The sequence below is a fragment of the Rhinoderma darwinii genome, chromosome 2 (genome assembly GCF_050947455.1).
Source record: "Rhinoderma darwinii isolate aRhiDar2 chromosome 2, aRhiDar2.hap1, whole genome shotgun sequence".
Taxonomy (NCBI): Eukaryota; Metazoa; Chordata; class Amphibia; order Anura; family Rhinodermatidae; genus Rhinoderma; species Rhinoderma darwinii.
In genome coordinates, this window is record NC_134688.1 from 288456495 (window position 1) to 288600673 (window position 144179).

The window sequence follows — 144179 nt, forward strand, 5'->3', positions numbered from 1 at the left end:
TTTCAAACGGCTTATCCTGATTCCTGGGGACTGGAGACAGTGTCATTAATGTCACAGAGAGGGGACTGGGGGGCCCTGCACTCATTTCTATGGGATTTAACGCAACAGGTTAAATATGCAAAGGCCATGAATATATTTAATATGGCTATCCGTGTGTACATACTCAATATATATTATATTATAACTAGGTGTATGTATATATATATATATATATATATATATATATATATATATATATATATATATATATATATATATATATATATAATAGACATCATTAGAAATATGAGACATTTAAACTATGACATTAATAAGAGCACAATAATAGAAAGTAGTGTGAGGACTCCACGCCGCCCGCTGTTTATGGCAGCATTGTATGTGGATCTGACCATGTGTGATTCTATTTCTACAATCGCCTTGTACTTTAATCCGTCTCTTTAGTGTAAACTGCATTTTCCTTGCCCCCCCCCCCCCTCCTCCTCCCCCCTCCCCCCTCCCTTTCTGACCTCCAGACTTTCTGGCGTCAGGAATATTATCCTGTGACCAGGGAGGGAAGAGGCTGGGAACTGAATGAGCAAAACAGGCAGGGGGGTAACGTGACTGTGCTGCTATTTATTTCTGTGTTATGGAATGTGAGGCTATAATGGACTCGTTACATTAGAATTGCTCGGACTTCTGTTGCTTGTTTTCTATTGTATTGTATACAGTCAATAATATGGAGCTAGGATGATACATGTGACCCACGAGTGCAGTGAAGATGGATCAAATGGTGCTAGAAAGGTGCCTATATGTGTATATAGAAATATATATTGTATGTGTGTGTATATATATATATATATATATATATATATATATATATATATATATATATATATATATCATCGCTTTCTAGAGTAAATGCCTATACACTCTATGGGTTCTCTCTACAGCTAATTATAACAGTTGTATCCTGCCGATAATCCTGACTATTTCTATAGACATATATGTTCTGCTGAGTGACAGCCACACACACAATGTATCCGCAGAGCAGCCTCTGTGACTGTGTACACAGGTTTGTATGTGAACATTGCACTCCACACCCCCCTTCTTCCCCCTTGCAGACAGCCTGGCGCCAGGCCGTGACGTCACGCCCCCAGTCCCCCTCCCGCTGGGGACGCGTCTCCATTGACAACCACAGACCGTCTAGCTTGAGGCGAGAAGTGGGCGGGGCTCCTGTCAAACAGCTGCAGCTTAAAGGCGACATATCACCTAGAGCCGTTCCCAGGCATGGCTCAGCCACAAGTGTACACACCTCTGTATGCATAGCTGCATATACACAGGGCGGTTATAGGGAGCGAGCAAGGTGTCAGAAAGTCAATACAGCTGTGTTACCTCTCTCTACATGGTAATCATTTCTAATGCTCTTATAAACAACCTGACATACCACCTTTTCATGGTCATCTAAGGAATATTGTTTATTGCGCAGATAGTGGCCATTTTATATTAACTCTGATTTTTATTTCTTGTTTTTCCCTTTCTTCAAATACCTATGTAATGAGATCACTAAACCTGTCCTTACACATAAGATAGCTGTTGACTGAACAATCCCAACTTCTCCATAAGCATGCGTTTTCAGGATTGTGAAGAGTATGTTACTACATGGGGGGGGGGGAGATAAGCAGCTGCCAGACAATTCTGGTGTTGCTTGTCTCCAGGGAAACAATCTGAGCAAGACAAAATCCAACATGTGGGATGGGAGAGGTTGTTGTCAACACATCCCATTGAATTCTGCAAAATCCACAATCAATAAAGTGTTTAAATAAGCAATTTTTTCCCGCTACGCTGTTTGAATACGTGATAATGTACAATATAGTGAGGTGTGTTGGCTTATTTTACTGGTAGCCGCTCCATTCCTGGCCGGCGTTGGGTCACATGATCTCCATTCTGACCACCCACATTAAGAATTGGAGGTCATTCTCTCAATGCAAGTCTATGAGACTCACATCGAGGATTTCATAGACTTGCATTGTGAGACTGACTTCTGGTCCCTACGGTAGACGCTGTAGGATTCAGGGAGTCAGAGTGGGGATCACGTGACCCAACAGTGGCCCGGAACAGAGCGGCTACTGGTAAAATACAGTATCCGGTAAGCCAATACACTTCAATATAAAGTGTACTTCATCACATTATCAAATGCAGAGGGGAAGGAAAAAAAAAATCGCCGGTGAATTTGCCGATTGCACGCTCAAAGATCGCTGTGCATTCGCATTGTTATGTTGGCTGCATTATAGTGCGACACTGCGATAACACAATGATTTTTCAATTTTTGTCCGAAGTCGCCATGTAGCCCTAGCCTAAATCTCTAGGGCCAGCTATATAGATTAGATCACTGCTAGCAGAGGATCAGATTTGCATGATCATGTCTATTGGTTGACTATGGATTTTAAAATATTTATATGATTATTAGTTTTTTATTTAGTGTCATTTTGAACATGTTTTTTTTGGTTTTTTTTCAAGTCCTATAGAAAAGCCTATAATAAAGACGTCATAAAAACGCCATACCCGGAACATGCTGCATTTAGAAGAAAATGCCACTAAACTCAAAAACACCACAAACCAAAACGCTTTGTATGTAGCTTTTTCAATAACTCACTATAGAATTTAAAGCAACATCTGTCCACAGCATTTTAAACTTAAAAAAACGTGAAAAACACCAACGAAAATGGCACCAATAATGCTGTGTGTTAAACCAGCCTCAAAGCCGTGGAGCTGTGGTTTAGCTATGGTGCAGGGGTGGGAATTGCTATTGGGCCCCTTCTAAAGATCCCCCAATGCTACGTAAGAGAACAACAGCACTGTATGAGTGAGATGTGAAGACATCAACAATGGTGTTGCCCATAGCATCAAAGCTAATAATTGCTCCTATTGTCTGGGCTATCTAGAATCTAACTGCTTGCTATTGGTAATACCATTGTTTTCCATTTACACTGTGCTGAAAAAGTGACAAATGACCACTGCAATCTGTTGTAAGCAAGATTTTTAGTAGTGTGATCTACGGGTGGCATATTCCACAATGGGAAATGCCTTTATAATAGGGCTGTTTTCCCATGGCGGAGAATCCATTCAATCGCCTAGCAGTAGATGTGAAAAGCGGTTATTCCAAATTGAATGCTTATTTAAACAGATGAAAAAGAAATAAATAATATATTAAGGGCCTGTTCACATCACCATTGCCCTTCCGTTGAGGGGTTCTGTCGGAGGTTTCCGTCGGGTTAACCCCTCAAAGGAAGGGCAAACGGAAACCTCAGCTTCCGTTTCCCTCACCATTGAACTCAATGGTGACGGAAACCTAGCTAATGGTTTCCGTCTGTCACCGTTGTGACAGGGTTCCGTCGTTTTGACTAAATCAATAGCGCAGTCGACTGCGCTATTCATTCTGTCCGGAACAACGGAACCCTGTCACAACGGTGACAGACGGAAACCATTAGCTAGGTTTCCGTCACCATTGAGTTCAATGGTGAGGGAAACGGAAGCTGAGGTTTCCGTTTGCCTTTCCCCTGAGCGGTTAACCCGACGGAAACCACAGACGGAACCCCTCAGCGGAAACGAACGCTGATGTGGACACACCCTTATATTATATAATAAAATACAGAATTAAATCAGGAATAAATAAATGAATGAAAATGTGTTGGTCACCTATACAAATTTGACCTAGAAGGACTGCTCAACATATGGGCATGATAGAGCCTGATGATCATCCCTATAACTATATGTTGCTACTTTAATTCACCATATTAAAATGTACAGGCTCCAGCCAGGACATGCAGCTGTAGTACTTGAAAATGTTATTATACTGGAGGGCTGAAATGGTAACCGCAATGCTCCGCTGCACATTACTCTGCTCTACATTAACCAACCTGCACAATTATAGTCCCCGGTGGAAGATAACACCCTTTATCTATGAGGTCGCCAGGAAAAGGACCACCACTAATAAAGTGTATGGCATGGATAGTTAAGTTTGTTAATGTAAAATTCTCTTTTACAGGATACAGGCATGAGTGTAATACCCAGCTGTGCTGAAGAGGAGGCTTCTTCACCACTCATTGTTTATACATGAACAGCTCCTTCATACCATCATATGGTATGGTCATATGGCCTGTGATAGCCTGCAGTGAAGACTGTGGGGGCCTTTTGCTATGTTGGATGCCAAAAAAGCCTTTGCTCATTGGATGTATTTGGCCCAAAGGTCAAAAAGCTTGAAGGCATTGCCCTGTATAATTATATATTGTTCTTAGTACCCAAGCCTGCTTTACTGTTCTACGTTACTAAACATGAAAGTTGAAGAACATTTTGTTCTCGGACAACCTCACAAATGTAAAATTTTCCCTTGAAGAAGTATTAATCTATCTGACTCATACACTCTGAAACACTGTCGTCATTTGTCATGTTCTCCCACTATATAATAATGAATGAATAATTCATTCTTACACAGCTTCATTTAGGACAACAGTGGGGGTCTTAAGAAAGGGGAAGCCCATCAGAATGATGTCATTCCCTGACACAAGTATTTTACTGGGAAGTGGAATACCCCTTAAAGAACAATCTCTAGTAAGTTAGTTGTTCTTGTCTGTTAATCTACTAAAAATTCTGTATTTGGGAAAGCTGGGTGACAAGTTATATCCATCAAAACTTCCACCTATCTTTCCTAGATTTCTGAATCCATTTTCCCATAAGACTAATACCTTTCCCATAAGGCCTAGGCAGAATTGGCATTCTGGTCCCTAGAGAAGCTGGGTGACACCTACTGATTGTAGCCCTCATTTCCAGAATACTATATAATTAAAGTGTAGCTAAATGTTTAACAAACTTCTGACATGCCATAGTGACAGGTCAGAAGTTTGGTTTGGTGGGGGTCCGAGCACTGAGACCCCCACCAATCGCTAAAACGAAGCAGCTGAAGCACTCATGTGAGCGTTGAAGTTTAGTTTCTGTTCGGCTTTTTCCGGAAATCCGATGTATCGGAGTACTGGCTCATATTGAGTCCGTCCTCCGATACTCTCCATACTCTCTCACTACAGTGTACAGTGCTGTGAAAAATGATTTGCCCTTCACTCGATTTGTATTTTTTCCTATTTGTCACATTTAAATGTTTCAGATCATCCAACTAATTTTAATATAAGATGAAGATAACACGAGTAAATACACAATGCAGCTTTTAGATGATATTTCTATTTATTGAGGATAAGAATTAAAGGCCCTTTAAAACGGGGCAATGATCGGGCTACTAAGCGTTCATATAAATGCTCATTCCCAATCATTGCCCTGTGTAAACAGGGCAACAATAAGCCGATGAACGAGCAAACGCTCGTTCATCGGTTGATCGCATCTTTTACGCAGCATTATATATTATCGTTGTCGGCAGCACATCTCCCTGTGTAAACAGGGACATGTGCTACCGACATGATGGTAATATACAGGGACGATCGATTGTAGTAATGATCGCTCGTCTCCATGCATAACCAATCATTGCTCCTTGTGAAAGGAGCAAACGAGCGCCGATTAACGAGTTGTCTCTGATTGGTGCTCATTTTCCCCGCCCATATGGGCCAATGTAAAAGGATCCTTATTCAAAACCTATATCACCCTAATAACTAGTTGTGCCACTCCATACCCTTCATTTTGTTTCTTTTGAGCCATTTAGAGATGGACTTGCTTGTGTGCTTTGGATCAGTTTCCTGTTGACTAACCCAACTGCGCTTGAGCTTTAGGTAATGAACTGATAGGCGGACAGACATTCTCCTTCAGGGTTTTCTGATAGAGAGCAGAATTCATGGCTCCATCAATTATGACAAGTAGTCCAGTAAATGCAGAAGCAAAGCCGCCGCAGACCATAACACTACCATCACACAACCACCACCATGTTTGACTGTTGGTATGATGTTCTTATGGTGGAATGTGGTATTAGATTTACACCAGATGTAACCAGTCCCATGTCTTCAAGAAAGATCCACCTCTAACTCATCAGTCCACAGGATATTATCCCAAAAGTCTTGGGGGTCATCTAGATGTTTTTTGGGAAATGCGAGACAAGCATGTGTTCCTTTTGATCAGCAGTACTTTGTGCCTTGCAACCCTCCCATGGATGCCATTTTTGCCCAGTGTCTTTCTTATTGTGGAATCATGTACATTGACCTTAACTGAGATAAGTGAGGCTACAATTCTTTAGATGTTCGTTTGGATTCTTTTGTGAGCTCCTGGATGAGTCATCGATGCCCTTTTGAAAAAAAATTTGTAGGCCGGCCACTCCCGGGAGGGTTCACCACTGTTCCAAATTTTCTCCATTTGTGGATAATGGCCCTTAGGCTGGGTTCACACGAGCATGTTACCTTCGTAATGGACGGAACGTATTTCGGCCACAAGTCCCGGACCGAACACACTGCAGGGAGCCGGGCTCCTAGCATCATAGTTATGTACGATGCTAGGAGTCCCTGCCTCTCCGTGGAACTACTGTCCCGTACTGTAATCATGTTTTCAGTACGGGACAGTTGTCCTGCAGCGAGGCAGGGACTCCTAACATCGTACATAACTATGATGCTAGGAGCCCGGCTCCCTGCAATGTGTTCGGTCCGGGACTTGCGGCCGAAATACCTTCCGTCCATTACGGACGTAACATGCTCGTGTGAACCCAGCCTTACTGTGGATCGCTGGAGTCCCAGAGCCTTACCAATGGCTTTGTAACCCGTTCCAGACCGGTATATTTCTATGACTTTGTTTGCCATCTGTATTTGAATCTCTTTAGAACGTGCCGTCATGTGCTGATTTTTTGAGACCTTCTACCCTGCTTCACATTACCAGACAGGTTCTATTTAAAGAGGCTCTGTCACCAGATTTTGCAACCCCTATCTGCTATTGCAGCAGATAGGCGCTGCAATGTAGATTACAGTAACGTTTTTATTTTTAAAAAACGAGCATTTTTGGCCAAGTTATGACCATTTTTGTATTTATGCAAATGAGGCTTGCAAAAGTACAACTGGGCGTGTTTACAGTAAAAGTCCAAGTGGGCGTGTATTATGTGCGTACATCGGGGCGTTTTTACTTCTTTTACTAGCTGGGCGTTCTGATGAGAAGTATCATCCACTTCTCTTCAGAACGCCCAGCTTCTGGCAGATCACGCTGTGACGTCACTCACAGGTCCTGCATCGTGTCGGACGAGCGAGGACACATCGGCACCAGAGGCTACAGATGATTCTGCAGCAGCATCAGCGTTTGCAGGTAAGTAGCTACATCGACTTACCTGCAAACGCCGATGCTGCTGCAGAATCAACTGTAGCCTCTGGTGCCGATGTGTCCTCGCTCGTCCGACACGATGCAGGACCTGTGAGTGACGTCATAGCGTGATCTGGCAGAAGCTGGGCGTTCTGAAGAGAAGTGGATGATACTTCTCGTCAGAACGCCCAGCTAGTAAAAGAAGTAAAAACGCCCCGATCTGTACAGCCTCTTTAAGTGATGTTTAGATTCAACAAGTTTTGGCAGTAATCTTGCCTGGGTGTGGCTAGTGAAATTGAAGCAATTGTGAATTGAATTTGGTTAACTGGTTTATTTAGTAGCTAATTGGGCAACTACTTTTTCACATAGAGCCTAGGGCTGTACAGTATTTTTCCCTCAATGAATAAAATCATAATTAATCTAGTTGCCGACCTATGACAAGTATGCTCGTCATGAGCGGCTGGACGTTGCCGCATCAGGACGAGCATACTTGTCCTGCTGATCGAGCGGGCACTTCAAGTGTGCCCATGTGCTGAGGAGTGAGGCAATGGCTGGATTACACAGCCGCTCTAACAGCGAAGTTAGAGAACCCTCTGATGGCCACAGTTAACCGCTTAAATGGCGCGAGCAACGCTTATCGCGGCATTCAAAGGGAAAGAGTGAAGGGGGACCCCCGTTTCATCGCATCACAGGGAATCCTTGTGACGCGATCGAGGAATATACATTGTATGGACAGACAGCCCATAGTCCATTGAAGGACCCCAGGGCTGTCTGAATATTTCCTGTTGTTAGGGCACACTTAGGTACTTTCCATACACAGGCTAATGTATTGGTATATATATATATATATATATATATATATATATATATATATATATATATATATATATGCCAGTACATTTAGGCTACATTCACACGAGCGTGACAGATTTTACACTCGTAAAAAACGTGCGTAAATCTGTCCTTGTGCGTCGCGTTATGCATCAGTGTGCTTTGTGAGTGGCATGCCTTTTTCACGCACTCACAAGCACTTTTTTTTTTTTCTTCAATGTAATTGATGCGTAAAACACGGACAGCACACAGATGTGCATTCCTGTGCTGTCAGTGGTTTTCACGCACCCAATGACTTTCACAACGCACTAGGTGCGTGAAATACACCAATATAAGACATGCAGTGACTTTCCCGCAACGAACACTCACTGCGTGAAAACTCACGCATGTGTGAATAGCCCCATTGAAATCAACGGGGCCATGTGCTTTGCGTTGTTTCAATGCACAGCACACGGACGAGAATCAGGCTCGTGTGAATGAGCCCAAAGGCTGGTAAATCTAAATCAAAAATCCCCCTATAGGATTAGAAAAAAAAGTATAATTAAAGAGGCTCTGTCACCAAATTATAAGTGCCCTATGTCCTACATAATGTGATCGGCGCTTTAATGTAGATAACAGTGGTTTTTATTTTGAAAAATTATCAATTTTGAGCAAGTTATGAACAATTTTAGATTTATACGAATTAGTTTCTTAATAGACAACTGGGCGTGTTTTTACTTTTTTACCAACTGGGCGTTGTAAAGAAGTGTATGATGCTGACCAATGAGCGTCATACACTTCTCTCCATTCATTTTTAGCAATACTCGCAACACAGCGTGATCTCGCGAGATCACGCTGTGCTGTCATTCACAGAAACTTTACCGAAGTGTCGGGTGTGTGAATAGACATCGCGTCCTGGCTGGAGGTGATGTCTATTCACTCTCAAGACACTTCGGTAAAGTTAATGTGGGAGTATGTGACATCACAGCGTGATCTCGCGAGAGATCACGCTGTGTTGCGAGTACTGCTAAAAATGAATGGAGAGAAGTGTATGACGCTGATTGGTCACTGATTGGACAGCGTCATACACTTCTCTTTATAACGCCCAGTTGGTAAAAAGTAAAAACACGCCCAGTTGTCTATTAAGAATCTAATTAGCATAAATCTAAAATTGCTCATAACTTGCTCAAAATTGATAGTTTTTCAAAATAAAAACCACTGTTCTCTACATTACAGCGCCAATCACATTATGTAGGACATAGGGCATTTATAATCTGGTGACAGAGCCTCTTTAATTCAATCCAATTGCTGAAAATGTGTGGGATTAGTAATTTCTGCATCTATGACAATAAAATCAATCTCAAACGATAGTCATTTATTTCATTAGTTGGAAATGGAAACATACGTTTAAATATTATACTCACTATTAAATATTATTTATTTAATTATTATTTAATAACAACGGCATTTATAATCTGGTGACAGAGCCTCTTTAAAGAGGCTCTGTCACCAGATTCTCAAATCCCTATCGCCTATTGCATGTGATCGGCGCTGCAATGTAGAGAACAGTAACGTTTTGTTTTTTTTAAAACGTTCATTTTTGGCCAAGTTATGAGCTATTTTATATATATATATGCAAATGAGCTTTGAAATGGACAATTGGGCGTTTTTTTTTTCGTTATGTCCATCTGGGCGTGTAATGTGTTTTTAACTGGGCGCGTTTACGTGTATGACGCTGACCAATCAGTGACCAGTCAGCATCATACACTCCTCTCCATTGATTTACACAGCAGCGATGTGCAGCCGCATACAGAGAGATTAACGTTAATCAAGTGTCCTGATAATGAATACACATGAAATCCAGCCTGGACGTCATGTGTATTCAGAATCCTGACACTTCTGACTCTTTTCTGTGAGATTTCTAGCAAGTAAAACGAAATCTCGTTTACCTCCGTAATCTTGCGAGATTACGCGTGGCTTGCAGGAATCTCACAGAAAAGATTCAGAAGTGTCAGGATTCTGAATACACATGACGTCCAGGCTGGATTTCATGTGTATTCATTATCAGGACACTGCAGTAACGTTAATCTCTGTGTATGCGGCTGCACATCGCTGCTGTGTAAATGAATGGAGAGGAGTGTATGATGCTGACTGGTCACTGATTGGTCAGCGTCATACACGTAAACACGCCCAGTTAAAAACACAATACACGCCCAGTTAAAAACACAATACACGCCCAGTTGGACATAACGAAAAAAAAACGCCCAGTTGTCCATTTCAAAGCTCATTTGCATATATATATAAAATTGCTCATAACTTGGCCAAAAATGAACGTTTTAAAAAAAACAAACGTTACTGTTCTCTACATTGCAGCGCCGATCACATGCAATAGGAGATAAGGGTTTGAGAATCTGGTGACAGAGCCTCTTTAAGTAAAAAAAAAAATACACACAAATGGAATTTTTTTACAATAAACTTTATTAATTATGAAACCCAAAACACAATATTTGTTATCGTCACATCCTGCTTTCTTTTTGGCAGAATAAAAATGTATATAAATGAAACGATAATGTAAGGGTATGTTCACACTGAGTTTTTTGCAGGCAGAAATTTTGAGGCAGATTTTGATCTGTCTGCATGCTGTTTTTCGCTCACGCCCATTGAGCGCCATGGGCAAAAACGCTGCGAAATACGCTTTCTCTGCCTCCCATTGATGTCAATGGGAGGTCAGAGACGTAAACACCTGATGATTGGGCATGCCGCTTCTTTTTCCCACGAGCGTTTTTTTCCACTCGCTGGAAGAAAAAAAAGCCTCCGCCTCCCATTGAAATCAATAGGAGGCATTTTTGGACATTTTTAGGCGCGTTTTCCGACGTGGTTTCCGTATCAAAAATACTCTGTGTGAACTGGGCCTAAATGTACCAAAAAAATGTCACCTACATAAAGTACCACTTATCCCGCAAAAAAAAGTCTCCTACAGCTACGTCAAACAAAAATAAAAAGTTATGAGCGTCGGGATGCAAAAAGTGAAAACCAAGAAATTGTTCTGGTCCTCATAGCTAAAATTGACCCAGTCCTTAAGGGGTTAAAACCGGCATTTAATTTATTTTTTTCAATATTTACTCTGGTTATCTCTGTGTAATATTAATAGTAGCCTGATGATCTGAAACATTCAAGTGTGACTATAAAGCAAAAAGAGAAGATATTCACAGCAGCACTGTATGTATGTTTCTCCTATGAGGGTCTCTAGCGCCCCCACCCCAGTCGTTCCTATGCACCCCAGTAAGGGTATGTTCACACGGCGGGGGTCCGTAACGGCTGAAATTACGGGGATGTTTCAGCCTGAAAACATCCCCGTAATTTCAGCCGTACCGGCATGTGCAGGCGCTTGAACGCCGCGTCAATTACGGCCGTAATTAGCGCTGCTGTTCATTGGAGTCAATGAATAGCGGCTCCAATTACGGCCAAAGAAGTGACAGGTCAGGGTATGTTCACACGGCCTATTTACGGACGTAATTCGGGCGTTTTGGCCCCGAATTACGTCTGAAAATAGCGCCTCAATAGCGCTGACAAACATCTGCCCATTGAAAGCAATGGGCAGACGTTTGTCTGTTCACACGAGGCGTATATTTACGCGCCGCTGTCAAATGACGGCGCGTAACTAGACGCCCGCGTCAAAGAAGTGACCTGTCACTTCTTTGGCCGTAATTGGAGCCGCTATTCATTGACTCCAATGAATAGCAGCGCTAATTACGGCCGTAATTGACGCGGCGTTCAAGCGCCTGCACATGCCGGTACGGCTGAAATTACGGGGATGTTTTCAGGCTGAAACATCCCCGTAATTTCAGCCGTTACGGACCCCCGCCGTGTGAACATACCCTCACTTCTTCTACGCGGGCGTCTATTTACGCGCCGTCATTTGACAGCGGCGCGTAAATATACGCCTCGTGTGAACAGACAAACGTCTGCCCATTGCTTTCAATGGGCAGATGTTTGTCAGCGCTATTGAGGCGCTATTTTCAGACGTAATTCGGGGCAAAAACGCCCGAATTACGTCCGTAAATAGGCCGTGTGAACATACCCTAAGGGTATGTGCACACACACTAATTACGTCCGTAATTGACGGACGTATTTCGGCCGCAAGTCCCGGACCGAACACAGTGCAGGGAGCCGGGCTCCTAGCATCATAGTTATATACGATGCTAGGAGTCCCTGCCTCTCTGCAGGACAACTGTCCCGTACTGTAATCATGTTTTCAGTACGGGACAGTAGTTCCACGGAGAGGCAGGGACTCCTAGCATCGTACATAAGTATGATGCTAGGAGCCGGCTCCCTGCACTGTGTTCGGTCCACTACTTGCGGCCGAAATACGTCCGTCAATTACGGACGTAATTAGTGTGTGTGCACATACCCTAAGGGTATGTTCACACGGCGGGGGTCCGTAACGGCTGAAATTACGGGGATGTTTCAGCCTGAAAACATCCCCGTAATTTCAGCCGTACCGGCATGTGCAGGCGCTTGAACGCCGCGTCAATTACGGCCGTAATTAGCGCTGCTATTCATTGGAGTCAATGAATAGCGGCTCCAATTACGGCCAAAGAAGTGACAGGTCACTTCTTCTACGCGGGCGTCTATTTACGCGCCGTCATTTGACAGCGGCGCGTAAATATACGCCTCGTGTGAACAGACAAACGTCTGCCCATTGCTTTCAATGGGCAGATGTTTGTCAGCGCTATTGAGGCGCTATTTTCGGGCGTAATTCGGGGCAAAAACGCCCGAATTACGTCCGTAAATAGGCCGTGTGAACATACCCTAATAGAGCTGTATGAGGTCCCGGCTATGACAACAGCTGTAGTAAGATTTTCAGCATTCACTTTAAAGCCTAATGATCCACAATTAGTGTTTGTGTAATGGCATTCCTGCATGCAAGCAGCACAAATGGTTAAAGTTGGCAGGGTTTCTCCCTTGCAGGCTCTCCCCTCCCTGCTGAGCCCAGGTGCTGGGAGGGACAGTGAACAATGCTGAGGCCGGCGTCAGTCTGTCTACTGGCCCGCTCCCCCCCTCCCTGCCCGGCTGCAGCTGCACTCAGGCCCCGCCCCCTGCCTGCTCCGGACCCCACAAAGAGATCTTTATACGGGGCAGTGAAGGGTTATAGAGTAGGAGTGAGTATGTGAGAAAGTGGAGAATGCTTCACTGTACGTATATCTCAGGGCATATGGTAGCAAATACACAGCCTTCTACTACTATTAAGTATATATCTGCTCACTGTGTCGTCTTCATATGTATGAGGTAAAGTTTACAACTTGTCAGACCCCCCTTCCCCAATAATAAAATGTGACCTCATTTCATGTCCTGGCTGAATTGTTGTGCCCCTGCCCTATACACTGGTCTGTGGTAACATAATGCAGGCACCCAAGTAAGGATTTCCAGTCAGACATTCTCATACTTATTCAATACCGGAACATCTATATAGGAAAATAGGTGTTTTTACATTAAACAATTTTCGCATTGCTCCTGAGGAGATTCTCCTTGGATTAGGGTTAGAGACATCCATAGACATGAGTTTATACTAAAGTCACTCCAGCGGTGGAGAGTGGCAGACATCTTGGGTGCGGGAGTAGAAGTGCTGGCGGCGGGCATCAATACTCAACACCGGCACTTCATGCGAAAGTGGTTGGCACATCCAGATGTCTTCAAGAGCATGGCTGCATGTGTCACCCGGGCACCAGCACTGCTGAACACATTCAGGCTGCAGGCTGAGCAAACAGCAAGGCCAAATAATTATTCATTAGGTTTCCGAATGACTCCATAATGAATAATTATAATGGGAGCTTCTGGATTTCACTGAAGTTTTCCTTTAATGAACACGTATAATGTAATGAACACGTATATACTCTGCCTGAGAACAGCGGCCATCACTACAAGCTGTAAATGGATAAAGTTTTGATGGTGCTATGTAATGGTTGCGCTTACAGTATATACATGAGTGTAACATACTATGACACACGTACCTCGTTCACATCAGCGTCAGGTTCCGTTCATGAGTTCCGTTCGACCTTTCGACAAACGGAAACCATTTGCAACAGAATCATTGCCATTGAAATCAATAGTAATGCAAACGGAAGCTATGGTTTCCGTTTGTCTTTTCGTTCATGGGTTCCTCTGACGGAAAGGTCTAACGGAACCCGACGCTGAGGTGAACGGGGCCTATATTATAGATCTCGGGGGCCACAGCTGTACAGAGGTGCTGTCTATGTATCACCTCATCTACAGACTGGCTGTATGGACTTTTCAGTGTAAATGTACACAGCACCACCGCACAGTCATGTTTCAGCAATATATTGAGGTCTTGTTACTAGACAAGTTTACTACGAAGGCCATAGACGGGCAGATAAACATCATCGTTGTTGGTGAGACATTTGCTTATCCTTGAGCCTTATCAAGGTAGCCACAGACATAAAGATTTGGCCAAAAAGACTGTTCCAATATTTGAGTGACGAACCACACACATGCACAGGTTTTTATCCTCGGGAATTTTTTTTAGTAAATATTAATTGATACAACCTTTGCATTGCCCCTAATGAGGATTTTTGGGCAGTTGTTATTAAATAATAATTAAATAAATAATATTTAATAGTGAGAATAATATTAAAACTTATTTTTCCATTTCCAACTAATGAAATAAATGACTATCGTTTGAGATTGATTTTATTGTCATAGATGCAGAAATTACTAATCCCACACATTTTCAGCAATTGGTTTGAATTAAAGAGGCTCTGTCACCAGATTATAAGTGCCCTATCTCCTACATAATCTGATCGGCGCTGGAATGTAGGTACCAGCAGTGGTTTTTATTAAGGAAAACAATCAATTTTGACCAAGTTATGACCTATATTAGATTTATGCTAATGACTTTCTTAATGCCCAACTGGGCGTTTTTTAGCTTTTGACCAACTGGGCGTTTTAAAGAGGAGTGTATGACGCTGACCAATCAGTGACCAATCAGCGTCATACACTTCTCTCCATTCATGTACTCAGCACATAGTGATCTTGCGAGATTACTATGTGCTGAGTAAATAAATGGAGAGAAGTGTATGACGCTGATTGGTCAGCGTCATACACTCCTCTTTACATCGCCCAGTTGGTCAAAAGCTAAAAAACGCCCAGTTGAGTGTTGTCATTTACTCACACATTAACTTTACTGAAGTGTCTTGACAGTGAATAGACATCACCTCCAGCCAGGACGCGATGTCTATTCACAATCCCGACACTTCGGTAACGTTTGTGTGTCACTCACACAGCAAATCGAGATCACGCTGTGCTGTTATTTACAGCGAGATCTCGCAACATCACGCTTGCTGTCATTAAGTCCCATACAAACGTTACCGAAGTGTCGGGATTGTGAATAGACTTCGCGTCCTGGCTGGAGGTGATGTCTATTCTCTGTCAAGACACTTCAGTAAAGTTAATGTGTGAGTAAGTGACAGCACATCGTGATCTCCCAAGATCACTATGTGCTGAGTACATGAATGGAGAGAAGTGTATGACGCTGATTGGTCACTTCTGATTGGTCAGCGTCATACACTTCTCTCCACAACGCCCACTTGGTCAAAAGCTAAAAAACGTCCAGTTGAGCATTAAGAAAGTCATTAGCATAAATCTAAAATAGGTCAGAACTTGGTCAAAATTGATAGTTTTTTCTAAATAAAAACCACTGCTGTTATCTACATTACAGCGCCGATCAGATTATGTAGGAGATAGGCCACTTATAATGTGGTGACAGAGCCTCTTTAACTATTGGCTTTTCTGATACACTATGTTATGGCTAGGGCAGGGCCTGAGTGGGTGGTGCATGATACAGGGAATATCACCAAAGAGCTAATTCTTGTGTCATGCACCGCCTCTTCTAGGCATAACCCAGTGGGGCAAATTTACTAATGCAGTCTAACATTTAGACAGTGTAAACTTAAGGTACTTTTACACCGGCCAATTTTGGTCGTAATAATGACCGTCGATCAACGAGACATCTCGATGATCGGCGCTCATTTGCTCCTTTCACAAGGAGCTATGATCAGTAATGTATGGGGACGAGAATCCGTTACTCTGATCCCTCGTCCCCATGCATTACTATCATGTCTGCAGCACTTCTCCCTGTTTACACTGAGAGATGTGCTGCCGATGACGATAATAATTTTTGCTGAATAAACAATACGATCAGCTGACGAACGAGCATTTGCTCGTTCATCGGCTGATCGTTGCCCTGTTTACATGAACGCTCATTTGCCCAAACATTGGCCCCTTTAAAAGGGTCTTTAGTCCAGGCATTCAAAAGATGTGCTAAATTCATCACAGTGGTGCACGCTGTATGATAAATGTAGCACATCTAGCTAGATATGCCAGACACTTTTCTCTTCCTTATACCACCTGTTGGTTGGCTTTGTTTATGCCAGTTTTTTTGTGCCCAAATGTTGTCAGATTTTTATTGTGATACTTAAATAACGCCCTTTTCCATTCGACCACGTGCCTTATTGACTAGGCCACACACCCTTGTCGGACAAGGCACAAAAATTATCTAAAACATTTATTAACTGTGGTATTTGGTGAATAGCATGTGTGCCAGAATTCGGACGCATTTGCCCAGTGTGTTCCTTTGGTTGGAGCCTTCTAAACAGCTTTTCCAACTAAAGACATTTACGCTGGCTATGCTCTAACAGTCAAATCAATTGGGATCTGTCCATTGGGGTTCCCATTGAGAACTGGGGTTCCCAATGCCAATTCTTGGCAGGCAGGTAGCGAGCTATACATGTCTGGTCACTTTTCAGTCTATGGAAGATACAGAAACAGCTGAACATTTTCATTCCTCTCATAGATTCCCCATATCTTCCATAGACTTTGATGTATAGTAACTATGCAGGTGCAGCTACCTCTCTGCCAGGAACAGGGACCTGCACCCTCTTATATGCCATAAAAAGTGGATATGCCATAAAAATGAGTTGGAAAATACCTTTAAGCAGTGAAGTGGTAAATATGTGAATAGAGAGACACCGTAAGTCACCCCGAACAATCTGTATAGAATAATTCATCATCTGTACAGTGATGCTGTACAGTACAGATAGCGGCACACGGGTCAGATTCCCAGGCTGCTGTTGGTGACAGCTGTTTCCTGCAGCCTGATGTCACCTTGAGGGACACAGAGCACAGTTCTTCCTGCAGAAACTTTGTGGGTTAAGTGATCTTTCTCACGCCCCAAGACTGGCAGCTGGACACCATCTGGGGACAGTTGTGGGGCAAAAGAGGTAATACATATTAGTCATTATATATCATATAAATATTTTTATTATTATCACCACAAACTTACCTGCCATGCCATTTATTGAGCTGACATAGTCTCTAGTGGAAAACAATGGGAATACTACTGATCATATTTTGGAGTGCTGTACCCTAAATGTAATAGTCACACTGGGCCCTCTCTCCAATGGGGTTCACACTATAATTTTCCTATCTAGCGTACACATTAGTGTCACATGATCATTATGTATTTAGAATGACAGAGGAATCCAAAACATCTGGAAGAATCTCACACATGTACGGCATTTACAATTCATGCAAATATTGGCCCTGGTTGGATCTAGAGCCAAGATCCCAGTGCTGCCCATTGAGTCACGTTGCGTTTTAATCTCTGTCTAGGACTCGTCAGTGTGACATCATTAGACTTCCTTGCGAATTTACTATGATACGAAAAACTCTAAAAGACCTTTTAACTCTAACTCAGCTTTTATGTTGAATAATTCTATATACAAACTGTAATAAGGTTTTCAAAACGAATATTCACTTTGAACATTTGTGACAGAAATTCATATGCCATCAGTCTAATATATTTCCATGCACAGATCGCAGATGCAGATAGAGCCTATACCTGTGCCAAATCTTAACATGGCAATGCCCATTGGTACCATAAGAAAAAGAAAGCAGCAGGATAGTTATGGCTTATGTACATGGCTGTGTTGTATGTATACGTATTAGAAATCTAAGCCCATACTCTACCTGTGTGCCTCTGATGTAATACAAGCTCATGCTTCAATTATAAGATATCCATGGGACCCCAAAAAATGGTGGCATGTTTCATCGCATGTCGCATTCTAGGATATATTCCCCTAGAAGCACGACTTTGCTATATGCACGAGGCCTGATGAATGGCAAGTGAAGATTTTCACAAAATGGTAATGTAAACCAGGCCTTGTACCAGCAAGAAAACTGATACTTATCAAAAGACTAAAGCTGGCCATACACCTAAGATTGGTGTCGGCAAAAAGCTAGTTTGGGCGAAAGCTATTCCTCACGACACCCCTATAGATATGCACTCAATGGGGAGAAGGGAATAAACTACTGGCAGCAGCTTATCTCCTGCGATAACAAAGGATCGGGTATGTTGAAGATCCAAGATGCTGTTCCCCAAGATCTGCCTTTGGCCGATCCCGTTACGTTTTGGCTGACATCATTTTATATGCATGGGCACCTTAAAGCAAAATCCAGGACCAACTTATCTAAATGTATCTTGTTTTGTTGCACCGCCGCTCTCATGAAACCATGAAGCAAACTAGGCCTCTTGGTTCACAGAGGGGCACAGGGTTAACTATTGTGATCTTTGCCCTTGGTCCACTAATATCTTTGAATGCCTTGGACTATGTTCTTTTTCTATCTCATCTTGGGAGGGACAGATTTAATTGTGCATACTACTGATACTTATCACATCTGTGTCAACATCATGCGGAGGATTGTACCCAGGGTCCCTTCTGTCACCCGCCTGGAGATGGACAGCCTATTTTGATGGTTCCCTTTTATATAAGTCAACCTACAAGTGGCAGCATTCATTTCCCATAGCTCCTATTCTGTGTGGGTTGCTCTGGCAGCAGCAGAACTCATGAAGCATAGCTCATTCTGCTTGTGTCAGTGTGTCAGGCTGCTTTGCGGGAAGGGGCAGTGACTGGATTGTCTGTAAAGGAGGTGATAATAGAACAATCTGCATAACAATGCCACCAGTTCACACTCCATTTGTACAAGGGCTCAGGGGGTCCACAGCTGCTGCTGTAGAGTGGCACTACATCACTCTCTTGTTATAACAACCTTTTCATATGGGGCCCTTATGGATGCTAAGCATTTCAGGTCAGTTTCTGACAACCCCTGTTCCCAGATCCAGCTCTAAAGCCACCAGGCCAGCTGTGCTCCTTTACAATATTTCAATGAATCCAGAGTAAATGCAACAGATACGGACAATTCTCTCACACTCAAAAATCCTTAAAAAGGATCAGCTACCAGGATAAATTCCTGTTGAGTTCAATGAATTAAAAAAAAATTGTAAAAGAAAATGATTACACAGCTCATCTAAGTATCTAAGGCGTCTTCTTACAGAGAGGGGAATTTATTAAGACTGGCGTTTCATATGCCAGACTTAAACTCAAGTACATCAGAGTGAAATGTGCCCAATTTATTGAGCTTCACGCTTTGTACTTGAATTTGCGCCATTTTATGTATTTTAACCCCTTAATGGCCAGCCTATTTTAGACCTTAATGACCAAGCTATTTTTTACGTTTTTCCATCGTCACATTCCAAGAGCTATAACTTTTTTATTTTTGCATCGACATAGCTGTATAAGGTCTTGTTTTTTGCGGGATAAGTTGTGTTTTTTAATAGCACCATTTTCCGGGTACATATAATTTATTGATTAACGTTTATTAACTTTTTAGGGGGGTAATGGAAAAAAAAAACATAATAACTTTATTCAGTGGCAATACCAAATGTATATAGATTTTGTATGTTTTACTACTTTTACACAGTAAAAACACTTTTTTTTCAAAATTATTTGTTCTTGTGTCGTCATGTTTAAGAGCCATAATTTTTTTATTTTTCCGCCGATGCAGCTGTGTGGGGGCTTGTGTTTTGCGGGACGACTTCTAGTATTTATTGGTACCATTTTGGAGTACATGCGACTTTTTGATCACTTTTTATCACATTTTTTTGAAGACAGGGTGAACAGAAAACAGCAATTCTGGCTTTGTTTTTTATTTTATTTTTTACGGCGTTCACCGTGTGGGTTAAATAACGTAATAGCTTTATAGGTGTGGTCATTACGGACGCGGCGATACCAAATATGTGTAATGTTTTAATTTTTTGTTTTTTTTTCATATCAAAGTATTTTATAAGGGAAAAAGTGGGTTTTTAATTAATTTTATTTGGGATTTTTATTTATTTATTATTAACTAGGGGACTTCACTATGCGATCTTCTGATCGCTTTTATAATACACTGCAATACTTCTGTATTGCAGTGTATTTTTGCCTGTCACTGTAAAACTGACAGGCACCTGCTAGGTCATGCCTCAGGCATGGCCTAGCAGGCATCCACTACAGGCAGACCTGGGGGCCCTTGTTAGGCTCCAGGCTGCCATAGAAGCCATCGGCACCCTGCGATTGCCATTGCAGGGTGTCGATAGGGTGAGAGAGGGAGCACCCTCCCTCCAAATCCACTTGGATGCGGCACTCGCTATTGAGCGCCGCATCTAAGGGGTTAAACGGGTAAGATCAATGTTGAAATGGATCCCCTCTGTTAAAGCAGGTGCCCGGCTGTCTTTAGACTGCCCGACACCCGCTTTAGCCAGCACAGGACACTCGTGCCGGACCTATGACACAGCGCCGTAAAAAGGCGGCGCTCTGGCATTAGTACCCTTAACGGCCGCCGTGAAAAGGCGTATTAAGGGGTTAAAATCATAATTCTGTCAGAAACCTGCTGGCCCTATTCCCTCCCTGTTAACCCGGCCCACTGGCCAAAGTGGTGAGAAGAGATAAAAGTTGAAAATGTTAGCATAAATATGGCCGGTGGCAAAATTTGCAACATTTTTATGCAACACAATTGGCATAAACCTGTTAATAAATTTCCCCCATAGTGATTGTTCCTAAGGCTTACCTTTCAACCATCTCGGATTCAGCGGGACAGTCACAAAACCAGGCAGTGTCCCGCTGTCCCAGGCGGCCGGTGGTATGTTCCATTGTCAACTGTATCTGCGTCCTCAGCAGCTGAAGCAAGGAACCGTCAGCTCCTTGCTTCAGCATTCAACTATGGAGTTCCCGGCCAGAGCAACGCAAGCTCTCTAGCCGGGGGAGGGGACTCCTGTCTTGGGATAGCCCTTGACGTCTCTGTATATATATGGACAGTGACGTCAGTGGCTCCTCCAGGAGCGGAATCCATGGCCAGAGCGTTGCCGAAGCTCTGGCTGGAGATTCCGGAATCTTAAAGCCCCTAATATCACTATCCATATATGGAGAGTTACATCAGGCGCTCCTCCTGTAGCGGAATCCCCGGCCAGAATGTTGTCAACGCTCTATCCAAGAATTCTGCTCCTAGAGGAAGCCCCTGACATACTGTAACTGGCCATATTTGGATCGTGATATCAGGGGCTTCTCCAGGAGTGGACTCCCCAGCCAGAGCATTGCCGACTCTCTGGCTGGGGATTCTGCTCCTAGAAGGAGGAGCTACAGTGGCATTATACTGTGTGGGGTTCTATGGGGGCTTTATACTGTGGGGGTTGAACTGGGCGGGGAGTCGGCAGGGTTGGAGTTGTGGCTTAAAAGGAAAAAAAATGTGCAGCACTCCACTACGGGTTGTCCCTCTTTGCAATCCTTGATAGTTGGGAGGTATGCCTAAACTCTGACTGAAAATGTCAGATTGCAACTCATGTGTATGGGTATATTCACACACAGCAGATTTCTTGAAAAATAGTCTGCAACTGTCACATTCATCTCAATGTCACTTTCAAAAATGTATGCACATGCTACAGAAATAACCCCATTAAGATGTATAGGATGGATTTCAGTCGCAGACATTTCTACAAAGGTATAAATCATATAAACGGATATAGTGGTCAGACCAGACACTCATGTGACCTGTGCAACATTTCTACTGATCTCATCACTGGTCGACATACGTGGTCCTCTGAGCCAACATTGCAATATTTTTCACTATTGGGACACATATTGGTTGATACAGGGGCATAAATGACTCTGCAATAATCAAAATGATTTTCCCTAATATGGTTTGTGTTTATTGCTATATTTCCATCTTCTCTGTTACCATTATAATGGTGTGATGTGTGTGGTGTGTCCTGTAATGTGTAAGATTTGGGCCCAGGCCCCTGCACCTCCTATAGGTACAGTGTATGAAGGTGCACGTCACGGTATGTACACTAATTGCAGCGTCACCGCTGACCTGCTCACAGTCCCAGTTTTACCTCTGGGAGTACTTCGCATACAACAGCCATTAGGGTTCCTCCTCCCTCTTCTCATTAAAGGAGTCAAATACTGATGACAACTAAAAGGATGATTTGTGTAAAATCCATTACCTGCTTAAGACCTTTCCACTGTGTTTGTGTACAAGCTTTACACATCATGCCACATAGATACAAGCCCATTGCTACATATGGTTGATATATGCATGAGACTAAGTCAATATTGGAAAAACGATTCTCTCAGCATACAAATTAGAATGAAGGAACGCAAACATTGACACAAGACGGCAGTAATAATTACTCATAGATAAAGACGAATGAATGCTATGCACTATTGTAAACTCGTTACCCTAAATTACCATTACCTGCAGCCTAGCATGTTTTCAGGTTATTGAGCAACCCCAGTCTCATATGGCCAAAATTTTCAGTAATCTTAAATTACACGCCAGTGTCTTCTCCAGGGATTTTCACACACTTTTGTAGTTTGTTCTTCAGTAAAGAAGTTGCAGTTGTTGTGACTTTGATGCTTCACCCACTTTTGTTTGTGTCAGATAAAGTGGCAAAGGGGCTTCATAAATGTAACGTTTGAATCGAACGCTAAATTTTTCAATGTCTTAATGTCAGAAAACTGTACTAAATACATTAATCAGAAGGCTGATATCACGAAATTGGGTTTCGCCCAGATGCTTCTTGCCCTAGATACCAGGCCCAATTGACTGATCTGCTACATATGTTATGGACCTGCTTGGACTAAGAGCGATTCTGTAGATATGTGATCGAGACGGTGAACAGGGTCTATGAGGTCGATATTGTTTTTTTCCCCTTTTGTATGTTTAATGGGTTATGTTGAAGACTTGCCTACTAGTGAAGCCGGTAAAATTGCAGTGGCCAGGATGCTTTATATGGCTCGAAAGCTTGTGGCCCAGCATTGTTTAGATAGCACTGGACTCACGGCGAGAGAATATTTGAACAATATTAATTGGTTCCTGGGTTTGGAAAAAGGGGTGTATAGAAAGAAAGCGGCTAGCCGCAAATTTGTCAGGATATGGGCGTCATGGATAGATACTTCGGGATTGGCATCCAAAGAACTGACTAGATATGGGTTGGGTCTTATTTGAGTGATAATAAGTTCTGTACTATTATGGACTATTTGTATCAGGGGAGTGTATGAGATATCCGTTGTAATGGATCTGCCAGACACCGCTTCTGTGTCGACGCCCATGGTTAATCAGTCTGCATCTGCTCCTAAGTCTGATAGAGTGACTCGATCTGCTACCACTCAGGCTGGTAGGCTCAGGAGTGGGAGAACCTATCACAGCCTGGCCAGACGGTTCTAACTCCCGCCCTCGGTCTATTTATACCTTCATTTCCTGCTTGTCTTTGCCTGTGATTCTGTCCTGTTTACTGGCTCTGCTGCTCCTGCTATTTTTATTGACCTTGCTTCATTTTGACCCTGGCTTTACCGACTACGCTCCTGCTCTGCATTTGGTACCTCGTACACTCCTGGTTTGACTCGGCTCGTTCACTACGCCTGTTGCTCATGGTGTTGCCGTGGGCAACTGCCCCATTTCCCTTAGCTTCTGTGTACCCTTGTCTGTTTGTCTGTCGTGCACATATTGAGCGTAGGGACGGTCGCCCAGTTGTACGCCGTCGCCTAGGACGGGCCTTGCAAGTAGGCAGGGACTGAGTGGCGGGTAGATTAGGGCTCACCTGTCTGTCTCCCTACCCCGTCATTACATCCGTCCTTTAAGCCTTTTTTACAAGGGTGTAACTCAGGCCTCATGCACACTTCCATTGGCCATCGTACGGCTGCTAACGACGGATCCATGAAACACGGACCGCACACAGATGGCTTTCGTGTGCAGTCCGTTGTTTCAATGGACCAAATTAATGAAATGGCCAAGACTGTTCCATCAAAAACGGACAGGAGTAGGACCGTTCCTATTTATTTTTGGAACAGCCCCGTTAAAATGACGGAAGTGTGCATAGCCCCATAGAAATGAATGTGTGATTGTGCTATGCGGTAAAAAAAAAATGGATATAACAATGAAGAAAATAACTGAAGTGGGCATAAGGCCTTATGTACATGTGTATGCTACTGTGTGTTGTATGACCATCTGCTGTATTGTATATTGAACGCCATTATGTATTACTGGTGTTATGCCTATATTTGATACTTGTGCTGCAATAATTCATATTGTGGTGCACAATGTTATGTGGAGGGGAGGAGGGTGGGTATGCCTTGGGAGGGCTATTGGGAATTTTGTTTGTTAAAAAGCTTTTGCATCTGCAAAAATTTTCAATATAAACATATTTACAAAGTATGGGAGCACGGCATGTAAAATGCAAAAGAACGGACATGTTCTATAGTTTTTGGAACATTTCTGTAGCACGGACACCTATCCGTAGAGATACGGAAAGGTGTCCGCGGCCAATAAAACTGAATGGGTCCGTAATTGCGAATCGTGTTACGGTCCACAATTATGGAGAGTTTTTACGGTTGTGTGCATAGGGCCTAAAACGAGGAAGTGAGAAGCAAAGACAAAAAAAAGAAATGCCACACAGAAAACATACAACACGGACAGTCATATGGATGAAAAACTGGCCTTTTTTGCGGACGCAAATCGGACACGCTCATGTGAATGAGGCCTAAAGGTCCTCTTACACAGCCCTTCCTGGTCCATGTAAACGAGCGCAGATCAACGAGACAGCTCGTTGATCTGTGCTTGTTTGTTCCTTTCACAAGGAGCCAGTATGGGGACGAGTGCTCGTTACTCCAATTGCTCGTCCCATAAATTTGTATCATGTCGGTAGCACGTCTCCCTGTTTACAGGGAGACGTGCTGCTGACAACGATAATATTTTTCACTTTTAAAACAATACGATCAGCAGATGAACAAGTGTTTGTTCGTTCATCTGCTGATCGCTGCCCTGTTTACACAGGGCAATTATCGGGAACGAGCGTTCTATGAGCGAGAGTTTGCCCGATAATAGGCCATTGTAAAAGGCCCTTTAGTCAGAAGAAGCCGTAGCCATAAGATCCGAGTAATTGATTAAGAGGCGCATGCATCTTAAGAAATGAGTTACATCTTGTGATATCTGTGCGCCTGACTTTGAAATCGATGGCAACTCCCATGCCGCCTTACTTTTCTGCTAGAATTTATGCCACTTTCCGGCGTAAAAAGTAATAAATATGTCGACCCATGGTGGCCTTGACTTCTTTTAAAGCGATGCCCCTTCCATAAAGCTGCTGGGCGCGACGGAAAAAGTTAAACATTTTTGTGCAAAAAAGCTGATCACCTAAATTTGGTACTTTTTTTGCGCCACTAGAGTCAACATCTTAATAGTGGAGGGAGTAAGATTTTCCAAAATGTTTGAGAATTTTCTAGTAGTTATTTAAATATAAAAAAATATCATGCAGTAGAATGCAGAAAAGATTTATGTTTCTTTTCAAATTGTTAGAGATGAGCAAATACAGTGAAATTCCTTCAATACAGTATCCGATAATTTGTAATGCTGTGGAGAAGCGTAACAAATTTGGACATTGCCCTAATCAGAAAATAGTTCTAGCAGCAGATTTCGCACTTTCTCCCACAAGATTCTCTACAGGCTTAGTTCACACGTAGCATATATACTGCCGGATTTCCGTACGGAATGTCTGTGCAGAAATTCTGCAGCGTATTACAGTAGCAGCAAAGTGGATGTTATTTGAGCAATCTGCAGCATGTCAATTTCTTTTGTGAAAATGCTGCAAGATTTCTGCAGGGAACTTCCAGTCGAAAATTCTGCAGTATTTACGCTAAGTGTGAACTTAGACAAAGGGTAGATTCACACGTGGCCGATTTTTGTTGCAGAAATATCTGCAACTGAAAATCAGTTCCATTTATCTAAGGCCTTATTTACACGAACGTGTATTACGTCCGTGATACGCGCGTGAATATCACGTGCGTCGCACGGACCTATGTTAGTGAATGAGGCCGTTCAGACAGTCCGTGATTTTCACGCAGCGTATGTCCGCTGCGTAAAACTCACGACATGTCCTATACTTGACAGTTTTTCGCGCATCACGCACCTATTGAAGTCAATGGGTGCGTGAAAATCGTGCACGGCACACGGAAGCACTTCTGTGTGACGCGCGTGATTCGCGCAACAGTAGATAAAGAAATTAAGGAAAAAATAAAAGTACTGCCTTAATTTCTTTTTCTAAACTTCAAAACCGCGTGCCATAAGCATGCCATATGCGTGAAAATCACGCAGCCATGCAGCACATACTGATGACACACGCAACTGCAACGTGCAAAAAACGCAGCGTTTTTTGTGCGCGCAAAACGCACACGTTCGTGTGAATAAGGCCTTAGGGTAAGGCCACACGGTGCGTTGTTGACGCTGTTCATTGTAATATAATACACATTGTAATATAATAGCAGCAGTCTGTCCATAACACAAATTTCACTATTGACTTCTATTGAAAAATGACGCTGCAGTTTAAAAACGCAAAATAAACGCACCGTGACTGCACCGTGTGGCCTTACCTTAAGGCCTCATGCACACAAACGTATTTTTTTCCTCCCGTAAATACTGGCGTAAATACGGGTCCTTGGTCACACGTATTCGACCCATATTGCACCAGTATTTACGGACCCGTGCCCGTAAATACAGGTCCGGTGTCACCAGTATTCCACCCGTATTTACGGGCAAGTTTTCGCTGCAAAATTGCACTGCACTAATCGGCAGCCCCTTCTCTCTATCAATGCAGGATAGAGAGAAGGGGCAGCCCTTTTCGTAGTAAAAGTAAAAGAAATTCATACTTACCCGGCCGTTGTCTTGGTGACACGTCCCTCTTTCGACATCCAGCCCGACCTCCCTGGATGACGCGGCAGTCCATGTGACATGGGCTGAAACGTCATCCCAGCAGGCCGGACTGGAAGAAGAAACAGGGAGTTCTGGGTAAGTATGAACTTCTATTTTTTTTACACGTTGTTCTACATTGTGATTGGTAGTCACTGTCCCAGGTGCTGAAAGAGTTACTGCCGATCGCTTAACTCTTTCAGCACCCTGGACAGTGACTATCCCCTGACGTCGCCTAGAAACGCTCCCGTAATTACGGGTGCACACACGTAGTCACCCGTAATTACGGGAGCCCCATAGACTTCTATGGGCCTGCCCATGCCGTTATTACGGCCTGAAATAGGACATGTTCTATATTTTTCAACGGAACGGGCACCTTCCCGTGAGCATACGGGGAGGTACCCGTGGCCAATAGAAGTCTCTGGGCCCATAATTACGGCCCGTAATTACCGGCGTTTTTACGTTCGTGTGCATGAGGCCTAAATGGGGTTGTTTCTGCAGCAGGTGTATGGATTTCTGCAAGTTCCATTCAGATAGGGGATTTTCAGATGCCAAAATTTCTGCAACTGAGGCCTGTTAAAAAAACAAAAACGGACAGCACATGGACCTATGCAATTCAATGGGGCTATTCACACATCCGTGAATTTTCACACAGCATGTGACCATTGCATGAAACTCACTGCATGTCCTATTTTGGTCCGTTTTTTGCAGACCACATCGCTCATTGAAGTTAATTGGTGCGTCAAAAACACAGACAGCACACGGACGACATCGCGTTTTTCACACACTAGCTGCTAAATAAAAGATGAGATAAAAAAAAAAAAACAGGAACACTCTTATCACACGGAAAGCACACTGATACCACATGGAACGGAAAATGCATGAAATACGGTCCATTTTTTTGCGGATGCAGAACGGACACGCTCGTTTGAATAAGGCCTTAATCTGCACTGTCTGATTGCTCCCTTAAGGTACTTTTTACACGGCCCGACGTGGGCCGTGTAAACGAGCGCCGATGAACAAGACAGCTCGTTCATCGGCACCCGTTTGTTCTTTCACAAGGCGCTAATATTGGGACGAGTGCTCGTTACTACGATCGCTCATCCCCATACAATACTGTCGTGTCGGCAGCATGTCTCCCTGTTTACACAGGGACTGCTTAGTAAAGACAAAAAATAGGACAAATACAGCGCTCCCCTAGGGTATTAACGTTTTAAACGTGGGTGCATTTGTTAAATGGTGAAACATTAAGGCTCACCTGGTGAGGTTGTGCTAGGTGGTCGGCACAACTCAACTTTTTCACATATCGGGTTGTAGCGGACCTCTATACACTGTGGTTTGCTGACATCCGGAGCTAACTTTGGGTGTTTGTTCCCTGGAAATTGGGATCCTCCCAGTGTCCAACGAATGCAGAGTAGACTGAAGAAAAAAAGCTCCTATATGGGGTGCTCCCGTTGGTGATATATGCACAATCACGATAATAGAGAATGGGTTTCTTTTTCTTGTTTATTCTGAACGAACTTGAGATATAACGACCACTAATAAAAAGAATTGCTACGCGTTTCGACCTAGGTCTTCATCAGGCTTGTCGTAGGCACAGGGAGATGTGCCTATGATAACGATAATAGTTTATGCATTTAAAACGATGCAATCAGCCGATGAACGTTTTCTTGTATTGGGAACGAGCATTCTCTGAACGTTTGTTAGCCCGATAATTGGCCAGTGTAAAAGGGCCTTTAGCCCTTGTTCATACAGTGCAGATTTGTGGCAGATTTTGCATGCATTTTGAAGCCAAAACCAGAATTGGATCCTTGATAGCAGACCTTAAGGAGGCTCTGTCACCACATTATAAGTGCCCTATCTTCTACATAAGGAGATGGGCACTATAATGTAGGTGACATTAATGCTTTTTATTTTAAAAAAACGATCTATTTTCACAACGTTATTAGGGATTTTAGATTTATGCTGATGAGTTGCTTAATGCCCAAGTGGGCGTTTTTACTTTAGACCAAGTGGGTGTTGTACAGAGGAGTGTATGACACTGACCAATCGGCGTCATGCACTCCTCTCCATTCATTTACTCAGCGCATAGTGATCCTGCTAGATCCTTATGTGCTGTCTTATACTAACACATTAACGATACTGAAGTGTTTAGACAGTGAATAGACATTCCACGGGATGTCTATTCACAATCTCTGCACTTCGTTACTGTTTCTGTGCTAGTTACAGCAGAGGAAGCGTAATCTCCCTGTAACCTGTCATCTACAGCGTAAGCTCGCGAGATTACGCTTCCTCTTGTTCAATGGGTGCGTGAAAAAAGCGGACAGCACACGGACGTCATCCGTGTGCTGTCCGTGTTTTTCACGTACCAGTTGCTAAAGAAGTTAGGAGAAAATAAAACAACTCCTTCTGGTTTTTTTCTGACGTAAAAAATGTGTGACATACGGAAGACATACGCATTATATTGTAACCCGAAAATGGAAAAAGCATATTTTTATTTTTTTTCAATGTTAAAACTATAAGTCTAAAAATGTCAAAAAAGCTAAAAGTATGTGTATGAAAATGATAAGAAAAGAAACCTGCATTGATCACGATAAAAATATCATAAAAAACGCATCACTAGTCCAACAAATAAAGAAGTTCTAGCCAAACGGTGCCTGGTCCTGAACCGGCTGGGTATGGCAATTCAAATGCTGCTGATTTTAAAGTCGCACTGCAGCTGAATTGGTGCGAATATTAAACACATCATGCGGATAAGATTTCTTAACATTTTATTTACTTTGCTGCATCTGTAAACACTGCAGATATTCTGCATGTTAACCCGTTGCAGAAAATCTGCAGTGTACCTGCCTGCGGGAACATTCCCTAAGGATTCATTTAAGAAATTCTCTCCTCAATGATATTCCAGGAAAGGAATCATTAGGGTATGTTCACACGCTTTACAAAAAACGACTTTTCAAGGAAAAACAGCTCCTGATTTTCAGCCGTTTTTTTAAATCAAGCTAGCGTTTTTCGTGTCTTTTTTTTTATGGCCGTTTTTGGAGCTGTTTTTCTATTGAGTCAATGAAAAACGGCTCCAAAAACGCTCAAGAAGTGACATGCACTTCTTTTTACTGGGCAGCTTTTTACGCTCCGTTTTTTGAAAATGAGGCGTAAAAAAACGCCACGTCGGATCAGAACGCGGTGTTTCCCATTGAAACCAATGGCCAGATGTTTGTAGGCGTTCTTCTCCTGATTTTTCAGCCGTTTTTCGGGACGTTTACGGCCAGAAAAAACGGCTGAAAATGGCCCGTGTGAACATACCCTTAAGATTTGCTGAAAATGTCAAACATGACAAACCAATTCTACCAGCTCTATTGTCCTTTAATAAAAACGTGATCTTCCTTGCACCAACTTTCAAAACCTGGACAATTGGAACTACAGTATATCCTTTGGGAAATGTCAGAGCATCTTTATTGTGTCTGATAACTGAGAACTGTTAACCCCTTGTCTGGAACTTCCTCTCCTACAGAAGTGACACCAGAAACGGATATTTTTAGCTTCCTAAGCACTTTTTATCTGTCTTTGCACATTTTTAGCTTGTAGGTTTGGGGGCGGATGCACAGTTATCTCTCTTGTCTTAAGCTCTGATTCTTCCATCTGCGGATAACGCCACATCCTGAGGTGGTGTGCAGTGAGTGATCTACCAGCTGTTTTCCCCTCTCCTGCGTCCATCTACAGTTGTAACAGAGCTCAATTTGCCATTGATCAGTTTGTTTTTTTCTGCACAGTGATATCTCACTGAGTTAAGATAATGCGGTAGGTCTTCCTACAGACCAATGGAAAACTGCGGTAAACACATTGTGCCAAAGGATAAGCTCAGCGCTACCACATCTGTAGGAGTATAATATATTGTTTAAATATAAGTATATATATTATATATATATATATATATATATATATATATATATATATATATATTTTAGAGCAGCAACAGAATGGCTGTTGTTCGAGATCTTGCTCTACGTGTAAACTGTTGTAGTAGATATTGTGGGTTTCCCTCCCCCTCCTCTCAGCTGCATGGCTGAATGCTTCTGAATTCTGGGAAATCCTTAATAAGGTTTTTAGTGGGAAGAAGGCAGGGAGACGCCATGGTGTCTGAGCCGGACATAAGAGACGCCAGGGAGAGTGGTCTGTGTCCTGATCCCACCCAGTGTTTCCTGGAAGGAGGGAGGGTGTGATGGAGAGAGAAGGCGGGAATAATCAGAGATGCAATGAGATTCTGCTAGTAAAGCGGAAAAAAAAACCGAAAACTTTCCGCTTTGCTTTTTGGGTCGGTGACCCGACATGACAGTCTATACATCTTTATCATGTTGTGTCTATAGGAAATGTATCCATATCATGCACACACACATATGTGATCCTATGTATACCCCTGTCTCCAGTCAGTCTCTGGGAAACACATTTCCCAAAGACTGGTCTATACAATGCATGCCAATTCTTAGCAGAGCCCACATAAACAAACTAAAACATTGGCACCGTTATTTGGGTAAGAAATCTGCTAGAGGATGACATTGGTAGTGCAGTCACAGGTGTAGGCTATTCATATCGGTGCTACTGTCACATGACAGTCACATAGAAAGGCCCGCAACAACCCTGTTGTCATTGACTTGCCTGGGCCTAACATTACTCTGCATCTTTTTATACTGCTATGGAAAATATTCACAAATATAATAGAATAGTTTAAAAAGAACCTGCCAGTAGGTTTGGAGTCACTAAACCACCAGTATGTTGTTATGTTGCTGGGGTTTAGTATGCCAAACCTGCCACATCAAAGCTGGACGTTCAGAGAACAGTTAGTAAAGTAACTTACAACTTTTCGAGATGAGACCGGGTGCAGCATTGGGCACTTGCGCATTGCGCACATGTTGCTGAGGAGGGGATACTGCGCTCCGCACCCCAGCTTCATAATGGTATGCTTGTGGTTTAGTGGCTCCAAATCTACTGACAGGTTCTCTTTAAAAAGATAACAAACATTTCAATGGTCACTTGTATCCATGGTTTATGGTTGCCAAAACGTGTGCAAATATTCCAGAAATATGTGTTCAAAACGTGCATCATGTCTAGTATCATGTCATTTTTCTTCAAATACTGACAACAGTTTTCTTTTCTTAAATGGACGCATGATTAGGCAGGTATTATAGATAGATGCTAAATCGTGGTCAGAGCAAATATTTTCATGCTTTTAAGGCCCTGTTCACATCTCATTAGTACATCTACATAGGGCTCTATTAGCCCGACATAGGCCAAAAGAGTGTCCTTTTGGCCTTTGTCGGGTTGGTATACGTCAGTATAATTTTTTTTTTAGTTAGTTTAGTAAACTTTGCTATTCCCTTTAACAGAATCCCGTACAATAGATTATAATAGTACCCGTTTTTAAGCATGAACTGGTGATACCACTAGAAAATTATAATAAATTTGTTGCGCACCCCTTTTAAGAAGCCACACCCCCTTTTCACAAAAGTGACGAGGTCGGCTTAAAGAGGGCAAAAGTCAGATTTTTCACATATTGTGACTTTTGGGCCCTTTTATGACTTTTCTGCGTCAGAAAACTGGTGTAGAAAGGTTGATAAATTGTTGCAGACCAAGTGCACCCCTTGATGGCAACGGTATTCCTTAAAGGGGTTGTCCACTTCCCGAAAACTGATGACCTATCCACCGGATAGGTCATCAGTATATGATCGGTGCGTGTCCGACATCCGGAACCCGCACCCATCCGCAACTTCGGCTGCCTCCAAGCACCAGATGTTTGGAACGGGATGCAGTAGTTGGAGCCAGAAGCAGATGGTTCCGATCACTGCATAGCGGCCGTTCAGCAGAACTGCACCTCTGCTCCTATTCTCTTGAATAGGAGCACAACTGCAATACTGCAGCTCGGCCACTATGCAGTGATCGGAGCCATCTGCTTCTGGCTCCAACTACTGCATCCCGTTCCAAACATCTGGTGCTTGGAGGCAGCCGAAGTTGCGGATCGGTGCGGGGTCCAGGTTTCGGACACGCACCGATCATATACTGATGACCTAACCAGCGGATAGGTCATAAGTTGTCAGAAAGTGGAAAACCTCTTTAATGTTAGTGGCCTGTTGCAGCAGGGTAATACACCCTGTCACACTGCATGAATTGTTCAGGAATGGTTTGACGAACATTGCAAAGAGATCAAGGTGTTAACTTGGCCTTTAAATTCCCAAAAACTCAATATGATTGAGCATCTGTGGGTTGTGCTGGGAAAACAAGTTCGATCCATAGCGGCCCCACCTTGCAACTTAAAGGACTTAAAGGATCTGCTGCTAAAGTCTTAGTGCAAGATACCAGAGGACGCCTTCAGAGGTCTTGTGAGGTACACGCCTCGATGACAGCACGATGGGGACCTATACAATATTAGGCAGGTGGTTTTTGGCTATCTTCACACAGAGCAGATATGCTGCGTAAAAGTACACAGCGTATCCGCCTGTGTGCCGCAGGGAATTCCGGCTGAAAAACTGCACCAAATCGTGGTGCAGTTTTCCGCCGGAATGTCCGAAACGTCAAACTGCACAAAAAAAAGGATTCTTGCCAAGGCGACGCGTCCCTCTGACGTCATGATTCTTTGCAGCCCTGGGACGATGTTTCATCCCATGTAACATGGAAATGTCATCCCAGGAGGCCGACCTAGAGGAAGAAACACTAAGTATAAGATTATTTATTTTCTGAGTTGCGGTTTTTAATTGTGGAATCAATGCGTATTCACTGCAAAAAAATGCAACTTCTGCTATTTGTTGCGGGATTTACCTCCCATTGAATTCAATGAAGAAATCCTGCAACACATGAGCCGCGTTTACGCAAATACAATTGACATGCTGCGGAATAATACACCGCACCGCATATCAATTTCTGAGCGTTTTTTCTGCTTATCATTTGCACAGCGTGTGGATGAGATTTGTTCTATCTCATCCACTTCGCTGGTACTGTTTTAGGGCATGACCACACGTGGCGGATTTCCTCCGCAACTGTCCGCATCAATGCCGCACCTAATCCGGGTTGCGGATTACGGCTGCGGATCTGCACAAAATGTGCAGAAAATTGATGCGGACTAGCTGCTGCGGACTGCGGGAAAAGTGCTTCCCTTCTCCCTATCAGTGCAGGATAGAGAGAAGGGACAGCACTTTCCCTAGTGAAAGTAAACGAATTTCATACTTACCGGCCGTTGTCTTGGTGACGCGTCCCTCTTTCGGCATCCAGCCCGACCTCCCTGGATGACGCGCCAGTCCATGTGACCGCTGCAGCCTGTGCTTGGCCTGTGATTGGCTGCAGCCGTCACTTAGACTCAAACGTCATCCTGGGAGGCCGGACTGGAGACAGAAGCAGGGAGTTCTCGGTAAGTACGAACTTCATTTTTTTTTACAGATACATGTATATTGGGATCGGTAGTCACTGTCCCGGGTGCAGAAACAGTTACTGCCGATCGCTTAACTCTTTCAGCACCCTGGACAGTGACTATTTACTGACGTCTCCTAGCAACGCTCCCGTCATTACGGGAGCCCCATTGACTTCCTCAGTCTGGCTGTAGACCTAGAAATACATAGGTCCAGCCAGAATGAAGAAATGTCAAGTTAAAAAAGCAAGACGCATCCGCAGCACACATGACATGTGCATGACAGCTGCGGACTTCATTGCGGAACTTTGAATCTCCATTGAAGTCAATGGAGAAATTCCGCCATGAGTCCGCCACTGCTCCGCAACAGACAGAGCATGCTGCGGACACCAAATTCCGCTCCGCAGCCTATGCTCCGCAGCGGAATTTTACGCCTCATCTAAACGAACACTGCTAAATTAAAGTGTAAGTCAATGGACAAACGGCTCCGCTGCGGATTAACGCTGCGGAGTGTCCGCAGCGGAATTTAAGTGAAATTCCGCCACGTGTGAACCCAGCCTTATGCTGCGGATTTTCCGCAATGAAATCCATTGCAGAAAATCTGCAGTATTTACGCTACGTGTGAACGGACTCTTAGGGCTTATCTACACGTAGCAGAATTGCTGCAGGATTGTGGACATTAAATACGCAGCAGAATACAGCAGCAGCGTAGTGGATGAGATTTAACAAATCTCATCCACACACTGCGTAAAAATTCCAAGCAGAAATTGACCTGTGGTACGTATTTTTCGGACCGCGGCATGTCAATTCCTGCCGCAGCGGAAGTTCTGCGACTTTCAATGGAATTGCTGCAGAAATTCCGTTACGTGTGGGCAAGCCCTTAATATTATGATGGAACGGTGAATCCTATATAGTGCTATAGAGAATACACTCACATCAGTCACTGGCCTCAGTTGGGCTCACAATTTATTTTCCCTATTATGACAAAATATTAGAAAATAGTAAGATGTTTATTAGGAAGAAAGTAAATCAATATTATAAATGATAGGTTATACTATTATACAAAACATATTATATATGAATTATAGTATAAGAAAACAAATGAAAGTACAGTGAAAAGAAGATAAATGCTCATAAATAGAAACCCATAGGACCTAACCATATAAATCTGTCAGTTATGTCCCACTGATAGAAGTTATTTTCTGACATGACTCTCCAATATGAACTGTCTACTCTGATCCTATAAGATTATATTTTAATCATTCATATGGATTGTTAGGAATGACCTCACATACTCCAGCAGATGTGAACTATACTTTAATAGCTTAGTCTCTTTTTCTTATTTTAGAAAATAATAGTTGAACAGTGTGAACCAAAGCCGAACCGACACCTATATATTAGAGAATTGCTTAAACAGCAATTCCAAAGAAACGTGTATTATCAAACCACTGCTAAATTCCAAGAGCAATGCTAGATTACAAAATTTCTATTTATTTATATTTTGGTGTCAGTGCACCAGAGTGTATTTTTATATATCCTCTTACATGTCATTGAGGCACCTTTAGAAGATCCCCATCAATAGCTAGATTAAAGGGACTAACATTGTGCCCCTGTGCTTTTAACACAGAGGTTTCTATATATCAAAGCTATGCATTTCCATACACAGTGGGCCCCTTTATTCTCTCTCTCACTGACCCTTACCAGTCCTGTCTTTACATTTCTCCCATGCATCCCCCATACTATGGAACTGGCTATCAGACCCTCTCCCATACCTTCAGAAAAACTTACAACCTGTAATAACCCTGCTACCAACACACTACCAGATGAACAGCTACTACCCTGACCTTCTATCTCCATCCCTTGTAGATTGTAGGTCATCTTTGGCACGGTCCTTTCCTCCTGTACCAGTTTGTCATTTATTAAGCTCATGTTTATTGTACTTGTTTTTACAATCTCATGTACTTAAACCCTTTTTCATATGTACTGCGTCCTGGAATTAAAATATATAATAATGTCAGAAGATACATAAATGTGGGTACACTTATAATCAACTTATTTTCATCTAGCCATAGCTTGTACTCCACACTCTGGAAATGTCCTTAAAGAGGCTCTGTCACCACATTATAAGTGGCCTATCTTGTACATGATGTGATCGGCGCTGTAATGCAGGTAACAGCAGTGTTTTTTATTTAGAAAAACGATAAATTTTGACCAAGTTATGACCTATTTTAGATTTATTCTAATGACTTTCTTAATGCCCAACTGGGCGTTTTTTAGCTTTTGACCAAGTGGGTGTTGTAAAGAGAAGTGTATGACGCTGACCGATCAGCGTCATTCACTTCTCTCCATGTACTCAGCACATAGTGATCTTGCGAGATCACGCTTGCTGTCACTTACTCACACATTAACGTTACTGAAGTGCCTTGAGAGTGAATAGACATCGCTTCCAGCCAGACACTTCGGTAACGTTTGTGTGTGACTTACTCACACAGCACATCGAGATCATGCTGTTCTGTCATTTACAGCGTGATCTTGCGAGATGACGCTTGCTGTCATTAAGTCCCACACAAACGTTACCGAAGTGTCGGGATTGTGAATAGACATTGCGTCCTGGCTGGAAGCGATGTTTATTCACTCTCAAGACACTTCAGTAACGTTAATGTGTGAGTCAGTGACAGCAAGCGTCATCTCGCAAGATCACTATGTGTTGTGTAAATGAATGGAGAGAAGTGTATGACGCTGATTGGTCAGTGTCATACACTTCTCTTTACAACGCCCACTTTGTCAAAAGCTAAAAAAACGCCCAGTTGGGCATTAAGAAAGTCATTAGCATAAATCTAAAATAGGTCATAACTTGGTCAAAATTGATTGTTTTTCTAAATAAAAAACAACGGCCGTCACACCGACCTATGTAATTCAATGGGGCCATTGTTTTAATGTAGCATGTAAATGGTCAGTGAAAAAATAGTCCTATTTTTTGACACTTCACGCATCACGCGCGCAGTTTTTCACGTCCAAGGTGTGCAAAGTTCGTGCGACTCTAGCCTAAATCCCCAGGAAAAGTTAGGGTATGTGCACACACAAAATCAAAATTGTCTGAAAATGTGGAGCTGTTTTCAAGGGAAAAATGCTGATTTTCAGCCGTTTTTAGCAACTCATGTTTTTCGCGAAAATAGCCCGTGTGAACATACCCTTATTATTACAGTATTTATATTATTCAAGACATTGGTGTATGTCTTTTGTACATACGCTTTATGTTCTCTGCCATGTGAACTCTTGGTTTGTGTTGTATACTAAATGGAGATAAGATTGACTGCTGGAGAGACTCCCACACACTGCAGCCTGGAGACACCTGCAGAGCAGTATACAGGTGTGTAACAGGAAATGTGTGGGTGTCACCGCTCCATCCTCACTCAGCATCTGTGCTTCCTGGAAGCAGTACTCCAAACATGTTACTGACAATCTGCTGTAGTGATCTGTACCTGGCTTCTATCATCTGACGTCACAATCTCTCTGTCCCCCGTACCGTGGCTGAATCACTTAGCATCAAAAAGATCTTTTCTTTTTTACTATGAGCAGTGTACCCTTCTCGATTTTATTTTACCTAATATTTCTCCATATTTCTTTCCACAAATCGGTACTAATATATATTTTTAAAGAATACTTTAAATGGATTTTTACATAATCTAGTACATACTTATAGATTAAACGGCTCCATTATGCCTACAAACATCTGCCCATTGCTTTCAATGGGTTTTATGGTGTTTTGTTCCCACGAGGTGTAATTTTACGCGTCACTGTCAACATACGGCGCGTAAAAAGGCGCTTGCAAAAAGAAGTGCATGTCACTTCTTCGGACGTTTTTGGAGCCGTTTTTCATTGACTCCATTGAAAAACAGCTCCAATAACGGCCGTAAAATACGCAGCGAAAATCGTGTGTAGTTACAAAAACATCTGAAAGTCAGTAGCTGTTTTCAGGCGAAAACAGCTCCATAATTTCAGACGTATTTTGCTACTGCGTGTGAACATACCTTAATACATTGTAGCAAAATATCAACACAACTGAGGATAAGTTCACATCTGTGTCGGAGACTTCGTTAGGTGTAAGGGTATGTGCACACACAAAATCAAAAACGTCTGAAAATACGGAGCTGTTTTCAAGGGAAAACAGCTCCTGATTTTCAGAAGTTTTTTAAGCCAATCGCGTTTTTCGCTGCGTTTTTATGGCCGTTTTTGGAGCTGTTTCTCTATAGAGTCAATGAAAAACGGCTCCAAAAATGGCGTAAGAAGTGACATGCACTTCTTTTTTGTGGGCGTCTTTTTACGTACCATCTTTTGAACAGCATGCCGTGTTTCCCATTGAAATCAATGGGCAGATGTTTGTAGGCGTTCTGCTTCTGTATTTACAGGCGTTTTTTGAGGCGTAAACGCCCCAAAATACGCCTGAAAATACTGTCTGCACATACCCTAAGGGTATGTTCACACGGCCTATTTTCGGCTGTTTTTCGGGCCGTAAACGGCCGAAAAATCGGTAGCAGAACATCTGTCCATTGATTGCAATGGGAAAAACGGCGTTCTGTTCAGACGGGACGTTTTTTAACGCGGCCATTTTGAAAAACGGCTGCGTAAAAATACGGCCGCAAAAAAGATGTGCAGGTCACTTCTTGGGATGTTTTTGGAGCTGTTTTTCATAGACTCTATTGAAAACAGCTCCAAAAGCGGCCATAAAAAACGCAGCGAAAATCGCGAGTGGCTTAAAATACGTCTGAAAATCAGGAGCTGTTTTCCCTTGAAAACAGCTCCGTATTTTCAGACGTTTTTGAGTTTACGTGTGAACATACCCTTATACTTTTTTTTCAGCCTCTGGCCTAATTCACATGGAGTATTTTGCAGGCAGAGAAAATCTGAAGGAATTTTGAGGCAGATTTTGACCTGCCTGCACTTTCTTGTCGCAGTTTTCGCTGCAGTTGAGGACCGCGGGCAAAAAAACGCAGCGAAACATATTTTTCTGCCTCCCATTGATTTCAATGAGAGGCCAGAGGCGGAGCCGCAGCAAGAAAGGACACCCCACTTTTTGTTCCCGCGAGTGGCTTAAAGCCGCCCAGGAGAATAAACTCCTCTGCCTTCCATTGAAATCAATGGGTGGCGGTTTCGGACGTTTTTTGGCGCTCATTCCGATGCAGTTTCCGCGTCAAAATCAGCGCCAAAAAAACTGTGTGAACTGGATCTTTGGATGAATAATGTTCAGGGAGAAGAGCCCACTCATGAAACCTTTGCACTGGGCCCACCAATGAGGTTAAAATAGCCCTCCATTACAGCTACCCTAGGAGTCCAAAGGAATCTCGACTTATGATCTACTCATCACTTTGACAGGTGGACTACATGGATCAAAATGTGCCAAGGAAGCATCTGGCTTTTCAAGTCATCACATTAAATTGTTTTTTTTGTGGTGTTCATTAAGTGATTGGTGGGTTTCCCAATCCTTGGGACCTCCACTATTAGCAGAGTGAAGGGGACCACCCTTTCATTGTTCTTCCAGACTCTGCAGCATATCTTTTACAGCCCCTTTATGTTGGTAATTGTGGGAATCCCGTAGGATGAAGCAACACAGGAGGTTTTATGGCTGTGGTACATTCTAAAGCTGCATCTTCTTTTCTTTTTTTCTATTTTTTTAATTTTATTTTGGTCACATGTTAAAACAAAGTTGCAACTTCTAAATTACTATAGCAATGGAAATTCAAGACTAGAAATACTAGTAAATGCTGAATGATATTGACACTAACTCTAGGGACAGAGATTAAAAACCTGGAAATGACTGACAATTGGGAAACACAGATGTTGCATTGTGTTGAATAGGTTTGAAACAAATCCCATTCAGACAATGCAGCAGAAAGCTGTGAGGTTTTTAGCACATGCGGTCCTTTGGGGTTTTGTTGGCGTTTTAGGCTGTAATCACACGTGCAGTTTTTGTGGCAGTTATTGATCCAACGAAGAAGGAAAAGTATAATGGAAAGACTGATATGTCTCCTCTCTTTTGTATCCATTTCTGTGCTTGGCTCAAAAAACTTCATCAAAATGTAAAAAAAACTGCATGTGTGATTTTAGCCTTAAAGAGGCTCTGTCACCAGATTTTGCAACCCCTATCTCTTATTGCAGCAGATCGGCGCTGCAATGTAGATTACAGTAACGTTTTTTGTTTTTTAAAACGAGCATTTTTGGCCAAGTTATGACCATTTTTATATTTATGCAAATGAGGCTTTCTAAAGTACAACTGGGCGTGTTTAAAGTTAAAGTACAACTGGGCGTGTATTGTGTGTGTACATCTGGGCGTTTTTACTTTTACTAGCTGGGCGTTGTGAATGGGAGTGTATGATGCTGACGAATCAGCATCATCCACTTCTCTTCGTTACCACCCAGCTTCTGTCAGTGCACAGACACACAGCGTGTTCTCGAGAGATCACGCTGTGACGTCACTTCCTGCCCCAGGTCCTGCATCGTGTCGGACGAGCGAGGACACATCGGCACCAGAGGCTACAGTTGATTCTGCAGCAGCATCAGCGTTTGCAGGTAAGTAGCTACATCGACTTACCTGCAAACGCCGATGCTGCTGCAGAATCAACTGTAGCCTCTGGTGCCGATGTGTCCTCGCTCGTCCGACACGATGCAGGACCTGGGGCAGGAAGTGAGTGACGTCACAGCGTGATCTCTCGAGAACACGCTGTGTGTCTGTGCACTGCCAGAAGCTGGGCGTTCTGAAGAGAAGTGGATGATGCTGATTCGTCATGAAACAAAGCTGTGTAAAAGAAGTAAAAACGCCCAGATGTACATACACAATACACGCCCAGTTGTACTTTAACTTTAAACACGCCCAGTTGTACTTTAGAACGCCTCATTTGCATAAATATAAAAATGGTCATAACTTGGCCAAAAATGCTCGTTTTAAAAAACAAAAAACGTTACTGTAATCTACATTGCAGCGCCTATCTGCTGCAATAGGAGATAGGGGTTGCAAAATCTGGTGACAGAGCCTCTTTAAGCCCTATTCACTTCATGCTATGGCCCTTGGTTTGACCTATACACTGGGAAACGCTCCCGATGTATAACGGAAAGCTGCAACATATGGCACTGTATAGGAATATAGTGGGATATGTCGTCCATAAACTCTGATTGTAGAAAAAAACAAACACCTTTATCCAGTGTATACTATTGTATGGCATAGTGTAGTCTACTACGCTATCCCATACTTTTTTCTTTGCTGTATACCAGGCCAAAAGGACACTGTTTTGGCCTCTGTAGGAGTTGATACGCTTAGCGAAACGTCTGGAGCTTTTTCCAAGCGTACATCACTAACGCGATGTGAACAGGTTGTTACCATTTGAACCCCTTTGACGTGACACTTGCAGCGGTGACGTCATTTGCCAAGCTTATTGCTTCATTAACCCCAAATTTTTGATGTGTCTGTTGAAGGCCTGCATTGAACCCGCATTTTCGACTTTTATATGATAATGTAATTGCTGATACAGCAAGTAGAACGATGTGGATAACTGTAAGATAAACAGTTAGGGTATATTCACACGCAGTGACCAAAAACGTCTGAAAAAACTGAGCTGTTTTCAGGTGAAAACAGCTCCTGATTTCCAGAAGTTTTTGTAGCAACTCACGTTTTTCGCGGCGTATTTTACAGCCGTTATTGGAGCTGTTTTTCAATGGAGTCAATGAAAAAAGGCTCCAAAAACGTCTTAAAAAGTGACATGCACTTCTTTTTCACGGGCGTCTTTTTACGCGCCATATTTTGACAGCGAGGCGTAAAATTACACCTCGGGAGAACAGAACACCGTAAAACCCATTGCAAGCAATGGGCAGATGTTTGTAGGCGTATTAGGGGCGTTTTTTCAGGCGTAATTCGAGGCATAAGGGTATGTTCACACGCAGTGACCAAAAACGTCTGAAAATACGGAGCTGTTTTCAGGCGAAAACAGCTCCTGATTTTCAGACGTTGTTGTTACAACTCACGTTTTTCGCGGCGTATTTTACGGCCGTTATTGGAGCTGTTTTTCAATGGAGTCAATGAAAAACGGCTCCAAAAACGTCCCAAGAAGTGACATGCACTTCTTTTTCGCGGGCGTCTTTTTAAAATTACACCTCGTGGGAACAGAACACAATAAAACCCATTGCAAGCAATAGGCAGATGTTTATAGGTGTATTAGGGGCGTTTTTTCAGGCGTAATTAGAGCGTAAAATGCCCGAATTATGTCTGAAAACACTGCGTGTGAACATACCATTTAACGCCCGAATTACGTCTGAAAACACTGCGTACCCTAAATCTAACACCTTTCATCTCTCTATGATGCCCTTATGGTTGTGCATCACAAATTTTCTCAAGGATCTGACTGAAAGTGATCAATTGTAGTGATAATTACATTGATTTTTAAAGAATCCATAATGCTTAAAAAAGTTACTGCTATTGATAGACAAAGTCTAAACCAAAAACCCCATTTTTTTTGGTCACATTTTTCCCATACAGCAAAATATCACTGTATGTAAATGACCAGCTCATTCTTCATAATGAATTTTTGGGATGCCGGACTGAATGGGGCCCTCAAACTATGTATAAACCTATTGGCCCAGTAAGATATACACTATGGTTATTCTGTGTACTATATTAAACCATCTTGGAATAGTCAGCGATTTTAGATCCATACATGTAAGAGTCTTTTTATGCGGCCCAACATGGTCCGTGTAGACAAGGGCCGATCAGCAAGACAGCTCGTTGATCGGCGCTCGCTGCTTATTTAAAAAGAGCTAGTATGGGGACGAGCGCTCATTACTGCAATCGCTTGTCCCCATGTATTACAATCATGTTGGCAGCACATCTCCGTTTACACAGGGAGACGTGTGGTCAACAACGAAAATATTTCATGCTGCATAAACGATGCGATCAGCCGATGAACGAGATTGTCGGGAACAAGCGTTCATATGAACGCTCATTTGCCCGATAATTGGCCCGTGTAAAATTGCCTTAACAGTTTGAGGTGAATTAAACTGGCCAATTTCTTATCGACTTTTCATTCATGGTTGGTCTGAGACAATTGTCATCTTGGATAAGTTCAAATAAAAAAATCGACAATCGATCTCCGCCGCGATTTCTGGCCCGATCTTTTAATGGGATGCAGTTCTGTCGTCCGACATGAATGACTTTTCAACTACAGCATTGACAATGACTGAAAAAAATCCAACACGACAGATCTACTTTTCTACATTATCTGCCTTCGGTCAGCATCCGTCACGCTCATCCAGGTCATGAAAAGGCGCAGATTGTTAGCAGAAAACGGTGTAAATCTGCCTTTTTAGCGGTCCAAAATCTTTAACTTTAAATGACAATATACAACTGACCAGAATACGCTATCTGCCAACGTGTACATGAGCTTTATTAACATGACAACATGGTGCAAGGAAGATAAATGAATAGCATCCCGACTTTTACGGCACACAGGACACTCCAGTTCCTTTCAGACCACAATAGCCATCTGGGATTTTGTGCAGATATTGCTGGTGGTAATCCTCGGCATAATAAAACTCTGGAACAGGATGGATCTCAGTGGTGATGGCTCCCAGGTTAAACTGTTTAAGCTCCTGTGGTTAGAAGACAGAAATAATTGTATCTATTTTTCGGCATTTTGCTTTCTGTGTAGAGCCGTCAGTTACACTAATGTCTTTCTATTCCTCGCAATTGTAACTCTACCAGGGTTTTGTACCACATTGTATATAATAAAGTCGTCATCATCATCAGCCTATAACCAAGTATGCCTGTTTACTAAAATATTTCACTATGTATTAAATTTTATAGACCAATGTAAAATATTGGAATGCTGATCGGATCGGGCGCAAATTGTCCCAAATACAGTTTTCCTCAAAGACGTATTTCTGAAGACTAATGGAAGAAGAAAGTTGGAATCTAGTAGGGCCCTAGGGTTGTACAAACTGGGCCTTCCCCTGTATACATGGTATGCTTACATTTCTCAACAAGATTTTCAGGGTTGTGTTCAGGTTTCCCTGGACTCTGGGAGCATTTCACATAGTTCATGGTGGAAATATGCTAGAACATGGTGTGACTCGTGTAGTTTGGCGTACTATTGTACAGTGGCTTATGGTATTAAGTGAACCATATATACAGATGTAAATTTTTATTGCACCAACATACTAGACCTAGTAGAGCTTACAATCTAATTTTCTATGTAAAGCACCCGAAGGCCAAGTTTGATAATAAGCCAATGAACTAAACCATGTTCTTCTGATGTGTGGTTAATCACATTAGGGTGTATTTACATGTTAAGTTTTCCCACAATTTTCATACTGGCGGCAAAACCAGATCAGTTTTTACAAAAATGTTGTGGTTTTGACACAATTCTGAAAATTGTGGCAAAAAGTCAAGATAAAAAAAGTGTCTCATGTTAATATGCCCCTGAGTGGATGTGTGACAGCTGACCTACCAATCGATACAATGTTCAAATAGGTCTTGTTTGAGATATTATATCTATCTATATATATGTATCTATATATATATATATATGTGTGTGAGTGTGCGCGCGCGCGTGTGTGTGTGTGTATATATATATATATATACACACACACATATATATATATATATACATACACACACACACACACATATATATATACATACACCACACACACACATATATATATATATATATATATATTTACACATACACACACACACACACACACACACACACACACACATATATATATATATATACATACATACACACACACACTATATATATATATATATATATATATATATATATATATACACATACACACACACACACGATGGACAAAAATATTTAGACACCCACACATTACACCTACAGGAGCTTGTATGTCCCCTTTGGAGCTAAAACAGCTACCACTCTTCTGGGAAGGTTTTCTACAAGATTTTGGAGTGTGTCTGTGGGAATTTTTGCCCATTCATCCAAAAGAACATTTGTGAGGTCAGACACTGATGTTGGATGAGAGGGCCTGGCTCATGATATCCATTCTAGTTCATCCCAAAGGTGTTCGATAGGGTTGAGTACTCTGTGCAGGCCAGTCAAGTTCTTCCACACTAAACTCACCCGATCATGTCCTTATGGACCCTGCTTTGTGCACTGGGGTGCAGTCATGGGGCGCAGTGGAACAGAAAAGCGCGATCCCCAAACTGTTCACACAAAGTTACGAGCATGCAAATGTCCAAAATGTCTTGGTATAATGAAGCATTAAGATTTCCCTTCACGAGCATCCATGTGTCTGGATTTCTTATAGGGTCAAGGCAGGCATCTCTGAGCCATGGACCTTGGCAAGTTTGTAAAGTTTACAGACAAATAGATAGCTATGATACTGCTAGAATGCAAACTAGTGGCTTATTACTTGGGATAACCCTAGTCAAGAGCCCCCTCTGCTGGTGTCAGTATGACATTGAAGAAATCCATTTGCATTCTTATTTATGGTATGTTAGCTGTGTAGTGGAATTTAAATATGTAGAATGTTTACATTTTGGTAGCTGTCTTTTGACTGAAGAGCTGCTTCTCTCTGTTGATCTCCGTAGGTGAATATCACTGAGCGGTACTGAGTACCGTTATCCTGTCCTTTGTTCATTCCTGCATTGACAAATAGAGTGATAACTTTATGGGTAAGGATTAAATTGTCATGGTTATCCTTACTTCTTATCACAGACTTTAGCAACAAGTATCTAGCCTGCGCTCAAACTAGGATCACAGCATACTCTGCCCGATAGTATTATCAAAATAAATTGCGGCATTCTATATTTAGTAAAAGGAGGGTCTTATTTAAGGGAGTTTTACACTGGGCGTTATCGTTCAAATGAGCGTGCATATAACGCTCGTTGCCAATAATTGCCCTGTGTAAAAAGGGCAGCGATCAACAGATGAAGGAGCAAACGCTCGATCATCTGCTGGTCATATAGTTTAAAAAAAGTAAAGGATTATCGTTGTCGGCAGCGCATCACTCAGTGTTACATGATAATAATGTATGGGGACGAGCGATCGGAGTAACGACCGCTCGTCCCCATCCATAGCTCCGCGTGACAGGAGCAAATGAGCGGCGATCAACGATGTTTCGTTGATCGGCGCTCGCTGCACCGGCCGAGTGTCAGCCTGTATAAAAGGGCATTTTTAGGCTTCGTTCACATCTACGTTGGGCTTCCGTTTATGGGTTCCATTAGACCTTTCCGTCAGGGGAACCCATGAACGGAAACCATAGCTTTCTTTTTTCATTAGCATTGACTTCAATGGTAATGCTTCCGCTGCAAATGGTTTCCGTTCATCTCCATTCCGTAAGGTTTCCAGTTTTTTTAGCAGAAAGAATAGCGCAGTCGACTAAGCTATTGATTCCGCCCCAAAAAACGGAAACCTTATGGAACGGAGACAAACGGAAACCGTTTGTAACGGAAGCATTACCATTGAAGTCAATGGTAATGCAAACGAAAAGCTATGGTTTACGTTCATGGCGGAAAGGTCTGACGGAACCCCGACACTGATATGAACCAAAGGATGTATTTCTCCCCTTTATATTCGACCCATATGTCAGTAAACAGTGATTATCTATAAGTGGAAATGAGATTTCATGTACTTGGGATGAGTGGGACGAGAACCTTAAATCTATCAGTTCTACGGCCACTACATTAAGTGGTATGTTCACCATTAAGCACTATTTTTTTTCTCTTATATCTAGACATAATTGACATAAAAAGTTGTAAATATGTTGCAGTACTTATCCTGTAGTTATATACTGTACTGTATTCCAGAGCTGCATTTACAATTTGTCATTGCAAACAGTCAAATAGCTTCCACGCAATTCCCTGACAGCTTAGCTCAAATAGTACAGTGGGACAGATAGATTCTCCTAAAAATTGTGAATGCAGCACTGGATTATAACACTGACTGTAATTCAGGATCACAACGCGGTATGTAATACAATTTATTTACTAAATTTTTATGCTGATTAATTATGTGTGTAAATTGTAAAATGATGTTTAAAATGGAACATAGACTTTAATGTAATGATATTTGAAATAACAGCTTCCACCTATCCCAAGCACATGAAATATGTATTTTTATATATTTTAGCAAGCTTCTTAGATTCTAAGTATCATACCCTCTGTTGGGTTGTGATTCTCCCAGAACAATTTCAGTAAAGATTTAAAACTGACCACTTTAGGGTCAAATACAACTCGGACGACTTCAATGTGTGCAGTAAGACCTAGAACAAAAAAATCCACAATAAATAAAAAAATACAACCAACAGTGAAATGTTCTTTTTGTAGAAGATATTTGTATTTTTAGTGTCTTTTGTTGTTGTTTCTTGTGATTTTTGTGATATAAGATAGGTATGACGGCCATACAGAGAAAACTAAGAAGCAAGAAAGTGCAGGGACTGCATGACACAGATGCTCTCCCTTCAGGCCCTACAATAGGCATATAACACTGTGTATACATTTTTCCATGGGTGTTACTTTAAAGGGGACCTGCCACATCAAACATGCAGTCTGATCTGTGGGCAGCATGTTATAAAGCAAATTGATATAAAGTTGTGTGAATTTTTTTTAGGATAACCTGTGAGTTATTGATTTATATCCCTGCTAATTCTGGGCTTAAAGGGAAACAGTCACCTGTGTTTCACCTATTTAACCTGCAATACTTGGTTGAAGTGGGTGAAAAATAATTTTTATGTAAACTATAATTATCTTCTATGTAGACTCTGAAACTTTACTATTCAGTTTTTTAGTGTTCCCGCACCATAATGAGCATAAGAGTCATATCTTCATTCGAAAAGAGTCATATCTTCATTCCTCGAGCCTTTCCGAGTTAACTCCTTACTTTTGATTGACAGTTCCCCCACCCAGCACACACGAAATCCAGCGCTTGCGCATCGATGTCCTGTTCTGGTGCGTGCACACAACGGGACACCATAGCGGCACATGCGCAGTAACAAGATTTGAGGCCCAGACAAAGCAGGGAAGCGTGTCGAACCATACATGACGGGCGCATGTGTGCTATCTCGGACGAGATTCAGCACTCAGGGCAGGCCAGTTTTCGGTGGTGGGCGGACATAAGAAGAGGAACGAACAAAACTGCTGGATTATTACCATAAAAGGCGCAAATTGTTTGCAGACCGTTATTTTACGGCCGGAGGAAAAGTTTAGGAGAGGGGATAACGGCAATTAACTTTTGACAACAGCGGCCAGTGAGGGGTAAGTAGAGTTCAATAGGTGAAATGCTGGTGACGGTTCCCTTTAACAGTCCAGTGGGCGGTCCTACTCAGTGATTGACAGCTATTTCTGTATTCACAGATGTCTTTCCAGCCAGGGTCCTAATGAAAACCTACAGGTCTGCTATTTTAGTACACCAGAGGCAATGCAGGGCAGTGACAGACGAAATACATAAGTACTGTTCTGCTGTATATTATAAGATCGATCAGGCTCATACATTGTCAAGTCCCCTAGCGGGACAAAAACTAAACTAAAATGTTTGCGAATATTAATAAAAAGAAAAAAAAGGGAAAGATTAAACACAATTTTTTTTCCCCAATACCCTACTGAACTTCAAAATGATTATGATATTTAACCTGCACGGTGAACGGCGTAAAAAAAATAAAAATAAAAAACTGCCAGAATTGCAGCTTTTTGTATATCCCATCTTAAAAAAGAACAGAATATGAAGGAATCAAACAAGTTGTATCTTCCTCAAAATCATATCAATGAAAATATCAACTCAAGAGCCCTCACACAGCTCCGTAGATGGAACAATGTAAAAATTATGTCTCCCAGAGTATGGCGACACAAAAAGAAATGATTTAAAAAAAATTTAAATGTGTTTTTATTATTAAAAAAAAATCAAAACATTAAAAAAAAAACAATATAAATTTGGTATTGCTGTAATCATACTAACATGCATAATAAAGTTAACATATCATTTATACCGTGCCGTGAATGCGTTAAGAAGAAAAAAAAAATATGGAGGAATTGCTGTTTTTTTCCACCCCATCAAAAAAATTATGATAAAAGTTCTACAATAAATTATATGTACCCCAAAATGAGGCCATTAAAAAATACAACTTGTCCTGCAAAAAACAGTCCCTCTTGCAACTATGTTGACGGAAAAATAAAAAGTTCTGTCTGTCTGTTCTGTAAGCCTACTGTCAGAGTACACTATGTGTTGCATTAACAGCAGCCTGGGTAAGTACAAAATAAAAGATGTTAAAAAGTTATCCCTTCATGGAATAACAAAATGTATTTAAAAAATAAAGACACACTACCGTTCAAAAGTTTGGGGTCACCCAGACAATTTTGTGTTTTCCATGAAAACTCACACTTATATTTATCAAATGAGTTCCAAAATGACTAGAAAATATAGTCACGACATTGACAAGGTTAGAAATAATGATTTTTATTTAAAATAATAATTTTCTCCTTCAAACTTTGCTTTTGTCAAAGAATGCTCCATTTGCAGCAATTACAGCATTGCAGACCTTTGGCATTCTAGCTGTTAATTTGCTGAGGTAATCGGGAGAAATTTCACCCCATGCTTTCAAAAGCCCCTCCCACAAGTTGGATTAGCTTGATGGGCACTTCTTGCGTACCATACGGTCAAGCTGCTCCCACAACAGCTCTATGGGGTTGAGATCTGGTGACTGGGCTGGCCACTCCATTACAGATAGAATACCAGCTGCCTGCTTCTTCCCTAAATAGTTCTTGCATAATTTGGAGGTGTGCTTTGGGTCATTGTCCTGTTGTAGGATGAAATTGGTTCCAATCAAGCGCTGTCCACAGGGTATGGCGTTGCAAAATGGAGTGATAGCCTTCCTTATTCAAAATCCGCTATTGATTCCGTCGGAAAACCGGAAACCTGCCGGAATGGTGACGAACGGAAACCATTAGTGATGTTTCCGTCACCATTGAGATCAATGGTGACTGAAACGGAAGCTGTGCTTTCACTTTCACTTGCGGGGTTCACCCGACGGAAACCTCCGACGCAACCCCGAAACGGAAATGAACGGTGATGTGAACAGGCCCTTACTCAGTGCTCGTGCAGTGCCCATAGCAAAAATTGTGCCTCCCTGGAAAACCCCTTTAAGGTGTCTAGTTTTAGGAATGGGTAATTTCTTGGGGGTTTCTTTCATTCTGTCAGTTCAATGCCTCTACAAGCATAGAATAGGGCCTGGAATCCCTTCAATTGTGCCCTAAAACCAGAGTGCTCCCTCCATTTTAGGCCCAGCCGTGTGTTCAGTAGGCAGGTTGAGGCCACAATAAGGCCTGATTCACACGAACGTGTTAAACGTCCGTGGGACGGTTGTTGAAACAACAGCCGTCCCACGGACCTATGTAATTCAATGTGGCCGTTCACACAGCCTTTGTTTCAACGGCTCGTGTGAGGAGTCCGTGCGAAAATAGGGCATGTCCTATCTTTTCACGCATCACTCCATAGACTCTGAACTATGCTGGATGCGTGACATCGCGTCCTGCAGCGCTGAGCACGGTTGCACCTCGGACGTGGTCCGAGATGCGCACCGCTCGTGTGAATCAGGCTTAAGGATATTCCTGAACACAGGAGAAACAGGGTGATAGATTTTGGGGTGTGTTTCTTGATTCTCATGTTCACTTTACAAAGACATTTTTCTTATAAATTAAACTTTTTTCACCAATGTGTAATTTTAATTTTTTTAGACCTGATTTGCATTAAATTTAGCAAAAAACTGTGGGGTCAAAATACTTACTACACCCTAGATAAATACCTTAACCCCTTAATGACCGGGCCTGAAAAGACCTTAATGACCAAGCCAGATTTGTTAAATCTGGTATGTCTGACTTTATCAGAGAATAACTCTGCGAAAGTTTTGAATATCCAAGTAATTCTGACATTGTTTTTTCGTCACATGTTGTACTTTATTTTAGTGGTAAAGGTAGACTGATACGATTTGCGGAAATTAATGAAAAAATAGAAAAATTTAAGAAATGTAAAAATTATCATTTTTTCCTATTTTTAACTGCAATATGTCACATATGTACATACATACTGTACAATTTTTTTTATTCAATATATATTTCCATCGCTTTACTCTATTTTGGCAGCACTTTTGAAAAAAAAAATATTTTTTTGAGCAATTTAGAAGACTTACAAGTTTAGTAATGATTTTATAAATTTTGAAGTACATTTTGTTTTCCTGCACCAAGCCAGGTTTTCAGAGGCTCATAGGTGTCAGAATGGTGGAAACCCCCACAAGTGACACCATTTTGAAAACTACACCCCTTAAGGTATTTATTAAGGGGTGTTGTAAGTATTTTGACCCCACAGTTTTTTTGTAAGAATTCATGCAAAGCAGGCGTAAAAAAATATAATTTCACTTTTTTCATAAAAGTATCACTTTGAAGACCGATTTCTTTGTAAAGCGACCATCAGAATGAAGAAACACACCCCAAAATCTATCACCCTGTTTCTCCTGTTTTCAAAAATGCCCACATTGTGACCCTAATGCGTTGCCTGGTCACACGGCAGGGCCCGAAAGGAAGGGAGCAACCGGAGGCATTCAGGTCTCATATTTTGCTTGAAAATGTTTTAGGCCCCACTGTACATTTGGAGAGGTTTTTAACTACCAGAACAATAGAAACTCCCCATAAACGATGCCATTTAGAAAACTAGACCCCTTAAGGTATTTATCTAGGGCTGTAGTGAGTATTTTGACCCCACAGTTTTTTGCTAAATTGAATGCATAGCAGATGAAATAAAAAAAAAAACAAAACACTTTTTATATAAAAGTATCACTTTCAAGACCGATTTCTTTGTAAAGCGACCATCAGAATGAAGAAACACACCCCAAAATCTATCACCCTGTTTCTCCTGTTTTCAAAAATGCCCCCATTGTGACCCTAATGCGTTGCCTGGACACACAGCAGGGCCCGAAAGGGAGGTAGCACCCGAAGACTTTCAGGACACACATTTTGCTTGAAAATGTTTCAGGTCCCATTACACATTTATAGAGGCACTGAGCTGCCAAAAAGATAGAAACTCCCCATAAATGACACCATTTTGAAAACTAGACCCCTTAAGGTATTCATCTAGGTGTGTACTAAGTATTTTGACCCCACAGTTTTCGCAGGAATTAATGCAAAGCAGGTGGAAAGAAAATTTTCTTTCACTTTTTTTCACAAATGTGTCATTTTAAGGTCAGATTTCTTGTACAGAGGACATGAGAATAAGGAAATGCACCAGAAAATGTATCACCCTGTTTCTCCTGTGTTCAAAAATATCCCCATTGTGGCCCTAATGTGTTTCCTGGACACACGGCAGGACCCAAAAGGAAGGGAGCACCCGGAGGCTTTCAGGACACACATTTTGCTTTGAAAATGGGAGGATTCTACTTTTCTAGATTGAGAAATAGATGTCCCTAACAGTTTCTACACCCTATGACTGTCGTGCTAAGAAAGCAGCTGTCCTGAAATCATGTCAGTCCATAGACATTATGTATATCAACCCGCTCTGATATATAGTAAGTTAGAGTGGGAAAAGGTATTAAACTGTTGGCGGAATGGAGGAATTGCTGTCCGCTGACAGGGGCAAGTCTGTGCTCTTCGTCCAAACTTGGGCAGTGTGGTCTGGATTCCGGGGTGGTACTGATCTACCTCTCTGGCTGGATGGAAGGTTCTGAGCAGCATCTATGATCTTATTCCATGCGCTATGTCTGTTTGTATTCCCCTTTGTTGTCTGGTGTCTTGTGTTGGTGTTATATTATATGTGTGGCACTTATACGTACCAAATCTTACTTCATTGGGGCTTGGTCCCCATGTTTATTGCACTATCTTTATGTGAACATGGTACAGTTAGTACCACTGTATTTCGATTCATAATTGCTTTAGAGGGCTGGGAGGTTATCTCCCATTGATGTTCATGCATCTCATATACTGTTCGTACTGTGAAAAATTAATATTTTGTACTGCGTGAAAATTTCTTGACAAAATTGTACAATGTTTTATATGATGTTAAAATGCTTTTTTCAAAATAAAAATCTGGATAAAGAAAAAAAAAATAAACTGTTGGCGGAAAAAGGCAATATATCCAAAAAAAAGGAGGAAGAATGTATCCAGCTATGTGGAAAACTAGAGCATGTTCACAGGATGAAAGAAAATTTGTAGGGCTGTAATGACTTTATTATTCAAAGTGACTGGTCATACAACGTCTCTTTAGCTCCATCAATCCCTATATAAGGGACGAATGTGCCAAGTGACGCGGTACACCATAACAAGCCCCTGCCCGGCAAGGTAGGAACCGCCATGTGCACAAAACAACCAATCACCTGTAGAATATATAAAGGGGCAGTGTCCCACACCGTATGTATAGATACAGTAAAGGACCACTACTCCCCAAATTAATGTCGCTATTTCTAGAAGTATTGTCGGGTGTAAGAGGTCCACCAAAAACCTGAACAAAACTGTAATAAAGCCCATAGTGTATTGATAAGGACAAAACAGGGACTTATGCATAGACCAGGGTTGGAAGGACAAGCGGAACAATAATATCGTGACTCACTTCGCTGTCCTCGTTTGCTGCAGACCCGACACCGTTTTTTGGGGTATTTTTGGTTAGATGTTGAAGGGATGGGGTGTAAAAAATGTTTTTCAACAAGTCGGTGTACATCCTCTGACTCATGGACTACTCTCTGGTCTTCAGATTGAAATAGGAGATCTTCAATCACTTTCTCCTGAAATTCAAAGAATGTCGCCCTGCCCGCTGATTTTTTGTACAGGACAAATGCGTTCTGCATCACAACCTGAATTTGTTATAGCCGATGACACACACAGGCTTTTGTCTATCTGCAGAGGCCCCACGTTCTCTAATAGTTGCTGTTGCACTTGAATGGACAGTGCTGATCATGTAGACGTCCTTGCGGTCACGAAATTTTAAAGCCAGCATCTTCTCAATTTGAAAAGTGCATGACTCCCCCTTTGGTCGTTTTTTATCCACAAGTTGACGTGGGAAACCTTTGCGATTCCTGCGTATTGTGCCACAGGCTCCGGTGTTGGCACAATGAAGGGTGCTAAACAATGGCACACTGGTATAAAAACTGTCCGTGTATACATGATACCCCTTGTGTAGGAAAGGGCCAATTAAATCCCACACAATCTTACCAGTGGTACCAATATTTGGAGGGCACCCTGGTGGATTAAATTCACTGTCTTTACCCTCATAGATCTTAAATGCACATGTGTAGCCAGTAGTGCTTTCACATAACTTGTAGATCTTTACCCCGTATTTTGCACTTTTTGAGGGTATGAATTGAAGGAATGAGACGCCCTTTGAAATTTGTGGGATTCCACAACCTGGCATTAGGTGACGAAGGCTTATTGGCAATGTACTGCCTGGCATACAAATTTGTTTCCTGCACAAAATGTTCCAAAACTTGGTCAGTCATAAAAATATTAAAATAATTTAGTGGTGAAAAATTACTGACATTGGGACTTATGCCAGGAGTAGCAATAAAGTCATTTATGGTGGGAGAAAATAAACTCGTGGGTTCCCACACTAAATCGGTTTGGTGGGGTTGTGCAATTTCAGGGGCTGCACTTTGAACGAACGTTGTGGCAACTGCGCCGTCTCCCATATCACTGGTGCTGGGTCTCATATCCATAGAATCCCTTGAAGTGACACTTTCGCTGTCGCTTTCAAGTAAGGCTGGGTTCACACGACCTATTTTCAGACGTAAACGAGGCGTATTATGCCTCGTTTTACGTCTGAAAATAGGGCTACAATACGTCGGCAAACATCTGTCCATTCATTTGAATGGGTTTGCCGACGTACTGTGCAGACAACCTGTAATTTACACGTCGTCGTTTGACAGCTGTCAAACGACGACGCGTAAAAATACAGCCTCGTCAAAAGAAGTGCAGGACACTTCTTTGGACGTTTTTGGAGCCGTTTTCTCATAGACTCCAATGAAAACAGCTCCAAAAACGGACGTAAAAAACGCAGCGAAAACCGTGAGTTGCTCAAAAAACGTCTGAAAATCAGGGTCTGTTTTCCCTTGAAAACAGCTCCGTATTTTCAGACGTTTTTGGTCACTACGTGTGCACATACCCTAAAAGCTCAACTTCAGATGCAGAATCCGTATCTGAGCATAGCATAGCATAGCATAGCATAGCTTCCTCAACGCTGTATCTTCTGGCAGCCATAATGATAATACAGTCTAAACCGCAAATAATAAATGGAACTAGCGGTTTAAATTTTTTTTTTATCAACTAAGGCCTCATGCACACGATTGTAAAAACACCCGTTATTGCGGGTCGTAATTACGACCCGCAATAACGGGTTCATAGACTTCTGTTACCCACGGGTACCTTCCCGTTTTCTCACGGGAAGGTGCCCGTGCCGTTAAAAAAATAGAACATGTTCTATTTTTCTATTTTACGGGCCGTGCTGCTATACTTTATAATGACAGCACGGCTCGCAAAAGCGGCCGGCTGCCCGCGGCCGGCCGTGCCCAGCCGTGCTCGTAATTACGAGTCGTAATTACGAGTCGTAATTACGAGTCGTAATTACGAGCACAGTCGTGTGCATGAAGCCTAATCAACTAAGAACACTTAAAGAATTAAACTTTTTTTTTTTTTTTGTATTGTTTTTTTTAAGTTTTTTTTTCAAACCTAAACCTAAACCCTACGCCTAACACAAACCGTAAACCCAAGCCCAGAACAGCACCCTACACCGTCTAAGGCCCCATGCACACGAACGTGTTTTTGCGGCCGCAATTACCCCGAAAATCCACGGGAGAATTGCGGCCCCATTCTTTTCTATGGGGCCATGCACACGACCGTAGTTTTTGCGGTCCTTGCACGGCCCGGGAGCCCGGACCGCAGAAAGAACGGGCATGTCTTATTACGGCCCTGTTCTGCGGTCCGGGCTCATTGAAAACAATGGTGGCGGCCATGTGCATGTCCCGCGATTTGCGGGCGGCCTGCGGCTGACAGTCCGCAGCCGGCCGACCCGAAAATCACGGCCGTGCACACGGCTACGGTCGTTTGCATGAGGCCTAACAGCGTACACGCCGTCTAACAGCGTACCCTAAAAAGAAAGTAGTTTATAGTACGATTCTTAGTATATACAGTAAATATATTTATATATATATGTATATACTATATACTATAAAATACTGAAAAAAATGTTTTTGTTTTTTTAATAAACTGTGTGTGAGGAACAAGTAATTTTGTGTGGGGACACTGACACACTTGTATCTGTTTCTCTCCACAGCTAGAACAGTGAAGAGAAACAGATACATGTTTTTACTTTATTTTACAATAGTGATCACTATGATTGGATCTCATAGTGATCACAAAAGATCAGGAAAACAATACTATTGGCTCCTGATCACTGCTCTAAGAACAGAGTTGCTAGCAACAGCTCGTTCTTAGAGCAGGAGCTGTCATTTAGACACTCCTGGCGGCTCTGTACGCAGTAACAGCATGTGACCGCTGTGATTGGCTGTCACAGCGGTCACATGCTGTTACGACGAAATCGGCAGGTCCTGATGGCTGCACTAAGAACCGGACCTGTTACTTACAGACGGTTTTTAGTGCAGATGTCACCAGGGTGCCATTAAACCCCCCAAAAGGCGTCGCTGTAGACTGAGTACCTGCACCGCCTGACGTCAAAAGACGGTGGGCGATCGTTGAGGGGTTAAGGGGTGTAGTGTTCTAAATGGGGTCATCTATGGGGAGTTTCTATCGTTCTGGCAGCTCAATGCCTCTTCAAATGTGCAGTGAGGCCTAGAACATTTTCATGCAAAATATTTGTCCTAAAAGCCATGTGGTGCTTCCTTCCTTTTGGGCCCTGCCGTGTGTTCAGGCAGCGTATAATATATATTATATATATTTTGGGGGGTGCTTCTTCATTCTCACATTCGCTTTACAAAGAAATCTGTCTTTAAAATGACACATTCGTGAAAAAATATTGAAATTATATTTTTTTACGCCGGCTTTGCATGAATTCTTACTAAAAAAAACTCTAGGCTCAAAATACAACACACCTTAATAAATACCTTAAGGGAGTAGTTTTCAAACTGGGGTCATTTATGGGGGTTTCCATCATTCTCACACCTATGAGCCTCTGAAAACTTGGCTTGGTGCAGGAAAACAAAATGTACTTATAAATATTGTAAATCTTCTATATTGCTCAAAAATGTTTTTTTGTTTTTTTTCAAAAGTGCTGCCAAAATAAAGTAAAGAGATGTAAAGAGTAAAGAGATGGAAATATATAGTTAATAAAAAACGTAGTAATGTATGTATGTACATATGTGGCATATTGCAGTTCAAAATAGGGAAAAATTTTATTTTTTACAAAATGTCATAAATTTTTGAATTTTTTCATTAATTTACACAAATAATATCAGTCTACTTTTACCACTAAAATAAAGTACAACATGTGACAATAAAGCAATGTCAGAATTACTTGAATATGTAAAGCTATTGCAGTTATTCTCTGATAAAAAGTCAGACATACCAGATTTGAAAAATCTGGTTTGGTCATTAACCCCTTCCCAACATCCGCCGTATATATACGGCGCACGTCGGGTGGGGGAGTATGGAGCGGGATTACGGGCTGAGCCCGCTTCATAGAACGAGCATGTGGGCGGTGTGTTACAACCGACACTTCAGGGTAACAAGCGCGATTCCGCTCGTTTAACCCATTAAATACCACGTCAATAACGACTGCGGCATTTAAATGACTAAAAACAGGTGGGCAACCCCATGTAACATAGCGCAATCTGGGGGTGCCGTTGGTTGGCATGGCAGCCTGGGGGCTTGATGAAGTCCCCCAGGTCCGCCATCTTGATACTACTTTGAAGCCCTGCCGGAGGCTGCGCTATTGATTCCGTCAAAAAAACCTGAACCCTATCACAATGGTGACAAACGGAAACCATTAGCAAGGTATCCATCACCATTGAGATCAATGGTGATGCAAACGGAAGCTAAGGTTTCCGTTTGCCTTTCCATTGAGGGGTTCCCCCGACGGAAAGCTCAGACGGAACCCCTCAATGGAAAGCAACGCTATTGTGAACACAGCCTTTTATTGGTGAACATTTGGTAAATCTTCACTTTAAGTAGACCTAGGGTCCTTGGTTGCACTCTACTGGTAGTTATCCAATTATTATTAATAACATTATTTTGTTATTTCTCCTTTTTTTTAAATGTATTATGATACTTTACTTAAAGAGGCTCTGTCACCAGATTATAAAATCCCTATCTCCTATTGAATGTGATCGGCGCTGAAATGTAGATAACAGTAAAGTTATTTTTTTTTTTAAAACTATCATTTTTGCCCAAGTTATGAGCAATTTTTGATTTATGCAAATTAGTTTTTCAATGGACAACTGGGCGTGTTTTCTCGTTTTCCCAACTGGGCGTGTTTACTCGTTTTACCAACTGGGCGTTGTCAATAGAAGTGTATGACGCTGACCAATCAGCGTCATACACTTCTCATCATTCCCACCCAGCTTCTTTCACTGCACGGACACACAGCGTGTTCTCGCGAAATCACGCTGTGACGTCACTTCCTCCCACAGGTCCTTCACCATCGCGTCGGACGAGAGAAGACACATCGGCTCCAGGCGTCCGAGAGGGTACAGTTGAATCTGCAGCAGCAGAGCAAATGGAAGGATGTCAGATTCCTTCAGACTGGAGAGGGGGACGAGACAGGGATGCCCACTTTCACCACTACTATTTGCGTTGGCAATTGAACCCCTAGCCAATATGGTAAGACAGCATCCAGGGATAGAAGGGTTTCGTTGTGGGGAGCTGGAGGAGCGCATAGCATTATATGCGGACGATATCTTGATGTTCTTGGGGGAAATAAATTACTCACTGCCAGTGATAATGAATGTATTGGAGCGCTTTGGTAGATTCTCAGGACTAAAAATTAATTGGAATAAGTCGGTGTTGTTGCCACTCCAGCCAGTAGATACACCGTTGGTGATTGGAGGAATTGAGGTACCGTGCGTACAGAAATTTAAGTACCTGGGAATCATGATATCGGCGAGGTTGCAGGACTTTATTGAACTAAATGTGATACCATTGTTGAGCAAACTCACGGATAAGACCAAAATATGGCTTGGGCTACCACTGTCAGCATTGGGTCGAGCAAATCTCATTAAAATGATTCTGATGCCCCAGATTCTTTATGTGGTGCACAATGCCCCAGTGTGGTTACCTAAATACTGGTTCAGGAGAATCCATAACTTGTTTAGGGACTTGGTGTGGAAAAGAGGGATCCCCAGGATAAAACTGGACAAGCTACAACTACCAGTAGAACAGGGAGGGTTAGCTATTCCGAATGCATGGATATATTATCTAGCGGCCCAATTACAACACCTTAAGGGCTGGAAGAATAGGGAGGAGTGGGATTCTAGTGGGAAACTGGTGTATTATTTGGGTCAGAGAACGGATGTATTAGAGGCCATGGAATCCCATAAATTAAAGAGGGAGGCAAGAGGGAAACCGACTTTACTATTAATACATAGAGTTTGGTGGGAAAGTAAGAAATTATTGGGGGTTACAGGATGCTCCAATTATATGCCTTTATGGGACAATCCATACCTATGGGAATTTAATATGCTGGAAGGATTTCAAGACTGGGAACAAGCAGGGATTAGATATGTATACCAGCTGTATGAAGGAGGTGTTTTTAAGCCCTTTGCTCGAATACAGGAGGAGTTTGGACTCCCACATCGGATGTTCTACCAATATCTTCAATTAAGGCATGCAGCGCAGGCTCAAGAGAGACTGGTGGATTTGAGCTGTTCCACCATGGGAGGGATGGAGCAGGTACTAGGGGCAAAAGACACTAAAGGGATTTTCTCGGTGCTATATAATACGCTACTCTCTAGTTTTCTGGGAGACCCGTTGGTGGAGATCAGACGTAAATGGGAAGAGGATGTAGGGCCTATAGGGGATGAAGACTGGGAGGAGGTACTGGGATCAAAAAACTCTCTATTAGTGTAACGCACAGGAGGTCACAACTTTTTCTATTACACAGGGTGTATAGGACGCCTAAGGTGCTATGGCAAATGCGCATTAGATCAACTAAGGAATGTCCCAGGTGCATGTTTGATGGGGCGGACATAAAGCATATGTTTTTGAGCTGCCCGCTGCTAGAAGGATATTGGAAGGAAGTTAAAAGTATGGTGTCTAATGTATATGGGAGAGATTTCCCAATAGAACCTAAAATATTCTTACTGGGCTGCATTGGGGAGGAAGGAGGGGATGGAGTGGAGCTACTGTCTATCAAAAAGATTTTGTATCATGCTAGGAAACTAATCGCAAAATATTGGCTGCAGGCGGATCCCCCGGAGGTAGCTGAACTGGTTGGATATGTTAACCACACGGTATCACTGGAACATCGGATATATCTGAAAAGAGGGACAATTCAGAAATACGAGAAACAATGGGGTAAATGGGTGCTCGCCTATGGCAATGCGGATCACTAGATGAGATTTGGAGGGGGGCTGACAGACATACATGTTTAAGATCTGGTGGAATATCGGTTTATTATGGAGGAGACATGGAGGAGGAGTGGTGGAAAAATCAGGAAAGAGAGGGGGTACTGCAAGGGAGGGGGGTAGTTCAGTTGGGGGGGGAAATAGGTTACGGTGTAACAAAAGATGTTGTATATATGCCATAAAAGCATTTGAAGGAATTTTGCACTACTTAAGTGAGGTTATGTTATTTTTATTTGTTTTCTGTAAAATACTGTAAAAAATGTACAGGCTGTATAACAGATGTTGTATTATCAATAAAAACTTGTTTGATTTAAAAAAAAAATATATATGGTGATTAATATTATATACATAATACATAAAATAGCTCAATAGAACCTATTGGTAAGCATTGTGACAGTATTTTCCATCCTGACTGAAAAAGATCTTCTGTGTCTCACGTAATATCAATATTGGCTGCATGAAGTGTCAAATTTAAGTCTAAGGCCTTATGCACATGACCATATTTTTGTGGCCGCAATTTATCCACTTTTTTGCGGATAAATCGTGGACCTATTCTTTTCTATGGCCCCATGCACACAACCGTGATTTACATGGAACGGTGTGGGGGCTGCAATTGCGGACCGCAAAAACTCAGGACAAGTCATTTTACGGTCTGTAATTACGGATTCAACAATACTCGTGAATTGTTGAGGATCTGTGAGTCCAGATGACACACAGCAAAGGTTTTTCACAGTCGCTCTTGTTCGCCTCTTATATGAAGGTCCCTGTGCTATGGTGAGAACGAATCTGGATATATCTGAATACTTTTCATTGAAACGTGGTACTCATCAGGATGCCCACTATCCCCGTTATTATTTGCCCTTGCAATAGAACCCCTGGCTGTGGCTACATGCCAATCTACTGACATACATGGTATCACTAGAGGCCGCATAACGGAAAAAGTCTCTCTTTATGCCGATGACACACTGGTATATTTGGCGGATGATGATCCCGCCCTGGCTTCTTTGTTTGAACTGATGGATGCATTTGGTAGCTTCTCTGGCTTATCAGTGAATTGGGCTAAATCTGTTTTATTTTCCCTTACTCCTGGCTATTGTTCCCGACAGAGCCTCACTGTACCGTTGCTAATAGTCTCCCAATTTACATACCTGTGGGTTGGGGTCTCCCTTAATGTATCAAGGTATCGTGAACTTAATCTTGATTCATTGGTTAGGACCACTGAAAGTCAGCTGAACATATGGAAAAACCTCCCGCTGTCACTATATGGCAGGATTAACTTATTTAAAATGATCTATTTACCTAAATTTTTATACCGCTTTCGTGCCTGTCCTGTTGTGCTTCCTGTAAAGTCTATGGCCACGGACCATCGTCCTGACTTACCCTCTGACGGCCGCGGCAATGGACTGACTCCTGAATCTACCGCTACTGTCTACATTGCCTCAGGTACCCTTTCTGGACTACAGACATTGCATTGTACCTGTTTGGCCAGATGCTATCCTGCTACGCGGTACAGCCCAGTGGGTCCACACCCCGCGCCGTGACACTTCCCAACTGGTGATTGCACGCTGGTGGATAGATATAGATATGAGCAATGCAGTCACTGCACTGGCAGGTGCAATTATGACTTCTTACGAAAGTCTTACAAATTTGCTATATAGATTCAAATCCCCAGGTTGCATTCCACTGCCTCTTCGGACAGCAACTGTGGCTTGGAGGGCGGCTCACGCTCTGTTGGGGGTCCCTACGGTCCTTGTATACTTACCTAGTACTCCATTATGGAATAATCCTTGGTTGTCCCATCTTGAGTCACTACCGGGAGCGGTGATGTGGTCGGGGGTGGGGGTCAAATTCATGGGTATTTAATGTTGACTCTGGCTTTGTATCCTTTTCAGATCTTCAGGAGAGGTTTAATATGTCAGGGATAGTTTATTTTTTCATTACCTCCAGCTACGACATACTTGGTGTGCCCAATTTGAATCTATGTCACCTCAGGTGGGTTTCTCTAAGTTGGAGGACCTTCTTGGTGCTCCAGATCTTTCGAAGGTCCTCACCCAGGTGTACTTCTTAATGACATCCCTAGGACATAGTCCGTTTGATAAGGCATTTATACGATGGAGAGGGGATGTCCCTGACTTGGCAGAGGAGGACTGGAGGGAGTTGGAACTTTCCTTTTTTGATTCAGTGGTCAGTGCTAGGGATTTTCTGTTAGAGTCTCGATTTTTACATAGGATTTATTACACACCAGTTAGACTTCAGAGGATGGGAGCATTAACTTCAGATAGTTGTTTTCACTGCCAGTCGGAGGTTGGTACTTATATGCATTGTATGTAGGTGTGTCCCAGAGTTGCCCCCTTTTGGTCGGAGGTAGTGGAGTTCCTTCATACACACTTTGAATTTCCACAACTTATTACCCCTCAGTTGTGCGTCTTGGGCATTTTGAATTAAGTTATACAGAGCCATTATGACAAGATATTTTTTCGTTTTGTTCTTTTCTGTGCCAGAAATATTGTGATTATGGCCTGGAAGGATACGGAGGGTCCGAGCTTGGCACATTGGAAGCAATCGGTGAACAAATATATACCCATGTATCAAAAACTATATCTCAGCAGAAGATGCCCAGATAAATTTGGTAACATTTGGTCGAGGTGGTTGTAGACTTTGGAAACTGCGGTCTAATTGTAACTTATTGAATGACAGTGGTTTGGGGGTGGGAGGGTCAGAGCACTAGGATGAATGTGAGTGAATGTTAGTTTGTCTCAACTTGGCATTAACTGATGATATTTCTCTATGTCCTGTATATGCAATTTATCTGCTATGGATTGATTTTTATTTACTGTACCAATGCCTTTCTGAATGTCTTTGTTTGGTATTTACTGTATATTTGTACGTGTTTTGTACAACAAAAGTTTTTAAAATACAGACTTTTAAAAAAAAAAAAAAGGATGGACCGCTACAGAACCGTGGATTTGCAAACCGCAAAGCCAATGCGGTCGTGTTTATAAGGCCTAAGGCCTCATTCACACGACAGGCTCCGAGTGTCGGCCGGGAAAATCGGCCGTTTTTGGCCGATTTTCCCGGCCGGTTTGCATCCGATTTGCATCCGTTCCGATTCCGTTCCGGGCCGAGTTGCCGTTTTTACCGGCCGATTTGGACCCGATTTGCATCCGTGTTTTTCCCTGTCCGTTTTAAAATCGGATGAATTTCATTTAAATTTGTTGCCACACACAGCCCTTTGTAGATAATGCCACAGCCCCCCTGGTAGGTAATGCCACCCAGCCCCCTGTTGGTGATGCCACACAGCCCCCTCTAGGTAATGCCACCCAGCCCCCTGCAGGTAATGCCACCCAGCCCCCTGTAGGTGATGCCACCCAGCCCCCTGTTGGTGATGCCACCCTGCCCCCTGTAGGCGATGCCACCCAGCCCCCTGTAGGAATACCACCCTGTCCCCTGTAGGTAATGCCACCCAGCTCCCTGTAGGTAATGCCACCCAGCCCCCTGTAGGTAATGCCACCCAGCCCCCTGTAGGTAATGCCACCCAGCCCCCTGTAGGTAATGCCACCAAGCCCCCTGTAGGTGATGCCACCAAGCCCCCTGTAGGCGATGCCACACAGCCCCCTGTAGGCGATGCCACACAGCCCCCTGTAGGCGATGCCACACAGCCCCCTGTAGGTGATGCCACCCTGCCCCTGTAGGTGATGCCACCCTGCCCCCCGTAGGTGATGCCACCCTGCCCCTGTAGGTGATGCCACCCACCAGCCCCCTGTAGGTGATGCCACCAAGCCCCCTGTAGGTGATGCCACCCAGCCCCCTGTAGGTGATGCCACCAAGTCCCCTGTAGGTGATCCCACACAGCCCCCTGTAGGTTGCACCCATCCCCCCCCCTTCCAGGAGAAGTCACTGACTTCAATGTCCATATATGGACAGTGTAGTCACTGACTTCTCCTGAAGAGGAATTCCCTGCCACAGGTCGGGAATTCCGCTTCAGAAGTGAGTGACGTCACTGTGTCCATATATGGACAGTGTAGTCACTCACTTCTCCTGTAGCGGAATCCCCGGCCATAGAGTCGGGGATTCCGCTGCAGAAGTACTGTGACTTTGCTGTGTCCATATATGGACAGTGTAGTCACTCACTTCTCCTGTAGCGGCATCCCCGGCCATAGAGTCGGGGATTCCGCTGCAGAAGTGCGTGACTTCGCTGTGTCCATATATGGACAGTGCAGTCACTCACTTCTCCTGTAGCGGCATCCCCGGCCATAGAGTCGGGGATTCCGCTGCAGAAGTACTGTGACTTTGCTGTGTCCATATATGGACAGTGTAGTCACTCACTTCTCCTGTAGCGGCATCCCCGGCCATAAAGTCGGGGATTCCGCTGCAGAAGTGCGTGACTTCGCTGTGTCCATATATGGACAGTGTAGTCACTCACTTCTTCTGTAGCGGCATCCCCGGCCATAGAGTCGGGGATTCCGCTGCAGAAGTGCGTGACTTCGCTGTGTCCATATATGGACAGTGTAGTCATGCACTTCTCCTGTAGCGGCATCCCCGGCCATAGAGTTGGGGATTCCGCTGCAGAAGTGCGTGACTTCGCTGTGTCCATATATGGACAGTGTAGTCACGCACTTCTCCTGTAGCGGCATCCCCGGCCATAGAGTCGGGGATTCCGCTGCAGAAGTGCATGACTTCGCTGTGTCCATATATGGACAGTGTAGTCACGCACTTCTCCTGTAGCGGCATCCCCGGCCATAGAGTCGGGGATTCCGCTGCAGAAGTGAGTGACTTCGCTGTGTCCATATCTGGACAGTGTAGTCACGCACTTCTCCTGTAGCGGAATCCCCAATCCCCGGCCGGGGATTGGGGATTCCGACTCCTACAGCGAGCAATAAAAGACCCTCCTCCTCCTCCTCACATGCACTCTGCACTGTGAGGAGGAGGAGAGAGAGTGCGCGAGCGACGGTAGACCCGGCCATCACTCGGGACACATTCCGGTGATGGCCGGGTATTACCCGGCCCCATAGACTTCTATGGGAGCCGGGCGGCCGGGCACCCGGCCGAAAATAGAGCATGTCCTATTTTTTGACGGCCGGTTTTCCCGGCTGTCAAAAAATCGGTCGTGTGAATAGCCCCATTAGGGGTCTATTATTCCTAATGCAGCCGGGTGCCGGCCGATTTATGAACGGCCGGCACCCGGCCGGGAAACCCTGTCGTGTGAATCCCGCCTTAGAATAAAAATTTGGTTACATTCACATGACAGTGAGAAACAAATGGCCATTAAAAAAAACTGATCAACTGACAATTTTTTGTGGTCGTTTTGCATCAGTGTGTCTCCAAATTTGTATCCATTTCCAGTCTGTCTGTCTGTTTTTAATGGCCGTTTGTCATCCATTTGCCATTTGTTTTTCATGGCCATTAAAAAATGGTTGGATTTAATTTGTCAGGGTTTTTTTTTGTACAAACCCTCTGAAAACACCACAGTGCCCACATAGATAGTGCCACTGTGCCCACATATAAAGTGCCAGTGCCCACATAGATAATGCCACAGTGCCCATTTAGATAGTGCCATTCCCCTTTTGAAGATCGTGCCACACCCCTATTAGATAGCGCCACACACACCCCATGTAGATAGCGCCACACACATCCCCTGTAGATAGCACCGCACACATTCCCTGTAGATAGCGCCACACACAAACCCTCTAGATAGCACCACACAGGGGCGTAGCTAAAGGCTCATGGGCCCGGGTGCAAGAATTCAGCTTGGGCCCCCCTACCCCTCCCCAGCACCACCATCATCATCAGACCCCTGCGCGCTCCTATGCCCAGACGCCTTGCCCAACAGCCCCCATAGTATAATGCCCCCACAAAGTTAATGCTCCCATAGCTGCCCCACACAGTATAATGCCCCATAACGTATACTGCCCCCCCATAATAGCCCCATACCGTATAATGCTCCCCATATCAGCCCCCCATACAGTATAATGCCCCCCCCCGCAATATCAGCCCCCCCATACAGTATAATGCCCCCATATGTGCATAATTACTTACCTATCCCCGTTCCCACGTCGAGTGGAGGATCCTTCGCCTCCTCCGGTGTGTACTATGAGTGACTCGGCGCAGGAAGGCGCGATGATGTCGCTACATCCCGCCTGCCTGCGTCGAGCCGCTCACGGCACAGGGAATGCTGGATCAAGGAGATATCAGCTCCTTGCTCCAGCATTGATTGGAACCGGGACCTCGGTGAGTGACTCACGAACCCCCAGGGGGACGCGACCCACAGTGTAGGGATGTCACGATACCAAAATTTGGACTTCGATACCGATACTTCGTTTACTTTGCCAACAGTAATAAAAATTTTAAAAAAAGTTCTTCCATTTTATGATGTGAGGCACGAGGTGTGATGATGAATTTTGAATGTGCCTCACATTAATAGTAATTAACCTCATCATGTTTCTCAGTCATAATGGGTTAATGTGTAAGGTACATGATGGGGTTAATTACTATTAATGTGAGGCACATGGAGGTTAAATTCATCATCGCACCTTGTGCCTCACAATTAGGCCCCATGCACACGACCGTAAATAACCTCCATTCACTTTCATTGAGCGCGGACACATTTCCGTAGCGCTACGGATGGGTGTCCGTGCCGTAGAAATGTTCTGAAAATTATGGAACATGTCCGTCCTTTTGCATTTTGCGGGCCGTTCTCCCATACTTTGTATGGGAGCACAGCCCGAAAATGCGGGTGGCAGTCGGCGGCCAGCCGTGCCCGCAATCGCGGGCCGTGATTGCGGGCACGGTCGTGTGAATGGGGCCTAAGTGATAGAAAGCAATTTTTATTTTTTTACAGAGTACACATCATAAATGATGCAAAAAAATTGTTGTGCAGGTTATTACGGCCGCGCCAATACCGATTATGTGTATGTTTTATGTATTGAGACTTATTTTAATGTTTATTATAAAAAAGGTGAATGTGTAATTTTTTTTATTTAACATTACTTTGTTTTTATTTTATTTTTAAACTTCAATGTACTGGCCTATAGCTATATGCCAGTACATTAGCCTGTGTACGGATAGTACACAGGCAGTTGTTAAGACATACCTCAGTATGCCCTAACAGGAAATATGGTAGGACAGCCCTGGGGTCCTTCAACAGACCCTGGGCTGTCTGCCCATATGGTATGTCCCTTAATCGCGTCACAGGAATTCCCCTTGACGCGATCCAGGGGCATCCCCCCTTCTAATTTTCCCCTGAATGCTGCAGTCAGCTTTGATCACAGCATTCAGGAGAATAGCGGCGGAGATGAGAGGTTTCTCTGATCTCCGCCGTTATAGAGCGGGGCTGCGGCTGTGTAATACAGCCATTGCCCCGCTCCTGATATAAGTGCGCGCGCGGTCAGCATGAGGTGATGCGGCCGGCGCTGCACTAATGAGCGGCGGTTCAGGCCCTGGGGACAGAACATGGGGGTGTTTTGTAGCGCGCCCACCATGTTCTGTCTTCAGTGCCGACGCTCATTAGTGCAGCGCCGGCCGCATCACATCATCCTGACGGCGCGCACATGTCAGGACTCAGGAGCGGGGCAGTGACTGTATTACACAGCCGCAGCCCCGCTCTCATACACTCGTGTACTATACTGTATTGTGCAGTTTGCGGTGGAGGAGGGGGGGGGGCTGTGATTTAACGCTCCCCCCCTCTCCACCGCATACAACACAATACATTACAAGGCATCACACACATTACATTACAATACATAACGTTACAACGCAATACATTACATTACACCGCAGCTTACCTGGAGTCCTCCGCACCGACTCTTCTGCTCTGTCTGGAAGCCGTGTAACGTGACAACACGGTCACATGGTACACTAAGTGTACCATGTGACCGTAACCCGGAAGTGCCGGCTTCACGGCACAGAAGATTTAGTTAGAAAACATGCTGTATGGCAACGGGGGCCCGTGGGCCCCCCAGGCTTATGGGCCTGGTCGCAACTGCGACCGCTGCGACCCCTATAGCTACGCCACTGGCACCACACCGCCTTGTAGATAGAACCACACACTTCTCCTGTAGACACCGCCACACACAAGCCACCCAGTAGATAGCGCCATTGTGGCTACCTCTAGAAGGGGATTCCATGGCCAGAGCATCAGCAAAGCTCTGGCCGGGGATTCCGCTCCAGGATTAGCCACTGACCTAACTGCCATACATGGACAGTGATGTTAGGGGCTTGGGATGTCGGAATCCACAGCTTGAGCATCGGCAAAGCTGTGGCGGGGGAATCATACATTTCAATGCTCTTAACATCACTGTCCATATATAGACAGTGATGTCAAGGGCTTTCCAAAGACAGGAGTCCCCGGCTAGAGAGCTTGCGTTGCTTTGACCAGGGACTCCATAGTTGAAAGCCCTGACACCACTGTCCACATATGGACAGTGACGTCAAGGTTTTTCTCCGGGCTCAGCGCTTAAATTAGCGATGTGCCTGGGGAGTCCTCTTGTGAGGGCCAGGATTAGATTCATTGAATTGTTTGGGGGCCGTCGAGCCGTGAAAACTGCCAAAAATAGGACATGTCCTATTTTTTGATGGCCAGTGTTCACGGGCCATTAACCCCTTAAGGACGCAGCCTTGTTTTGGCCTTAAGGCTGAGAGCCCATTTTTGAAATCTGACATATTTCACTTTATGTGGTAATAACGTCGGAATGCTTAAACCTATCCAAGCGATTCTGAGACTGTTTTCTCGTGACAAATTGGGCTTTATGTTAGTGGTAAAATTTGGACGATATATTCAGGGTTTATTGGTGAAAAATTGCAAAATTTAGAGAAAATTTATAAAAAATATAATTTTTCAGAATTTAAATGCATCTGCTTGTAAAACAGACGGTTATACCACCCAAAATAGTCACTAGCTCACATTTCCCATATGTCTACTTTAGATTGGCATCGTTTCTTGAACATTCTTGTATTTTTCTTGGACGTTACAAGGCTTAGAACATAAACAGCAATTTCTCGTATTTTTAAGAAAATTTCAAAAGCCTTTTTTTAAGGTACCTGTTCAGTTCCGAAGTGGCTTTGAGGGGCCTATGTATTAGAAACCCCCATAAAACACCACATTTTGAAAACTAGACCCCTCAAAGTATTCAAAACAACATTTAGAAAGTTTATTTAACCTTTCAGGCATTTCACAGAAATTAAAGAAAAGTAGAGGTGAAATTTGCAAATTTAACTTTTCTTGCTGAATTTCAATTGTATTAAATTTTTTTCTGTAACACAGAAGGTTTTACCAGAGAAACACTACTAAATATGTATTGTCCAGATTCTGCAGTCTTTAGAAATGTCCCACATGTGACCCTACTGCGCCCGTTGACTGAAACACAAGCCCCAGAAGCAAAGAAGCACCTAGTGCATTTTGAGGCCTCTTTTTTATTAGAATATATTTTAGGCAGCATGCCAGGTTTGAAGAGGTGTTGAGGTGACAAAACAGTAGGAATCCCCCAAAAGTGACCCCATTTCGGAATCTACACCCCTCACAGAATTAATTTATGGTTGTTGTTACCATTTTGACCCCACAGTTTTTACACAGCATGTATTTGAATTGGGCTGTGAAATTAAAAAAATGAATTTTTTTCCAATAAGATGTCATTTTTGATCAAAATTTCTTATTTTCACAGGGAACAAAATACCCCATTTTGTTGCCCAATTTGTCCTGAGTGCAGCAATACCCCATTTGTGGTGATAAACTGCCGTTTGGGCCCATGGGAGGCCTCAGAAGGGAAGGAGCGCTGTGTGTTCTTTGGAGTGCAGATTTTGCTGGATTGGTTTTCGGGTGCCATGTCGCATTTGCAGAGCCCCAGAGGTATCAAAGCAATGGAAACCCACCAGAAGTGACCCAATTTTGGAAACTACACCCCTCATGGAATTCATTTATTGGTGTTGTGACCATTTTGACCCCATAGTTTTTTCACATAACTTATTTGAATTGGGCTGGGAATTCAAACAAAATTAATTTTTTCCAATAATATGTCGTTTTGGCTGAAAATTTCTTATTTTCACAAGAAATAAAATACCCCATTTTGTTGCCCATTTTGTCCTGAGTGCGGCAATGCCTAATTTGTGGTGATAAACTGACGTTTGGGCCCATGGGAGGGCTCAGAAGGAAAGGACCACCATTTGGCCTACTGGGGATTTTCTGGTGCGAAGTCATGCATGCAGAAGCCTCTGAGCAGGGGCGTAACTAGGAAAGACTGGGCCCCATAGCAAACTTTTGACTGGGGCCCCCCCCTCCCCTGGGTGTCACACAACCTCCCCCCTTGTAGATAGTGCCTTTTTTACAGCCCCCCCTTTAGATAACGCCATACAGTCCCCCCTGTAGATAACGCCATACAGTCCGCCCTGTAGATAACGCCATACAGCGCCCCCCCTGTAGATAACGCCATACAGCCCCCCCTGTAGATAACGGCATACAGCCCTCCCTGTAGACTGTATGGCGTTATCTACAGGGGGGACTGTGTGGCGTTATCTACAGAGGGGACTGTGTGGCGTTATCTACAGGGGGACTGTGTGGCGTTATCTACAGGGGGGACTGCGTGGCGTTATCTACAGGGGGACTGTGTGGCGTTATCTATAGGGGGGACTGTATGGCGTTATCTACAGAGGGGGACTGTATGGCGTTATCTACAGAGGGGGACTGTATGGCGTTATCTACAGGGGGTACTGTGTGGCGTTATCTACAGGGGGGACTGTGTGGCGTTATCTACAGGGGGACTGCGTGGCGTTATCTACAGGGGGGACTGTGTGGCGTTATCTACAGGGGGACTGCGTGGCGTTATCTACAGGGGGGACTGTGTGGCGTTATCTACAGGGGGGACTGTATGGCGTTATCTACACGGGGGACTGTATGGCGTTATCTACAGAGGGGGACTGTGTGGCGTTATCTACAGGGGGGACTGTGTGGCGTTATCTACAGGGGGGACTGTGTGGCGTTATCTACAGAGGGGGACTGTGTGGCGTTATCTACAGAGGGGGACTGTGTGGCGTTATCTACAGGGGGACTGTGTGGCGTTATCTACAGGGGGACTGTGTGGCGTTATCTACAGGGGGACTGGGTGGCGTTATCTACAGGGGGACTGTGTGGCGTTATCCACAGAGGGGGCTGTATGGCGCTAACGCCATACAGCCCCCACTGTAGAGAACGCCATACAGCCCCCACTGTAGAGAATGCCATACAGCCCCCCCTGTAGGGAACGCCATACAGCCCCCACTGTAGAGAATGCCATACAGCCCCCCCTGCAGGGAACGCCATACAGCGCCCCCCCCTGCAGGGAACGCCTTACACAGGGCCCCCCGTGCAGGGAACGCCATACAGCGTCCTTCCTTATCCCCCTCTTATAGCAGACTTTGTACCTCTTTTGACTTTTTCCTTTCTTGCCAGTTTGGGGAACTTCTCCTGGAAAGTGTTGCCCTGGTACGATGCGTGTGGCCCCGCTTCCAGAAGTACTGGGTGCCCCCCCTTCTTGGTCCCTAAAAATGAGTTTCTTGATAGCCACCTCTTGAAATTTCAGGAAAGTTCCCCTCTGGCCTGTACATCGACGTAGCATGTACACATTGTACAATGCCATCGGTATGATGTGCACGGCCAGCTTCTTATACCACACAGCATGGCGCTGTAGGGCTTCAGGGCTTGATCTGACAAGTTCACCCCTCCCATGTACCTATTGTAGTCCAGGATGCAGTCTGGATTGGGGGTCTCTGTACTGGTACCTCGTACAGGTATATGGGTACTGGTGTGGCATCTCTCTTGTCTTGTACTTGACACACAATATGTTGCTGCTGGATTGTGCCCTGCTCTCACCCCGTCTGAGTGTTTGCCCAAGCAGAGTCTTAGGGAGGCCTCTCAGATTTCTTCTAGCGGTGCCGCATGCCGCAGTACTTCTGGAATCGTGGCAGTTGAAGAGTGGGACGCTGGTATAAAAATTATCCAGGTAGAGGTGGTAACCCTGGTCCAGCAGTGGGTGCACCAAATCCCACACAATTTTTGCATTAACTCCCAGTAAGGGGGGGGACAGGACATTATGGGGGTTGAATACTGGGGTCCTTCCCTTTATATATCCGAAATTTGTAGGTATACCCTGATGCACTCTCGCACAGCTTATACATCTTCACTCCATACCTTGCCCTCTTACCCGGCAGGTACTCGCGGAATTGAAGCCTCTCTTTAAAATGTACCAAGGACTCATCAATAGAAATACACGTCTCGGTGGTGTATGATTGGGAAAAGCGGGCACTGAAACCGTCTAATAGGGGTCTCCGTTTATACAAACGGTCAAAACTGCGGTCATCTTGGAGTAGGCAATGCTCATTAGGAGAAGCGAAGTATTGCCTCATTTTTATTTTTTTTTAGGTTCCAGTTCAGTTCTGAAGTTGCTTTGAGGGGCCCATATATTAGACACCCCTATGAAACACCCCATTTTAAAAACTAGACCCCTCAACGTATTCACAACAGCATTTAGAAAGTTTAAGTTTAGGTGTTTCACAGGAATTTAGAGCAAAGTAGAGGTGAAATTTACATATTTATTTTTGTCAGAAAATCCTTTTTATACCATTTTCTTTCTATAACACAAAAGGTTTTACCAGAGAAACGCAACTTAATACGTATTGCCCAGATTCTGCAGTTTTGAGAAATATCCCACATGTGTCCCTAGTGCGGTAATGGACTGAAGCACCGGCCTCAGAAGCAAAGGAGCACCTAGTGCATTTTGAGCCTTCTTTTTTATTAGGCACCATGTCTGGTTTGAAGAGGTCTTGTGGTGCCAAAACAGTGGAAACCTCCCAAAAGTGACCCCATTTTGGAAACTAGACCCCTTGAGGAATTCATTGCAGTTTTCATGGGGTGCATGCGACTTTTTGATCAGTTTCTATTCTATTTTTAGGTGGCGTGGTGACTAAAAAACAGCAATTCTACTATTGTTTTTTTATTCTATTTTTTTTACAGCGTTCACCGTGCGCAATAAATGACATATTCACTTTATTCTGCGGGGCGATACGATTATGGCGATACCAGATGTTTAGAGTTTTTTTTGTGTCTTATGGCGTTTGCACAATAAAATACGTTTTGTAAAAAATCATTCACTTTTTGTGTTACCTTATTCTAAGAGCCAGAACTTTTTTATTTTTCCATCAATAAAGCCGTGCGAGGACTTAATTTTTGCGTAACGAACTGTAGTTTCGATCTGTACCATTTGTAGGTACATGCGACTTTTTGATCTCTTTTTATTCCATTTTTTGTGATGTGAAGTAACCAAACAATTGTGATTGTGGAACGGTTTATTATTATTTTCTGTTACGGCGTTCACCGCGCGGGATAAATAGTTACATAGTTACATAGTTAGTACGGCTGAAAAAAGACACATGTCCATCAAGTTCAACCAAGGGAAGGGAAAAGGGAAGGAAAAATTTCTACACATAGGAGCTAATATTTTTTTGTTCTAGGAAATTATCTAACCCTTTTTTAAAGCCATCTACTGTCCCTGCTGTGACCAGCTCCTGCGGTAGGCTATTCCATAAATTCACCGTTCTTACTGTAAAGAAGCCTTGTCGCCTCTGCAGCTTGAACCTTTTTTTCTCCAGACGGAGGGAGTGCCCCCTTGTTTTTTGAGGGGGTTTTACAAGGAACAGGATTTCACCATATTTTTTGTATGTGCCATTAATATATTTATATAAGTTAATCGTGTCCCCCCTTAGTCTTCTTTTTTCAAGGCTAAATAGGTTTAATTCTTTCAATCTTTCCTCATAACTTAGATTCTCCATGCCCCTTATTAGCTTCGTTGCTCTTCTTTGTATTTTTTCCAACTCCAGGGCATCCTTTCTATGAACTGGAGCCCAGAACTGAACTGCATATTCTAGATGAGGCCTCACTAATGCTTTGTAAAGTGGTAATATTACATCCCTGTCCCGCGAGTCCATGCCTCTTTTAATACACGACAATATCCTGCTGGCCTTTGAAGCAGCTGATTGACACTGCATGCTGTTATTGAGTTTATGATTTACAAGTACACCCAGATCCTTCTCAACAAGTGAATCCGCCAGTGTAGCGCCCCCTAGGACATATGATGCATGCAGGTTGTTGGTACCAAGATGCATAACTTTACATTTATCTACATTAAACTTCATTTGCCAAGTGGACGCCCAAACACTTAGTTTGTTTAAATCTGCCTGTAATTCATGAACATCTTCCATAGTCTGAACTATATTACATAGCTTGGTGTCATCTGCAAAAATAGAAATAGTGCTATTAATCCCTTCCTCTATATCATTAATAAATAAGTTGAATAATAGTGGTCCCAGCACTGAACCCTGGGGTACACCACTTATAACCGGGGACCATTCAGAGAAGGAATCATTGACCACAACCCTCTGGATACGGTCCTTGAGCCAATTCTCAATCCAATTACAAACTATATTTTCTAAACCTATAGTCCTTAATTTACCCATTAGGCGTCTATGGGGGACAGTGTCAAATGCCTTTGCAAAGTCCAAAAACACTAAATCCACAGCGGCCCCTCTGTCTAGACTTCTGCTCACCTCTTCATAAAAACAGATTAGGTTAGTTTGACAACTTCTGTCCTTAGTAAAACCGTGCTGGCTGTCACTTATAATGCTATTTATTGTCACATAATCCTGTATATAGTCCCTCAATAGCCCCTCAAACATTTTCCCCACGATGGATGTTAAGCTTACTGGTCTATAATTAAAGATTAGTAGAGGAGACCTCCACTTATTGATTTTGATTTTAAATTAAAATAGGTTTTCCCTCCACGCTCAGGTGTAAACCACCTATTGAATTGTAGAAATGGTAGGAAAGGGGAGAGGAGGAAAAGGAGCGTGGTGGGTTAAATGTCGCCTTCAAATATTGTATTGATACCGACTGGAATAAGAGCAGAAAGATTATGTTGTGCAATGTCCCCTTTTGTTATTGCCACATTGTGTATTGTTAATAAATTGTTACAATGTCTATTATATATTACATTCAGGCGGCAGTGTGCACAGGTAGACAGGCTCTTCTTAAGTTGTGAGCATTACTGATAAATTCAATTATAGGACTTGCTGGTTATTTGCGCCAGCAAATTATCAGGATTTAAGCTGTCAGAGCCATTACACCATTACAGGTTGTCGAGCTGACAGTCCGTTCCTGCACCAAGGGGGAACGAACGAAGGTGGTGATAATATCATCACAGGCTACTGAGCTGCCGTGGCTCTGACAGCTTAAATCCTGATAATTTGCTGGCGCAAATAACCAGCAAGTCCTATAATTGAATTTATCAGTAATGCTCACAACTTAAGAAGAGCCTGTCTACCTGTGCACACTGCCGCCTGAATGTAATATATAATAGACTATGAACCAGTAGTCTATTACGATAGATACTATCTGTTCACATTGCTGACCAAGGTGCATATCCAATTAGGATTGAATCATTAGCGTTGTATATAAAACGCACTAGCAAACATACTGCTTACCTACATATATTGCAGTCTGTTTTGCACCAAAAACGCATTCAGGCAATACGCAGTTGCTCACGGAGTCTGAATACAACCTCTTGCGGAGTGCTTATGCAAGAAATCTTACATATACCTATTATCCTTGCAGCACTACCTCTTCCAATCTCACCAAAGTAGTGAAAGTAACTATCAGACTTTTTACTTTGTTGAATCAGATACAAGTCGCAATTACACATTGTAACAATTTATTAACAATACACAATGTGGCAATAACAAAAGGGGACATTGCACAACATAATCTTTCTGCTCTTATTCCAGTCGGTATCAATACAATATTTGAAGGCGACATTTAACCCACCACGCTCCTTTTCCTCCTCTCCCCTTTCCTACCATTTCTACTGGTCTATAATTACCCGGGGAAGACCTAGAGCCCTTTTTGAAAATAGGCACCACATTTGCCCTGCGCCAGTCCCTTGGCACTATACCAGTCACTAGAGATTCTCTGAATATTATGAAAAGGGGGACAGAAATAACTGAACTAAGCTCTTTAAGAATTCTAGGGTGTAACCCATCTGGTCCCGGAGCCTTGTGCACATTTATTTTATTTAATTTAGCTTGGACCATCTCTACATTCATCCAATTCAGTATATCAACTGATATATTAACAGCACTGGCACCGGCTACATCAGCTGCTCTTTCTTCAGTTGTATATACAGAGCGGAAGAACCCATTTAGTAACTCTGCCTTCTCTTGATCCCCTGTGATCAACTCCCCATTACCATTATCTAGGGGTCCTACATGTTCAGACCTTGGCTTTTTTGCATTTATATGCTTGAAGAATTTTTTAGGATTTGTTTTACTATCCTTGGCCACCTGCCTTTCATTTTGTATTTTTGCTAATTTTATTACATTTTTACAGATTTTATTAAGCTCTTTATATTTTACAAAGGCTACAGCTGTACCCTCAGATTTGTATTTTTTAAATGCCCTTTTTTTGTCATGTATTGCCCCTTTCACAGAAGGTGTAAGCCATGTGGGGTTTAATTTGAGTCGTTTATACTTATTACCTGTAGGAATAAATTTTGCACTATAATAACTCAAAGTAGATTTGAAAATCTCCCATTTATCATTTGTTCCATTATTTGACATTAGTTCTTCCCAGTCTATATCCTGAATTGCAGCCCTCATCCTGGGGAAATTGGCTTTCTTAAAATTAAATGTTTTTGCCCTCCCAGCCTGCGTTTGTTTTTTACAGTATAGGTAAAATGTGACTATATTATGATCACTGTTACCGAGGTTTTCACGAACATTGACATTCCCAACAAGATCTGCATTATTAGAAATGACCAGATCCAACAGAGCTTCACCTCTAGTCGGGTCTTCCACAAACTGGCCCATAAAATTTTCCTGCAACAGGTTGAGGAAATGTCTCCCCTTTGCAGTTGAAGCCGAACCATGACACCAATTAATATCCCGGAAATTAAAATCTCCCATTATCACTACAGTACCCGCCTGTGCAGCCCGCTCCATCTGTTTATATATCTGACCTTCCATCTCCTCAGTTATATTGGGGGGTCTATAGATTACACCAAAAGTAATTTTTTCAGTGTTTACCTCCCTTTCTAGTTCCACCCACAAAGTTTCAACCTCCTCACAGTCTTCACCCACTATTGTCTCTTTCACACTCGCCTTCATATCACTTCTCACATACAGACATACACCACCACCTTTCCTATTTGTCCTGTCTTTACGAAAAAGTGTAAAACCCTGTAGATTTACAGCCCAGTCATGTGAAGAGTCCAGCCATGTTTCAGCAACACCAACTATATCTATATTTTCTTCCAGTATCAAGGCCTCCAGCTCCCCCATTTTGCTTGCTAGACTTCTGGCATTTGTGAACATACACTTTAACTTGCCTGTCAGTTTTTCACTTTTATTATCAGAAATGTGATTTGACATTAATCGGTCCTTTTTATTTACACTGATGTTTTGTAACGAAAGGATCTCCTTATCTTGTTGTCTAGTCCTCTCCCCACATTCTGTTTCTCCCCCCACCAATATAGTCTGACCCCTCTCTAACCTGGCTACCCCTTTTTTTTCTACATTGACCTCCCTCCTCAGCCCTAGTTTAAATACTCCGCCACCCCAGCTAGAATTCTCTCCCCCAGCACAGCGGACCCCCTTCCATTTAGGTGCAAATCATCTGCAGAATACAGTTTGTACCCCAATGAAAAGTCAGCCCAGTGCTCTAGGAACCCAAATCCTTCTCCTCTACACCAAGACTTCAGCCATGCATTTAACTCCCTAAGCTCCCGCTGTCTTTCCTGTGATGCGCATGGCACAGGCAGTATTCCTGAGAATACAACCTTGGAGGTCCTTCCCTTCAGCTTGTAGCCTAGTTCTTTAAAATTATTCTTAAGGCTCCTCCACCTACCATTTATTCTGTCGTTGGTACCGACATGGACCACGACAGCTGGATCATCACCAGCCCCTCCCAGCAATTTGTCCACCCGTTCCACCACATGCCGAACCCTGGCACCAGGGAGACAGCAAACCATTCGGTTGAGGCGGTCTTGGCGACAAATTATTCTATCCGTCTTCCTGATTATAGAATCCCCTACAACTATCAATTGTCTTGGCTTGCCTGCATTACCATCCCGCCGACTACTAGCTGGGCTGTTCTCCCGGCTGTTAGGGAGATCAGTATCCACTAGGGCTGCCTTTTCTGAGACTGACACCCTCGCATCATCACCCAACCTGGCAATTTTGCTTGGAATGCCAGAAACCGGATCGGCCTTCCTTGTCTTTGACCCCTTTCTACTGCCCCTAACTACATTAACCCAGCTACTTACCTGATCCTGCTCACCCATGTCTTCACCCTCCAGTTCTAACCCACTAACTGCATGCTCTGTGAGCAGCAAGCTCCGCTCAAAATTGTCTATCCTCCTCAATGGAATAATTTTGTAGTTCAGGTCGTTACGGACGCGGCGATACCAATTATGTATAGTTTATTTGTTTATTTATCTATTTTTATTAATAATAAAAGACTGATAAGGGAAAAAGTGGGACTTTTACTTTTATTACTTTTAAAAAACTTTTATTTTCTTATTTTTACACATCTTTTTTTAACTTTTTTTTTTAGTTTATTACTTTGTCCCACTAGGGGACTTGAGGGCAGGAGGCCCTGATCGCTATTCTAATACACTGCACTACATGCTTAGTGCAGTGTATTAGAGCTGTCAGCTACTCACTGACAGCAAGCATAGTGGGTCCTGACTTTGTCAGGACCCACTAGGCTTCCGTCGATGGCATAGCCGGACGCCATTGTTTGGTGTCCGGTTGCCATAGTTACAATCGCCAGCCGCTATCGTGTAGCAGGCCGGCAATTGTAGCTTAACCCCTAAAAAGCAGCGATCGCTATTGAACGCGGCTTTTAAGGGGTTAATCAGCGGGGACACAGCGATCGGTCCCCGCTGTTTGAGCTGTGACAGCTGCTGTACGAGACAGCAGCTGTCACAGCTCCTGTATGTGTCGGGAGGACGGCCAAACGGCCGTTACTCCTGTGACATACTATTAGGTCATGGAGCACGAAAGATACAGCTACCATGACCTAATAGTACGTCCAGGAGCGGGAAGGGGTTAAAAAAAACGGCCATGTGAATAGAGATAGAAATTAATTGTTCTGAAAACAGCCATGTGACAGCTGTTAAAAAAAACGTCTGTCTCTGAGACATAGATATAAAACCTAAACCTGTAGATATTTAACTTGCAATTCCTACTCATCTAGGATTCAGACAAGTCTCAATAGATAAAGAAATATACATGTATATTCTGAACAGATGCCATAATTTTTTTATCGCATTTAACAGCCAAAAACAAAAATTGAGCAAAGTTCATGTGAAAGGAATGTTTATAAGGAATGTTAAAGTAGGTCACAAGTAACATGACAGAATCTGTTAAAGAAAAGGAAGGTATTTACCAGTGCACACTTCTTCATACGTGGGATTTTTAGTGAACCCTCCTGCATACCCCACCTGTGTAGAGAAGACTCCCATTTGTCTCCAGAACAATCGTTCTACACCCCAGAAACAGCCCATACCTGTAAAGCATCAATAGGAGACATGTCAAGTACAGAACTCTCCTATAGCAATACACTTTATTGCCTTTCTCTATTTCGTTTATACAGGGTTGGAGAAAAAGGAAAAAACTGCGCTACATAGGGTAAATACATTCAGTGTCTTGGTGTAATTGTTTGGTTATAAAGGCTCACCTTGTTGTGTAGTGCTGATATATAGGCATGTAGAGTGTAAGGTTGCTGCCGATGCCAGGTTTCCCTTTGCCAACAAGGCCCACTCCGCTGGGGATCTTAGAAACGTGCAGGATAAATCCAAACAGGACTCCTGGTCTATGATTTAAAAAAGGCACTTCTCTGGCGCAAGCTTTATTTAACATAAAGAAACATTCAAGTAATTTAAAAGGCTTTTTTTTTCTGTCTCAAAAAGAAAACGCAGTTCGGGGTATAAAGAACCCTTTATTCAGTTCAAGAGAGATGTATAGTGCACAGAGATAACAAGCAAACATTTAAAAGTAAAAAATATGCCAAAACGCAGCATTCAGCTGGTACCGCTCCTTCCACAAGGGGAGTGAACAATCTCCAAAGCCCATTACAAAAATAGCAGGGTAAATACATACATACATACATACACAAAAACCTTTGATAAATCCATACAGGGATAATTGAATGATCTCAAAATATATAAAATTTTATGTAACTAAAAAAAAACATAATTTTGCTAAAAAACTTTTTTTTAGTTGCATATTCTTTGGCCCGGATATTGATCCCGAAGTATTGCAGTGTATTATATCAGCGATCAACCAATCGCATAGTCTATTGGGAAAAAAAGTCCTCCTGAAGTGGAATCCCGGCCCAGAGCGTTATCGACTCTCTGGCCGGTGATTCCGCTCCCGGTGAAGCCCCTGATGTCACTATCCATATATGGACAGTGACGTCAGTGGCTCCTTCTGAAGCGGAATCCCCGGCCAGAGCGGTGCCGGAGCAACTGGCTGGGGATTCCTCTCCAGCAGAAGCCCCTGGCATCACTATCCATTTATGGACAGTTACGTCAGGGGCTCCACCAGGAGAGGAATCCCTGGCCAGAGCGTCGGCAACGCTCTGGCTGGGGATTGCACTCCTAGAGGTAGCCTCGATGGCGCTATCTACAGGGAGGGGGTAGTGTGTGGCACTAGCTACAACGGGGCTGTGTGGCACTACCTGCAAAGGGGCTGTGTGACACTACCTACAAGGGTGCTTTGTAGCACTACCTACAAGGGGGCTGTGTGGCACTATCTACAGAGGGCATCAACATCTGCGATTGCTGTCCACATTGCCGAGAAATCAACCAAAGCTGCAGTACATGGGTCAATGCTTGTGAGGACATGGTAGCAAGTACAAAATAGCAGAAAAAGACAGAAACCAAGGCAAAGAAGCTGAGGGATCAGACAAAGCCTTCTATACACTGAAAGCAAGAGAAAATGGTGACTGGGCGATCATGTGACCTTCCCGTTTGTGTTTTTAGTAAGTTGGGACCAAAAAAATTGACAACTGAAATTCATCAGTTTTTAAAACGGATAGTGAAAAACAGATGCAATACGGGTCACAATCGGCCGTTAAAAAGGAAACACGGGCCAGAAAAACAGACCAAAACCGCCATTTTTATCGTCCGACACCCAGACCCTGTCGTGTGAATAGAGCCTAATTATGTCAAAACATCTAAATTGGCATAGTTGGTATTGCCACGTATGTAACAATCTATCCTATAATGTTAACATGGTGTTTAACCCACACAGTGAACGCTGTAAAAAAAACTAACTATAAAACAATGACAGAATTGCTGTTTTTTGCTCATCCCACCTAACAATCAACAGAATAAAGAGCGTTCAAAAGTTTTATGTATTCCAAAATTGCACTAATTAAAAGGTCAACTCATCTCGCAAAAATACAAATCCTTATACGGCTATGTTGACAGAAAAATAGTAATGACTCTAAGCAGGGGAATAACTAGGAAACACTGCTCCCCAAAGCAAACTTTTGACCGGCCCCCGTCCCCTGGGTGCCACACACAGCTCCCTCTTGTGGATAGTGCCCCCCTGTAGACAGTGCTATACAGCCCCCATGTAGATACTGCCATACAGCCCCCCCTGTAGATTATGCCATACAGCCACCCCACTGTAGACAGTGCTATACAGACCGCCCCCTGTAAACATTGCTAAACAGCCCCCCATGTTCACAGTGCTATACAGCCCCCATGTAGACAGTGCTATACAACCCCCCTGTAGACAGTGCTATACAGCCCGCTCCTCTGTAGACAGCACTATACAGCCCGCCCAGTTGTAGAAAGTGCTATACAGCCCACCCAGTTGCAGACCGTGCTATACAGCCCACCCCGTTGTAGACAGTGGTATACAGCCCGCTCCCCTGTAGAGTGGTATACAGCCCGCTCCCCTGTAGACAGTGCTATACAGCCTGCCCCGTTGTAGACAGCGCTATACAGCCCGCCGCGTTGTAGGCAGTGCTATACAGCCCGCCCCGTTGTAGACAGTGCTATACAGCCCGCCCTGTTGTAGACCGTGCTATACAGCTTGCCCGTTTGTAGACAGTGCTATATGGCCCGCTCCGCTCCCCTGTAGACAGTGGTATACAGCCCGCTCCCCTGTAGACAGTGGTATACAGCCCGCTCCCCTGTAGACAGTGCTATACAACCCGCCCCATAGTAGACAGTGCTATACAACCCGCCCCATTGTAGACAGTGCTATACAGCCCCCATGTAGATACTGCCATACAGCCCCCCCTGTAGATTATGCCATACAGCCACCCCACTGTAGACAGTGCTATACAGACCGCCCCCTGTAAACATTGCTAAACAGCCCCCCATGTTCACAGTGCTATACAGCCCCCATGTAGACAGTGCTATACAACCCCCCTGTAGACAGTGCTATACAGCCCGCTCCTCTGTAGACAGCACTATACAGCCCGCCCAGTTGTAGAAAGTGCTATACAGCCCACCCAGTTGCAGACCGTGCTATACAGCCCACCCCGTTGTAGACAGTGGTATACAGCCCGCTCCCCTGTAGAGTGGTATACAGCCCGCTCCCCTGTAGACAGTGCTATACAGCCTGCCCCGTTGTAGACAGCGCTATACAGCCCGCCGCGTTGTAGGCAGTGCTATACAGCCCGCCCCGTTGTAGACAGTGCTATACAGCCCGCCCTGTTGTAGACCGTGCTATACAGCTTGCCCGTTTGTAGACAGTGCTATATGGCCCGCTCCGCTCCCCTGTAGACAGTGGTATACAGCCCGCTCCCCTGTAGACAGTGGTATACAGCCCGCTCCCCTGTAGACAGTGCTATACAACCCGCCCCATAGTAGACAGTGCTATACAACCCGCCCCATTGTAGACAGTGCTATACAGCCCTGACCGTTGTAGACCGTGCTATACAGCCCGCCCCGTTGCAGACAGTGCTATACAGCCCGCTCCACTGTAGACCATGCTATACTGCTCACCCCATGTAGACCGTGCTATACAGCCCACCCACCTGTAGACCGTGCTATACAGCCCACCCCCTGGATCCTTGCGTAGGTCGTCATGATATAGTGACATCATCCTGTCCCGGTGGGCCCCACTATTCAATGTTTAACATTAGTGTGAATAAGCCCTTAGGGGATTTTAATGGGGCTATTCACACATGTGGATAGTGCCCCCCTGTAGACAGTGCTGAACAGCCCCCCCTGTAGATGCTGCCATACAGCCCCCCCCCCCGTAGTCAGTGCTATACAGACCGCCCCCTGTAGACATTGCTATACAGCCCCCCATGTACACCGTGCTATACAGCCTCCATGTAGACAGCGCTATACGGCCCCCCCTGTAGACAGTGCTATACAGCCCGCTCCCCTGTAGACAGCGCTATACAGCCCACCCAGTTGTAGACAGCGCTATACAGCCCACCCAGTTGTAGACAGCGCTATACAGCCCACCCAGTTGTAGACAGTGCTATACAGCCCGCCCCGTTGTAAACAGTGCTATACAGCCCGCTCCCCTGTAGACAGTGCTATACAGCCAGCTCCCCTATAGACAGTGCTATACAGCTTGCCCCATTGTAGAAAGTGCTATACAGCGAGCCCCGTTGTAGCCAGTGCTATACAGCTTGCCCCGTTGTAGACAGTGCTATACAGCCCGCCCCGTTGTAGACAGTGCTATACAGCCCGCCCCGTTGTAGACAGTGCTATACAGCCCGCCCCGTTGTAGACAGTGCTATACAGCCCGCCCCGTTGTAGACAGTGCTATACAGCCCGCCCCGTTGTAGACAGTGCTATACAGCCCGCCCCGTTGTAGACAGTGCTATACAGCCCGCCCCGTTGTAGACAGTGCTATACAGCCCGCCCCGTTGTAGACAGTGCTATACAGCCCGCTCCCCTGTAGACAGTGCTATACAGCCTGCCCCATTGTAGACAGTGCTATAAAACCCGCCCCGTTGTAGACAGTGCTATACAGTCCGCCCCGTTGTAGACAGTGCTATATAGCCCGCCCCGTTGTAGACCGTGCTATACAGCCCACCACGTTGCAGACAGTGCTATACAGCCCGCTCCACTGTAGACCATGCTATACTGCCCACCCCATGTAGACCGTGCTATACAGCCCGCCCCCCCTGCAGACCGTGCTATACAGCCCCCCCCTGTAGACAGTGCTATACAGCCCACCCCCTGGATCCTTGCATAGGTCGTCATGATCCAGTGACATCATCATCCTGTCCCAGTGAGCCCCACTATTCAATGTTCAACGTTAGTGTGAATAAGCCCTTAGGGGATTTCAATGGGACTATTCACACATGTGTGAGTTTTAACGCAGCGAGTGTCCGTTGCGTGAAACTCCCTGCATGTCCTATATTAGTGCGTTTTCAGTCAATGGGTGCATGAAAACCACAGAAAGCACACGGACGACATAGTGTGCCGTCAGTGTTTCACGCATCAATTACATTGAAAAAAAAAGAAGTACTTGCAAGTGCGTGAAAAACACATGCAACACGCAAAGCACACTGATGCAAAAAATGCAATGCACACGGACAGATTTACATGCGTGTTTTACATGTGTAAATCTGTCACGCTCGTGTGAATGTAGCCTTAGAGTGCAAGGACTTCGGAAAAAAAGATGTGCAAAAGTAGTTAAACATAAAAGAATGTATATAAATCTGGTATCGCCATTTCTTACCGACCCACCGAATAAAGTTAACATGTCATTTGTAACACACGGGTAATGATGTAAAAACAAAACCCAAAAAACAATGGCAGAATGTTTTTTTTCTACCCCCCAAAAAAATGAACAAAAGTTATACAATACATTATACCTACTCCAAAATGGTGCTATTAAAAAATACAACTCGTTCTGCAAATAACAAGCCTTCATACGGCTATGTTGATAAAAAAGGTTATGGCACTTAAAATGCGACAATGAAAAAAAGCTTAAAAAAATCAGTGTGTCCTGAAAAGCCAAAATAGGACTCGTCCTTTAGGGGTTAATCAATTACTTTCATAGAGCCCACCACTAACAATTGTGCAGTAGTCTCATCAATTTTTAGAATTGCTCTACTACAGTCTATATTATTATTTTTAGTATATCGAAATCTTCAGTCTGCTTATACCAGATTTCCATCCCCTCACAATTATTAGCTGATCAATTGTTAAATGTATATCCTTCTGTTTTTATCTTTCATCACATTTGGTTTCTCCCACTTTGTCTCAAATAATGTAAATAGCCTTTTCGATGCGCCTTTTCTATATGTATACATTTTACGTCATACTCACATTGCTACAAGAAACAATTAATAACATTCATCTCGGCTTCCAATAACCCGGTTCATTCTCGACACCACTCCGCAGCTCTCCCCGAGGCTTGAGACCAACTATCACTAGCCTTATGGGTCAGATATTTGCCAATAACCTAACATTTTATTGTACTATAGATATACAGCATTACTAGTGTCCCGCAGCGATACAGCCATGCGATTCAGGAAAAAATACACACTCAGCTGATATAAGTCGAGCGTCCCTTGGTTTCCTAGCATCACATTCGGATTTTAACTGTTAAAATCGGTACATTGTTCTTTAGGCAATCAAAAAGGATGTGTATTTTACTTCCCCTCGGAAGTGTTCTAATTAGGCTTTGTTCACACGGTGCAGATTAGATGCAGCTTTTGCATGTATTTTTTTTAAGCCACAACCAGGAGAGGAGACATTTTAGGGCCTTACTTTATATATTTCTTCTTTGTGGGTTCCGTTCCTAGTTTTGGCTTAATAAATATATGCAAAATCTGCAGCAAATCTGCACTGTATGAGCAAGGCCTTAGGCTTCCTGCACACACACACACACACACACACACACACACACACACACACACACAAACATTTTTAGTAAAATAGTAACGCCACAATAAACTACTTAAAATCATTGCCACATGCGTTATTTTTTTTTTTTGAAGAGGCAAAAAAACCTGTCTTTTTTTGTTGCAAAAAGTGACACAAAAAAAAGTGGAGTTTTTCCTTAAAAAGCTCCGTGTGAAGCCACACTTGGTTGGTCACGACAAAATAACAAAACATTTTGACCACAACATGTGAACCCAGTCTAAAGCAGTAATAACATTTTAGGAATTACCCCACACATACACTGTCAAAACATTTTATATATTTTTTTCTACCATTCAATTAACCCTGTATGGATGTGTAAAGGTTTTTCTGTATGTATGTATGTATGTATTGATCAAATTGTTACTAATGTATTCAATGTCTTGAATCTGCTATTTTTTTTTTTAAACGATTTTGGCTATTGGTCTCTCCCCTTATGGGAAAAGCGGTACTGGCTGAAAGCTGCGCTTTGGCACATTTTTCACTTGAAATATAGGCTTGTTATGTCTGGGCACTATACATCTCTATTGAACTGAAGAAGGGGTGCATTGTACCCCAAGACAGATATAAAAGCCTTTCACATTACCTGAACATTCCTTTATACTAGTGCGGCTTGCGCCAGACAAGTGCCTTCTTTTTATCCTGGACCAGGAGTCCTGTCTGGAATTATCCTGCTCATTTCTCTATATAGGACTTACCAAACATTGCCAGCTCAAGTCCTGCTGGGAATGGCTCCAGTGTTGAGTTTCCATTAACAGCGTTCTTGGCTGTGAAGGAGAAGAATAGATGATAACATGGATACAAAGACTGGAGAAATACTCACAAGTGTTGTGACTCTTGTAGGGTGATTCTCTGTTCCTTAGTTATCTTGATGAACTTCATGGTCTCTGTTAAAAGTGTGTTCTCAGCAGTAATAGTGTTCATGAACAGACTAGCCCCATTCTTACCTGCCACCTTGAGAGCCTCAGCCCGCCCTGGTAGGGCTTCTTCAGAAGTTGGAAGAACTGTCTTACTAGGCATTGCTGTGGCATATGATTGTACGAGGCACAGACAACCCTGAGTATTTATAGGGTATAATTACTAGAAGGGAGCAGAGGTCAATAGAATATTTCTAATAAGTAACCAATGAGATCTGTTTGTTAAAGAGATCCCAACAGCAACATTGCTTTAAAAAAAATAAAAAAAAGTCTTGTCTGAATGTACTGTACTAGTAGTCATCCTCTACAACAATCATGTATAGTGCAGGGCAGGCACTTCTCAAAGCAGTCTTGTACAGACAATGGTGCATTTTACACCGAATTTATTTTTTCTATCCTGCTTATATGGCACCAATATAATACTATGTCATCACTCACATAACTAATTTCATAGGAAGCAAATTACCAGTATGTTTTCAGATGTGGGATGAAACCGGAGTAAACACGCAAACACGGGAAGAACATGCAAACTCCATGAAAATGTTGTCCGTGGTTGGATTCAAACCAAGGACACCAGTGCTTCAAGGCAACAGTGTTATTAACTGAGCCAATATGCTATCCACTAATAATCATATTGCATTACTAGTCACTAGATGACATCTCCATTTAGACTTAAAGAGGCTCTGTCACCAGATTTTGCAACCCCTATCTGCTATTGCAGCAGATAGGCGCTGCAATGTAGATTACAGTAACGTTTTTATTTTTAAAAAACGAGCATTTTTGGCCAAGTTATGACCATTTTTGTAATTATGCAAATGAGGCTTGCAAAAGTCCAAGTGGGTGTGTTTAAAAGTAAAAGTCCAAGTGGGTGTGTATTATGTGCGTACATCGGGGCGTTTTTAATACTTTTACTAGCTGGGCGCTGTGAAGAGAAGTAACATCCTCTTCTCTTCAGAACGCCCAGCTTCTGACAGTGCAGACCTGTGACGTCACTCACAGGTCCTGCATCGTGACGGCCACATCGGCAGCAGAGGCTACAGTTGATTCTGCAGCAGCATCAGCGTTTGCAGGTAAGATCGACTTACCTGCAAACGCTGATGCTGCTGCAGAATCAACTGTAGCCTCTGGTGCCGATGTGGCCGTCACGATGCAGGACCTGTGAGTGACGTCACAGATCTGCACTGTCACAAGCTGGGCGTTCTGAAGAGAAGAGGATGTTACTTCTCATCAGAGCGCCCAGCTAGTGAAAGTATTAAAAACGCCCCGATGTACGCACATAATACACGCCCACTTGGACTTTTACTTTTAAACACACCTACTTGGACTTTTGCAAGCCTCATTTGCATAACTACAAAAATGGTCATAACTTGGCCAAAAATGCTCGTTTTTTTAAAATAAAAACGTTACTGTAATCTACATTGCAGCGCCTATCTGCTGCAATAGCAGATAGGGGTTGCAAAATCTGGTGACAGAGCCTCTTTAATGTCTATGGAATCCTCTTCCATAAAAAATAAGTTCATCTTTGTCTGCACTAACTAAACCATCTATTTATTATGTATGGTCATCCATAAGTATTTATGAGAAACCTATGCCCCCTAGAAAACGTGTATATTTTAAGATGTCAGTGAGCATACCAGCCCTCAAACTAGGCTCCTAAATATTATATAGTAAACTAGTTGGCAATGGTTATGCTTTCGGTAATCGTAAATTGGAACAGAATGGCCAACATTTATTAATGATGGTTTATATTGCACAAATGAGGAGAGTATAGTTACATAGGTTGAAAAAAGACAAAGGTCCATCAAGTTCAACCTTTGTCAATAAATTACCCGTCATTCATTGCTAGATTAATTATAACTTTCAATGCCATTCATAAATAAATAAGCATCTAGCCTTTGTTATTTTTTTTTAAATGCTGACATAGTATCTGCAGTCACTACCTCTTGGGGAAGGGTATTCCATAGCTTGACCACTCTAACTGTAAAGAACCCTTTCCTATATTGATGTCTGAAACGTCTTTATTCCACACGCAATAATAGATGTCCCCTGGACCTTTGTAAAGTCCTGGGAAGGAACAAATCATGTGCTAGTTCTCCGTATTGACCACACATATTCTTATACATGTTAATAAGATCACCTCTAAGGCTGGGTTCACACAACCTATTTTCAGACGTAAACGAGGCGTATTATGCGTTTTACGTCTGAAAATAGGGCTACAATACGTCGGCAAACATCTGCCCATTCATTTGAATGGGTATGCCGACGTACTGTGCAGACAACCTGTCATTTACGCGTCGTCGTTTGACAGCTGTCAAACGACGACGCGTAAAAATACAGCCTCGTCAAAAGAAGTGCAGGACACTTCTTTCAGACGTAATTTGAGCCGTTCTTCATTGAACTCAATGAAGAGAAGCTCAAAATTTACGGCGGTCAGAGAAGCCTCGCAAAATGCCAGGAGGAGCATTTACGACTGAAACGAGGCAGCTGTTTTCTCCTGAAAACAGTCTGTCTTTTCAGACGTAAATGCCTGCTACCGTGTGCACATACCCTAAGACGTCTTTTTTCCAAGCTGAACAAGCCCAATTTTTCTAGCCTTTCATTGTAAGCAACACCTCCCATCCCATTTAATAATCTAGTCGTCCGCCTTTGAACCCTCTCCAGTTCTCCTATGTTCTTTTTAAAATGTGGAGCCCAAAACTAAAATTCCATATTCAAGATGTGGCCTTACAGGGGATTTATTTTTGAAAAGCGCACACCTCATAATAAATCTGGTGCATTTGGAATTTCTTGATACACCTACTACGAGCAGCCTTATATTTGCCTTTGAAAAATGAGTCTAAAAGTACATTTATAGCTTGACCACGCTCACCTCTTTCACCTGTTTTCTTTTTTGGAGTAAGAAGACAAATATAGCAAGTTGTTTTACAAATTCTGCACAAATTTAGATCCAACTTTTTAACCTGTGCCATTTCCACCAAAATCAGGCCTACACAGAATAATAAAAAGGGACAATATATTTGTACATTATTTGTGACAACTACAAAAGCTAAGATTGATAGACTAAATACTAAAATCTACCTTTTACACGGGCTGATGGTCGAGGTAATAGAATGTTTGTTCCTGATTATCGGCATGTGCCAAAGGACTCAGCGATCAGCCGACAAGTGAGCAAACACTCATTTGACGGATGATAAAAAAAATTTTGAGCTAGTAAAATTGTTGTCGACACATCTCCCTGTGTAAACAGGGGATGTGTTGCCGACAAAGATGTAAACTGTGTGGGGACTAACTATCTTGTTTGTCCCCATACAGTACAATAATAGTAAATGGAGCAAACCAGGTGGCGATCGCCATGCTAGATCGTCGATCGGTACTCGTGTTGCTGGTCCCCTTTCGAAATTCGTGAGATAGTTTGCAGAGCAGTCATTGGTAATCTACACAGATATATTTAACCTCTCATAGACATTTTGCCCACATAATTCAAGAGCTCAATCGCCACCACTGTTCCAAAGAAACCCCAAATAGCTGGCCTACTATATTACAGATCCATACTCTGTCAGTGGTTGTGATATTGTTCAAAAACTGCACATCATCAACCATACCAGTCATACCATTCAGGTATTGGGGGTAAGGATACATGCAGCAGATTTGTTTTCTACAACTGAAAATCAGTTCCATTCATCAGAATGTGGTCTTGCAGGAAGTCAGTGCGCCCGCTTCAGAAACAACCACAATCAGATGAATGGAACCGACTTTCAATCGCAGAAATTTCTGCAACAAATCCGCAGTGTGTGAACTTACTCTTAGGCCCCATGCACACGCTGCAGATTTTGTTGCAGAAATGTGAATTTTTTTTTTATAGCTAATGAGCTTGTCTGAAAAGGCAAGGGGAAGCTCCCCTAGTCACCGGCGCATGCGTGAATTGAATTCAGGCACTCTGTGCTCCATAAGCTGCGGGTGTCAGCTGTGTATTACAGCTGGAACCTCGCACTAACAGCCAGGAACAGAGAGAACGCTGATCCTGGGCGTTTAACTACTAAGATGCCGCGGTCAATAGCGAACGCAGCATCTAAGCCGTTAGAAAGATGGGGGCTGCCAGGTCTGCCCATAGGCCCCCTGCTTCTGTTAAGTCCTGCCTCTGACAGGGCTAAGCAAGAGCCTGTAAAAAGGTCAATATACTGTGATACATTAGCACTGCAGTGTATTAAACCAGCGATCTGACAATCGCTGGTTTAAATCCCCCTAGGGGGACATATAAAAAGTGTTAAAAATAGTCAAATAAAGTTTTCATTAGTATACAAAAAATAAAACGTTTAAAAAAAACAACCCTTTTTCTCATTTCTCTTCTAAAATTGATGTAAAAAATAAACAAAATTGGTATCGCTGCATCCGTAAAAGTTTGAACTATTACAATATAACATTTAACTCGCACAGTGAACGCCGTCAAAAAAATGAAACCGCTGGAATCGCTGTTTTTTTTGGTTACCTTGGGGCTCAAAAAAATGTAATGAAAAAGTGATCAAAAAGTCGTACGTACCAAAAAATAGTACCAATAAAAACGACATCTTGCCCTGCAAAAAATAAGCCCTTACACTGCTCAATCCATGAGGAAAAACAAAATTATGGCTTTCAGATTAACAAATACATTTTCTTTTTAAAAGTAGTAAAAAAATATTAAAACTACATAAATTTGGTATCATCAGAATCGTATTGACCAGCAGAATCAAGTTAAGTTGTCATTTTTGCCGCATGGTGAAAGACGTAAAAACGAAACAATGGAGGAATCATATTTTTTAAATTCCACCCCACAAATAAAAAAAATTCGTTTCCCAGTACATCATATGGAACGTTAAATACTGCCAATAGAAACTACAACTCCTCCCGAAAAAAACAAGTTTTCACACCACTACATTGACGGAAAAGTTATGTCTCTTGGAAGAATGGGAGTGAAAAACAAAAATGAAAAATATCTGTGGTGCCAAGAGGTTTAACATAAATATACAGCCATACATGAACGTATTGTCCTATTGGATGTATCTAAAGGGTTAATGCTAGACACATGAAAAAATAATAAGCCCCGGTTCTGTCACTCCATCTATATCGTGTTTACACTCTGGCTCCGCCCTTCCAAACATAGAATATGGTTTCTATGGTGGGGACGACATCATCCGCCAAGGATGTGTATATGACACACCACTGTCTCTATAAGAATTGTTACATAGAAACATAGTTAGTACAGCTGAAAAAAGACACATGTCCATCAAGTTGAACCAAGGGAAGGGAAAAATTTCTACACATAGGAGCGAATACTTTTTTGTTCTAGGATATTATCTAAGCCTTTTTTAAAGCCATCTACTGTCCCTGCCGTGACCAACTCCTGCGGTAGACTATTCCATAGATTCACAGTTCTCACAGTAAAGAAGGCTTGTCGTCTCTGCAGGTTGAACCTTTTTTTCTCCAGACGGAGGGAGTGCCCCCTTGTTTTTTGAGGGGGTTTTACATGGAACAGGATGTCACCATATTTTTTGTATGTGCCATTAATATATTTATATAAAATTAATCATGTCCCCCCTTAGTCGTCTTTTTTCAAGGCTAAATAGGTTTAATTCTTTTAATCTTTCCTCATAACTTAGATTCTCCATGCCCCTTATTAGCTTCGTTGCTCTTCTTTCTATTTTTTCCAACTCCAGGGCATCCTTTCTATGAACTGGAGCCCAGAACTGAACTGCATATTCTAGATGAGGCCTCACTAATGCTTTGTAAAGTGGCAATATTACATCCCTGTCCCGCGAGTCCATGCCTCTTTTAATACACGACAATATCCTGCTGGCCTTTGAAGCAGCTGATTGACACTGCATGCTGTTATTTAGTTTATGATTTACAAGTACACTCATATCCTTCTCAATAAGTGACTCCCCCAGTGTAGCTCCCCCTAGGACATATGATGCATGCAGGTTGTTGGTACCTAGATGCATAACTTTACATTTATCTACATTAAACTTCATTTGCCAACTGGATGCCCAAACACTAAGTTTGTTTAAATCCGCTTGCAATTCACGAACATCTTCCATAGACTGAACTATATTACATAGCTTGGTGTCATCTGCAAAAATAGAAATAGTGCTATTAATCCCATCCTCTATATCATTAATAAATAAGTTGAATAATAGTGGTCCCAGCACTGAACCCTGGGGTACACCACTTATTACTGGGGACCATTCAGAGTAGGAATCATTGACCACAACTCTCTGGATACGGTCCTTGAGCCAATTCTCAATCCAATTACAAACTATATTTTCTAAACCTATAGTCCTTAATTTACCCATTAGGCGTCTATGGGGGACAGTGTCAAATGCCTTTGCAAAGTCCAAAAACACTATATCCACAGCGGCCCCTCTATCTAGGCTTCTGCTCACCTTTTCATAAAAACAGATCAGGTTAGTTTGACAACTTCTGTCCTTAGTAAAACCGTGCTGGCTGTCACTTATAATACTATTTTTTGTCACATAATCCTGTATATAGTCCCTTAATAGTCCCTCAAACATTTTCCCCACAATGGATGTTAAGCTTACTGGTCTATAATTACCCGAGTCAGACCTAGAGCCTTTTTTGAAAATAGGCACCACATTTGCCCTGCACCAGTCCCTTGGCACTATACCAGTCACTAGAGAATCTCTGAATATTATGAAAAGGGGGACAGAAATAACTAAACTAAGCTCTTTAAGAATTCTAGGGTGTATCCCATCTGGTCCCGGGGCCTTGTGCACATTTATTTTATTTCATTTAGCTTGGACCATATCTACATTCATCCAATTCAGTATATCAACGGATAAATTAACAGCACTGGCACCGGCTATATCAGCTGCTCTTTCTTCTGTTGTATATACAGAGCTGAAGAACCCATTTAGTAACTCTGCCTTCTCTTGATCCCCTGTGACCAACTCCCCATTACCACTATCAAGGGGTCCTACATGTTCAGACCTTGGCATTTTTGCATTTATATACTTGAAGAATTTTTTGGGATTTGTTTTACTATCCTTGGCCACCTGCCTTTCATTTTGTATTTTTGCTAATTTTATTACATTTTTACAGATGTACCTTCAGATTTGTATTTTTTAAATGCCCTTTTTTTGTCATGTATTGCCCCTTTCACAGAAGGTGTAAGCCATGTGGGATTTAATTTTAGTAGTTTATACTTGTTACCTATAGGAATACATTTTGCACTATAATTACCCAAAGTAGATTTGAAAAATCTCCCATTTATCATTTGTCCCCATTATTTAACATTAGTTCTTCCCAGTCTATATCCTGAATTGCAGCCCTCATCCTGGGGAAATTTGCTTTCTTAAAATTTAATGTTTTTGCCCTCCCATCCTGTGTTTGTTTTTTACAGTATAGGTAAAATGTAACTATATTGTGATCACTGTTACCAAGGTTTTCACGAACATTGACATTCCCAACAAGATCTGCATTATTAGAAATGACCAGATCCAACAGAGCTTCACCTCTGGTCGGGTCTTCCACAAACTGGCCCATAAAATTTTCCTGCAACAGGTTGAGGAAATGTCTCCCCTTTGCAGTTGAAGCCGAACCATGACACCAATTAATATCCCGGAAATTAAAATCTCCCATTATTACTACAGTACCAGCCTGTGCAGCCCGCTCCATCGGTTTATATAGCTGAACTTCCATCTCCTCAGTTATATTGGGGTGGTCTATAGATTACACCAAAAGTAATTTTTTCAGTGTTTATCTCCTTTTCTAGTTCCACCCACAAGGTTTCAACCTCCTCACAGTCTTCACCCACAATGGTCTCTTTCACACTCGCCTTCATATCACTTCTCACCAGGGCCGCCATCAGGAATTTCAGGGCCCCCTACAGCTACATTTTCTGGGCCCCCCTACCGTGGCACCGCCTGTTAACGGTACTCCGTCCAGTACTATATCATGGTACCCAGGGCCGCCATCAGGGGGGGTATTAGGGGTACTGATGTGAGAGGCCCGGCCAAACCTAATTGAAAGGGGGGCCCGGCAAACTGCCGCGACTTGCCTTTGGTAGAAAAAAAACAGGCCCCTGCAATCGGGCCCGTTTTTTTCACCAAAAGAATGTCATGAGCTGCGGGCCCCCCTTTCAATTAGGTTTGGCCGGGCCTCTCACATCAGTACCCCTAATACCCCCCCTGATGGCGGCCTTGGGTAGCATGGGGGCCGTGAAGCACCGCCGCCCGTGCGACCGATCACGCGCACCCGCAAACTCCCGCGCATGCGCACCGGCTGGAACCGCGCACCGAATTTTGAGGCAGATTTTGACCTGCCCACACTATCTTGCCGCGTTTTTTGCCTGCGGCGATTGAGGACAGCAGACAAAAAACGCAGCGAAAAATGCATTTTCTGCCTCCCATTGATTTAGATGGGAGGTCAGAGGCGGAACCGCGGCAAGAAAGGACGTGCTGCTTATTCTTTTTTCCGCGACTGGCTCGCATTGATTTCAGATTAAATCAATGGGAGGCGGTTTTGGAAGTTGTTTGGTGCTGATTCTGACGCAGCGTCCGAGTCAATATCAAGGCCCAAAAACTCTGTGAGCTGGGCCTTATTGTTAGGGCTTATTCAGACGAACGTGTAATACATCCGTGCAACGTGTGTGATTTTCACGCGCCTGGCACGGACCTATGTTACTCTATGGGGCCGTGCAGACTGTCAGTGATTTTCACGCAGCGCGAGTCCGCTGCGTAAAACTCACGACATGTCCGATATTTGTGCATTGTTCGCGCATCACGCACCCATTGAAGTCAATGGGTGCGTGAAAATCACGCCCAGCACTCCCGCAGCAGTATAAACTATGAATGAAAACAGAAATGCACCACGTGCTACAAACATACAAACAGAGTGTCATAATGATGGCGGCTGCGCGAAAATCACGCAGCCACGCATCATACGCTGCTGACACACGGAGCTGTTATGGACCTTTTGCAAGCGAAAAACGCCACGTTTTTGCGCGCACAAAAAGCACACGCTCGTGTAAATCCAGCCTTAGGGTAGGAACACACTAGGCATGAACACTGCGGATTTTATGCAACACATTTTATTGTGGATAATCCGTAGCGTATTAGTCGCAGCAGAGAGGATGAGATATGAACAAATCTCATCCACACGCTGAAAAAAAAATGGACCTGCAGTGTGGCTTTTTGGCTTTTTAAGTCGCATGTCAATGTATTCTGTGGAATCGCTGCTCCTCTGTTGCGGAAATGCTGCGGTTCTGCCGCAAAAATCACAAATGAGAAAAAAAAAAAGGCACTTTTTTAAATTTATAAAAAAGTTTAGACTTACCCCGGCCGTAGTCCTGGTGACGCGATCCTCTATTCTTAGCGCAGCCCGGCCTCCTGTCATGACGTTTCATCCCATGTGACTGCTGCAGCGGTCACATGGTCTACAGCGTCATCCCAGGAGGCGGGGCTACGTTCAGAAGAGAGAGATGCGTCACTTAAACTACGGCCGGGGTAAGTCTAAACTTTTTTTTCCCTGCAGGATTCCCGCAGCGGACACGTCTCACCAAACCTGCGCCACTATTTGGTGCGGTTTTGCTGGCGGAATTCCCTGCAGCTACCGGGGGCTGATAAGCTGTGGAGTTTTACTCAGCATATCCGCCTAGTGTGTCCCTTATGATGTCGCTCCTGGAGCTGCTGCCGGTCTCTAAATAGGCAGTTGGTGCAGTAGAATTTGGAATTATTTTTTTTTGTGAACCAGCTTAAAAAAATACAAAACTTTTGTGTTAGGGCCTGTTCACATCACCGTTCGCTTCCGTTCCGGGGTTCCGTCTGAGGTTTCCGTCGGGTGAACCCCGCAACGGAAAGTGAAAGTGACAGCACAGCTTCCGTTTCCATCACCATTAGCGCAGTCGACTGCGCTATTGATTCCGTCCGAAAACCAGCCGGAATGGTGACGAACGGAAACCATTAGCGATGTTTCCGTCACCATTGAGATCAATGGTGACTGAAACGGAAGCTGTGCTGTCACTTTCCGTTGCGGGGTTCACCCGACAGAAACCTCAGACGGAACCCCGGAGCGGAAGCGAACGGTGATGTGAACAGGCCCTAACACAAAAGTTTTGTATTTTTTTAAGCTGGTTCACAAAAAAAATAATTCAAAATTCTACTGAACCAACTGCCTATTTAGAGAGCGGCAGCAGCTCCAGGAGCGACATCATAAGGGACACACTAGGCGGATATGCTGAGTAAAACTACACAACTTATCCGCCCTGGTAGCCGCAGGGAATTCTGCCAGCAAAACCGCACCAAATAGTGGCTCAGGTTTGGTGAGACATGTCCGCTGCGGGAATCCTGCAGGGAAAAAAAAGTTTAGACTTGCCCCGGCCGTAGTCCTGGTGAGGCATCTCTCTCTTCTGAACGTAGCCCCGCCTACTGGGATGACGCTGTAGACCATGTGACCGCTGCATCAGTCACATGGGATGAAACGTCATGACAGGAGGCGGGGCTGCGCTAAGAATAGAGGATCGCGTCACCAGGACTACGGCCGGGGTAAGTCTAAACTTTATCAATTTAAAAAAGTACCTTTTTTTTTTCTCATGTGTGATTTTTGCGGCAGAACCGCAGAATTTTCCGCAACAGAGGAGCAGCGATTCCACAGAATACATTGACATGCTGCAGCTTAAAAAGCCAAAAGCCACACTGCAGGTCCATTATTTTTGCAGCGTGTGGATGAGATTTGTTCATATCTCATCCCCTCGGCTGCGACTGTGATACGCTGCGGATTTTCCACAATAAAATGTGTTGCATAAAATCCGCAGCGTTCATGCCTAGTGTGTTCCTACCCTAAGGCCGGATTCACACAAGCGTGTGCTTTTTGCACGCGCAAAAAACGTGGCGTTTTGCGCATGCAAAAGGTCCATAACAGCTCCGTGTGTCAGCAGCGTATGATGCGTGGCTGCGTGATTTTCGCGCAGCCGCCATCATTATGACACTCTGTTTGTATGTTTGTAGCATGTGGTGCTTTTCTGTTTTCATTCATAGTTTATACGGCTGCGGAAGTGCTGGGCGTGATTTTCACGCACCCATTGACTTCAATGGGTGCGTGATGCTCGAACAATGCACAAATATCGGACATGTCGTGAGTTTTACGCAGCGGACACACGGACACACGCTGCATGAAAATCACTGACAGTCTGCACGGCCCCATAGAGTAACATAGGTCCGTGCGAGGCGGGTGAAAATCACGCACGTTGCACGGATGTATTACACGTTCATCTGAATAAGCCCTAACAATAAGGCCCAGTTCACAGAGTTTTTGGGCCTTGATATTGACTCGGACGCTGCGTCAGAATCAACACCAAACAACTTTCAAAACCGCCTCCCATTGATTTAATCTGAAATCAATGGGAGCCAGTCGCGGAAAAAAGAAAATGCAGCACGTCCTTTCTTGCCGCGGTTCCGCCTCTGACCTCCCATCGAAATCAATGGGAGGCAGAAAATGCATTTTTCGCTGCGTTTTTTGTCTGCTGTCCTCAATCGGCGCGAGCAAAAAACGCAGCAAAAAAACGCGGCAAGATAGTGTGGGCAGGTCAAAATCTGCCTCAAAATTCTTTAAGGAATTTTGAGGCAGATTTTTTTTTGCCTGCAAAATACTGTGTGAACAGGGCCATACATGATCAGCACTTTGAGATAATTTACTCACTGTGTCAGAAGAGCTGCTCCCACTCCAGTCCTCTTCCGGCGATGTCTTCCAGGGGAGGTCTTCGGTCCAGACGTCCAGTCCTTCACCTCCAGCCAGGCTCCAGGTAAGTTTTGTCCATGTGTGTCCGCGGCTGCGCGCGCTTCGTTCGCGAGTGCGCGCGCGGCCGATCGCTGGTGCGCGCGCTTCGTTCGCGGGTGCGCGGGCGGTCTCCAGTGCGGGCGTTCGTGGATGCGCGCTCGCGAGTGCGCACGCGCGGGAGTTTCCTTGTGCGCGCGATCGGGTGCGCGCGCGCGCGGGCGGACGGTTTGACGGCCCCCCATGACGAGGGGAGGGGGCCCGCAGCAGCAGCAGCAGCTCACGACATTCTTTTGGTGAAAAAAACGGGCCCCATTGCAGGGGCCCGTTTTTTCCTACCAAAAGAATGTCGAGGCAGTTGCCGGGCCCCCCTTTCAATTAGGTTTGGCCGGGCCCCTCACACCACTACCCCTAATACCCCCCTGATGGCGGCCCTGCTTCTCACATACAGACATACACCACCACCTTTCCTATTTGTCCTGTCTTTCCGAAACAGTGTAAAACCCTGTAGATTTACAGCCCAGTCATGTGAAGAGTCCAGCCATGTTTCTGCAACACCAACTATATCTATATTTTCTTCTAGTATCAAGGCCTCCAGCTCCCCCATTTTGCTTGCTAGACTGACCGCTCTCTAACCTAACTACCCCTTTATTTTCTAAATTGACCTCCCTCCTCAGCCCTAGTTTAAATACTCCACCACCCCAGCTAGAATTCTCTCCCCCAGCACAGCGGACCCCCTTCCATTTAGGTGCAAATCATCTGCAGAATACAGTTTGTACCCCCAATGAAAAGTCAGCCCAGTGCTCTAGGAATCCAAAGCCTTCTCCTCTACACCAAGACTTCAGCCATGCATTTAACTTCCTGAGCTCCCGCTGTCTTTCCTGTGATGCGCATGGCACAGGCAGTATTCCTGAGAATACTAGCTTGGAGGTCCTTCCCTTTAGCTTGTAGCCTAGTTCTTTAAAATTATTCTTAAGGCTCCTCCACCTACCATTTATTCTGTCGTTGGTACCGACATGGACCACAACAGCTGGATCATCACCAGCCCCTCCCAGCAATTTGTCCACCCGTTCCACTACATGCCGAACCCTGGCACCAGGGAGACCGCAAACCTTTCGGTTGAGGTGATCTTGGCGACAAATTATTCTATCCGTCTTCCTGATTATAGAATCCCCTACGACTATCAATTGTCTTGGCTTACCTGCATTACCATCCTGCCGACTACTAGCTGGGCTGTTCTCCCGGCTGTTAGGGGAGATTCACACGAACGTTGCGTTTTTGCGCGCGCAAACAACGCAGCGTTTTGCGAGCGCAAAAACCATTTGACAGCTGCGTGTGTCATGCGTGTCTGATGCGCGGCTGCGTGATTTTCGCGCAGCCGGCATCATAGAGATGAGGCTTGTCGACGCCCGTCACTGTCCAAGGTGCTGAAAGAGCTAAATCTTTCAGCACCCTCGACAGTGAATGCCGAACACAACAGCGAAAAACCTGTAAAAAAAAAAGATAAAGTTCCTACTTACCGAGAACTTCCCGGCCGTTGCCTTGGTGACGCGTCCTTGGTGACGCGTCCTTGGTGACGCGCCTCTCTTGACATCGGGCCCCACCTCCCTGGATGACGCAGCAGTCCAAGTGACCGCTGCAGCCTGTGATTGGCTGCAGCCTGTGCTTGGCCTGTGATTGGCTGGAGCTGTCACTTGAACTGAAGTGTCATCCCGGGAGGTCGGACTGCAGGAAGGAGACAGGAGTAATCGGTAAGTTAGAACTTCGTTTTTTTTTTACAGGTTAATGTATTTAGGGATCGCAAGTCACTGTCCATGGTGCTGAAACAGTTTAACTCTTTCAGCACCATGGACAGTGACTATCTCCTGACGTCGCGTACCGATAATTTTTTTGCCGGGATCGGCCAAAACGAGTTTGGCCGAACCCGGTGAAGTTCGGTACGCTTGTCCGGCTTCGCTCATCGCAAAGACACTCCGTTTGGATGTTCGGAAACAGAAAAGCACGTGGTGCTTTTCGGTTTTCATTCATCATTTTCACTGCTGTTGCGCGAATCACGCTCGTCCCACGGAAGTGCTTCCGTGTGGTGCGCGTGATTTTCACGCACCCATTGACTTCAATGGGTGCGTGATGCGCGAAATACGCAGAGTTATTGAACCTGTCGCGCATTTTGCGCAGCAGACAAACGCTGCGCAAAAAGCACGGACTGTCTGTACTGCCCCATAGACTTGTATTGGTCCATGCGTGCCGCGTGAAAACCACGCGGCCCGCACGGACCGAATACACGCTCGTGTGAATCCCCCCTTAGGGAGATCAGTATCCACTAGGGCTGCCATTTCTGAGACCGACACCCTCACATCATCACCCAACTTGGCAATTTTGATTGGAATGTCACAAACAGGATTGGCCTTCCTTTTCTTGGACCCCTTTCTACTGCCCCTAACTACATTAACCCAGCTACTTGCCTGATCCTGCTCACCCATGTCTTCACCGTCCAGTTCTAACCCACTAACTGCATGCTCTGTGAGCAGCATGCTCCGCTCAAGATTGTCTATCTTCCTCAGTGTTGCATTTTGCTCCTCCAGATCTCTAATGCGAGCTTCCAGGTGACCAACATGCTCACATCTGCCACAGAGGTATTCACCCTGGAACTCCTGCTCCAGTCGTGCATACATATGGCAAACTGTGCATTGGAGAAAACCTCCAATCTTGCTGTCCATTATCCCAGTTACAAAAAAACAGCGAACACTTGTTAATGCAAAAAGAAAAAAAAAAAGAGTACTTACTGGGGCTTTAACTCCTCTTTTTAACTCCGGTTTTGTAACTCCACTTGATATACAAACCACTTGTTTTACAAGCCCACTAGAGCTGGCTCTCTAGAGCCCTGAGGGCTAATTTATACCACCTGGGACCACTGTTAATACAGTATTTTTAATGTGAATGTCTACTGAATACAGCAACGAAGATCATTAAGGACAAGCAGGGTCCCATACAGTGAGATTGGTCAGGGCCCCTGATTATCATTTGAGCCTTTAGATTAACCCCTTCAGGACCCAGCTTGTTTTGGCCTTCAGGACACAGCCGATTTTTTCAAATCGAACATGTGTTACTTTATGTGGTAATAACATTGGAATGCTTTTACCTATCCAAGCGATTCAGAGATTGTTTTCTCGTGACATGTTGTACTTTATGTTAGTGAAAAAATTTGGTCGATAATTTTGGTATTTATTTCTGAAAAACACCAAAATTTAGAAAAAAATTGCAAAAATTTGCATTTTTCTAAATTTAAACGTATCAGTTTGTAAAACAGATAGTAATACCACACAAAATAGTTACTAGTTAACATTTCCCATATGTCTACTTTATGCTTGCATCGTTTTTTGAATGTCCTTTTATTTTTCTAGGACGTTACAAGGTTTAGAACTTTAGCAGCAATTTCTCATATTTTAAAGAAAATGTCAAAAGGCCATTTTTTCAGGGACCAGTTCAGTTCTGAAGTGGCTTTGAGGGCCTTATATATTAGAAATCCCCAGAAGTCACCTATTTTGAAAACTGCACCCCTCAAGGTATTCGAATCAGCATTCACAAAGTGTTTTAACCCTTTAGGCGTTTCACAGGAATTAAAGCAAATTAGAGGTGAAATTTACAAATGTAATATTTTTTTGCCGAAATTAATTTCTAATAATTTTGCGCCTCCTTTTTTTTAGAATATAATTTAGGCACCTTGTCAGGTTTGAAGAGGTCTTGTGGTGCCAAAACAGTGGAAAACCCCCAAAAGTTACCCAATTTTGGAAACTACACCCCATTAGCATTTTGACCACACAGTTTTTTCGCTAATTATATTGGAATTAGTCTGTAAAAATGAAAATCAACTTTTTTTCTGAAAAAACAGTTATTGTTTGTAAATATTACAAATTTCTATAAGAAAATGCACCCCAGCATTTATAAAGCAATGTCTCCCGAATACGGCAATATCCCATATGTGGAAATAAACTGCTGATTGGACCCACAGCAGGGCTCAGCAGGGAAGGAGCGCCATTTGAATTTTGGAGCACGGATTTTGCTGGATTGATTTTCGGTGCCATGTCGCGTTTGCAACGCCCTGGAGGGACCAAAACAGGGGAAACCCCCCAAGTTACCCCATTTTGGAAACACCCCTCAACGAATTTTTCTAGGGGTATAGTAAGCATTTAGACCCCACGGGTCTTTTGCAGAATTTATTCGAATTAGGCCACGAAAATGAATATCACAATTTTTTCCACTAAAATGTTGAATTTTCAAATTTTCACAAGGGATAAAGGAGAAAAAAAACAAACAATTTTTGTAAAGCAATTTCTCCCGAGTACAGAAATACCCCACATGGGGTCATGCATTTTTTTCATTAGAAATGAATTAACCCTTTCAGGACTGATCCATTTTTTGCTTTCTTATCTTAGTTTTTCAATCCCCGCCTTCCAAGAGCCATAACTTTTTTATTTTTCTGTCAATAGAGTGATGTGAGGGCTTATTTCTTGCGGGAGGAGCTGTAGTTTCTATTGACACCATTTAAAGTGCCGTAAAATGTACTGGGAAACTGAAAAAAAATTCTTTGGAGGCTGAAATAGGACAAAAATCTGATTCCGTTTTTGGGGGTTTTCGTTTTTACAGCTTTCGCCGTGCTGTAAAAACGAAAACTTTACTTTATTCTGCGGCTCAATACAATTACGGTGATACCAAATTTATATATATTTTTTTTATATTATACTACTTTTACAAAAAAAACTTTATTTGTTAAAATAAAAATTGTTTTGTTTCACCACATTCAGAGCCGTAACTTTTATGTTTCGGTTGATTGAGCGGTGGGAGGTCTTATTTTTTGCGGGACGAGCTGTAGTTTTTATTGGTACCATTTTTTGGTACATAAAAAGTGATCAAAAAGTATTACATTTTTTTTTGAGAGCTAAGGTGACAAAAAACAGTGATTTTGGCGGTTTCAATTATTTAAGTTTTTTACGGTGTTCACCGTGCGAGTTAAAGAATGGTATATTGTAATAGTTGGCCTTTTACGGACGTAGCGATACCAATTTTGTTTATTTTTTTTACATTACTTCAGAAGAAAAATGGGAAAAGGTTTTTTTTCTAACTTTAAACTTTTTTCTCTCTCACTACTAACTTTAATTCTTCTACACGTTTTATCAGTCCCCTTAGGGGACTTAAACCAGCGATCATTGGATCGCTGGTACAATATACTGCAATACTAATGTATTGCAGTTTATTGTTATTTTTACAGGCTTCTGTAACCGCACGATCGCTGTTCCTGTCCGTTAGTCCTGGGTGTCAGCTGTAATACACAGCTGACACTCGCAGCGTATGGAGCGGGCTCAGCACGTGAGCACGCTCCATACATCAACCCCCGCAACATGACGTGCTATTAAGTCATAGTGCGCAAATGGGTTAATGCACAGCAGATGGTGTGAATATTGCATTTTTCTACTGGTATGCAATTTTAGTGCATAATATGTTGTGCCCAGTTTGTGCCACTGAAGACAAATACCTCATAAAACGTTAAGGGGGTTCTCTCGGGTATGGCGATGCCATATATGTGGGCGCAAACCGCTGTTTGGGCACCCCGCAGGGCTCAGAAGGGAGGGACGCCATTTTGCTTTTGGAGCGCAGATTTTGCTTGGTAGTAGTTCTGTTTGGGGTATTGCAATTTATAATGTGGGGGCATATGTAAGCTGTGCAGAGTACATCAGGGCATAATAAGAGGGCATAATAATGCGGTAAATAAATAATAATTCATAGATATGTGGCCAGTGTCGCACTGATAAATGGCGCCCGATCTTACCCGATTTTGGAACGCTCTTCACATTTTGCGTCGCCATATTCTGTGAGCCAGAACTTTTTTATTTTTTCATCACCGGAGCTGTGTGAGGGCTTATTTGTTGTGGAACAATCTGTACTTTGCATTGGTACCATTTTGGGGTACATGCGATATTTTTGATCACTTATTATTACATGTGTTTGCAAGCCGGGTGACAAGCAATTCTGACAATGTTTTTTAGTTTATTTTTTGCAGCGTTATCGCTATGTGCAGCCACATAAACACAGTATAACGTTACTGCAGTGTCCTGACAATGAATATACATTACCTCCAGCCAGGACGTGATGTGCATTCAGAATCCTGACACTTCGATAATACAATCCCGACACTACAGCACAGCAAGCGTAATCCCGCGAGATTACTATGTAACCTGTCATTTCAAATGAGATTACACTTGCTGGGCTGTAGTGTCGGGATTCTGTTAGCGAATGGTCAGAATTCTCAATACACATCACGTCCTGGCTGGAGGTAATGTATATTCATTGTCAGGACGCTGCAGTAACGTTATAGTGTGTTTATGTGGCTGCACATAGCGATATAGCTATATCGCTATGTGCTGTGTAAATGAATGGGGACAAGTGTGAGACGCTGATTGGTCAGCGTCATACACTTCTCTCCACAATGCCCACTTGGCCAAAAAGTAAAACACGCCCTGTTGTTCATTCAGTAAGTCATTAGCATAAAGCTAATATAGGTCATAACTCAAAACTGTCAAAAATGATTGTTTTTCAAAATAAAAAACACTGCTGTAATCTACATTACAGCGCCGATCACATCATGTACCATATAGGGCACTTATAATGTGGTGACAGAGCCTCTTTAAGGCTCAGAGCTCATTTTTCAAATCTGACATATTTCACTTTATGTGGTAATAACTTTGGAATGCTTAAACCTAGCCAAGCGATTCTGAGACTGTTTTCTCGTGAGACATTGGGCTTCATGTTAGTGGTAAAATTTGGTCAATATATTCTGTATTTATTTGTGAAAAATAGCAAAATTTAGAGAAAATTTTGAAAAAATAGAATTTTTCTGAATTTAAATGCATCTGCTTGTAAGACAGAGGGTTATACCACCCAAAATAGTTACTAGTTCACATTTCCCATATGTCTACTATATGTTGGCATCATTTTTTGAGCACTTTTTTTTTCTAGCACTTTACAAGGCTTAGAACACAAGCAGCAATTTCTCATATTTTGAACAAAATTCAAAAGCCTCTTTTTTTAGGTACCAGTTCAGTTCTGAAGTGGCTTTGAGGGGCCTATATATTAGAAACCCCCCAAACACCCCATTTTAGAAACTAGACCCCTCAAAGTATTCAAAACAGCATTTAGAAAGCATATTAACCCTTTAGATGCTTCACAGGAATTTAAAGCAAAGTAGAGGTGAAATTTACAAATTTCATTTTTTTTTGTCAGAAAATCCTTGATAATCCATTTTTTCTGTAATACAGAAGGTTTTACCAGAGAAACGTAACTCAATACTTATTGCCCAGATTCTTCAGTTTTTAGAAATATCCCACATGTGGCCCTAGTGCGGTAATGAACCGAAGCACATGCCTCCGAAGCTAAGGAGCACCTAGTGGATTTTGAGGCCTCCTTTTTATTAGGCACCATGTCCGGTTTGAAGAGGTCTTGTGGTGCCAAGACAGTGGAAACCCCCCAAAAGTAACCCTATTTGGCAAACTACACCCTCAAGGAACTTATCGAGGGGTATAGTGGGCATTTAGAGCCCACAGGTTTTTTTCCTGCATTTTGTGGAATTAGGCTTTGCAATTGAAAATCACATTTTTCCGATAAAAGGTAAGAATTTTTAATTTTGACAAAAGAATAAAAAGGAGAAAAAGCACCCTAATATTTGTAAAGAAATTTCTCCCAATTATGGCAATACCCCATATGTGGTCATATACGCCGCTGGTTGGACAAACGGCAGAGCTCAGAATGGCAGGAGCGCTATTTGGCATGTAGATTTTGCTGGATTGGTTTCAGGGCGCCATGTGCAGAGCTTCTGAGGTACCAGTACAGGGGAAACCCCTTAAAAGTGAGGCCATTTTGGAAACTAGACCCCTTGCAGAGTTTATAGTCGTTTTCATGGGGTGCATGCAACTTTTTGATCAGTTTTTATTCTATTTTTAAGAGGCGTGGTGACTAAAAAACAGCAATTCTACTATTGTTTTTTATTCTATTTTTTCTACAGCGTTCACAGTGGGCGCTAAATTACATATTCACTTCATTCTGCAGGGCGATACGATTACGGCGATACCATTTGTTTATAGTTTTTTTATGTCATGGCATTTGCACAATAAAATACTTTTTATAAAAAATAATTTACTTTTTGTATTGCCTTATTCTAAGAGCCATAACTTTTTTATTTTTCCATCAAGAAAGCCGTGTGAGGACTTGTTTTTTGCGTAACGAACTGTAGTTTCGATTAGTACCATTTTAAGGTACATGCGATTTTTTGATCTCTTTTTATTCCATTTTTTGTGAGGTGAAGTGACACGGTGATACCAATTATGTATAGTTTATTTATTTATTATTAATAATAAAGGACTGATAAAGGAAAAAGGGGGATTTTTACTTTATATTATGTTTACACATCTTTTTTTTTTTACTTTGTCCCACTAGAGGACTTGAAGGCAGGAGGCCGTGATCGCAATTCTAATACACTGCACTACATGCATAGTGCAGTGTATTAGAGCGGTCAGCTTCTCGCTGACAGCAAGTATAGTGGGTCTTGACTTTGTCAGCACCCACTAGGCTTCCGTAGATGGCATAGCCGGAGGCCATGCCATAGCAACCATCTCCACCCGCTATCATGTAGCGGGCCGTCGATGGTGGTTTAACCCCTAATAAGCAGCGATTGCTATTGAACGCGGCTTCTAAAAGGGCTAATCAGCGGTGAAATAAACGGTGTTGTCATGGTGGACTCATGAAAACCGAATTATTGGTAAGGCATAATTCTACCTTTACATTTCAACACCATGGCAGCACCAGCACCGGAGAGATGCCAAATTATAACAATCAGGTGGGGGGGGGGGACAATAGCATGCAAAACTTTTCTGCCAAATCATGAGCGGCAGAGACATCTAACTTATAATATTTGAAAAAGGTATGAGGATTTGCCCATGTGGCTGCCCTGCAGATCTGTTCTAGGGATGCATAGGACTTCTGAGCCCATGAGACTGCCAGAACCCTAGTGGAATGAGCCTTTAAAGAATCCGGTGGATCTTTCCCCTGAGCCTTGTAGGACTCACATAGAGCCATTGGGCAATGGGGTATTTGGAGGCTTTTTTTTCGTTTCATAAGGCCCCTGATATTGAATAAGTTGAAATCTTTACTCCATGACGGTCATACAGTTAGGTCCTGAATTATTTGGACAGTGACATAATCGTCATGATTTGGGCTCTGAATGCCACCACAAAGGATTTGAAATGAAACAACTGAGATGCAATTGAAGTATAGACTTTCTGGTTTAATTCAAGGGGTTGCACAAAAATATCCTGTGAAACGTTTAGGAATTACAACTAAAATGGCTTTTTTTTAATACTTTGTAGAGAATCCTTTGCAGGCAATGACTGCCTGATGTCTGGAACCCATGGACATCACCAAAACGCTGGGTTTCCTCCTTTGTGATGCTTTGCCAGGCCTTTACTGCAGATGTCTCCAGTTGTTGCTTGTTTGTGGGTCTTTCTGCCTTAAGTTTTGTCTTAAGCAAGTGAAATGCATGCTCGATCGGGTTGAGATCTGGTGATTGACTTGGCCATTGAAGAATATTCACTTCTTTGTCTTAAACTCCTGGGTTGCTTTTGCAGTATGTTTTGGGTCATTGGATGTCGCTTCACAGTACAGATGAACAATCAACCTTGCTGCATTTGGTAGAATCTGAGCAGAAAGTTTATCCCTGAACACTTCAGAATTCATCCGGCTGCTTCTGTTTTCAGTCACATCATCAGTAAACACTAGTGACCCAGTGCCATTGGCAGCCATGCATGCCTATGCCATCACACTGCCTCTACCATGTTTTACAGAGGATGTGGTGTGCTTTGGATCATGAGCCGTTCCAAGCCTTCTCCATACTTTCTTCCTCCCATCATTCTGGTACAGGTTGATCTTAGTCTCATCTGTCCAAAGAATGCTGTTCCAGAACTGGGCTCGCTTCTTTACATGTTGTTTGGCAAAGTCTAATCTGGTCTTTCTATTTTTGAGGCTGATTAATGGTTTGCATCTTGTGGTTAACCCTCTGTATTTGCTCTCATGAAGTCTTCTCTTTATGGTAGACAGATACAGATACACCTACTTCCAGGAGTGTGTTCTTCACTTGGGTAGATGTTGTGAAGGGGTTTTTCTTCACCATGGAAAGGATTCTGCGATCATCCACCACTGTTGTCTTCCATGGACGTCCAGGCCTTTTGGAGCTCATGAGATCACCAGTGCGCTCTCTTTTTTCAAGCATGTACCAAACTGTTGATTTGGCCACTCCTAACATTTGTGCTATCTCTCTGATGGATTTCTTCATTTTTTTTCAGCCTAACGATGGTCTGTTTCACTTGCATTGAGAGCTCCTTTGACCTCATGTTGTGGAGTCACAGCAACAGCTTCCAAATGCCACACCTGGAATCAACTCCAGACCTTTTACCTGCTTAATTGATGATGGACTAAAGAGGGAATAGCCCATGCAGCCCATTAAATACCTTTTGAGATATTTTTCCAATTACCTTTGGTCCCTTGAAAATGAGGTAGCTACATATTAAAGAGCTGTAATTCCTAAACCCTTCCTTAAATTAGGATATGGATAACCTCAAATTAAAGCTGAGAGTCTGCACTTTAAGCCCATATTGATTATATAAAACTGTATATTAAGTATGTTTTGGTAAACAGCTAAAATGACAAAACTTGTGTCACTGTCCAAATAATTCTGGACCTAACTACGTAGGTAGTTTATGATCAGGCGTCAGACTTTCAAAGTATAGCACTCTTCTTCCTTTTTTGACTTTGGATTACAGCAGAAGGAAGGAAGAATAATATCTTGTGACCTATGAAAGTCAGTAACTACCTTAGGTAGGAAAGCCGGATCAGCCCAGAGTGTGACCCTATCATCTGAGATGTCTAAAAAAGGTTCTCTTATGGATAAGGCCTGTAGTTCACCTATCCTTCTTGCGGATGTTATTGCTACCAGAATAATTGCTTTTATGGGGATGAACTTTATAGAAGAGTCCGAGAAATGTTTAAAGAGTTTGTTGGCTAACGCTGTAAATACCCAATTTAAAATCCAGGAAGGTACCAAGTTTGTAATTTTAGGTCTTAGTCTTGTTGTTGCTCTAAAGAACCTTTTAATCCATGGATGTTCAGCTAATCTGACATCAAATACTGAATTTAGGGCAGAAACCTGAATTTTTAAAGTACTAGGGGAAAGACCCTTATCGAAGCCTGCCTGTAAAAAGTCTAGTACCTGAGGAATATTTGGCTTAAGTGGATCAGGGATAATTTGTGTACACCAAGATGAGAATTTTCTCAATTTTTTTTTTATAGAACTTAGAGGTAAAAATTCTCCTGGAATGCAGAAGAATATTGAGGTCTTTGGATGAAAGGCCCTTTTGAGCTAGGACTTTCCCCTCAGCACCCAAGCTGTGAAGTGCAAGTCGATCAGACCGGGATGAGGTATTGGTCCCTGATGAAGAATGCCGATCTTCTGGGGAAGGAGGATAGGTTACTCCAGAGATAAACTTTTTATAAAAGACTGAACCATCCCCTTTTTGGCCAAAAAGGATTATGAATATTATCTGAACCTTCTCCGTTTGAATTCTCTGTAGGGTTCTTTCAATTAAGGGAAGAGTGGGAAATGCATAACCAACCTGAACTCCCAAGGTAGGGCCAGAGCATCCACTGCCAGAGGACTGTCCCAAGGGTTCAGGGAGAAAAAAAATGACTTGTCTTGCTGTTTTTTTCTGGAGGCAAACAGATCTATTTCTGGTACTCAGAATTTTTCCCCACCAACATGTTGAAGACTTCCTGATTCAGAGACCACTCTCCCGGATCAATTGGATTAGGCTCACAAAATCTACTATTCGATTTTCTTCCCCTTTCAAATGAATTGCTGTCCCCGATAGATTTGTTTCTACCCAATGAAAGATTTCTTCTGAGAGGGTTTGTAGAAGATTGTGTCTTGTTCCACCTTGACGTTTCAGGAAGGCTACTGTCGTAGCGTTTTCTGAATGTATATGAACATGTTGGTGTAGTAGAAGATGTTGTGCTGCTAGTAGAGTTTCCGGTATTTCTCTCAGCTTCATGTAATTTGAAGAGAACTTCTTCAGTTTTTCTGGCCATTTGCCCTGAAAGAAACTTTCTCGTACCTGAGCTCCCCAACCCTAGGCACTTGCATCTGTGATTGACAGTGCCGGCTCTAATATCCTGGGTGTCCCCTTGCTTAGACTTTGTGGATTCTTCCACCAATTCAGGGATGATTTTACTGCCAAAAGGTAGGACCATTTTTCTTCCAGAGATAGTTGAGATCTGTTCCAGGATGACAAAATCTGTGACTGCAGAGGTCTGACATGAAACTGACACCAAGTCACTGATGGTATACAGGAAGTCATTAATCCCAGAACCGACATTGCCTTCCGGATAGAGCAAGCAGGTTTCTTTTGAAATACAGAGATTGTCTGATTGAGGTCTACATGTCCTGGGTCAAAAAATACATTTGTCTTTTTGAGTCCAGCAGGAAAGAGTCAAATCCGAATTTTCTAGATTCAGGATAACGCCTAGGGTCCTGAAGAAGTTGGATGGATATATGGAGATGTTTTTTCAGAATTTCAGGTGATGCTGCTGCAGTAATTAGAAGGTCGTCTGGGTATAGTATAACTGATATGTCCTGAAGCCTCAAAAATGCTACTAGCTATTATCTTTATGAACTATCTTGGAGCTGAAGATATCCAGTTCGTAGGCCTACAAACTGGAAGTGACATGTTTATTTGAAATTGGAGAGCGATCTGAGAAATTTATATAGTGACTTGGGTGAATGGGTACATGAAAATAGGCATCCTTCAGATTGAGTGTGATCATTGAAGCCTTCTTCTGAATCAGTGGAACTGTTGTTTTTATGGCTTCCACTTTAAAACGCCTGTAAACAATGAATTTTTTCAGAAATGTAAGGTTTATAATGGTTCTGAATGAACCATTTGGTTTGATGACCAAAACAAAAATCGGGAGTAATGACCTAGGCCTTCTTCTGAAGATGGAACCAGGACTATTGCCCCATGCTTTAACAAATTTTTTATTCCATCCTCCACCTTTCTGAGAAGAAAAAGACACTGTGGGGTTGTAAGTAGGAATCTGTGAAGGGGTGGGGACACAAACTCTATTTTGTAGCCTTCTTTCAATGTTTTAATTATCCAGGGATTTTGGGTCATCTCCTCCCATTTGGCTGAAAAGAGAGAAAGTCTGCCCCCCACTTTGATGGGATCATTGCTTCTTTCCCCGTTGGTAGGAGTTGAGAAGGAGGTCTCGGCCACAACCTCCTTTTGGGTAGCTCCACCAATCACCTTTTTCTTTACCCCTGTAGATTTTATTGTTATATTTAAAGGAACGAAAATTTTTCCTAGGTCTGGGCTGGAAGGTATCTGGAAACACCTTTTCCTTGTCGGCTGCCTTTTCAAATATGTCATCCCTTTAAAAGGTAACTCAAACAATCTTACTTTGGCTTAAGTATCGGGCAAAAGGAGACACAATCTAGAGGACTCTTCTGGCAGAATTTGACAAACATGCAGAGCGAGCAGAAAAACGTACCGATTCAGCAGATGCGTCAGCTAAAAAGGCAGTGACTAGTTTAACCCCTTCACGACTGCCATACTGCTATACACGTTCTAACTGCCGATGCCACGTGCAGTTAGCACGTATATAAACGTTGACAGCCTGGAACGAGTTTGAGCGCAGTGCTGCTTCAGTGTGAGCAGCACTGCATTCTCATGTCGGCCAGGGCTTTAAGAGCCCCGGAATACACCCCCCCACTGTAGATAGTGCCATCCACAACCCGCTGTAGGCAGCGCAAAACCCTCTGTAGATAGTGTCACCTAAGCTCCCTCCAGCATCGGAATCCCCGGCCAGCGCTCTGGCCGAGGATTCCACCCCTAGAGGGTTGCCCCCTGCCGTCTCTCCATCCCTGCTGTAGATAGTGCCACCCCCCCTGCAGATAACAACCCCCTGCTGTAGTTAGCATCACACCCCCCACTGTAGATAGCGCCACCTGAACTGACTCTAGTAGTGGAATCCCTGGTGTCAGATCTCACTGGCCAGGGATTCCGCTTCTAGAGAGAGCCCCCTGTATCACTATCCATATATGGACAATGACGTCAGCGGCTCTCTCTGTGTCGGGGATTCCGCTACTGGAGAAGCCCCTGGTGTCACTATCCAAATATGGACAGTGATGTCAGGGGCTACTCCTGGAGCGGAATCCCGCTCTGGCAGGGGATTCAGTTTTTTTTTAAAACATATTTTTATTGAATTTTCCCAGAAAGAAGGAACAAATGCATAACAAAGCGCTTGACAGTACAGTAAAGTAAAACAGTCATAGACGGCAATACAAGGTCTTACAAACTACAGTGTGACAAGATACGAAACAATGACCAAAGTTGCTTATTTGCTTTAACAAAACCCCCCTCCCACCGCCATCCAAAAAATGCAATAGAATGATTTTATAAGAACTATAAGTGAAGAAAAGCTAAGCAGAATCAGAGTCGCCACAAAAAAATACGGCCATTCTCAGTACTGTGTACACTAAGCCTTCAGAACTCCCAGCATACCTGCCAAATCCCTCGTCAAATACCAAGACGTATAATAAAAAGGAGTCATCAGGTCCTTAATCTCACTTGGTTGGAAATCTTTGCATGTGAAAGTTTTCTATTTTTTGAAAAACTTAGGGGGAGACTCCGCTGCATATTCAATTTCCAACCAGTCCATATGTATAAATTTTTTCATCTGAGATACAGTCCCAGTTACTGTCGATATCTGTGGTTTAAGCCAATGGGCCAATATGGACCGTTTAGCCACTAATAGAAAGGCATGCAAAGCTTGTGAAGGGCATGGAGAGCCGGGAACAACGTGAAACAAAAGAGGTAATGGCTCCATTGCAAGGTATCTTTAATGACCTTCAAAATATTTTTTCAATATGGAAATAATTTCGGACATGTCCACAACGCATGAAACAAGTTTGTCTTGAGAGTATGGCACCTAGGACATGCCGCCAATCTATCTGGAAAGTTAGGGTGAGAAGGTATGTTGAATCCATAAATAGCTTTATGTATGAATTTAAAGTGTGTTTCTCGCCATTGCTCACATATGACCATCTTTCGTACCCTTGCCCACCCCTCTAAAAGTTTCTGCGTGAGATCTGGGTCCGGGATCTCCCTATTCCATGCTTTGAACATTGTGGAAGTGGCTGATTTGGCAAGTTTTTCTGTCAACTTGTGATATAGAAGAGACAAGGAGGATTTAGTAGGTGGAGTAGTAACCAAGGTGTCTAATAAGATCCCAGCACATTCTGGTGCTATGTCATGAAGTTTCGACTTTAAGAATGACATCAATTGACAATAGGCTAGGTAATAGCACAAGGTTTTTTAATACTCTTATTCCTTGGAAGGTCATATAGCGACCATCCGTTGAATGTAATAGATGGCTGAGTTTTGAAATGCCCAGTAAACACCAATCGCGAAAATGGGGCTTTTCCCTGTCTCGGGGAAACTCTGGATGTCCCCATAGGTTCATATGTTTGGATATACGTTGAGGGAGTACAAAAAGGATCCTAATAGATTTCCAATCCATGATAGTATCACAAAATAGTATACGATGTCGAACTGCCATTGGGATATTCCCAAAGGAAGTATGTAATAAAGAGGACAGATGCAATGGAGCTACCACCCCTGCCTCCAGGTTGTAGTTAGAGTAGAAATTAGAAGTTTACAGCCAATCAAGGCCATGACGGGCCAGACAAGCCAAGTTGCAACACTGGGAGATCCGGAAGGTTAACCCCTATAATATCTTTAGGGACCATTAGTTTCTTAAAGTGAATGTGTCGCTAAAATATGTTTTTAAGTGATTACACGTTGTCAGGAAATATTATAAATTAGATTCTAATTTATAACATTTCCATGTGCTGAGCACTAGAGGGAGCAGTTCCCAAAATTGCAGCATGGTCAATGTGCTAAAGCAACCTCATTGCTTTATGCTGCAAATTTGGGGTAGACACACTCTCTCTAGTGTCCTCACACAATCCCCTCTCACTTATTCTGGCTAGTGCCAGGAGAAGGAGGGATTTCAATCTTCAAATCTCCTACATTGTGTGCCGCCATTTTCTGAGCGACTGCACAGTGTAGGAGGATTAGATACAGTGCTCAGACAACAGTATAACACGAACATACACAAACATAATACACACATCACATACACGAACATAAATTACCTTCTCCTGCCGCCGCCGTCTCCACTCCTATTCCTTGCGCATTCGCTTCCTTGAACATATGGCTGGAAGCCGCGGCCGGAAGTCGTCATCTTACTGTCCGGCAGCGACTTCTGGTCCACATGAAAATGGCGCCGGATTTCGCTCTGCGAACGAGCTTCGTTTTGGTCTGTGTGGGAGCGGCGCATGTAAAAGTAGAACATGAGAACACAAATAAATAACATTTTTGTTAATATCAAATTAAAAGCAATATGATAAAAATAAAAAAAATGTCATGACACCTTGGCTTTAAGAGCAAGTCTTGGGCACTTCCGATTCCAGATATAGGAGTGGAACACGGAGTTCAATTTCAAGATATCAGAATGTTTTAGAAGAAGAGGAATAGTCCACATTGGGTATAGAAATTTTGGAAAGCTAACCATTTTAAGAAGGTGGCAACTTCCCATAAAGGAAAGGGGTAAATGTTGCCATCATTTTAATTCTTGAATAATTTTAGTTATAACAGGTGGATAGTTAAGAATATATAACGTGTCAGGCGTGCCACCAATATGTATCCCTAGGTACTTAATTGAAGACCTGGCAATAGTAACAGGGATATCCAATGAAGACAAAATGGAGGCGGATCCATCTTTAGACAAATCTAATAATTCACACTTAGTGACATTCACCTTGAAACCCGAATGAAGTTCAAAGGTGTTTAAGAGGTCGAAAACATAAGTAAGATCATGAAGAGGATCAGATAAAAACACTGAGACATCATCAGCGAAGTAAGATGCCTTAATCACTTCGGAAGCCACTTTAATTCCTTTAATGTTACCATCTGCATCCAATGTGCGGATAAAGGGCTCCAAAGCAATATTGAAAAGAAGAGGCGAGAGTGGGCAACCCTGGCATGTCCCTCTAAATAAGGAAGATGAGAAAGCCTGGTGTGTATATTCTCGCGGAAGGATCTGAATAAAGAGCACGTACATAAGAACGGAAAGTTCCCACTATTTGCATAGAATCCAATGTTCTGACCAGCCATTCATAATTAACCAGATCAAAAGCTTTTTCTGCATAAATAGTGAGGATAGCTGGGGATGTATGTGCAGAAGGGTTAATTTTAATGTCATCAAGGACAGTAAGTATTTTACAAATATTAGACACTGCAGAGCGACCCTTAAGAAAACCAACATGGCTGGGAGAAATTAGTCTAGGGAGGATACTGGCTAATCTATCTGCCATAATTTTAGAGATTAACTTTAAATCAGAATTCATTAAAGAGATAAGGCGATAGGAGGAAACTAGTTCAGGATCTTTTCCTTGCTTAGGTAAGACCTTTATGTATGTGACATTGGAGGAGGCAATCGTACATATCTACAGTCACTGGGGAATGATTCGAAATGATCATAGGTTCAATCTCACATTGATGTACTCGCTGTAAGAGAGGAGTCGAGACTAAGGCGTAATCAATATGTGACCATGATTGCGGAGAATGTGAATAGTGGGAGTATTCCCTACCTTTGGGGTGATGTAAACGTCATGAATCACGTAGGCCAGCTTCTGTGTGAAACGTATGCAATGTGGTTTCCTTCGGATGCACGATTGGGAGTGCTGTTTCACGGGGATTACTCCTATCCTCCTCAGGTTGTAACACTGTATTCAAATCTCCACCCAAAATTTTGTTCGGAATAAAATTTGCACCAAGAACATTATTCAAAGTATGGAAAAAGGGGGGACTATGTACGTTTGGGCCATACACATTATAGAGAACTAATATTTTCCGATGGGCCAGTGAGTAGTATATATACCCAACGTCCCTCTGAGTCAGACGTAGTATTAGATATTGAATAAGAAAGATTTTTATGTAAGAGTATGAGAACTCTGGCCTTTGAATGTTGAGCAGGGGAACCATATACCTTTCCTACCCACAACTTTTGCATGTGTGTAAAATCAGACTCGGTTAGATGCGTTTCTTGAAGAGGCGCAATGTCAACTTTGGGATGTTTTAGATGGCGTAAAACCATCATGCGTTTATGTGGCGATTTGAGACCTTTAACGTTCCAGGGATTCCGCTTTTAGAGTTAACACCTGACGTCACTGTCTATATATGGACAGAGACATCAGGGACTTCCTGTAGGAGCGGAATCTTTGGCCAGTGGGATTCTGCTCCTACAGGGAGGTACAGTGGTGCTATTTATAGGAAGGGGGTGCCATTTACGGAAGGGGGTGGCGCTATCTGCAGCGGGGCTATAGCTGAATACAGGAGGGATGTTGCTATCTACAGGGGGGGCACTATTTACAGGGGATGTGGTGCTATCTACAGGTGGGTGCTATATACAGGGGGTGTGGCACTATCTACATGGGTACTGTGGCATTATATTGGCACTATATACAGCGGACACTGGCGCTATCTACATGGGCAATGTGTCTGGCAATATGTGGGCATTATCTACAGGGAGAACGTTGCCACTATGTGGGCACTGTGGCAATATTTACAGTGGGCACTATGTGGGCACTGCGGTGTTTTCAGGGGGTTGGGACAAAAAACCCTAACACATAAAATTCATCCATTATTTTTTTTTTTTTAACGTCCATGAAAAACAAAAGACAAATGCCAGTTAAAAACGATCAGACGGCCGAGGAATGGATTAAAATTTTAAGACACATTGATGCAAAACAGCCATGAAAAACGGACAGTTGATTCGTTGTTGACTGCCATTTTTTTCATGTTCGTGTGTATATAGCCCTCTTCAATCTCCCCTCACAGCAATCCAGGGTGACGGAGAGAGAAGAGGACTAATTGTTACAGAGCTCTACAGTGTATATGTACACATATATACACTACCGTTCAAAAGTTTGGGGTCACCCAGACAATTTTGTGTTTTCCATGAAAACTCACACTTATATTTATCAAATGAGTTGCAAAATGACTAGAAAATATAGTCAAGACATTGACAAGGTTAGAAATAATGATTTTTATTTCAAATAATAATTTTCTCCTTCAAACTTTGCTTTCGTCAGAGAATGCTTCATTTGCAGCAATTACAGCATTGCAGACCTTTGGCATTCTAGCTGTTAATTTGCTGAGGTAATCGGGAGAAATTTCACCCCATGCTTCCAGAAGCCCCTCCCACAAGTTGGATTAGCTTGATGGGCACTTCTTGCGTACCATACGGTCAAGCTGCTCCCACAACAGCTCTATGGGGTTGAGATCTGGTGACTGCACTGGCCACTCCATTACAGATAGAATACCAGCTGCCTGCTTCTTCCCTAAATAGTTCTTGCATAATTTGGAGGTGTGCTTTGGGTCATTGTCCTGTTGTAAGATAAAATTGTCTCCAATCAAGCGCTGTCCACAGGGTATGGCATGGCGTTGCAAAATGGAGTGATAGCCTTCCTTATTCAAAATCCCTTTTACCTTGTACAAATCTCCCACTTTACCAGCACCAAAGCAACCCCAGACCATCACATTACCTCCACCATGCTTGACAGATGGCGTCAGGCACTCTTCCAGCATCTTTTCAGTTGTTCTGCGTCTCACAAATGTTCTTCTGTGTGATCCAAACACCTCAAACTTCGATTCGTCTGTCCATAACACTTTTTTCCAATCTTCCTCTGTCCAATGTCTGTGTGCTTTTGCCCATATTAATCTTTTCCTTTTATTAGCCAGTCTCAGATATGGCTTTTTCTTTGCCACTCTGCCCTGAAGGCCAGCATCCCGGAGTCGCCTCTTCACTGTAGACGTTGACACTGGCGTTTTGCAGGTACTATTTAATGAAGCTGCCAGTTGAAGACCTGTGAGGCGTCTAGTTCTCAAACTAGAGACTCTAATGTACTTGTCTTGTTGCTCAGTTGTGCAGCGGGGCCTCCCACTTCTCTTTCTACTATGGTTAGAGCCTGTTTGTGCTGCCCTCTGAAGGGAGTAGTACACACCATTGTAAGAAATCTTCAGTTTCTTGGCAATTTCTCGCGTGGAATAACCTTCAGTTCTAAGAACAAGAATAGACTGTCGAGTTTCACATGAAAGCTCTCTTTTTCTAGCCATTTTGAGAGTTTAAATCGAACCCACAAATGTAATGCTCCAGATTCTCAACTAGCTTAAAGGAAGGTCAGTTTTATAGCTCCTCTAAACAGCAAAACAGTTTACAGCGGTGCTAACATAATTGCACAAGGGGTTTCTAATCATCCATTAGCCTTCTAACACAGTTAGCAAACACAATGTACCATTAGAACACTGGAGTGATGGTTGCTGGAAATGGGCCTCTATACACCTATGTAGATATTGCATTAAAAACCAGACGTTTGCAGCTAGAATAGTCATTTAGCACATTAACAATGTATAGAGTGTATTTCTGATTAATTTAATGTGGTTATCTTGATTGAAAAAAACTGTGCTTTTCTTGCAAATATATATATATATATATATATATATGTATATATAAATATTTATAAAAAATTACAATAAATAGTGTTTTTTTTATTTTTAGTGATTTGTTTGCTCACAATAAAAATTAAAAACACTGAATTAATTAAACAAATCGGGAAAATGAAAGCCTCATAAGTCTTGTAAAAAAAACAAAAGTAAAAATAGTTGTAATATTCAGAGCGGTTCCAAAGATATTATCGTTTAAAGAAGTGCATATCAGAAATGGAAAATTTGACCTGGACACAGGGCCATCAATGACCCTTGGTCATGAAAGGGTTAAACATTAGAATAGAAGACAATATTTGTTCCCTTGGGGTTTTATTTTCTATGTGTTCTTCCGGCTGTTGTAACCATATATAGGAGACCTAGCGACACTAGTAGCCGCCACATTAGGTCTGAATAGGGATGAATGTTTTTCTAAGGACTCCATCCAATTTATGGTCCATAGGGTCGCGCAATTGGAATGAGTCTTTGGAGACCAGTACGTCCACTGCTCTGTGGCTTGAATAACCTGCTCTGTGGCTTGAATAACAAGTGGTTTGTATATCAAGTGGAGTTCCAAAAACCGGAGTTCAAAAGAGGAGTTAAAGCCCAAGTAAGTGCTCTTCTACTTCTTTATCTTTTTGATTAACACCTGTTCGCTGTTTTTTTTTTTTTTTTTTTTTTTGTAACTGGGATAATGGACAGCAAGATTGGAGGTTTTCTTCAGTGCACAGTTTGCCATATGTATGCACGACTGGAGCCGGAGTTCCAGGGTGAATATCTCTGTGGCAGATGTGAGCATGTTGTTCACCTGGAAGCTCGTATTAGAGATCTGGAGGAGCAGAATGCAACACTGAGGAGGATAGACAATTTTGAACGGAGCTTGCTGCTCACAGAGCATGCAGTTAGTGGGTTACAACTGGAGGGTGAAGACATGGGTGAGCAGGATCAGGTAAGTAGCTGGGTTAATGTAGTTAGGGGCAGTAGAAAGGGGTCAAAGACAAGGAAGGCCGATCCGGTTTCTGACATTCCAGGCAAAATTGCCAAGTTGGGTGATGATGCGAGGGTGTCGGTCTCAGAAATGGCAGCCCTAGTGGATACTGATCTCCCTAACAGCCGGGAGAACAGCCCAGCTAGTAGTCGGCGGGATGGTAATGCAGGTAAGCCAAGACAATTGATAGTCGTAGGGGATTCTATAATCAGGAAGACGGATAGAATAATTTGTCGCCAAGACCACCTCAACCGAATGGTTTGCTGTCTCCCTGGTGCCAGGGTTCGGCATGTGGTGGAACGGGTGGACAAATTGCTGGGAGGGGCTGGTGATGATCCAGCTGTCGTGGTCCATGTCGGTACCAACGACAGAATAAATGGTAGGTGGAGGAGCCTTAAGAATAATTTTAAAGAACTAGGCTACAAGCTGAAGGGAAGGACCTCCAAAGTAGTATTCTCAGGAATACTGCCTGTGCCATGCGCATCACAGGAAAGACAGCGGGAGCTCAGGGAGTTAAATGCATGGCTGAAGTCTTGGTGTAGAGGAGAAGGATTTGGGTTCCTAGAGCACTGGGCTGACTTTTCATTGGGGTACAAACTGTATTCTGCAGATGATTTGCACCTAAATGGAAGGGGGTCCGCTGTGCTGGGGGAGAGAATTCTAGCTGGGGTGGCGGAGTATTTAAACTAGGGCTGAGGAGGGAGGTCAATGTAGAAAAAAAAGGGGTAGCCAGGTTAGAGAGGGGTCAGACTATATTGGTGGGGGGAGAAACAGAATGTGGGAGAGGACTCGACAACAAGATAAGGAGATCCTTTCGTTACAAAACATCAGTGTAAATAAAAAGGACCGATTAATGTCAAATCACATTTCTGATAATAAAAGTGAAAAACTGACAGGCAAGTTAAAGTGTATGTTCACAAATGCCAGAAGTCTAGCAAGCAAAATGGGGGAGCTGGAGGCCTTGATACTGGAAGAAAATATAGATATAGTTGGTGTTGCTGAAACATGGCTGGACTCTTCACATGACTGGGCTGTAAATCTACAGGGTTTTACACTTTTTCGTAAAGACAGGACAAATAGGAAAGGTGGTGGTGTATGTCTGTATGTGAGAAATGATATGAAGGCGAGTGTGAAAGAGACAATAGTGGGTGAATACTGTGAGGAGGTTGAAACCTTGTGGGTGGAACTAGAAAGGGAGGTAAACACTGAAAAAATTACTTTTGGTGTAATCTATAGACCCCCCAATATAACTGAGGAGATGGAAGTTCAGCTATATAAACAGATGGAGCGGGCTGCACAGGCGGGTACTGTAGTGATAATGGGAGATTTTAATTTCCGGGATATTAATTGGTGTCATGGTTCGGCTTCAACTGCAAAGGGGAGACATTTCCTCAACCTGTTGCAGGAAAATTTTATGGGCCAGTTTGTGGAAGACCCGACCAGAGGTGAAGCTCTGTTGGATCTGGTCATTTCTAATAATGCAGATCTTGTTGGGAATGTCAATGTTTGTGAAAACCTCGGTAACAGTGATCATAATATAGTTACATTTTACCTATACTGTAAAAAACAAACGCAGGCTGGGAGGGCAAAAACATTTAATTTTAAGAAAGCCAATTTCCCCAGGATGAGGGCGGCAATTCAGGATATAGACTGGGAAGAACTAATGTCAAATAATGGAACAAATAATAAATGGGAGATTTTCAAATCTACTTTGAGTTATTATAGTGCAAAATGTATTCCTATAGGTAACAAGTATAAACGACTCAAATTAAACCCCACATGGCTTACACCTTCTGTGAAAGGGGCAATACATGACAAAAAAAGGGCATTTAAAAAATACAAATCTGAGGGTACAGCTGTAGCCTTTGTAAAATATAAAGAGCTTAATAAAATCTGTAAAAATGTAATAAAATTAGCAAAAATACAAAATGAAAGGCAGGTGGCCAGGGATAGTAAAACAAATCCCAAAAAATTCTTCAAGCATATAAATGCAAAAAAGCCAAGGTCTGAACATGTAGGACCCCTAGATAATGGTAATGGGGAGTTGATCACAGGGGATCAAGAGAAGGCAGAGTTACTAAATGGGTTCTTTAGCTCTGTATATACAACTGAAGAAGGAGCAGCTGATGTAGCCGGTGCCAGTGCTGTTAATATATCAGTTGATATACTGAATTGGATGAATGTAGAGATGGTCCAAGCTAAATTAAATAAAATAAATGTGCACAAGGCCCCGGGACCAGATGGGTTACACCCTAGAATTCTTAAAGAGCTTAGTTCAGTTATTTCTGTCCCCCTTTTCATAATATTCAGAGAATCTCTAGTGACTGCTATAGTGCCAAGGGACTGGCGCAGGGCAAATGTGGTGCCTATTTTCAAAAAGGGCTCTAGGTCTTCCTCGGGTAATTATAGACCAGTAAGCTTAACATCCATCGTGGGGAAAATGTTTGAGGGGCTATTGAGGGACTATATACAGGATTATGTGACAATAAATAGCATTATAAGTGACAGCCAGCACGGTTTTACTAAGGACAGAAGTTGTCAAACCAACCTAATCTGTTTTTATGAAGAGGTGAGCAGAAGTCTAGACAGAGGGGCCGCTGTGGATTTAGTGTTTTTGGACTTTGCAAAGGCATTTGACACTGTCCCCCATAGACGCCTAATGGGTAAATTAAGGACTATAGGTTTAGAAAATATAGTTTGTAATTGGATTGAGAATTGGCTCAAGGACCGTATCCAGAGAGTTGTGGTCAATGATTCCTTCTCTGAATGGTCACCGGTTATAAGTGGTGTACCCCAGGGTTCAGTGCTGGGACCACTATTATTCAACTTATTTATTAATGATATAGAGGATGGGATTAATAGCACGATTTCTATTTTTGCAGATGACACCAAGCTATGTAATATAGTTCAGACTATGGAAGATGTTCATGAATTACAGGCAGATTTAAACAAACTAAATGTTTGGGCGTCCACTTGGCAGATGAAGTTTAATGTAGATAAATGTAAAGTTATGCATCTGGGTACCAACAACCTGCATGCATCATATGTCCTAGGGGGAGCTACACTGGCGGATTCACTTGTTGAGAAGGATCTGGGTGTACTTGTAAATCATAAACTCAATAACAGCATGCAGTGTCAATCAGCTGCTTCAAAGGCCAGCAGGATATTGTCGTGTATTAAAAGAGGCATGGACTCGCGGGACAGGGATGTAATATTACCACTTTACAAAGCATTAGTGAGGCCTCATCTAGAATATGCAGTTCAGTTCTGGGCTCCAGTTCATAGAAAGGATGCCCTGGAGTTGGAAAAAATACAAAGAAGAGCAACGAAGCTAATAAGGGGCATGGAGAATCTAAGTTATGAGGAAAGATTGAAAGAATTAAACCTATTTAGCCTTGAAAAAAGACGACTAAGGGGGGACATGATTAACTTATATAAATATATTAATGGCACATACAAAAAATATGGTGAAATTCTGTTCCTTGTAAAACCCCCTCAAAAAACAAGGGGGCACTCCCTCCGTCTGGAGAAAAAAAGGTTCAAGCTGCAGAGGCGACAAGGCTTCTTTACAGTAAGAACGGTGAATTTATGGAATAGTCTACCGCAGGAGCTGGTCACAGCAGGGACAGTAGATGGCTTTAAAAAAGGGTTAGATAATTTCCTAGAACAAAAAAATATTAGCTCCTATGTGTAGAAATTTTTCCTTCCCTTGGTTGAACTTGATGGACATGTGTCTTTTTTCAGCCGTACTAACTATGTAACTATGTAACTAATGTCATCCCAGGTTTAAGTATCCTCAGAATTAAAAGAGAGCCTTCCCTTGATCTCTCTGGGAATTACTAATTTTCTCTCTGGATTATTCTATTCGTCAGATTAATTTCAGAATATTTTTATGAAGAGAGAAAACTCTTATTTTCATGGCAGCCAACCCTGCAAATATCTCGTCTTGTACGGATAACGTTTAATCTTTTCCCTCTATGTTTATTGTGTATCTAATGGCTTCTAGGAGAACATCTGTGCCTTCAGAAACAACATAAAACTTTTTAACCTCATTAGACCTGGATCTCGAGGGTACCTCACCATCCTCTAAAGTTGCTGTCTCAATCTTCTTGGTCAGCATCCAATTCTAAATCAGAAAATACTAATCTAGGCCTTTTTCATGGAGGCAGAGGCAAAGACCTTCTTCATCTCTTCTGAAACATGGCTCTCTTCTTGCTGAACAATTTTAGAGGTACATGAAATACATAAATGCTTTTTGTAGCTATCCAGTAATTTTTTAGCACAAATAGCTACGTTTTTGGAATGGGCTTTGGCTTTTTGAGTAGCAGGTTTGTCACCGCCTCCTGACATAACCTGGGGCTCCATAGACTCAAAACACTGAAGGTTTTCAGGAGTAGACATCTTGGAAGATATAAAAGAACTGAAGACCTCTTCTGCCTTAAATAGAAGATTCTGAAATAGGAGGCTCCCTCAAGGGTTACTGATACTCCGCCCCTCTGTGCCGTGAGATTCCTTCCAGCAGACAGACTTGTGAGGAGGAATCAATCAGCTTGGTTTGTAGTAACGGGCGCCGCCATTATGGAATCCTCCAAGTTGGGAACGCGCCTGACGTGCATATGCACACCAGACATGTCTGACGTCACAACCCCGGAACCGGAAGTGACGATGCGCTTAGCCGGAAGAAAGACCGACCGCCTGGAACCAAAATGGTGACTCCTATGCTGGCAAACAAGTGCAACGAGCCATGCAGAGGAGGATCTGAGACACAAAAAAAGGGTAATCGGTAGGGAGGAAACTTCTACCCCATAGGGGCGCAGCAAACCCCCCCCAACTACCTTAGACAACTAAGGAGCTTGAGCAGTAGAAGAAAAATTAAAAAAGGACGGGTGAATAACCGATAGCCTCATACTGCTAATTTCTTTCCTTCACCGGACCTCTCTGCGTCTTGTTCTTTTAGGAACAGGAAAACACTGGAGTTAGGAAGGGGGAAGCGGCTTTTAACCTCTCTGTGTTTCCTGTTCCTATTAGTTCAAGGAGCAATCTCTCCGGTGCTGGTGCGTAATTTAAAATAAAAGGTTATTCATTGTAGAATGAAAACATACCATTTACCAATATACTTTCTCCATGAGTTTGATATGTTCTCAAATTTCTGTATTAATATTTTGTGATGATGTTTTTTTCTGGAACACATATGATATTTTTCGGATGGAAATTGTCTAATAAAAGAATAAAAAAAATGACCAATATACTTTGTATCGATTCCTCACAGTTTTCAAGAACTCTGCTTGCAATCATATAATAGCAAACTTCATTGTTTACTTCCAGTGGGTAAAAATCAGTAATGGGATGGACACAGATGATCAACTCATTACGGTTACACAGGGTTAGACTAGTCCACCAGAGTACCAAACGATTAGTTGGTGAGCCCAGACTGACAAAAAAGTGGTCCCCAAAAGGTCCAACGGAAGAAACCTTCATTTGGAGCTGGCTTTGGAGACAATAAATTCGGTGTGAAATACGGACCTGACAGGATCTATTGCTTATGGGATGATTCAGAAATAACCTATTAGACCTTACTGATGATATGTCCTTTGTGCAATGATAAAGTTTAGAATGGAATTAAAAAGTAGATAAGCACATGTTCTGTAAACATGGTGGGTGGGCCCACAGAATAATTTCCTCCAAGGCCCCAAGTCAGACGTTGCATTTACAGTAATCAGGGCTGTGTTTTGCAACGAGCTGTGTGATCATCACATGAGATATTTCGGGTTTTTTTTACACTAGAAGTAAAACAATGAAGGTTCTTATTGAGTGACAGCAAGCAGAGATCTTAAAAAGTATTAGAGATTGATACAGATAGTATATTGAAATATTGTATTTGCTGAAACCGTAATATCCTCTCGATAGCTAGGCATGCTTGTCAGTAGTAGTTGTAGTTCACAAATGACATCATAGGAGGGAGGAAGTAACTGCACGTAGGGCATTTGGATTCCACATTTCACAAGGAAAAACACAACTATAGCAATTTTATTGTAGGTCCTAGAATACATAACCAGAATGCTTAAAATGCAATTTAACACGGTTCTTAAAACGCCACGTTCGAGGCCCAGTTAAATTTACCTACATGCGTAATTTCATTTAATTCACATTGTATCTCCTGATCAAATCAATCAATAGAAGTTATGTTTTAACTTTCATTATCTGGACTCGTGTTTGAGGGTCATGACCACTCACAAATCTTTCTACTATTGCATAAAGAAGATGTGTAAATTCCTGTGATAAAAGGTTATCTGAACACTTGTGATGGGGCGAGTCACTGACTGAGAGGAGAGAAATCCCAATAAATACATAGGAGAAAAAAAAGTTAATTTCAGGATAGTCCTGTTCTGTTTGCCCTTGTATGAGGAAATGTTTGAGGAGTTCAGTTTGGTGCACAGACTTCGGTCTGTTGCATTGCACAAACAGTTGTACACTAGTAGACAGAATAAGAATACCGATAAGCAGTTTGTTAGCAACTCTGAACTGGCTCGAGGAGGACCCCCCCATATGAAGTCAATATGACCTATTAGCAACAATGTTATAGCATCTTTTAGAAACTGTGTTATATATCTACTACTAAACCATTAACCTCCAGAAGTCAGATCGGAATACGTTGAACAATTTGAGATTTATTAAAAACACAAAAAAAAAAATATGTAAGGAAACCCCCAAACTTTATGTTGTACTTTCAGTATCCCCAAAAAAACTTTTATTGCATAGAAAAGTTAAGGATACTTACACTAGGACATCCAAATTCTTCTACTTTCCTAAACAGCTTTTTTTATACCGCTTTCCTGTTGGAATTTATTCTGGATTATGGGAGGGAAAAATAAATAAATCTTGATGTGACCACAATGTGCAATTGCAGAATCCGCATGCAAATTAATGCTATTGGGTTTATTTAGTAAAATCCTCATATTCTGGTATCAAATCTGACTCAAAATTCCTCATCTGGAATTTTGAGGCAGATTTTGATAAGCCTGCATGCCGTTTGCCGCGACTTTCGTGGCGTTTTACGCCCGCGGCCATTGAGCGCCGCGGGCAAAAACGCAGCGAAATATGCTTTCTCTGCCTCGCATTGATGTCAATGGGAGGTCAGACGTAAACGCCCGAAGATAGGGCATGTCGCTTCTTTTTCCGCGAGACGGTTTTTCCACTCGCGGGAAAAAAATGTCTCCGCCTCCCATTGAAATCAATGGGAGGCATTTTCGGCGCGTTTTCCGAGTCAAAAAACGCAGTGTGAACAGGGACTTAGGTTGGGAACAGCAGAGGCTCCTATAGAGGAGGCATATGTTGATAAGGTATAATAGGGGGGCTGTCCCTTAGCTCATCAGTGCAAGGAGAGCTATTTTTTTCACCCTCCCTCTCTCCCTCCCTCGACCAACGGCTCCATTGTTTTCGGTTGGTTTAGTCGATTGGCCATACAGTGGTACCGGTGGTTTAACAGTCAAAGTTGCCAGGTGTTGTGTAGTCTTACCCACTTGCTTCTTCAGAGGACAGCTTGGCATTCAGGTTATATAGACTAGCCGTTAAATGGTTGAGTTATTGACGGTCAATAAAATTTAAAAAAAGTTAGTGTTTTAACAATTTATAAAATAAAGAACTGTGGCCGACCCCAAGTCAACCGACATTATAGAAATACATTTGGTATCTTGCGTTTTATTTCATGCATGGAACACTACCTGGACATCACAGGTTAACAGTTTTAATTTATACAGTCAATTTATCTGGCTAACCAGTAGAGGCGATATTATGTTTTAATAATGCAGACACTGTTTTCCAGGTTCTACATAGAAGGCTATCCGCCTTCCTTTTCATGGGATCATGCAGTTATGATGAATACGCAGAAGGAAATTAATATCTTTTCAATCACCTTGGTGACCTGTACATCTAATTTAGGAATTTCTTCATTATAGAAGGGTAATCTAGCTTTCATTTTCACTGGAACTAGGGTTGGTTGTTTAATCAAATTAATTTGATTAATGTGCCGTTTCAAGTGAGCACGATTCTAGATTTTGACCAGAATTGCAAAGTCAATATAAGCCCCGCTCCACGGCAGGAAAAAGAAAAACTAACAGGCAAATGCGCTGCACGGTATGCACGTCCGTCTCACTGAATGCCGGCTCTGCCTTTTCTAACAAACAGTCAGCATACAGCAGCAACTTCATATGCAGATCGGGTAAGCTGTTCTGCTGGGACCAATGTCAGTAACTTCGGGATAGGGGGAAAAAAAAAAGCAGGCCATGGCACTCTAGATTAATTAAACATGTGTAATTGCTGGAGGAGGCGCTATGCGAGCTAGGTGCTCGCTGATCGATGCGATCTGTGGATGAGAAACTTGATCCTGCACCAACTAGAGAACACAGATCTCCAAGCTCACAGTCAGTAAATCACCACTTGCAAATTTCTCATAGCGCTGGCTCCTATCATTAGACACTCCCAAGAGTGCAGTCTGCTTAGTAGGTCTATTTTATAACCGCTATCACTTTCTTAGGATTCTCAACATGCAAATGTGGCACAACAAATTCTAGGACCTAAGGCCCCATGTACATCAATCAAGTGTGTTCAATGCGCTCCACTCTTCCCTGCCCCCCCCCCCCCACAGGGGTGATTAATGCCTGGCTACTGTTTATCTGCATACAAAGCGGCCCTTCAATCACTGTGAGAAATTCCCCCATAAACACAAAGGGTCATATTTTTCCTTTGGTGTTAAAAGGAAAAAACAAACAATATTAGTATACTATTATCTCACTGTGCTGTCATATTAACACTAGTAATATAGCAGCACAAGGAGATTATGGTCTAGTACCGTAATATCTCTCTGTGCTGCTGTATTACTGGTATATTATTATTATTATAGCATCACAGCGGTTTACCAACAGTTATATAGCAGCATAGTGAGATTATAATACCAGTAATATTGCAGCACAATATCACCATTTATGATCACGGCTATTTTAGTAGCAGGAGAGACCTACGTGCACAGCACACTGCAAGTCTTTTTATTTTAACATTAAAGGGTAACTACACTTCCATAAAACTTGATATGTCAGAGAGGTCTATGTGAACCATCTTCAGCCTGACAGGGAGCACTGATCACAGCTGAAGGAGCAATGCGCTCAGCTGAGTGCTTCTGCACCTTTGTTTCCGCAGTGGTGGGAATCTCAAAACACAGATCCCCACCACTCCAAACTTTTGATTTGTCTATGACATATCAAAAGTTTGATAAAAGTACAGTTACTCTTTAAATACATATTTTTTGTTTTGCCTGTAAAAAAAGTTATTTGGCTCCCAACTTTTTCAATCTAGGAGCCAAATACGCTCCGAAGTATAGTCTGTATTTATTAAGAACATAATTCAATTGTGTCTTTGTATTTATTAAAAAAATAAAAATAAAAAGTGAGATTTTTTTTTAAATCCATATCACCTAACCCTACTTGGAACCACTAGTTTTATTTCCATTCATCTAAAATTTGTTTAAAGCACATTATCATGAATAGGGAATACTACGTTTTCTAAGTCTGAGACCCCCAAACATCTGGTCTTGAATAGATCTATGTTCTACCCGTTCCTCTGTCCATATTGCTTCTAATTACTTAGAAGAAATATTTTTGGGTCTTTGGCGGAAGCCAGAATAGAGAATTTCGCCGAGTCTTCTTGCAGGGAGTCCCCTTGGTAAAAAGCTGACTAAAAGCTGCTAAAGAGGACTGTACTTCTTGTCTCATGACATGCTTCAGCTCCTCAGATTGTTGGCTGCTCATCCGGTACGACTTTGGATGTGCAGGGCTTACATAACGGTTTTTTATTGGCTTCAGGCAATTTCTTGGCGCACATAGCACATTTCTTGTGGAAGCTTTTTGACTTCTGGGCCAACCTCTTGTTCCACTAAGAAAAAAACAGCCTATTAGAGCCCTGCACCTAACCTTCATGGAGGGAACAAGCAGAGAGTAAAATGAGGAGAAAAAAAAAAAGGCAGATACTCACTAGGCTGGGGTTGACTGAAAGCTCCACATAATCGGAGGATGGCACAGACTGATTCTCCAGAGGATATCCTGCTTGCCAAGCAGATGGAAATTTCCTACCCTCTTTCAGACCTTTGAATTCGGCACTAATTCGGCTCGCTCGCGAGATTCTACTCCATCCTGGCCCTGGATCTCCTCCTCCTTCCATGCACCGATCCTAGTCTAGTGCACTGAATGCAGCACCATTGCTGAGGCAAAAGAACATGTTCAACAAGCGGACGCACATCTCCAGGTCACATGATTACAACAGGCCGCCACCAAGGAGGGAGCTAGAGAGGCCAGGAATACCGCCACGCGTGGGACCAAAGAGCTGTAAGCATACAAGTAGTATTCTATATATAACTCTCCTGGAGTGCAGTAGAAACGCCAGGGCTAGGTAGATCTGCCCTGCAGAGACCTGGCGCGGTGAGAAGGGCAGCCCATGCACTGATCCAAGCCGCCTCACTACTCTATGCAGAGATTCTACCACCAGCCACAGGATCTCCTAGAGGTGAGAACACCTCTCTGCACCTTGATCCCTGTAGGAACAGGGAACCACTAGGGAAGGTAGCAAGGGGAGGGGCTTTTAAACTTTGTGTTCCTGTTAGGCTGGATTCCACACAGCATTGTGCGGCATTTTTATGTGTTTTTAGTGGTTACATTAAAGTCTAATGAAATAAAAAACACACTACATACAACTGGATTTGTGTAGTTTTTGAGGAAATTTTGTGATCAATGGCATTTTTCTTCAAACGCAGCATGCTCTGGGTTTGGGGTTTTTCCAATAGGTTTCTCTATAGGACAATGTTAAACACCACCAAAAAACGGTTACATTTTACAAAACACTGGCGTTTTTCGATGCATTTTTTTCATGCAGTTTAAATTGCCAGAAAAAAATAAATCTGTGCGTCAAGGTGACTATAGGGTCATTCTGTCCGGTGATGCGGTCATAGGCACAATATGTAATAATGAAATATCTATTTAACCCCTTCAGGACTGAGCTTGTTTTGGCCTTGAGGACGAAGCAGATTTTTTAAAATCTGACGTGTTACCTTATGTAGTAATAACTCTGGAATGCTTTTACCCATCCAAGTGATTCTGAGATTGTTTTCTCATGACATATTGTACTTTGTTAGTAAAAAAAATTTGGTCCATAAATGTAATATTTATGTGTGAAAAACACCAAAATTGAGAAAATTTTCAAAATGTAGCATTCTTCTAAAATTAAACATATCGGCTTGTAAGACAGACTATAATACCACACAAAATAGTTACTATTTCATATATCCCATATGTGTACTTTAGGTCTGCATAGTTTTTTGAACATTCTTTTATTTTTCCAGGACGTTACAAGGCTTAGAAGTTTAGCAGCAATTTCTCATATTTTCAAGAAAATTTCAAAAGCCCAGTTTTTCAGGGACCAGTTCAGTTCTGAAGCGGCTTTGAGGGCCTTATATATTAGAAAGAACCCATTAAATCACCCCATTTTGAAAAAACTGCACCCCTCAAAGTATCCAAAACAGCATTCAGAAAGTGTTTTAACCCCATAGGCGTTTCTCAGGAATTAAAGCAAAGTAGAGGTGAAATTTACAAATTTCATTTCTTTTTGCCAAAATTCATTTGTTATACAGTTATTTCTGTAACACAGAAGGTTTTACACGAGAAATGCAACTCAATATATATTGCCCAGATTGTGCAGTTTTTAGAAATATCCCACATGTGGCCTAGTGTGTTAATGGACTGAAGCACAGGCCTCAGAAGCAAAGGAGCACCTAGAGGATTTTGGGCCTTTTTAAAAAAATATATTTTAGGCACCATGTCAGGTTTGAAGAGCTCTTGTGGTGCGAAAATAGTAAAAAAAAAATAATTTGACCCCATTTTGTAAACTTCACGCCTCAATGAATTTATCTACGGGTATAGTTAGCATTTTGACCCCACAGTTTTTATGCTAAACGTATTTGAATTAGTCTGTGAATATGAAAATCAACTTTTTTTTCTGAAAAAAAAATAGACATTTTTAATTTTCACAAGGAATAAAGGAGAAATAACACCCCAGCATTTGTAAAGCAATTTCTCCCGATTACGGAAATACCCCATATGTGGTAATAAACGGCTGTTTGAACCCACAGCACGGCTTACAAGAGAAGGAGCGCTATTTGGCTTTTGGAGCGAAGGTTTAGCTGGAATAGTTTTTGGGTGTCATGTTACATTTGCAAAGCCCCTGAGGTACCAAAACAGTGGAAATACACCAAAAGTGACCCCATTTGGGAAACTACACCACTTAAGGAATCTATCTAGGGGTATAGTGACCCCACAGGTTATTCGCAGAATTTATTAGAATTAGGCCGTGAAAATTAATATCAACATTATTTCCACTAAAAATTTTAATTTCCACAAAGAATAAAAAGGAGAAAAAGCCACCCAACATTTGTAAAGCAATTTCTCCTGAGTATGGAAATACCCGACGTGGTCATAAATGTTTATTAGAAAATAATTCACCCTTTCTGGACTGATCCATTTTTTGCTTTTTTATTTTCGTTTTTCATAACGTTTTTATTTTTCCGTCAATAGAGTGGTGTGAGGGCTTATTTCTTGCGGGACCTACTGTAGTTTTCATTGGTACCATTTTTTGGTATGTACAACTTTTTGAGCACTTTTTATTACCATTTTTTTTTAAGAGCGAAGGTGACCAAAAAACAGCGATTTTAGCGTTTTAAATGGTTTATTATTCACGGCGTTCACTGTTAAATAATGGTATGTTGTAATAGCTCAGACTTTTACGGATGCAGCAATACCAATTTAGTGTATTTTTTTATTTTTTACATTGCTTTAGTGAAAAAATTGGGAAAAGGGTTTTCTTTTGGACTTAAAGTTATTAGTGAAAAAAAATAAATTTATATTTAATTAACTTTTTTTTTTACATTTTATTAGTCCCCCTAGGGGACTTGAACCAGCGATCATTAGATCGATGGTACAATACTATTGTCATTTTTACAAGCTCCTGTAACAGCGCAATCGCTGTTCCTGTCCGTTAGTCCCGGGTGACAGCTGTAATACACAGCTGACACCTGCAACGTATGGCACAGGCCCAGCGTGTGAGCCCGCTCCATACATCCCCCCGCACACCATGACATGCTATTAAGTTGTGGTGCACAAAGTGGTTAATGCACAACGGGTGGTGCGGAGTGAAGATTATAATTTTCCACTGGTATGTCATTTGAGTGCACAATATGTTGTGCCCAGTTTGTGCCACTGAAGACAAATACCTCATAAAATATTTATTTGGTGCTCCCGGGTATGGCGATGCCAGATCAGTGGACGTAAACTGCTGTTTAGGCACACTGTAGGGCTCATAAAAGAGGGAGCGCCATTTGGCTTTTTGGAGCACAGATTTAGCTTGGTAGTAGTTCTGTTTGGCGTTTTGCTGGTATTACAGTTTATAATGTGGGGGTATATGTAATCTGTGCGGGGTACATCAGGGCATAATAAGAGGGTATAATAATGGGGTAAATAAATAATAATCTGCAGATGTGTAGCCGGTGTCGCACTGATAAATGGTGCCGGATGTTATCCGCTTTTGGCCACTCTGCACATTTTGCATCGCTATATTCTGAGTGCCAGAATTTTTTTATTTTTTCACCACTGGAGCTGCGTGAGGGCTTATTTGTTGCAGGACAATCTGTAGTTTTCATCAGTACCATTTTGGGGTACATGCAATTTTTTTTATCACTTTTTATTCCATTTTTTGGCAAGCAAGGCAACCAAACACCATTTTACTTTATTCTGCAGTTTGCTACAATTACGGCAATACCATAGGTATATCGTTTTTTTTTACACTTTGCGCAATAAAATCACTTTTTTTATTAAATTATTTTTTGTGTCACCATATTCTGAGAGCCATAACTTTTATTTTTCAGTCAAAAAAGCTGTGTAAGGGCTTGTTTTTTGCGGGATGGGTTGTAGTTTTTATTGGTACTATTTTGGGGTACATGTGACTTTTTGATCACTTTTTATTGTATATTTTGAGAGGGGTGGTGACCAAAAAAAATAGCGATTCTGGCATTGTTTTTGACTTTTTTTTCTTCGGGTGTTCACCGTGCGGGAAAAATAACATTACGTACTTTAACGTGTTCATTTTTTTTAATAATAAAAAAGACTTATTATAGGAAAAAAAATCATTTTTTGATTATGTAACTTATAAAACTTTTAATTTTAAACTTTTACAAAACATTTTTATTATCTTTTTTTTACTTGTCCCACTAGGGGACATTTAGACTTGCAGCTCTGATCGCTGCTAGAATACATTACACTACCTACGTAGTGCAATGTATTCTAAGGGCCTGTTCACATCAGCGTTGGCTTTCCGTTCCGGGGTTCCGTCGAGGTGAACCCCGCAACGGAAAGTCAAACTGAAACCACAGCTTCCGTTTCCATCACCATTGACATCAATGGCGACTCAAACACTGCTAATGGTTTCCGTTTTAATGACGGAATCAACAGCGCAGTTGCTAGTAACTCCCGACAATATAGCCAGGAAGGGGCCGGGAGGCTGCAAGAGCACAGAGCGGCAGAGTGGGGTTTAGGGGGCCCCGTTCTAGAGGTGCGTGTCCCAGAGGTGGGACCCGCATCTATCTGACAATTATTACATATCCTGTGGATAGCTCATAAATGTCCTTAACCCCTTAACGACCAAGGACGAAAATGTACGTCATGGTCGGCTGCTAGTTCCCGCACCATGACGTACATTTTCGTCCGCATTTCAAACTGTCACTCTGTGTAAACACAGAGTGACAGACCCGCGCTGACAGCTGTCCTAGACAGCTGAGACATCAGTCTTGCCGGACAGCGGACCATCGCCGCTGATTTCGGCAGTTAACCCCTTAAGTGCGGCGACGGCAATCCGTCGCTGCACTTAAGTGGTTTGAATCACATCAGCAGCCCCCACGAAGTGATCGTGGGGGCTACCGATGCTTGTCACGGCAATCGGAGGTCAGATAATGACCTCCGGGTTGCCATGCACGGAAGCCTCGGAGGAACAGCCTCCGGCCGTTCCTCCTCTGCTTCCTGTCAGTGTGACAGTCACGTCACAATGACAGTTCGAGTACATTACACTACGTGTGCAGTGTAATGTACTCTAGCAGCGATCAAAGCTGCAAGTCTGAGTGTCCCCTAGTGGGACAAGTTAAAAAAGTAAAAAAAAGTAATAAAAAGGTTTTAAAAAAAGTGTAAAAATAAAAGTTATAAGTTCTATAAACACTAAATGCTTTTTTTCCTATAATAAGACTTTTATTATAGAAAAAAAATGAACACGTTAAAAAAGTACACATATTTGGTATCACCGCGTTCGTAACGAATCCAACTATAAAACTATAATGTTATTTTTCCCGCACGATGAACACCCCAAAAAAAATCAATAAAAAACTACGACAGAATCGCAATTTTTTGGGTCACCACCGCTCCCTAAATAAAGAATAAAAAGTGATCAAAAAGTCGCATGTACCCGAAAATAGTACCAATAAAAACTTCTATCCGTCCCGCAAAAAACAAGCCCTTACACAGCTTTTTTGACTAAAAAATTAAAAAATTATGGCTCTCAGAATATGGTGACACAGAATTTTTTTTTTTTATAAATAAGTCATTTTATTGCGCAAACGCTAAAAAAAAGGACCAAACCTATATACATATGGTATCGCCGTAATCGTACCAACCCGCAGAATAAATAAAAAATGTAATTTATTGCGTACGGTGAGCGCCGCAAAAAAAAAACCTAAAAAAACGGTGTCAGAATTCCTGTTTTTTGCTCAGGATTGCAAAAAAATTGAATAAAAAGTGATCAAAAAAAATCGCATGTACCCCAAAATGGTACCAATGAAAACTACAGATTGTCCCGCAACAAATAAGCCTTCACACCACTCTATTGATGGAAAAATAAAAAAGTTATGGCTCTTGGAAAGCGGGGAGTGAAAATCTAAAATATGAAAGCAAAAAATGGATCAGTCCTGAAAGGGTTAATTCATTTCTAATGAAAAAACGTATGACCACATGTGGGGTATTTCCGTACTCGGGAGAAATTGCTTTATAAAAAATGGTTGTTTTTTTCCTCCTTTATCCCTTGTGAAAATGAGAAAATGCAAGATTTTAGTGGAAAAAATTTTGATATTAATTTTCGCGCCCTAATTCTAATAAACTCTGCAAAAGACCCGTGGGGTCTAAATGCTCACTATACCCCTAGAAAAATTCCTTGAAGGTTTTTCCAAAATGGGGTCACTTTTGGTGGGTTTCCACTGTTTTGGTCCCTCCAGTGCATTGCAAATGCGACATGGCACCGAAAACCATTCCAGCAAAATCATAAATCCAAATGGCGCTCCTTCCCTTCTGAGCCCTGCTGTGGGTCCAAACAGCAGTTTATTACCACATATGGGGTATTGTCGTAATCGGGAGACATTGCTTTACAAATGTTGGGGTGCATTTTCTTCGTTATTCCTTGTAAATAATACAAATTTCTATGTTGTTTCAGAAAAAAAGTACATTTTAATTCTTACAGACTAATTTCAATATATTTAGCGAAAAACCTGTGTGGTCAAAATGCTAACTATACCCCTAGATAAATACCTTAAGGGGTCTAGTTTTCGAAATGGGGTCGTTTATGGGGAGTTTCTATCATTCTGGCAGCTCAAAGCCTCTCCAAATGTACATTGGGGCCTAAAACATTTTCAAGCAAAATATGAGTCCTGAAAGCCTCCGGGTGTTCCCTTCCTTTGGGGCCCTGCCGTTTGTCCAAACAACGCATTAGGGCCACAATGTGGGTATTTTTGAAAACAGGAGAAAGTGGGTGATAGATTTTGGGGTGTGTTTCTTCATTTTCATGGTCGCTTTACAAAGAAATCGGTCTTCAAACAAATACTTTTATGAAAAAAGTGAAATTATTATTTTTTTCACCTGATATGCATTAAATTTAGCAAAGAACTGTGGGGTCAAAATAATTACTATACCCCTAAATAAATACCTTATGGGGTCTAGTTTTCTAAATGGGGTAGTTTATGGGGAGTTTCTATCGTTCTGGCAGCTCAAAGCCTCTCCAAATGTACAGTGGGGCCTAAAACATTTTCAAGCAAAATATGAGTCCTGAAAGCCTCCGGGTGCTCCCTTCATTTTGGGTCCTGCCGTGTGTCCAGGCAGCGCATTAGGGTTACAATGGGGGCATTTTTGAAAACAGGAGAAAGAGGGTGATAGATTTTGTGGTGTGTTTCTTCATTCTCATGGTCGCTTTACAAAGAAATTGGTCTTCAAACTGATACTTTTATGAAAAAAAGTGAAATTATTTTTTTTTCACCTGCTATGTATTAAATTTAGCAAAAAACTGTGGGGTCAAAATACTTACTATACCCTTAGGTAAATACCTTAAGGGGTCTAGTTTTCTAAATGGGGTCATTTGTGGGGGTCTCCATCACTCTGAGACCTATGAGCCTCTGAAAACCTGGCTTGGTGCCGGAAAACAAAATGTACTTCAAAATTTATAAAATTATTATTCAATTTGTAAGTCCTCTAAATTGCTGAAAATTTATTTTATTTTTTCAAAAGTGCTGCCAAAATGGAGTAAAGAGATAGAAATATATATTTAATTAAAAAAATTGTACAGTATGTGTGTACATATGTGACATATTGCAGTTAAAAATAGGGGAAAATGGTAATTTTTACAAAATTTCTTCCATTTTTTAATTAATTTCCGCAAATCGTATCAGTCTACTTTTACCACTAAAATAAAGTACAACATGTGACGAAAAAACAATGTCAGAATTACTTGGATATTCAAAACTTTCACAGAGTTATTCTCTGATAAAGTCACACATACCAGATTTGACAAATCTGGCTTGGTCATTAAGGTACAAACATGCCCGGTCATTAAGGGGTTAATGGGAAAACCCCTTTAATACCTACAAAAACATAATAGAATTACTTCCCTGGTATCTTTGTTTTGATCCTATTCTGTCCGATATGGAAACGAAAAAAATAAATAAAATGATATGTCACTGAATCCATTTGACACCAGAACTAATCCACCATATAAAAAGCAGTGAGTATCAAACAATAGAGGTGTGCCTTGTGATCTGGCACCTAAAACATTGTATGTTTTTTTTTAACCCCTTCCCGACATTTGCCGTAAATATACGTCATGGAAAGTCTGTGCTTCCCGAAAAAAATCGTATATTTACGGCAAATGTTTGGCACCTGTTCAGAAGCTGAGTCGGTGCCATAATCGCCGGATCTCAGCTGTATCTGACAGCTGACATCCGGCTGTAATGGCAGGGACCTAAATTAGCTTCGATCCCCGCCATTAACCACTTAAGTGCAGCGCTCAAACGCGATCGCTGCACTTAAGATGTTTGCAGCTCATCGGAACCCCAGCAATGAAATTGCCGGGGTTCCGGTGGCTGCAATGGCAACCGGAGGCCTAATACTGGCCTCCCGGTCTGCCTAGCACCGAAGCCGGTCAAGATCTGCCCGGCGGCGGAGCCTGATCGGCTTCCGTACCTGCTGGCAAGATGGCGCCGGGTCAGGAGCTGATCCGGCGTCATCAGCGGTGGAAGTCAGCTGTACTGTACAGCTGACATCCACCTGTAACGGCAGGAACCGGAGCTAGCTCCGATCCCTGCCATTAACCCCTTCGATGCAGCAATCGAAAGCGATTGCTGCATCGTAGCGGTTACTAGCAGATCGCCAGCCCTGACAGGCAATCAGGACTGGCGACTGCTGTTATGGCAACAGGAGACACAATGGTCTCCTGCTCTGCCATTACGGAAGCCGATTTAGGCCCCGCCGGGAGGCGAAGCCTAATCGGCTTGCTGTCAGTGAATGACTGACAGATCTAATACATTACACTACATAGGTAGTGCAATGTATTAGAAAAAAATAAATCTGACCGTTGGACCTTCAAGTCCCCTAGTAGGACTTGAGAAAAAGTGTAAAAAAAAAGTGTAAAAAAAAGTGTAAAAAAAAGTGCAAAAAATAAAAAAGTTTGAAAACAATAAAAGTTTCAAGTAATCAAATAAAACACAATCCCCCTTTTACCCTTATCAAGTTCTTTATTATTGAAAAATAATAATAAACCATATGTATTTGGTATCGCCACGACCGTAACGACCTGAGGTATCAAAATATTATATTATTTATTGCACGCGGTGAACAGCGTAAAAAAAAAACGTAAAAAACTTTACCAGAGTTTCTGTTTTTTGGTCACTTTGCCCTACAAATATTAGAATAAAAAGTGATCAAAAAGTCGCACGTATCAAAAAATGGTACCTATAAAAACTATAGCTCGTCCCGCAAAAAACAAGCCCTCATAAACCTCCGTCGACAAAAAAATTAAAAAGTTATGGTTCTCACAACTTGGCGACACAAAAAAACACATTCTTTTTACAAAAGTAATTTTATTGTGCAAAAAGTTGTAAAACATAAAAAAAGTGCTATAAATTAGGTATTGCCGGAATCGTACTGACCCGCAGAGTAAAGTTAACATGTAATTTAGAACGCATGGTGAACGCTGTATAAAAAAAAAACGAAAAAAGCTGTGCCAGAATTGCGATTTTTTGTTTACCTGGCATCCCAAAAAATAGGATAAAAGGTGATCATAAAGTCGCATGTACCCCAAAATGGTACCAATAATAACTACAGCTCGTCCCGCAACAAAACAGCCCTCATACCGCTACGTCTATGAAAAATAAAATTAGTTATGGCTCCAATAAGTCAGGAAATAAAAAAATATGCGGTTGTGCCCGAGGGGAACATTTCTTCTGTATCAAGAGGCAATTTATCAAGGACCTAAAATGAGGGAACCAGGAAGGGGAGAGCCCAAACATATCCGCTGGAAGCGACGGTGCTCGTATTATACCAGGACAACACTTTCCCAGCAAAATTCCCCAAAAGGCGCGGAGTGTGGACAAAAAGGGGGATAAGAAATGACACCATTTATCAGTGCAACACTGGCCTGTGCAGAAAGGATTGCTTCACAGCGTAACACACATCTATGGATTATTTTTTTTTACCCCATTATTATACCACCTGACTATGCCCCTTATATACTCCGCCCCGCTTACATGTACCCCCACATTATAAATGGAAACACCAGCAATACTCAAACAAATATAGTACCAAGCAAAATCCGCTCTCCAAAAGCCAAATGCTGCTCCCTCGGCTCTGAACCCTACAGCGTGCCCAAACAGCAGTTTCCTTCAACATATATGGCATCGTCATACCCGGGAGAACCCTTTTAACAATTTTTGGGGTGTGTGTCTCCAGCGTCATAAGCTTGGCATGACATATTTGCCACTGAATGGCATATCTAGGGAAAAATAGAAATTTTTAATTTGCACCATCCGCAGTGCATTCATTTATGGAAAAGACCTGTGGGGTGAAAATGCTCACTACACCCCTTAATAAATGCCTTGAGGGGTGTAGTTTCCATAATGGGGTCACTTCTCAGGGGTTTATTTTTATTATTTCACATCTGAGCCTCTGCAGTTGTGAACCAATACTTTGTAAATCGCCAAATTAGGCCTCCACTCCGCATGGTACTCTTCACTCCTGAGCCCTGTCATATGTCCAGGCAAAAGATTAGGGCCACATGTAGGGTGTTTCTAAAACCGGGAAACACCGCATAATAATTAGAGAGCTGTCTTATGGTGGCACAAGCCGGGCACCACATATTGGCATATCTATGGAAAAAAATCCCATTTTCACTCTGCAACATCGAGTGCACACTAATTTCTACAAAACACCTGCAGGGTTAAAATGCTTACTACACCCCTTGGTAAATGCATGGAGGGGTGTAGTTTCCAAAATGGGGTCACTTCTGGGCGGTTTCCACTGTTTTGGGCCCACAGGCGCCCAGAAACCAATCCAGCAACATCTGCACTCCAAATGGCGGTCCTTCCCTTCTGAGCCCTGCTGTTTGCCCAAACAGCAGTTTATGACCACATATGGGGTATTGCCGTACTCGGGAGAAATTGCTTTACAAATGTTGGGTTCTTTTTTTCCTTTATTTGTTGAGAAAATGAAAAAATTTGCGCTAAAGCTACGTCTTATTGAAGAAAAAGGACTGTTTTTATTTTCACTGCCTAATTCTAATAAATTCTATGAAACATCTGTGGGGTCAAAATGCTTACTACACCCTTAGATGAATCCCTCAAGAGGTGTAGTTTCCTAAATGGAGTCCCTTTTTGGGCGTTTTCATTGTTTTGTCCCCTCAGGGGCTTTGCAAATGTGACCTAGCCTCCGCAAACCATTCCTGCTAAATGTGATCTCAAAAAGCCAAATAGTGCTCTTTCCCTTCTAAGCCCTGCCGTGTGTCCAAACAGCCGTTTATTACCACATGTGGGGTATTGTTTTACTCGGGAGAAATTGCTTTACAAATTTTGTGGTGCTTTTTCTCCTTCAGTCCTTCTGGAAATGAGAAAAAATTAGCTAAACCTACATTTTCTTTGAAAAAATGTAGTAGATTATTATTTTCAGGGCCTACTTCCAATAATTTCTGCAAAAAATTAAGGGGTCAAATCGCTCACTATACCCCCTAGATAATTTCCTCAATGGGTGTAGCCTCCAAAATGGGGTCACTTGTGGGGGGTTTCCACTGTTTTGTCCCGTCAGGGGCTTCGTAAATGTGACATGGCCTCTCAAACCATTCCTGGTAAATTTAAGCTCCAAAAGCCAAATGGCGCTCTTTCCCTTCTAAGCCCTGCCGTGTGTCCAAATATCCATTTATTACCACATGTGGGGTATTGTTTTACTCGGGAGAAATTGCTTTACAAATTTTGCGGTGCTTTTTCTCCTTTAGTCCTTGTGGAAATGAGAAAAAAAAAAAAAATCGCTAAACCTACATTTTCTTTGAAGAAATGTCGATTTTAATTTTCACGGCCTACTTCCAATAATTTCTGTAAAAAACCTGTGCAGTCAAAATGCTCACTACACCCCTAGATAATTTCCTTGAGGTGTCTATTTTCCCAGATGGGGTCACTTTTGGGGGATTTTTACTGTTTTGAGCCCTTCAAACCTGACATGGTGCCTAAAATATATTCTAACAAAAATAAGGCCCCAAAATCCCCTAGGTGTTCCTTTGCTTCTGAGGCCGGTACTTCATTCCAGTAGCACGCTACGGCCACATGTGGGATATTTCCTAAAACTGCAGAAACTGGGCAACAAATATTGAGTTGCATTTCTCTGGTAAAACCTTCTGCGTTATAAAAAAAAATTGTATTAAAAATTTATTTCTGCAAAAAAAATATGAAATTTGTACATTTCACCTCTACTTTGCTTTAATTCCTGTGAAATGTGTAAAGGGTTAAGACATTTTCTAAATGCTGTTTTGAATACTTTGAGGGGTGAAGTTTTTAAAATGGGGTGACTTTTTGGGGGTTTCTAATATATAAGGCCCTCAAAACCACTTCACAACTGAACTGGCCCCTGTAAAAATAGCCTTTTGAAATTTTCTTGAAAATGTGAGAAATTGCTGCTAAAGTTCTAAGCCTTGTGAGGTCATAGAAAAATAAAAGGATGTTCAAAAAACGATGCCAATCTAAAGTAGACATATGGGTGATGTTAATTAGCAACAATTTTGTGTGGTATAACTGCCTGTCTTACAAGCAGATACACTTAAATTGAGAAAAATGCAAATTTTTGCAATTTTTCGCTAATTTTTGGTGTTTTTCACAATTAAATA

At 42.6% G+C, this 144179-nt stretch overlaps 1 protein-coding gene and 1 long non-coding RNA gene across 2 annotated transcripts; one reads left to right on the top strand and one right to left on the bottom strand.

Annotated features, from left to right (window-relative positions):
- The first annotated feature begins 1198 nt into the window (after positions 1 to 1198).
- On the top strand, positions 1199 to 4406 carry LOC142741178 (uncharacterized). Its single transcript, XR_012881025.1, has 2 exons — positions 1199 to 1384; positions 4025 to 4406. It is a non-coding gene; the product is annotated as an uncharacterized LOC142741178 (long non-coding RNA).
- A 39571-nt stretch (positions 4407 to 43977) lies between these two features.
- LOC142743043 (peptide methionine sulfoxide reductase MsrA-like) lies at positions 43978 to 88118 on the bottom strand. Its single transcript, XM_075853411.1, has 6 exons — positions 88008 to 88118; positions 87759 to 87827; positions 80589 to 80708; positions 47750 to 47854; positions 46127 to 46233; positions 43978 to 44203 (listed from the first exon to the last, which is right to left on the bottom strand). The coding sequence occupies exons 1-6, from the start codon at positions 88078 to 88080 to the stop codon at positions 44051 to 44053; spliced, it is 627 nt and encodes a 208-aa protein (XP_075709526.1). The 5' UTR covers positions 88081 to 88118; the 3' UTR covers positions 43978 to 44050.
- Positions 88119 to 144179: the final 56061 nt, after the last annotated feature.

What these genes read in the sequence shown, in the direction of transcription:
- LOC142743043 (XM_075853411.1), bottom strand. Translation starts at nt 88,080, where the DNA reads ATGCCTAGTAAGACAGTTCTTCCAACTTCTGAAGAAGCCCTACCAGGG. An exon ending in TGAGGCTCTCAAGGTGGCAG is followed by an intron (nt 87,828 to 88,007) that starts GTAAGAATGGGG and finishes TCTCCTTCACAG; the next exon opens with CCAAGAACGCTGTTAATGGA. An exon ending in GAATCACAACCCAACAGAGG is followed by an intron (nt 46,234 to 47,749) that starts GTATGATACTTA and finishes TTGTCAATGCAG; the next exon opens with GAATGAACAAAGGACAGGAT.